Source organism: Macaca thibetana, chromosome 13 (genome assembly GCF_024542745.1).
Source record: "Macaca thibetana thibetana isolate TM-01 chromosome 13, ASM2454274v1, whole genome shotgun sequence".
Classification (NCBI taxonomy): domain Eukaryota; kingdom Metazoa; phylum Chordata; class Mammalia; order Primates; family Cercopithecidae; genus Macaca; species Macaca thibetana.
The window spans coordinates 14,982,147-15,124,288 of NC_065590.1; the positions used below are offsets into that span (position 1 = coordinate 14,982,147).

At 49.6% G+C, this 142,142-nt stretch overlaps 2 protein-coding genes across 8 annotated transcripts in view; one reads left to right on the top strand and one right to left on the bottom strand.

Annotated features, from left to right (window-relative positions):
* The first annotated feature begins 23,320 nt into the window (after positions 1–23,320).
* Positions 23,321–84,162, top strand: PAX8 (paired box 8). Of its 4 annotated transcripts, none has more exons than XM_050753239.1 (12): positions 23,321–23,440; positions 23,800–23,899; positions 55,220–55,385; positions 57,487–57,687; positions 59,364–59,452; positions 60,005–60,127; positions 60,408–60,583; positions 65,426–65,546; positions 65,990–66,196; positions 74,298–74,399; positions 81,344–81,430; positions 82,909–84,162. In XM_050753239.1, the coding sequence occupies exons 2-12, from the start codon at positions 23,875–23,877 to the stop codon at positions 82,983–82,985; spliced, it is 1,374 nt and encodes a 457-aa protein (XP_050609196.1). In that variant the 5' UTR covers positions 23,321–23,440; positions 23,800–23,874; the 3' UTR covers positions 82,986–84,162. The 4 variants fall into 4 exon arrangements, with proteins under 4 accessions (XP_050609196.1, XP_050609197.1, XP_050609199.1 ...); XM_050753240.1 differs by having other exon boundaries at positions 23,350–23,440; positions 57,490–57,687; XM_050753242.1 differs by lacking the exon at positions 65,990–66,196 and having other exon boundaries at positions 23,388–23,440.
* Positions 84,163–99,223: 15,061 nt separating this feature from the next.
* PSD4 (pleckstrin and Sec7 domain containing 4) overlaps positions 99,224–142,142 on the bottom strand; it is a 46,395-nt gene continuing 3,476 nt past the window's right edge. Inside the window, exons 1-17 of one of the 4 annotated variants that reach the window (XM_050753254.1) lie at positions 128,036–129,707; positions 118,457–119,623; positions 116,894–117,019; positions 116,523–116,598; positions 115,709–116,084; positions 109,590–109,799; positions 109,032–109,112; positions 108,790–108,902; positions 108,510–108,568; positions 108,208–108,297; positions 106,340–106,383; positions 105,809–105,969; positions 104,516–104,586; positions 104,237–104,400; positions 103,274–103,418; positions 102,933–103,076; positions 99,224–100,995 (exon numbers count right to left, since the gene is read on the bottom strand). In XM_050753254.1, coding sequence (XP_050609211.1) covers positions 100,738–100,995; positions 102,933–103,076; positions 103,274–103,418; positions 104,237–104,400; positions 104,516–104,586; positions 105,809–105,969; positions 106,340–106,383; positions 108,208–108,297; positions 108,510–108,568; positions 108,790–108,902; positions 109,032–109,112; positions 109,590–109,799; positions 115,709–116,084; positions 116,523–116,598; positions 116,894–117,019; positions 118,457–119,512 — 3,174 coding nt within the window. In that variant the 5' untranslated portion in view covers positions 119,513–119,623; positions 128,036–129,707 and the 3' untranslated portion in view covers positions 99,224–100,737. Of the gene's footprint in view, positions 100,996–102,932; positions 103,077–103,273; positions 103,419–104,236; positions 104,404–104,515; positions 104,587–105,808; positions 105,970–106,339; positions 106,384–108,207; positions 108,298–108,509; positions 108,569–108,789; positions 108,903–109,031; positions 109,113–109,589; positions 109,800–115,708; positions 116,085–116,522; positions 116,599–116,893; positions 117,020–118,456; positions 119,624–128,035; positions 129,708–142,142 lie in introns of those variants that run through there. The other 3 variants (XM_050753252.1, XM_050753255.1, XM_050753253.1) reach the window with 3 other exon arrangements.

The following is a 142,142-nucleotide window of genomic DNA, read 5'->3' on the forward strand; positions in this document are numbered from 1 at the left end:
GGGGATGGTCCTTAATGTCTCAGAACATCTTCCTCTCCATCAATGAAACGAAGGATTCAAAGCAGCTCATCCCTGAGTTTACCTCAATGCTGAATCCTAAACGTCACCCTTAGGATGCTCTCTGGCTAGGCAGGGAATGAAGGATCTGGGAGGCGAGTTGCAGGAAGCTGCAGCAGCTCCCCATTTACAGATCCTCTGGTGCCAGTTTTTCAGGCTTCCTGACCAAGAGAAGCAGCCAGGCAAATTCCACCATTCAGCCACATTTACAGAAAGCTGGCTATTTGGGAGGCTCTCTACCAGAGGCTTTGGGGGAAAAAAATGTAGAATTAATGTCAAGATCATATATTTACCTATGAGAGAAAAGATGTCCAAGGATGCCCCTAGGTCTCATTTGACCTAAAACTAGGCCTGGAGCTACTTAATTGTCCAAGGCAGTTCAGGCTGCTGTAACAAAAATACTATAGACTGGGTGGCTTAAACAACAAACATCTATTTCACATGCTGCTGAAGGGAACCAGCATGGTCAGGAGCATGGTGAGGGCCCTCTTCCTGGCTTGGAGGTGGCCATCTTCTTGCTGTGTCATCACATGGCAGAGAGAGAGAGAGAGAGAGAGAGAGAGAGAGAGAGAGAGAGAGAATGAGAGGAAGCAAGCAGTTTCATGTTTTCTCTTACAAGGGCACTAATCCCTTCATGAGGGCTCCATCCTCATGACCCAATAGCCTCCCAAAGTCCCCATCTCTAATACCACCCCACTGGTAGTTAGGGTTTCAACATACAAATTTTGGGGTACTCAAATATGCAGTCCACAAAACTAATATCCCTAAGTTGTCTGCATATATATGGTTGCTCTGGTGCTGCTTTGAGGGTCTCAGACAATAGAATCGAGTGTAGATCAAACTTCTCTAGGCCTCAATAGCGTGAATCTAAAGATTAGGTCACAATAATGGCAATAAGCCACATTTCACTGGATGAATCCCACCTACTCCTTCAGGAGTCTATCCACATTCAAAATATCACAAGTACTTGAAGTGTCTGAGCAGTATCACAAAGACTGACACAGATGCATGCAAAATAGAAAATGGATAGATGGTAGTATGGGGTTGGGGGTGGTGTGTGTGTGTGTGTAAGTAAAGAGGATGTCTTGTGCTTGGGATATATTTCTTTTGAGGTTCTTCGGTGGCAATGCTTGCCCTGAGCTCAGGAGACAGTCAAGCAAGAGAGATATATCTGTTCCCTACTTAGAAGAGAGCACTGATGCATGAAGGTCGGGAGGAGGCCAGAGAATAGTGTGTTGAAAGAAAAGAATGTGACCAAGGCCCCAGCATTAAAAATGAACCCTGAATTGGAGATGGGGAATGAAGAAAAAGTCAGAGAAGAGGGCACACGTGGAGCAATCTGAAAGACAGGAAGAGCCACAGGTGTGCACAGTAACTAGGATGTCAGGTTAGTAGAGATCTTCAGGAAGTAGAGAAAAGGCAATCATGACAAACACTGCAGGACACACACAAAGATGGGGAATGAGTAAAAGCCATTAAGTTTGGCACTGATGACCTTCACAGGAACCATACAAGGAGAAACCTGTGGAAAGAAAACTGATTACACAAAGCCAAGGAATCAGTTGGCAGTAAGGGCATTAAGGCAGTCTTATGGGTTAAATCATACACAACAAAAATATGTCAAAATTCTCATCCCAGTACCTAGAAATAGAACCTTAGTTGAAAATAAGGTCTTTGCAGTCTTTGCAGTCTTTGCAGGTGTAATGAGGTCATTAGGATTGGTCCTTAAGCCAGTATGACTTGTGTCCTTGTAAGAGACAGGAAGATGCCAAGTAAAGACACAGACATACAGAAAGAAGACAGAAGATGGAGGTGGAGGCTGAGGTGATGCAGTCACAAGTCAAGGAACTCCTGGGTTACCAAAAGCTGGAACAGACAAAGAAGTATCCTCCCCTAGAGCCTTCAGAGGGAGCAAGGCCCTGCTGCATCTTGATTTTGTAAGCCAGGTCTCCAAGATTGCAAGAGAATGAATTTCTGTTGTCTGAAGCAACCCAATTTGTGGGACTTTGTTACGGCATCCCTAGAAAACTAATACAGGCAGTAAGTGCACTTCTATAAGAAATGTGTTCATGAAGAGATGGAATTAAATGATTTTAATAAAGAGAATGTTTTCTTTTCATGGACATACTCGAGAATGTTTATAGACTAAGAGGAAAGAATCTACATATAGAGAGAGAAGTTGAAGATTCAAAACAATGGAAGGATGGTTAATAAAATATGGAGGAGGAAGAAAAAGATTAAAAGGAGAACTCAAGTGGCATAATTGGCCTAAAAAGGTGAGGGACACTTTGCCATTCTGGGCCAGGTGTCTTGGCCTAGACCCTATAGAAAGCAGAGCCTGAGGCAAGGATTGAAGTGCTGACATTTTATGTGGGGGAAGGGTGCAAGCTCAGGACAGTGAAAGTGAGGAATAAATGGAAGCAAAGCAAGTGCGGATGCAAGGCCCTGTGATGAAATGCATTGCTATCCTAGTGGCAACTTCACACCAAGCTGCGAAGATGCTGTATTAGGGTTCTCCAGAGAAACAGAATTAATGCAACATAGAGATAGAGATAGAGACATATATACAGAGATAGATCTCTCACATATAGATCTATATGTGAGATAGATCTCTCCCTCTCTCTACATGGAGAGAGAGAGAGAGAGAAGAAAAGAGAGAGAGAGGGGCACAAAGAGAGACACATTGAGAGACAGAGATTGATTATAAGGAGTTGGTTTATGTGATTATGGAAGCTGAGAATTCCCAAGATCTGCCATCTGCAAGCTGGAGAACCAGGAAAGCCAGCAATATGGTTCTACAGTCCAAGTCCAAAGGCCTGACAACTAGGTATTCCAATGCTGTAAGTGCCAGTTCAAAGGGAGAAGATTGATGTCCCAGCTCAAGCAGTTAAGACAGAGGGCAAATTCACTTTTCCTCTGCCTTGTTGTTCTATTCAGGCCCTCAATTAATTGGAACTTCTACATGAGGGAGGGCAACCTACTTTATTCAGTGTGCTGATTCAAATGCATATCTCATCCAGAAACACACCCACAGAAACACCCAGAAATAATGTTTAGCCAGACACCTGGGCACCCCATGGTCTAGTCAAGTTGATACATAAAATTAACCATCACAGACATACAGCAGCTCACTCATGAGACATGTTTGCTTGACATGCTGGGCTTCTCCGTAGGATTTGCAAGGCGAAATCATACCATAAAGTATTCACAGGAAGGAGGAGGGGGATTTATCTGACCATCTTTCTCCAGTCTCTCGTTTCCCAACAGTCAAGATTTACCCAACAGTGAGCAAATCCCCTGGGCTTCTGGATGGCATCATCCAGTCCCCATTCACCACAACACCAAATCCCATGGTGTGATCAAGTCTGGAAAAGAAGGGAAAATGCAGAATTGTCCAGACACATAACAAGAGAAAATAGAGGCAGTTGAGGAAATCCAAGAAAGCACACAAAGTTTGTGTCCAAAATTAAGGGGTGCGGGGGAAGAAAAACAGGTAAGTGAAAATATAGAGACATTTTTAAAATAAAGAGAAGTTGAGGAAACTGACTTTGAGTGGTAGGTGGTGTTCAAAGAGAGCTCAAGTAAACTGTGGGAAAGGAAGGAATGTAGAACACGCCTGTGACCCCAAAACCTATACATTTTTAAAAAGTAAAAGAGGCCTTGTTATAACTGAAATACTATAGAATCCTAGAAAATCAGAGCAGGCATTAGAAATCACTTTCCTTAACCTTTTCACTTTAAAGATGAGGCAACAAAGACCAGGAAAGAATTAATGGTAACTAAGTTTCATAAATGTACAATGTTTGTTATTAATGAACGTGTGTGTGTGTGTGTGTGTGTGTGTGTGTGTGTGTGTGTCTCCAGGATGTCATTTACACATTTCTCCACCTGGTGGCTTCTGCCTGAATTACAGGCAGAGTCCAGCCAGTGGAAAGAAGCAGCAGAGGACACTGTCTTGGAATCCCAGAAGGAAATCTTAAGAGCTGAGATCTGAGACCTCCTTCACAGACCCAGGCCAGCTTCTCGTGGACTAGCCTTAGTTCTCAGAGACTCAGAATGTTTGCTGCCCCTCTCTCCAGTTCTGTGATCCCTCCTCTGTAGCTCCCTTTCCATACAAGAAAATACCAACCAGGGGAAAGCAACCAACAAAAAGTATGTTTGACTAGTGGTCCTGGTCACTAATTCTTTGAAGACTTCCAAGATGGTAAACGGAAAGAACAGCCCACATGCATGCACATACATATGCATATACAAAATGCAAAGACTAAGACCCAATTAGCCTCTCTCTGTGTTTCTTTTACAGGAAGGGAAGTGTCACCAGCCTCAACTACTACTCCCCACCCCCTGCAACTGCCATTCTTTCTGACTTGTCTCTAGAAAAGGCCATGTGACCTCTCCCTCAGACTGACCCATTGTCCTAGTCAGAATGTCCAGCCAAGGCAGAATAAAGCATCTACTGGACCTAAAGGATGCCCCTGATATCTCCCAACTGGCTTCTGAACGGATCCCCTAAGGGAACTTTATCATAGACACATTTAAAATGCCAAGAATGAATTGATGTGTGCATTCACCAAATTTCAGTGTCAGTACTAGACGCAGATTTACAGCTCAAATGAAGTCTGTTTAAAAAAAAGAAGAAGAAGAAGAAGAAGAAGAAATTCCACTTTCTTCTCTAGCTGTGAAAATATTCTCTGAGGAGTCTCCTGTCTGAACACCTATATGGCCAAGAGTAGAATTTATCAGAGCAGATGTGAGAGTAAGAGTCTAGTGTTATTCTCTATTGCCATGTAACAAATTACCTCAAACTTAGAAGTTTAGAACAACAAACATTTATTATCTCAGACATCTATTCCTGAGGGTCAGCAATCCAAGAGCTGCATAGCTGGGCGATTCTGGCTCAGGGTTTTTCATGAGGTTATAGTCAAGTTGTCAACCAGTCCTACATTCATATGAAAGCTTGACTCAGGCTGGAGGATCCACATCCTCAATGTCGCCTAATTTCTGACTGGAGGTCTTGGGTTCCTAATGGCTGTTGGCAGGAAGCTTCAGTTTCTCTCCACATGGGCTTCTCCATGGGGATACCTGAGTGTTCTCATGACATGGCAGTGGGCTACCCCCAGGACATGTGATCCAAGAAAGAGCAGGACAGAAGCCTTGTCTTTCAAAATCTAGCCTCAGGATTGATATACCATCAATCTGCTGTACTCTGGTGGTCGCATAGACTAACTCTGATAACATGTGAGAAAGAAATATGCAAGGGCCTAAATAGTGGGAGGCAGGGAATCCTTTGCCTTTGGGATTCTCTAGTAGCCACCTTTAAGGCTGGCTACGACATATTAGGTGGTAAATGCAATGGAACTCATGACTCCAATATGTAGATTAAAAATAGAATTACTAAAAAATACTGAAGATTGGTGGTCCTCGGGTTTGAGCAAGCATCAGAATCACCTGTGTATTTAGATTTAGCAATACACAGATTGCTAAAATCTACTCCCCTAGAGTTTCTGATTCAGTAGGTCTTGGGTGGGGTTGAAGAACTGGAATTTCAAATAAGTTTCCAGATAATGCTGATGCTCCTAGTCTGGGGGCCACATTGTAAGTGTAGACAAGTTCGTCAAAATTTAGAATTTGGACATACCTTAAAGGTCTTCTGATTCAATGGCTTCCAAGTTGAGATGACCATCAGAATCACCAGCAGGGGATTCTTCCCCACCCCAACTCAAGAGTCTATGATTTTTTTAAACTCCTCCAGGCAATTGCATGATCAATCAGGTCTGGAAATCCCCAATGCCAAAAGTCTCCTCTGCTTAGCATCCCCGGCATCAACCCTCCTCTTAAAGAAGACTCTTAGCAAATTGTGGTGTGTGTATATACCATGGAATACTACTCAGCCATAAAAAGGAATGAAATAATGGCATTCGCAGCAACCTGGATAGAACTGGAGACCATCATTCTAAGTGAAGTATCTCAGGAATAAAAAAATGAAACATCATATGTTCTCACTCATAAGTATAAACTAAGCTATGAGGATGCAAAGGCATAAGAATGATACAATGGACTTTGGGACTTGGGGGAAAGGGTGGGAGGTGGTGTGAGAGATAAAACACTACACATTTAGTACAGTGTATACCCCTTGGGTAATGGGTGCACCAAAATCTCAGAAATCACCACTAAAGAAATTATTCATGTAACCAAACACCACCTGTTCCCCAAAAACCTATGGAAATTTAAAAAAAGAAGACTCGTAGCAATAGGTCATTAACTCCCTCCTAAGGCAATGCCCATTGCAGTGTGGGCAGATAAACTGCTTCAAACGTGTTGCTTAGACTTGAGCAAAACTGACTTGTCCACGATGTTCACACATTGCTCACCAAGCATATGGATTCTCTCTCCTCATAACCACTGTCTAGTTTTCTAAAAAGGACTTTTATCCTCAGTCTTCTATTTTTTAAGAAACTATCCTTCCTTCCTTCCTATAATTCATCCTTAGTGGGCATGGTTTACACTGCCTTCATAGTTCCTAGTTCCCTCTGTTTCTCTTTCTCAGCCTCCTTCTTTGTAGGTGATGCTTAGAATGGAGCTATTAACCCAAGTGTGGTGCAACTCAAAGAAGTATAGAGGAAATATAGCACTTTTATCTTGGATGTGCTTTTCCTATTAGTCCCACCTAAGAATATAACAACCTTTCAGTCAGCTCCAGCACACTGGATAGGTAAATTATGACAAATAGATATTTAGAAAACTCCCAAGCCATCTGAGAAAGCACCCTCAATGAGTATCTTCAAGGTGTCTAAGCAGCCCAAAAGATCTTGATTTCCTATTCTCTGAGAACTACAACCTTTTTTCACGAAAATGAACCCCTAATAGCCTCAGTGAGAGCAGACTGGACCAGGGTGTCAAGCAACACAGGCTGGGATGAGGAGATTCTCTCTGATGAAAGAGGAGTGGCCACTCTCTTCATGAGGATCTACTGGATAATCTCAGGACCTGCCTTGTGCCTGCTGGAAAAGAGAACTTCCCTGCAGAGATGCAGAAAGAGAAGCCAATAGAAAGGGTGGGGGGGTGGAGAGAGAGAGAGAGAGAGAGAGAGAGAAGAGAAGAAGAGAAGAGAGAGAGAAAGAAAGAAAGAAAGAAAGAAAGAAAGAAAGAAAGAAAGAAAGAAAGAAAGAAAGAAAGAAAGAAAGAAAGAAAGAAAGAGAAAGAAAGAAAGAAAGAAAGAGAAAGAAAAGAGAGGAAAGAAAGAAAAAGGAAGGAAGGAAGGAAGGAAAGAAAGAAAGAAAGAAAGAAAGAAAGAAAGAAAGAAAGAAAGAAAGAAAGAAAGAAAGAAAGAAAGAAAGAAAGAAAGAAAGAAAGAAAGAAAGAGAAAGAAAGAAAGAGAGAGAGAGAAAGAGATGGCCAGCAGCCCACTGAGTGACTTTCTGGGTCCTGGTTCTGGTCATTTCTGACACTCAGCTACATCATTGACCTTGGGTTCCATAACCCATCTCTGCATCTCTATAACCTATCCCCTATATTTTTTGCCTAATTGGGCCTAATTGGTTGCCATTTTTTCAACTAAAGAGTGTCAGTGAATAGAATACAATTTCCAGAAGACCTTTGGCACTGCTCATGCTATTATGTCTGCACTGGGTGGAAACAAGCCTCACTTGTGCAGGGTTGGTATTCCTTGGGCCTCTAGACCCATCAAGACCTTTCTTTTCACCTAAATTCAATTGAGGACCTGTCTGCATTCCACTAAGCCAGCACCTTTCCCACCCCTAGCACAACCCACTCCAGGGTAAGCTCAATTTTATATTCAACAATAAAATCAACAAAACCTTTCAAAAACGTTTTGGAAATGTCCTTTTTGAGGTCAAGAAAGCACTATAAAACTGGAGCTTCAGCTCACACTGACGTGTACACACTCCACCTCGTTCCCTCTCACACAGCTCCAACCCTAAAGTGGAATTCACCTACATGAAAGCTGCCTTCCAGTCTGCTCTCCTACTTCCACACCTTCTCTCTCAACTATTTCTTCTTGGAACACTCAATTACTACTTACTGCTTCTCAATATTTATTGAGAACCTACATGTACCAGGAGCTGTGTAGGTTAGTGGGGACACAGAGAGGATAAGGTAGTCCCAGGTTCTGGCTTCAGAGAACTCCTAAGAATGCCATCCTTGCAGCCCTCAGAATCCTACCACTCACAGAGCTCACTGCTCAGATCCTTGTGCTCATCCTCTTCCCATTCCCAGCCTGCCTGCACCTCCATCAAACTGCACCTGCCCTAAAGATCTATTCCCTGAGGATCGTGCTCTCCAGTTTCTGAGTGATGGCAAACTCATTGAAAGGTCCAGTGTCTGCTAATAACTCGGCTGAGCCTTTGCTTAATATCATCACACTACTCCCAACACAAACATTTGTGTTTTAACATCTCTAAAGACACAGTGCCTGAAATAGAGAGGAGAACTGACCTACTGGGTGTCATTTCAAGCAAGATGCTTGTCTTGTTCTTCCAAGTGACCTATTCACAAAGATTCCACTTTTCCTGGGCAAAGCCTGGGGATTCAAGGATCTTGTCCAGATTCCAGTTCCCTTCCTGATGGTGTTCCCTAGTCCCAGAGACAGACTCTGGAATTGGAAGGCCTGGGTCCAAGTCCTGATTTCAGTACACAGTCATTAAATGACCTGACCTTGGGTATGGTGTTTAGCTCGTCAGAGCTTCACTTTGCTCATCCGTAAAACAGATCAACAGTAACCTCATCAATTGCTCATGAAAATGATATGAGATAATGCTATTAAATTACTCTGGGATATGAATGCTGCCATGATTTCAGGCAGTCTCCCCACCTTCCCCCAACTCAGCACAACACCCCTGGCAAAGGAGATGTGAGACAGGAGAGCTCAGCCCACTCTGGGTGCATGACTGAGAAAGTGCTAATGACTTTCATCTTCTAGGTCCTTCACCAGTGGGCAGGGAAGGAGAAGGAGTGACTAAAAATGTGCTGAAACCACACCTCTAAAATAAGTCCTGAGCTCATCATTCCCTCCCTGTCCCTGGACCTAGGTCTACCCCAAACCTAGAATAGCATTAACTGGCTGTCTTTCTGGGCTGCCTCAAGACAGCAATGGTGGTCCCTTAGGCTCCCGGTTCCAGAGGCTCCACAGAGCAAAGCGAGAGGAAATGTTGCCTGCTTTCCTCGGGAGTATCATGGGAGGGGCTGTGGCATGACCCCTGGTGTCTACTCTCTGGAAGACTACAGAATGCTGGTGGCTAAGGGATTCCACACCCCTTCTACCTTTTCATCCACATTCTTTCCTCCTCTGTCTTTTACATGGGTGTCTACATCTACTTTTTTTTTTTTTTTGAGACGGAGTCTCCCTCTGTCATCCAGGCTGGAGTGCCGTGGCATGATCTCAGCTCACTGCAAGCTCCACTTCCTGGGTTCAAGACATTCTCCTGCCTCAGCCTCCCAAGTAGCTGGGACTACAGGCGCCCACCACCTCGCCCAGCTAACTTTTTGTATTTTCAGTAGAGACGGGGTTTCACTGTGTTAGCCAGGATGGCCTCGATCTCCTGACCTTGTGATCCACCCGCCTCGGCCTCCCAAAGTGCTGGGATTATAGGCGTGAGCCACCGCAGTCTGCCTACTTCTGAGCCCAATCTACGACCCATCCATTCATTCATTCACTATGTATTGGTTGTCTACTCTGCATCAGACACTCTGCATGGAAATGAAACACAGCAACTCCCATTACCACATCCCACCTCCATGATGCCTGTCTCCTAGTCCAAGGAAGAGAAATTTGTAGAAAAAGACCATCTGAACTAGCTTACAGAAGTGAGGGGGGTGGGACTCCTGAATCAGTCTGGGATAATGAGTAAAAACTTAGGCAGAACTGGAGAAGCCCGTCCTGCATCTCCCTTTCCTTATCTGTAAGAATCAGGCCTCCTTCCTGCTCTTGTCTGTCCCTAAGACCCTGGGGCAGCTGGAAGGGGTGGATATTGCCTTGGGGATGGAGGGGGACTGGAGTGGGACAGTGAGCAGGCCAGGAGCAGTTTACAGACAAAACCTCAGGTTGGTTGAGGAAGCCAGAACCATGAGACAGAGGCGACCGGAGTCAGAAAAAAAACACCCTGATCCAGAATCTCCCAGGTCTGTGTCTGAGCCTCCATCAGAGCACAAGCACTTGGAGGGAAAGGAGTCTGGTCTCACGCAGTCAGCTTCCTCTCCTCCTGAATGGGAAAAGATGGGTCTGGGAGACCAGCTGGCTGGAGTTTAAACCCCAGGCCTGCCTGCCATCGTCTACATGGCCTTGATGAATTTGCCTGATTATCTAAGCATCAGAATGTTCATCTAAGAAAACAAACAAAAAACATTTGTAAGGATCTGCCGCTGACAGTTCGTGTCCTGCTTTTCTCTAACAACCAGTGCCCCTTCGGGTGAAACCTTCCTGCAATTTTTAACCACCTGCTACCTGATGTCATGGTTCTTTGTGTAGCCACCAAGGAGCTATGAGTTCCAGGCAGGAGTTGTGACTGTCCTTCCCTAGAATACCCACGGAACTCAGTCCAGTGTCTGGCGCACGTAGGGGATCAGAAAACAGCTGCCTTCCTCCTTCGTTCAGATACTAGGAGGACCAGTCCTGGCGGTGAGACCCACGGAGGCACGGGCTGTGAACGCGTTTTGCCAGGGGAGGATGCGGAAACTGCGGCGCCTCTCCTCGCGCCAGGAGGCCCAGCCCTGCGGGGCGGAGGGGCTGGAAACCTGACAGCTCCCGCCCCGTGACAGCCGCCGCCTGCGGAGTCCCAGAGGGCAGCGCGGGGAAACAGGGCGCGCTTGGCCCTGGTGTCCCGGGACGCTGCACGACGACGCTCCGTTAACCTCCTGGCTCGTTCTGATACTGAGGCTGCATAAAAAGAAGGATCCCATGCAAATGAAGGCCAGTGTAGCGGAAAGCTAAATACTTTTAATTAAAGGAAGGCACCTGGAGACCTAGCCGGTGGGAGGAGAGAACTAGAGCAAGTCGGCTGCGCTCTGGGCGGGGAGGCGGAGAGACACCCTGGCCCTGGAGGGGCTCGCCATTTCTCCAGGGCCCTTCTCCTCAGCTACCCCGCCCCTCCTCCCTACTCCTCCCATCTTCAGCAGGCAGAGGGGACAGGAGGTGGCCTGACCCGGAGGAGTTAAGGGTGAGGCTTGGGCGCCTGGAGGAGAGGGGACTTCTTCTGTCCTTTGCAACAACTCTGACATTGTGTCTGTGACCCAGAGCCCTGGGGACTCAACCCTCAAACCCCTATCTAAAGGTGCGGAAGGAGAAAGTGATTGTCCCCAGTCCACTAGGCAAGTGAGAAACACTCAGGCCTCCCAGGACTGCCAGCTTCAGGGCCTTCTTGCTGCCCTGTGCAAATTCTGAATTTGCCCTGCTGCAAATTCTAGGCAGCAGTGAAGGCAAGGATAACAGCTCCTGGAGCCTTTAGAGCACTCACATTTCTTCTTCATCATCACCAGCATGTCTAAAATTTGCAGAGCCCTTAACAAGCCCTGTGCAATGCGCTTCATCATCTCATTTAATCCTCATGTGACTCTTGAAATGAAGGTGTTCTCATTATCCCCATGCCACAGGTGAGGTCACTGGGGGTCCAGAAGGGCTAAATCACCTGTTAAGGCCCCACAGTAACTAGGCTAGAGGAGTCTCCAAGACAGTCCAACTCAGAAGTTCAAGGTTGCAGGACCCTTTTCCTTAGAGATAAGGTCACCAAGAATGGTGAAAATGTTGGACATACCGCGCTTTGGTCAACCTCTGACACATAGTTGGTGCTCGCTCACAAAGTAGGTGTTCAGCCATTGCAGTGACCTCCTTAGCCAGACCTCCCTTCCCATGGTCAGGGTGTGTGTGTTCCCCTGGAGGATGACTCTGGAAAGAAAAAACATGGGACAAAGAGACCACCTGCTGGGCCCCAAGAGCCAGGGTCAGGGGCAAGGGCATCTCAGATGCCTGAGTCCTGACCTCTAAACCAGCGTCTTTCCTGCAAGTGAAGATGGGAACGGGTGAGCACTGGCGCAGTCTCTTCCTCTCTCTTTGTGGAAAGGTATGATGAGGATGGGGGATAAAGTAGAACTGATATCTCTGAATCTGTAACTAATATCCAGAACCCAAAATGGCCCTGGTTGGCTTTAAGCTTCTTGATTTGGATTCACCTTTTTTTTAGCACTCACTACATGTCAGGCACTAAAGTATCTTGCAATGTACCAAGCAAAGATATATCCTTATTCACTTGCCTTTTAGAGCCAAGGTTTCTGTGGACACCAGGCATGGTGACTCACATCTGTAATCTCAGCAACTTGGGAGACTAAGGCAGGAGGATGGTTTGAGCCCAGGAGTTCAAGACCAGCCTGGGCAACATGACAGGACTCATCTCTACTAAAATAAAATAAGATAAAATTTCAGGGTATGGTGGTGTGCACCAGTGATCCCAGATACTCAGGAGGCTAAGGCAGAAGGATTGACTGAGCCCAGGAGGTTGAGGCTTCAGACTGCAGTGAGCTGTAATCACACCACTGCATTCCAGCCTGGGTGACAGACTGAGACCCTGTCTCAAAAAAAAAAAAAAAAAAAAAAAAAAACAGTTGCTTTAGTCAAATTGGATTCTACCTCATCATGCCATCTCCTTTGGGGTTACTTATAATGAAATAAATAAATAAATAAATAAACAGCCCAAGCAGGGACTTCCTTGCAGTCACTGAATGGTCCTGTGGAATGAAACCTACCAGTGACCTTGGCCTGAGTGTCAACAGAGTACAAAGCCCTGTAGAACTCCTTGCTCCTAGAAGGACGATAACAAACACAATCTTGTACCAACCAAGAGTTCAGTAGCCCCAAATCCTTGTCTAATGGTCTGCTGAGAACCAGTTCTGGGAAGGAAGATCTTCAAGAATGGACAGTGACATTTGATGGGAATTTCTGGACACAGTCATGACAGAAGGGAATCTTTTGGACTTCTGAAAAATCAGCAAGTGCTCAACAGTCTTCACCAAGCAAAGCAAATGTTGGAGGACAATAGTCAATGCCAATGTCATCAGAAGTCAAACAGTAATCATCTTGTCTACCACTCCTCATAGGGCCTGAAGCTAGAATGCGGTTATTTACTCCTTCTCGCATCTATTTCTCCCTGGATCTCAGAGCAGGCCAGAGTAAGTGAGTCCCAGAGAAGTGACCTCATCCTCCCCCAGGGCCATTAGAACAACACCTCCTCCTCAGGGGCACCTGTAAATCAGGGCCCCACAAGGGTCTGGCAGTGCTGGAATGGGGTGTGGCTTGGTAAAGGGACCTGCATGTTTAGTACAATGGCCTGATTGTGTGGATTGTTCCAACCCAGCAGCGCTCAAGTGGTCACATGTTCCCTGGGCAGCAGGTGCTATAACCTTTGCCCAGAGATTTGCAGCCTTCAGTGGTGAGACTGAGTGCCAATGAGGAGGAGAGTAGTCTGGCTGTCTCCCACTGCCCCTGGGATCTGGGGAAGGTCACCCCCTCACCCTGCCCATGTTCTGTGCCCAATTCTCACCCATATTCTACTCAGAGGGTCCTCAGCTATCCAGAAAAAAAAGAGAGGCAGGCAGCATGCCCAGGTAAAAATTAAAAGGCTACTGAGTTTCTGCTTCTGCCACTAGCTGCTAAGAACCAATGAGGGGCAGGCATGGCTAAGACTTCAGTCCAGCGTTTATCTTGTTAACTGCTGCGTGCCCAGTATCCAGCACCACACCATCACAATGAGGTCATTGTGTTACCCTTGCCACTCAGTTATTCCATCGAACACTCAGGTAAGCACAAGCATTTACTGAGCATTGTCTCTGTGCCAGACACTGTTCTAGGCACTGGGGATACAGCAGTAAACAAAACTACCAAGAATTCCTGCCCTCATGTAACTTACCTTCTAATGGGGGGAGACAGATGATAAATAAATAAGTGAAGTAGACAATATGTCAAATGGTAAAGAGAAATAAAGCGGAGTGAAAGGGATAAAGCCGGTGGTGGGGTGTTGGGGGAGGCAGGGTTGGTTTGCAATAGGGAGATTGGAGAAGAGTCCCCAGAGACACTGATCTTGGAGCCAAGACTTGGAGGTGAAGGATCAACCATCTCCTCAGTCCATCTATGGCAGTATTGGTCCTAGACCAGCATCCCCTCCTCACTTCTCTGATCTGTCATCAGACAGAAACTTCCCCTGGGCCACTGGAAGATTTTGAGGTGGGAGGAGCCCTATCTGCTTGCAGTGACTACTGGGCTTGAGGAAGCTGAAGCTCACCAAAGGACATGGGAAGATAGGATGGGGCTTACACTCATTCTGGTCTTCACAGGGCTGCAGCCCATCACCACCAGTCGAGGATAGAATTGAGAGTCAAAAGTTGACTATACAATATTTCCCCACATATCCCCATCACCACTTCCCTCTGTACTCAGGGCTGCCATTACCCCTTAGAATTATGGGAACACAGTGCCCCACCAACACCCCACCCCTCCTGCAACCTGGCCTCCTCCAATCCATTCACCACACTGTAGCCAGAAAGAGCTTTCCAAAACATGCCTGTTCCTTCACTTTCCCCAACTAAGATCCCTTTGCTTTTTAGTATAAAATCCAAATTTCTCAACATGCCTACAAAGATTTTTGTGATCTAACTCAGCACACTTTCCCAGACCCATCTCTCAGCTCTCACTGCAGATACACACGCGTGTGCGCATGCGCGCGCGCACACACACACGCGCGCACACACACACACACACACACACAAACATGCGCTCTATTACTGTACTTTATCTCCCACTACACTGAACTCAGTTCCCTGAATGTACCTGGCCCTCTCTGGCTTCTGGACCTTTTTCTGCCAATACCAGAACATTCCACCTTTACTCTCCACATTCTCACATTTGCCTGGTAGATTCCAACTCTTCTGTCTAGTCTCTGCTTAGAGGTCTCTTTTTCTGGACAGCCAAGACTCTGTAGGGTACCCTCACTGCTCCCCACACCTCCCCCTCTACACTCCAGCCACATTACAGCACGAAGCACACCTCCCTACAAGGACCTGTTTATTTGTTCCATGAGGACATGGTTGTTGTTTCAGTCCCCTCTATGTTCCCACGTCCTAGCAGATAGTCCAGTACTTAGTAGATGCTCAGTAAATGCTTGAACAGCTAAATACATCAAAGGGGAGGAAGAGAGGAAAATAGAAAAGGCTCTCCTGGTGAGGGAACCACGGCACTATATTCATCATCATAACTGCTTCATCCCTTACTTTTCTCCATTTCTTAATAGTTTACAAATCATTTTCACGTCGCCCTGCTAATAAAATGTGGCTATTACATGTAGAGTTTTACTAAGTGTGAGAAACCCGAGAATTTGAGTGTGTCTTTCCCAAGGTCATACTGCTCAGAGCAGGGCGGTATCACAAATCCAGGTCTCTCTGACTTTGAGTCCAGGCTGCTTTCCATAACTCACAACTCCTTGGGCTCTAGAATGGAGAGACTAAGTTTCAAACATGGCAGTACAGCTATCTCTTGAATCCTGAACAAGAGACCATAAGACTGAACTCAGTCATCTAATTTGACCTGTGAACGTGGCTTGAGGATCTCAGGGGGTCGACATGTACCCTCTCTTTATTTCCTGGTTACCCGTGGGCAGTCAAGGCTGCTTTCAGGATCAGGAGCATTTCCCAGTCAGGATGCCCATCCTAAGCTTCTGTGCACCTTGGTCACTGCCTGGAAAACGGTAATGGCCCTGGACTGGGGAATCTCTCCAGGTACTCCCTTCTTGCCCTTCCCTATCTGCTTATCTTTAATCTTTAAAGGGATATTCAAAAGTTGTAAAAAGACAAGACAGACTAGGTTTATGGGAAGCCAACTTGTCCATATTCATTCTAAAGGTGCCCAACCTGTACTCCCACAGTTCCATTTGTCACTTCTCATCTCTCCAGGAAAGTATTTATACGTAGAGTTCATTACAGAACAATCTTTTTTATGGAGTACACTATCTTGGCTCACTGCAACCTCCACTTCCTGGGTTCATGGAGAAACTGAGCCTAGAATGCCATGGCTCTGGAAGCCACGGGAATGGTATCTTCTATTCTGGATTCTGTTCTCCAGAGCCACAGGTGCCTGGTACCATGGAACCGTCTCTCAGAACTCAGAGAGTTCTCAGACAGTAGAACTTGGCAGCCCATTGAGCTGCTGGAGTAGGCTCTAGTCTGTGACTGTAGTCTTGGACACCCTGAGAGCAGACTCCTGACCCCCAGAGAGTGCACACTCAGATCCAGGATGGAAGGGAGGAATCAGCTCACTCACACCTGAGAGACCACCTCCTCAGGATGTCCTCATTGCTCTTTCTCCCCAGCCCCCTTGCCCCGCTTTTATTTTGGGGGCGTCTCTCTGTCTGTCAGTATCCTTGGTATAGTGACTGTGACGCCACACCAAGGTCCATGGGCAATGCTTCTCTGCCATCTTTATTGTGGCTAGTTTGACTTTGAGCCCCTAACATTGATTGAGCACTCACTGTGCTCCAAACACTTTGTCTGCCTTAAACATCATAATATCATACAAGAGAAGTACCATTATTAGTCTTAGTCTTCAGACAGAAACTTTGGCTCAGAGAAGTTGAGTGATTGGCACAAGGTCACACAGCCAGTATGAGACTGTGCCAGGGTTCTGGCTTTGGCCACCATATTCCTAGCCCAGCAGTGTGACCCCTATGCCCTCTCTGCATTATGGAAGAAAGAGTACCAGACCCCAAATAGGAAAAAATCCTTCTCTCAAGGCTCTAGGCCATCTTAACTGGAGCGAGTGATTCTACTTAAAAAATAAAATCTCAGAGCAGGTGGGATCAAAATCTATAAAGTGCAGGGAATATGGACAAAGTGAACAGAAATTACCACGGACACAGCACACTCCAGGAGATTCAAAGGAGTGGTGTTTGGAACAAATAAAAGGAAATGCTACGTGACATGAGATGTGGTAGGCCTAAAAATAGAAAGAATTTTAAAACAAGTTTAGAAAATGTGTAAATGGATGATTCACTCATTCTTGCCGCAAGTGTGTTCTGTGTCTGTGCTTTGCAAGCACGGCAGGAGTTCAGTCGTAGAGCAATGGGATTCACCATGACCCCAGCCTTTGATTTCCTGTACATTCTTTCACTTACCTACCAACTCTGTGGGCCTAAAAAATCATACGTCTTGTTACTGGGGTCAAGCTTCCTCTCAACAGTCCACCAGTGGCCCCTGACACTGATACTCTTTTTTAAGTTTATTTTCTAGTTTGTTCTAATAGCTTCCTTGGAGTTATGACAGTTGTCCATGCCTTGGAGCTACTCCGTGGGTTAGTGAGGAGAATGCTGGTTCAGGTGTTAGATGGACCTGAGTTCAGATTCTGGTTCTGCTGCTCAGCAAATGGGTGACCCAGAGCACCCTCTGTGACCCAGTTGCCTCAAAGCCCTGGCTTCACTGGGTGTTGTGAAAGATCAATCGGCCTGTGTATAAGGCACTCCACAGTTCCTGGCCTTAAGTAATACTTAGTAAACTACAGTAGTAGTAGCTGTTGTTATTAGAAGGAAATACCATGTTTAGCATTCCCTTGGGGTAATGGTATGTCCACTCTGGTGTGGGGGCCATGAACAGCAAGGATAGCCACTGAAGCATAGAGAGGAAAATGGGGCTCCAGACCCCTAAGCCCTCAAGGCTGCTCCTTCAGATGCAGGGAAGGCAGGCGCTGTGTGGTCCATAACATGACACAAGAGGACACAGCCCTGCAGTGAACCTAACCCCATGAAGGAGTGGGCAAAGCACCCAAGTTTGCTCCACTCGGAATGTACCAGAAGCCCTCCTGGGTCAGGCAAAAGGTCAGTGAGATGTCTTGAATCTTCTCTATCCCTCAACCTCATTCCCTTGCCCCGTTTAAACCAGCAGAGTCTCTGGTCCCTTCACCAGGCCCCTGGGCACTGCCAGGAGCTAGGGAGGACACGCCCTGTTCCATGGTTTGTGCCCACAGCAGGAACCGCTGGCATTCCAAGGCCACAAAGAACAAAAGCCAACCCTGAGTCTGATGAAAAGCCCTGGGCCTGGGTTTTTTCCTTGGCACTTCCCCAAGAACAGCTGTCAGGAAGGCAGCCACTCCAGTGCCCTGGTACTGGTCAGAGAGGATTCCTGCGTCCTGACTCCTGCTGCCGTGGGCTGGACCACAGGGGCCTAGGTGAGGGGAGGGCATTCCTGCCCAGTGAGCTGCTCTCCTCTCCTGTGGTAGGAAAGTTTTCCAGCCTTGGGGGTCTGACCTCACCCTGGCCACTCCCTGGGTTCCAGAAACTTCCTTCCTGAGGGGAAGGGGCAGGTGTGGGGAGTAGCAAAAACTAGGCTGAGGTGAGTCGAATTTATAATATTTAAGGCAAAGCCTGAGTCACTGGTGCTTTATTTGGCCACCTAGTTGGCCATCTGCTAGCTGGGTGGCCTTGCTCTTTACTTACCTTCCCTAGAACCCAGTTTCCTCATCTGCAAAATGGGTAGCCAAAAGGGTCTAGCTCATTTTTTGTAACTTAAAAAAAAAAGACAGAGAAAAAAAAAAAACTATGATTACTAGAGAAAAAAAATTGAGCTGTGTACATCGATCCTTTTATCTCCCTCTGTCACCTTCCTTTTTGTGTCCCCAGTAAGTTTTTCTTCCACCCATTCGGAAGTACCAGGGTCTCCTTCCAGAGGCTCAGGCAGCTGCTGCCAAAGGCTGTGGGGTGGGCAAAGAGCCCAAGGGACAAGTACCCAGGACACATTTCCCACTCAAACCAACTGGACAAATGCCCCTGGTGGCTTCTTCCAAACTGCCTTTGGCAGCCCAGCCTGTGGCCCTTTTCCTTTCACCTGCCAGGACCTATATTTCTATTTCTGTGTTTTCAAAGCCTAGAGAAGTGGAGAACCTGGAATAATTAATGATTGATTTTCAGGCACTGCCACCAGGAGGCCCCAAGGCAGGCTGTCGGCCATTTCCTGAGTGCGGGGACAGGGTTGAAATCCCATGTGGCTATGGAAGCATTGGGCAAGTCTGTGAGGGGAGAGGGTGGAGCGAAAACTGCCAGTGCCCTGAACACTCCTGCCCTCTGCAAAATGATGAAGTCGCAGCTGGAAGTTCTGCTGTGGGGCTGGCCTTCTGCCATTGACTCTCCCCCTCTCTGGGTCAACAAAAGTGAACTGCTTCCCTCACAGACACCCCTGCCCCACTGCTACCCCCGTACCCACGCCTGCACCCACAGGCACGGGTTCACTGGCCCTTTCCTCTCCAAGGCTCATTTGGGAAAGGATTAAAGGAACCGACTTCCATAGCAAAATTTTAGAGGCATTTTAACTTTGCCCTCCTTGGACGTATTTCTCTGCCTTTGTTGTCTAATAATAATTAACTTTTGTTCAGAGGTGTAGTTTTCAAAGGGCTTTCACATTCATAATTTTATTCACCCTCACAACAAAGCTATGAGGTGGGTCTGACCCTCCCCAGCTCCCCATCTGTACCCACAACATACAGAATAGGAAACTGAGGTTCAGGCAGAAGAAATGGTCCCATTCTACACATTTAGGGCTGGAATATTCACCTCTGATGCAAAGTAGAGAGCTGCTGTTTTCTTCCTGAAGGGATGCACTTTAGTCGCAACAATGGTTCATTACGTAGGGGAAGCGGCATGGTGGCAAGTAAGCAAGGAGGATTGTTGGGGGCAGTGGTCTTCCCCTGAGGCTGGCCTTCTGGGGAGTGTGTGCAGGAAAACCAGGGTACATAAGAGGAAGAGCTCATGGACCTACTGGAGTTCAACGGTATCAGTCACCTGAGCCAGCAGGTAGAATGACCCACCTGTGCAATCAACCACCCACTCAATAGTCAATTGAAACAGGGCAGCTTATAAAAGACCCCAAAACCATCCCACTCCCCAACTCTAATCAGCTAGGATAACCAATTCATCCTGATTTGCCCAGGAAAGTCCCAGTTTTAACTCATATCTAGGCAACACTCTTGGTTTCATCCAGGGCAAACCAGAGAACTTTATCATCCTACCACAAGGCTAGTGCATTACAGCTGAGTCCAGAAAAGAAAGAGCATCTTTTGAAGGCTCAGCAGACCAGCATAGAATTAAACAAATCACAGAATATTATGCAAATTCAAAAACCACTGTAGTTAGGCAATTACCTAGGATTGTTGGAATGTTAAACCTGAAAGAATGCTCATTTCTACAAAGAAATACTCAGATCTGTGGCCAGATCTCTTGCATTTTTAAAGGCAAGCCAGAGTTACTCTCGCATCTACTTCTGTATTTTGATATTGGCAATGAACTACATTGTCTCAAAAAAACCCTGAGTTTAAAAAAAGTATAACTAGTTGCCAGTTGATAATACTGCCATGAAAACCTTATGGGCATCAAGCCTGAGAAGAAAAGGTGGCAAATGAGGTATTAGTTTTTAAAAGTGAGTTCTAAGGTCAGGCCAGGCACAGTGGCTCATGCCTGTGATCCCAGCACTTTGGGAGGCTGAGGCAGGTGGATCACCTGAGGTCTGGAGTTCGAGACCAGTCTGGCCAACATGGTGAAACCCCGTCTCTACCAAAAATATAAAAAATTAGCCAGGCATGGTGATACACACCTGTAGCCCCAGCTACTTGGGAGGCTGAGGCAGGAGAATCGCTTGAACCCAGGAGGTGGAGGTTGCAGTGAGCCGAGATCATGCCACCGCATTCCAACCTGGGTGACAGAGTGAGACTATGTCTAGAAGAAAAAAAAAAAAAGAGTTCTAAAAGTCCCATTGAAAGTCTATTAGTCACAGTGCAAATTTATTTTAAAATTTCAAATATCATCAAAGAAAGTCATATGATTTTTATTCTTATGATTTATTCATGGATTTTAAGTTTGAGAAAATACTGTCATAAAAGATGATTTTAAAAATATATGTATTTCAAGCCTTTCGTTTTGCAGATGAGGAGACTGATGCCAAAGAGACGGAGGTAAGATACCAGTTAATGACATTTCCTTGGCCTTGGTCTCAGAGAATTAGGAAATACCAAGGAACCCAGGCCTGATTTCTGATTCTCATTAGAAGCAGGGCCAGTCCAGGAGGCCCGTGTTTATCCCTGCAGCAGGAGTTCACTGCATTCTCACTTCTTGCTGGTCCTGGAACTCTGCTGAGTCTTCTGGTCATCTGCTATGTCACCTGCAGTCTGGAGAAGAGGTATTGTCAAGGTGTGGAGCGTGTTTTTGCCTGAGGAGTAACCTTGAACAGTGCACATTGCTTTTACCTTAAAATGAAATTTGAAAGATAAGCTTATAAATGGGACAGGAATGTTCTGATAACTTGCTGGATTTGTCCTCTAAGAAATTTTGCCCAAAAAGGGGATGGGAAAGGGACAGAGTTCATTGCTTGGGCAGAAAAGGTGTGCATAGGCAAGAATGATTGCCTGAGAGTCAATGGATATTGGTACCTATCAGACCCTTAGATTGGGTAGAACCTCTAAGGTTGTCAGAACTGTTTGAAATGAGGGCCTATCAGATTCACCCTGGAGCATTGCTTCCCTGGTGGGAGGGAATCCTGGGTGGACAGAGAGAGTTCCTGCTGTGGCTGCCACACTCCACACCTCCCCTGCAGCAGAAGGACACAAGCCAGGGCAGCAAACTGGCCCATGGGGTCCGTAGGACCTATGCCAGGATCCATTTCCATCCCAACACCCTTGGATTGTCTCTCTCTGGGAGACAATCTTCTTCTGCCAGAGAAGTTGGGGATCTGGACCTTTGAAAACCACAGAGCAATTTAAAATTGCAATTTTAGAGAAACATTTAAAACGATGAAGCACCAACTATTTTTGTTTAGAGCCACTCTTCGCAAATGTGGAGGAAACATTTAGGGACACACACCTTCTTCTCTCCCTTTTCATAAGATGATTCATTTCTCCTAAATAGAGAGATGAGAAAGACTGGGTGGAAGGAGGCTGTGGATTGACATGAAAGACAAAACTTTTTTTTAATTCAGAAAAATAGTTCATGTGTTTTCACACACATGTACATGTATGCGCACACACACACACACACATCCAATCCCCCTGAATATCCCAGTTTCCCCTGCCCCTTCCTTGTCCCCTCTCACTGGCTCCGTAGCCTCCTGTCCCAGAACAACCCCACCAGGCCTGCAGAGCCATCTCTGCAAAGGGCATGGCTGTCCTCTAGACTGTAATCCTGAGTCCAGAGGTCTGGTCAAAGATTGGGGGAACATCCACGCCTTGACCCCCAGGCCTGCCAGTGTTCCAGGACATTTGCTCACTCATACCCACTCACAATCTTATACGCACCCCGACTCCCCGACAGAGAGAACTACGAGGAAGGAGGGGGCAGCTTTTGCCATCACTAAGATAAAGAGGTACCAGGCAGCTCTGCTTGGTCCCAGGGCTCGCCAGCCCCGCCATCATTCCCACCAATGAGACCCTTTCTTAACCACACCCAGGCCGCCATATTGCTGAGGCTGTTGATTCCTACAGACCAGACCAGAGGTCAGCTCACTCCTGTTCCTTTCTAAGGCCTTTCCAAGCAGAGGTGAAGTCTAGGCCCTCAATGCCCTTCCCCTGAACTCTTCTTCCAAGTTCAAAATCCTCAAGGAGCAAGAAAGAGGGCAGGTGGCTGCGTGTGTTCCAGAGGAGAGAGGCGAGGAGTTGCTGTGGAATGGGTTATGTGACAATGTTGTTAGTCTAACAATGCAAGGGTGTGGACGCTATCTGTGTAGAACAGAAGGAATGGCTTCAGGTGCTGCTCAGAATTCTTCTCTGGAAGAGGTCATAGCTGTGGTGAGAAGGTAATAGCATCTTGCCCACAGCCCTGAAAGCAGGCTCTACCTAAAGCATCAGGCATAAAACAGAAGTTCCCTCCTTCCTTTTACAAAAGAAAAGGCTGCTTCCTGGTGAGCAAACCAGGGGTGACAGGGGGCAAGAAGGGCATCCTACAGAGACCATTCCTCTTACTTCTGGTGGTCAGTGACCCAGGAGGACCCAGAGAGCCTCATCCTCAGGCTCCTAGACCTCCGTTCCCCACTCCTCCAATATTTCCAGGCCTGCTGAGTTAGGGCTCAGCTGCCTCCCTCTTCCCTTCGCTGGAAACAGAAGCTCCCAGCGAATGTTTCTAACTCCTGAGTCCACTCAGCCATGTCCCCCTTGCAAAATCCTCCCCTTCCCGCACCCCCCTGCACCCAGCCAGCCAATCCGCGGCCTGCGAGCCTCGCCAGACCCATCTCCCAGGGCCTCAGCGGGATAAAACCGGTTGGCGATGCCGGGTGGATGGGAACAAACTTCAGAAGGAGGAGAGACACGGGGCCCAGGGCACCCTCGCGGGCGGACCCAGGCAGTGAGGGCCTGCAGCCGGCCGGCCAGGTATATCACCCAGGGGTTAGCTGGAAGCTGGCTGTAGTGAGGACCGGGAGATGGAAGAAGGGAGAGGGTCCCAGGAAGCCTGGCAGCCCTTTCCCTCCCAAGTTAAACGGGATAAGACTGGGAGAGCGGAGGGAGTGGGCACGCAGGTTGGAGTCTGGAGCTTCAGCGCACCCTCAATCCTTGATCCTCCCGGGAAGCCTGTTAGCTAGGCCGGGCTGAGGTTGGCCCTACTTCGCCTAAAAATCCTCCTACTCCTGGCAGACGATGCAGGTTGTAAAGGATAAGGCCTGGGGAGGGGGCCTGAGGATGCAGGCATCGAATCTCATCGCATCTCATGCCCTTCTCCTGGGTTTGTGCAGGGCAGCGGCAGGCGCGGCCCGGACCTGCGTGAGTAAGCCCAGAGCCCTCGGCGGGCTGCGAGCGACTCCCCGGCGATGCCTCACAACTCCATCAGATCTGGTAAGAACGCGGTGTGGTCAGGACCCCCAACCCCCGCGCAGCTGAGCGTCCGTGCGTGCGCTCGGGTCGCTGGATCTCGGGAGCGTATGCACGGGATTCTCGGGACCCACCCGCGTGGGGACCCAGCTGGGGGCGCCTGGGGCCTGGCCCTTCGCTGGAGCCGCCTCGCTGTTCTCGGGCACTGGGGTTCCACTCGGCCAGCTGAGCCGCCCTCCCCCGGTCTTGGTTTCGAGGGACCACACGGAACGGTGAGGGGATCTCTGTGGAGTTAGAGGGGGTTTCCTTTGAGCTCCATTCCCAGTCTTGCATGGCGCATTAGGGTGGACATTCTTCTTGCTCTGTCCCTGGGCTGCACCGGTGCTGGACTGGCCGTTTCCCCGTCCCCGACCTCTGAGCCCTCTTCCTCGGGTGCGCGCAGTCCTTCCCAGTGACTCCCCTGGCTGGACTGTGAGCTTCCCGCATCTCTCAAGCTAAAGGGAATAGAGCCAGTGGTCCCGGGCCTGGGAGCCGGCAGCGCACTCAGGTGCTCTCCGACTCCTCCTGGCCCAGCACTGGGCAGGCAGGGAGCCGCGCGCGGGGCGTCCGGCTGGTGAGGACTAAGCTGCTCGCGGAGTCGAAACCCCCTCCCCACCTGCGCCCGGGAATAGGGCCTTCAAAAACACTCGAGCTCCCAGGCCGCGATGCCTGTTTTCCCCCTTCCCAGTCAGGGCTGGGCAGGGTCTTTGCTGGGAAGGAGCTCCAGGGTCGGGGCTGGTGGGTGCAGCCGTCCCCGCGCGCAGCGAGTGCGGACAGCGGCGGAGGCGCAGCGCGGCCCGCGGTGATGGATGGAGCCTGGCCGGCCGCAGAGAAGGCGATTTATGGGGCCAGGGCGCATCGCTATCGATTTGGGCCGGCGAAGTGAGAGGAAATCAATATTTCAGAATGAATTCTCCGCGAATATGAAGTCCCGCTCGACAAACGGGACATTTGTTATAATAAGGAGGGTCGGATCGGGCGCGGAGCGCGGCTGAGATCTCTATTTAGCCAAGCGCACGGCGGGGCCCGGGTTGTGCTGCGCAGTCTCCAGTCCCAGGGCCAAGGCTCCACTAGGAGGGGAGCGGGAACCCCCTGGGGCGCCGAAAGATTTTTTACTTGGGTTCTCTCTAGAGCTGCAGACGAAGTCAGCAGAATGCTCCCTCCCTGCCCCCATTCCCCTCAGAGAGCTGGGCCAGAATAGTCCGGCTGCCCCCAGAAGGCGCGGGGTCCCTTCAGGAGCCTCAGGGTAGAGACCTCGCAGCCATTCCCCTGCTCAGCGAGGTTGGCGAGACCTGGAACCGAGTAGAGCTGCCTGGCACCTCTTTACAGTCCGCGCCCTGGAACCACGAGCGCTCCTAGGCTACTTTCTAAGGTCAGGATCAGGTTTTAGCCCCTTAGTCTTTAGCCAAACCGTGGTACAATACCACACATCACCAGGACCATCCTCGAGGCCGAATATGCAGTGCCCGGTGCCCGATCCCATGCCAGGCTGGTCCGTGGCACTCTGCTCGGCTCTGGAGGTCCATCTTTCCTCCTGACCTTCCCCTGACCCTTCCGGCGGTGGCAGGAGGAGTGGATGCTCTCAGAAGTCAAATTTACTGGGCAGGGCTGGACCCTTACTCTCTGTCACTGCCCAAGAAATGAGACGATGTCCCCGTCCCTCAGATGAGCTTTTTTTTTTTTTTTCTTTTTTTTTCCGGCTACTTATTTTCATTCTAGAAGTACTCATTAGAATAAATGGGACTAGAGTATGGAAAGAAAAAAAAGGCACAATTTATTTTTACTGTAGTTTTAATCAGTATCAGTCCCAAATGATGAGATGCGTGCTTTCCCATTAGCTCGGATGCAAATCGCGCTTGGGTTTTGGGAGGGAGCCCTCTGCCCCTGGACCTACCAGGTAATTTTTTCCCCTGTCTTCTTTTCAGAAAGACAGAGGGGCTTCTTCTACCTTCTTTCCAAAACAAATAAACAACGCGGCAAGGGAGGATGAGACTTTCTTCTTTAGTTTAATTTAAATGCTAATAAAACAAGAAAACAGCCTGTAACAGCACAGACTGTTGAAGGCGCTCCCCGCTTTTTTTCTGAACCCTCCCTTTGGCAAACCTGAGGGAGAGGCCCTCCGTCTTTCTTATCAGTTTACCTGACACTGTTGTCTATAATTGGAGCTAAATTCATAAGCGGACACCTCTTGTTTTTACAAGCCCATTTTCTCTCAGGTTTTAGCAGCTTCCCCCTTTTCCCCAGGCACCTCCATTTCTGAGTTCGGCAGTGCTTAGGGAGCTCCCCTTTAAGTTTTCTTTGAGCAGAGCCCGGGACGCAGGCAGCGACACGGCTTTTCGCGGGAGCGAGGCCGAGCGCACTCTTCCCAATAACCCGAGACGCTCAAGAAAAGTTTCGTGCGCGGCCTTCGCCGCCCAGCCTGCCACGGCTCACTCTCGCCTCGTCGTTGACTGGTCTTGCCTTGCAGAGAGTCTTAACATTGTCTTTCCGACAGATTTATTCTGAAGGAATGTTGAACGCGAATCATTCTAATGTGCCCAGGTCAGCGATGGGCTGAACGTTCCTTAAAATCGTTATTTTTGTTGCATCAGGGACGAAATTCTTTAAAGCAAAAACATTTTTTAAAAAAATTCAAAGATGCAGAAGAAATGATAAATGCCCCAGTGAGAACAATACTGCAGCAGCGAGGAAGAGTTTTGTAAAACCAAGTAGGCTGTCATTAAAAGTTGTCTTAAATAACTTGTCGCAGCCCACTCCCACTGGTCCTGAAAATAGTTCATTCAAGTGGTAAAATTAGACAAGGCAGAGGACGATGTCTCTAACTTCCCTGATCTGAGATCTAAAGCCCCATTCCTTCCTCTTGGTTTTAGAATTGAGGAAAGGGGAACAAATGCATTTGGAAAGGATCTGTTTTCTTCCCAGGTTCCCTGCCTGGGTTGAAAATAAGGTTTCAGGGAAGGGAAGCAGCTTTGAGGAACATAAAGAGGTATTGGGGTTCATCAATTCATCTTTGTTTCAAGACGGTCTATCCCCCCCACCCTCCTCAATGCAAGTTAATTAGGAGATAATTTAGCTACCTTGTGAATTAGTTTTAAGATAAGTATCTTTTTAAGCTTTGTCACTTTAATTGCCCCACTGATTGATAAGAAGTAATTATTTCTAATTGACACTTTTTTGATGTCTATTGGAAGCATTTATTTGGAACTTTTTGGGGGTGGAAGGAAAGTTAATTAATGTTATCAGTCTACCCCCAAAAGGACTCTGCCTAATTTTGTTGAAGAAGACAAAGGAAGTGAAGGAAACCAAATAAAAAATCAATCTCATGGAATTTTAATTATTAAGGGACACTGTGGTTCAAATTAGAGGGCATCTACTAATATAATATGTCAAAAGGTTCTATTTATGGCCTCAAATCTCTAATTTATTGAGATGCATTTTATAGGTATTCATTTTCCTATGGATACACTCAAAGGCCCTTAATATGCTGCCTTCATTTTGGAGCAGGTTCCTCTGCTGTGTAAATAATTTTTGTGAAAAGTAAAATCTGTCGACCTTGGTATGCCCAGAAAAAATGAAATCATTTTTGTAAGAGCCAATTGTAAGCAAGATTTACTAATAGTCATCCTTGTTCTGTAATTATTGATGGAGTTGGGTATAAAGGTGAAACTTTACTTACAGTGACATGCCTTTTCATACCTAAACTTTGGAGTAAACAGTTTAATCATTCACATCCTCCAGAACATTTTGCTGTGAGAGAGAAAGGAGTGAAAGAATAAAGAGAAAAAGAAAGACACTGAAAGGAGGCGATGGGGGTGGAGAGGAAAGAAAGGGAGAAGGTAGCTGGAGAGAATAAAATGAAAGCATTTATTTCAGAAATGAAGATAGCCAGGTGCGTGGAACCTTTGCCATTCAGTATAAGAAAATCGAAATCCTGCTTTAAAAACACATTTTTGTTAACACCAAATCTCTACCACAGTCTCTAAGCAACCCCTAACCACCATGGGATACCCCTACTTTTCTACACATTTTTTAAAAAGGCAGAATTTTAGGAAGCTGGCAGATCCGGATCTTGGATATCTGGCTGTCAAAGTCTTTATTTGGGGTTATGAAAAGGAAGCAAGAAAACACACATTGTGCTCTGGGATTTATAAAGAGATTCGAGTGTTGTTTATATTTATTTCATTATTAAAGCCCCTGTGATCCTCATCTCTATTTTGTATGCACAATCTTTTCATAGATCGACTTGTGACTTACTGATATAGGAAAGCATTCCCACATTAACCCAAAGGAGACACATACACACATGCACACACACGCACGCCTGGAATGAGAGAAACACAATCACACAGGACGCGTTCCTATCAGGTTGATTTCAGCCAGTGCCTTTTTCAACCACTTATTATAAAATCTTGTCTGCTGTTATTGATGTTTCTCCCAGATTATGGGGAGCTGCAAGAATGAGGAAATATTTTAAATGAAAAATAAATTTAAGACGTACAAACATCAGATAATATCACATACCAACCTCACTATTAGTGAAATTGAAAGAATATATAAATAATGCAAAAAAAAAATCAGCAAGGGAGAGTTTAGTAATGGAAAATTCCCCTGCAATTAAAGGAAACGGTAATTTAGTGAAGATATGCCTGAATGAATTACCATTTATTAATTGGTTCTCATAAAAACAATTTGTGTGTGTGGCTTGGGGAGGGGGATGTTTAAAGTATATATTGTCCATAGATAAAGCTCCTCAAATATTCATATCAAATTATGTCGTTATCACATTCTATTTTGTGAAAAATCCCAAGTCTCTCACTGGCAAGTTTCACCTGTATGCCGAGAGCTTGAATGCAAAGGAAAGGGGTCCCATCCAGATCAGAAAGAATAAAACCGGTTCCCGCTTCTCTTGGTACATTTCCAAATCTGAAACGAATGAGGAACACACTGGCAGAGTCTTGTATGCTTAGGAACATCCAAACCGGGCCCCAAGAAGATTCCCCGAGGACCCGGCTCTTCTGGGGCACAACTAGCTGGGGCAGAGGAGGGCTGCTTTGTGGTTCTGGTCCCCCAGCCTGCTCCAGCATCCTCGCCAGCTCAGGCAGGAACTGCAGTTTGTAATCTCAGCCAGGAGCTTGCTAGGGTTGACTGGTGCATGGATGTGTTTACTTTCTCTCGCCACAGTTGGTCTGTCTTCAGTTCTAAGCATTTTAAAGCTGCTCTATTTATCAGTCCAAGAAGTGCTGAGTTCTCAGTTGAGCTGAGAAGCTTTGAGCTCTATGGTTCTGAGTATGCGAGAAGCCAAAAGATTAATGAAACTGCTTCATTTAAGAAAAAAAAAATGTTTTAAAAAGTGGAGGCAGGGGAATGAACGAGCTCACCTTCAAGGCTGCAGATTAGTTTTGCTTTTGTTTTCGTTGAAAACTTGGGGCACTGACCCCCACCGGGTCCTCATTCTCTTCAGAGATGGAACTCAGTATTGAAAACACCCTCTAAGAGAGGAGAATGTGCCCTCACATTATCTTCTCTTAGCCGGTGTAGAGTTCTTTGCGGGAGGGATTCTTTCCGAATGCAGATTGGAACACCTTAGCCCAGGTTCTTCTGGGGAGGGAGCTAACACACTCTGCCTAGGAAGTGCAGGCGATGACTACTTTCAGCAGGAGTTCTAGACATTCCTTTTGTGGGGAAGGAGTACAGAGCATGACAATCCAGGAGTCTCTTGGCTCCTGAAAACTCCACTCTCCCAGACAATCCCAGTTCATCCAGTCAGTGGTCAGTGACCCTGGGTTGGATGGAGTCTCTGCTGGAAGAAGCATCCAGTCTTCTTTGTTTATCTACAGTAATGACACTTTTAAGTAGATCTTGAGGATTCATAATTATTTCCTTAGGGCCAGAGTTAGGGCTGACAAGACCGTTTGGGTTGCGGAAAGCCCCTCTAACCCCTCCCTTGGCCAGATAGAAATACAATGAGCATATTTCTCTTATATAAGCCACCGGCCAGAAAAATCTTCATGGGAGGGCTTCTGTCTTAAACCTGTAATTCATGTCACTGAGTCTGGGCTTTACCTTGCTTGGCTGGGGGTTCCTTCCCCAGGAATGGGCCTGGGTGGAAACCAGCATCTCTTTACTGAGCCATGTCCAAGATCAAGGGAAAGAAAGTCCAAGAGTCCCCCAGGGATACTTGGGTTCCGTTTCTGTGTTTCTACCTGTGGACCCTCCATAGTCCTGAATGCCATAGAAGACACTGGCAATCCCTATGGCTCAGCCCAGCCAGCCTCACAGCTCCTCCTGCTCATTTACATCCAAAGAAGGAGAACAGCTGCACAAGAGCTGAGCAGACCTGGCACTTAGTGAGCCCTCATTGAATGGAAGCTGTGATTCTCCCCTCTGAGGACCGCCACAGGTGTGGTGTGGTGCTGAGAGCAGAAGTATGCATCCTATCATTTAATTCTCACAACTCTGCCAGGCAGTATTGCTATTGACATTGTTATAGAAGAAAGGGGAAGGAACTGATGTTCAAAGAGGTTGATATGACTCCAATAACCCTTTCCACTGCTCCCTACCTCAACCACCCAAAGTCCAGCTCATCAGAACTTGGCTACTAGATGATCGGCACCTGCAATCCTAGTGGAAACTCCCATCAGAACCCTTGATAAGAAGGCTCAAGTGGTTGTGCTGGCAGTGACAGGCAGGGCCTTCAGTGTATCAGCTTGCTTTCCTCATCAGTGTTCCCCACTCTCCAGTTTAATTAAAATACGCCCCTTTCCAGTATGGTTTTCAGTCTTCCCATCTGTGAAATGGAAAAGTGGTTCCTGCCTGGATGCCGCTCCTAGAAGTAGCTATGAGAAAAAAGGAGATGATCAGTCACTTGGAAAGGCAGAGGGAGGGTGCCCTTACTTTCACACATCCCCCCAAGGCTGCCGTGTCTCCATCTGCACTGGAAAAAAAGCAGCTATTCTCAGGCACCACACGTTGAAGGACCCTTGGGAATTTATTTCCCTAACTTGGCATCTCCAAAGTACACTCGGCCTCCCTACCTAGGTTCATCTTGGATGTGATGCAAATAGCTTCAGAGTTGCTGGGGAGGCTTCCCCATGCTGTTAGGGGCCAGCACTGGGGGCCCCAATCACAGACAGCATAGCTAGGAGTGGTGGCCACTGGAGGTGCCGGTTGTTATGTCCCAAAGCTTAGGTTCATCCCCTCTGGCACTTCCTCAGGATCCCTCTCATTCAGGGGCTTAAAGGCAAGGCATTTCTCTTTGGAACCTCTGCAGAGGTTCAGTTTTAGAATGTTAGCTTGAAAGAAAGGGCTTTTAATGTTTTCACTTTTTCATGTAGAAAGTAGCTGCTTAGCTCCCGGGCTCTCAGATGAAAACCTGTCTTTGGTTTAAGCAGAGGGAGAGATTGAGAAAGAAAAAGTAATTCATTCATCCCCACTTTTAACTTTTTTTTTCTTCTGTCTTCAGCCACAATAATCATTGGATTTTTCTTTTGTATTTGTTTTATTAAATGGCCTTGGGGTGACCTGGGTAGTTAGTGCTAATTAGTCCACTAGGACATATTGTGACTGTCAGGGCAGCACAGCAGAAGGGTCCAGGAGCTGGTTGGGTGACACACCTAAAAGAGAAATGGCTTAATCTGCTGTCATCGGTGTGTACTACAGTGTTTGCACACACCCAGGCCCTCTGTGTGTGTTGCAGTTTCGATTCTTCGGCATCTCCAGGAGGACAGTAGAACTATTATTCTTGGGATAAACTCAGGGGCCGTGCGGTGTCAAGAGGGTAAGAGACTTTTGAAATCAGCTTGAAGCCAGGGTGAAAGCCCCTGCCCTGCAGGCAGAAGAAGGCGAAGCCCGGGCTTCCTTCTTGGCCCAGACCTTGCTATTTTTGTGTGAACTTAGTCAAGTCAGTTGTCTCTCTGGGCTTGTACTTCCTCGTCTTTATAAAATATGGTGATGCTGCGGGGCTTCTGGGGAGTCATGTAAGTAAAACCTGTCTCCTCACCTGGCACACAGCTGCCACTCAAGACACTTCTCCATGCTCCATGTAGTAGTCACCAGGGAGCAAAGTCTCCAGAACACATTCCCAGAGTCCCATTGTCGTCGTATTTCCTGTGAAATGGCCACCAGTAACTTGAAACCCAGCACTTTGTTCCATTTAAAATTTAGGACAGACATTTTAATATTTCATGTGGACAAAATAATACATCTACCACCTAGGAGTACTGGGATTAAATGAAGGGACGCATGGAAAGTGCTGGCTATGACCTCTGCGGCTGTTATCTGTTGTTACCACAGCCTGAAATGGAAAAGGACGCCTTAGTTCACTTTACCAGAAAACCCACTCATAGGGAAAACACTAAGCTTTTGATAGAATGGCTGTCTGTGGACTGTGTGTTGAAATTCAGAACATTCTAAGGATTTAACAGAATTGGTCTTTGAGCAAAAATGAGCTCAAGTGGGTTTGCAGTTATGCTGTGTGTGCGGCTGAGACAGGACTGCAGGAAGACGAGTAGCTGTTTTTAATTGACACTGCATCATATATTTATTTTTAAAAAATTAAATCCACGAATCCTGTGCCTTCTTCTCTCTCTCCCTCCCTCCCCACCTGCCTCTGTCTCACAATTTTCTACTTTGGGTAATAATAATCCAGCTTTGGCCTGATAGCAAACCCTGGTTGACATTTAAAAGTCTCTGTGATTAGCTGAGCACCAAATCTCTGACTTAAGCTTTGCTTTGCTCTTTTGCTTCAACACTGAGCAAGGTAGAAGGCACCTCTACAGGGCAGGGAGCTGGAGTCTTGCTCTTCCCTTTCAAGAAGGCAGACCTGCAGAACCAGGAGGGGGAATGAACAGACAAAACAATTCACTGGTAGGAAAAGGACTGAACACTAACAACCCGGTCGGCAGGAGCACCGAAGGTCATTTACCTTGAACAGCCGCCCCAGCACAACTATGCTGTGGCTGTTGACAGATAAACCCCATCTGGCTTTCTTGAGTCTGGTCCCTCATTGTCCAGAGCCAGTGTGTTCCACGACGGTCTACACCAGGGCTCCATCTCAGGGCTGCTGGACAGTTTGTGGCAAAATGTGGCAGGGCTGTAGGTACAAGTGCCATGGAGATATTTCTGCCAAACGAAAACGCTTGCTGGACACTTCCAATGCCTGGGTTCCATGCCTTCATAGATATGCAAACTTTCCCCTTTCTAGGCCTTACATCTCTTTGGCAGTATGACAAGACCTGGGTCCTTCGAGCCTTGTGGACCTTCCTGGGCCCCCCATATTCCCTGGGGACATGGCAGTACCCCATACCAGGAAGGTTGCCATGGCCCACGGCCCACCCCCACTGCTGGCCATGGGGCTGTCTAGACAGGTGCCCCACACTGTGACAGGCCTGCCTGGGCCTCAGGGCTCCCCCTTTTGCAGGTGGCACCTGCTTTCAAGGGTCCTGCTGACAGTGACACAGCTGTTGTCCTGAGACTCTCCTTTCCTTGGGGCCTGGCTGGGGCCCATGCCATGTCTGCAAAGCAGTTGGTCACGTGCTCCCCACATTCCAGCTGTCCTCACCCAACCCAGCTCCAAAGCCACCTCCCAGTGAAGCTGTCCATGATTCCTCTTCCTCCTCCCCACCTCCCCAAGCTCTCCTAGCACTCTGCCTGTATGGCATGCCTTGCAGTCCAATTTTTGGAGAAGGCTCGATCTCTGTGGCTCTCAGCTTCCAGACTTGAGCTACTTGAGCACCTGGGAGAATGTATGCCTCGCACATCTCAGAAGCTTCATAGGCTTTCATGATGCTGGTCTACCTAGATCCAGATTTTTCAAGGCTACAGGGGGCTCACAGATGAGATTCTGTCACCACATTTTGCCAGTGAGGAAACTGAGACCCAGAGAGGTATGTCCCGACCCTGGTCCCACAGCACTTGTGGCAGAGCAGACACTCCATCTCATCACTAGGACTCTTTCCATGACGCTGTAGTGACTTCCAGGGCATGTTGAGGTTAGAGTGAGGGCTGACCCAACGCAGGGAGCGTTTGCTGTGGCCTGTGCTGCATAAGCAAGACCCAAGGGAATGAAGGGGCCTCCTTCACCTGCTGACAGGGACTGGAAGGCCCAGTGACAGCTGCTGAGACAGACACAGATCCATGCACACTCACATGCATGCACACACATACACAGCATATGTACAACACTCACATCCAAACATACAGACAACCCGGTGGGATTAGGGTGAAGCAGGAAGGCACCCAGGGTGCAAAATTCAAGGAGGCTCTCCCTCTCTGGCTCATGCAAGGGCAGGGTTGGCCCAGAGAGCAAGTGCCTCCTTAGACCTTGTAGCCTGGACGCCTGGCTGTCCTCACTCTAGTCTCCTGTATCCATATTACACACACACTCATACCCAGTTACACACACAGACCACAGTACTCACAGACATATACATGCACACATGAACACAATATTCCCCATCTCACACACATAAACATACTAAAAGTAAGCCTTTAAAATGTACAAGTGTATGCAGAAGACTATCCTAGGTCCGTGGGTGATGAAAAAAGACCAGAGAAGGCCCTGCTCTCAGAGACCCTGAGAAATGCAGCTGTAAAGTTACCGGTGTGATTGATGAGTACTGGCTGTACTCACAATTGCTAGAAAGGAAGTCATAATTGACGCACTGGGGAAAGTAGGGTGTAAGCTATCCAGGGAATCTGCTCTGTGCTGTGCATCTATTTAGGCATGAGGTCACTGACATGTGACCTCCCTGTTCTTGCAACTTGTGGTTTAAGGTCTGAGTAGATGAATACCAGTGTCCAACTATGAGTCCCTCCTGGCCCCAACCCCTCAATGAAGTTACAGGTCATGGGTAGTGTTGCAGCCCTGTAGAGACCTTTTGGTCCAGCATTCTTGTTTTCACATAAGATCTGGGAGCAGCCAGTCATTTGCCTGCATCAGCCCCTAGCACCACTGGGTCTCTGAGGTTCACAGTGGCTCTTCCCAGATAAGGACAGAGCTACCAAGTGGGCAGCAGCAGTAGTGGCAGGACTCATCCACTCCAGGACTGACCTCAAGGTCCCCCAAGAATGAAGCACTGAAGGCAGGTGGTTGCCAGCTAGCATGGACGGGCTTCTCTGCTCAGCTCAGGATATTCTCTCTAACATTCTGTCCTTGCTCAGAATTCCCGGGCAACTCTGCGCCTGAGACCCCTCAGCCCCAGGCAGTTCAGGCATGCTCTGTCTACTACACTGTAAAGGAGAAGTGTGAACGCGAACCTCAGTCTCATGCACAACACCGAGCTTGTTTCGGCACCCACGTGAACTGCATTTGTCACTATTACACACAATATGGTGCCATCATGCATATTTTATACATTTGATCAGCCAATATTTATATAACTTTCATAAATCAGTGATTCTCAAACAGTGTTACCCTATAGGGTGGGCAGAGGTGCTGGTCAATATAACAAAACTGAACAACAGTGGTAGGAAAAAGGTACACTTGTACTTATATTCAAGTTTAACATGTAAATTTTTTCTGTTCAATGGTCTCTACCTCATATTTTTTTTTTTAGGATCTGGGATTGGACTTAGCAAAACATTATGATTTTCAAGACGCTGAGCTCACTGTTTTGTGGTGTTCTTTGCAGAACACCGTGACCTTCTGGGTGCCCCATGCGCTGACAAGTGTCAGAACAGTGGGTGTCCAGCTGACGTGAGGCTGGACTTGCGTGATAGGCATGTCGTGGCCGTAGCTCCCCGCTCTGTGAAATGATGAGATCGACATGCCTCCATCCATCAGTAGGATCCCCAGCATGGAGAATTTACACTGTCGCCCTTCAAAGAAAGGAGCCAAGTCCTGGTCCCTCCTCTCACCTTGACTTTCCCAACAAAACACCCTTCTTTCCTGGCACCAGTATAGCATGTGTGTGTTGGTCATTTAGGAGCCCAGGTGCCTTGTGGCAGAGTAAAGACACACACAGAAAAAGTGGTATTTTCTTACTCAGCATCCCTGGAGCACACCTGGAACATGATGCCCTCCTTGAGATTTCCTTTAAAGGCCCTGTCACCCTTGAGGTTTCCATCCCAGCTACCCATAGAAATCATTACTTCTGTTGTCTTGCTCTCGGCTGCACAGACTTCTTGGTCCACCATGGAGAGGGCTTCTATTCCCAGCCATCCACTGTCCTGTGGTGAACCTCTCTCCTCGCCTCCTAGCCCATTTCTCTCCCAAGTGTGTGCTCAGTCTGCACCATGTGGCCAGATCATCTCAGGTTTTGATCCAGCTCCCAAAGAAGCACTGAGTGCCCCTTCACTCTCTCACTCTGACTCCCCAGCACTTGGGCTTTGCTGCCTCTGTGTCTGGAGTGCTCCACGCAAATTTCTCACCCCAACCGCCGACATGCTCAGTTACCTTCAGTTTTTATGATGTGCCCTCACCCAATCACGCATCCCCTGGCCACACAATCCTCAAGATCTAACTCCAAATTATTTCAAACAGCATTATTACTCAACTATTCAATTTAGTATGTCAATGTCTACTGAGCCCCTCAGTGTGGCAGGCAGGGAGTTAGGCTTTGGGGTTATGGAACTCAGGAGACCATGCCTCGGCCTTCGTGCTGACATTCTAGAGACAGGAAAGCAAACTGAACTTTCACCACAATCACAGAGAGAAAGCAAAGGCTTCAGTCCAGATAGACACAAAATGCTGAGCAAGTAGGAGAAGGAGGCATGCTGAGCTGTGACCGGGTCAGGGTGGGATTCCATAAGGTGGCTCAGAGGGAAAACCAGCCCCAGCAGAGATGCGGAGTCCCAGGAGCGTGTGCAGGTTCCAGGCACCAGCAGTCAGCCCTGGGTGAAGGAGACAGCAATGGAACATGCTCAGGGTTCAGCCCAACTGTGGGGGCTTTGACAAGAGAAGCTAAGCTACGGCGTTAATTCCAGTGTGCCATCAGAACGTCTGAGTAAAGTGCACTCGATGTATATGTTTTAGGGCATTTTATTCACTTGTGCATGAAACTTCCATCCTCCCCTGGCTTGACCTCAAGCTTCTGTTGTTGGCAGTTTTCATATCCTTCTTGGCTGTCTTGTCACAGCTGCATACCTACTGTCTCTGTTGTCTTCAGGCTTTGCAGTGCTTTTATTAAGTGGAAAAGCCATGGCAATAATCTATGATAGCTAGGTTATTCGCTTTATCAGAATGTGCTGGTTTCTCTCCTCTCTTGACTCTGTTTCAGACAAACTTAGCCTGGTGATTTTCCAAAATAATCAGATTTCTCCTTGCACTTCCTCTTAATCCAATCATTAACAAGCATTTTCAGGCAAACCGCTGATGTACAATCTGAGAAGACTTTCTCCTACCTCCGTGGCCCTATTTCCCACTATTTCCGTATGCAAACCCATGGTTCCAGCCAACTAGTCATTGTTTCCAAAATACACCATGTACATTCTCACCTCTGTGTCTCTGCCCATTCAATGCAGCTGCCTGGAACACCCTTCCCACTCCCACTTCCTTGACAAAGCCTCAGTCAAGCTCCACCTTCTTCCTAAGACCTTTTTAGATACCCTCTACCTTTAGTGAGCATCCTGTCTGACCTTCCACTGCACCTGCTCTGCTCCACTCCCCGGGTACTCAGTACCTGTTCCAACAAATGTCACTTAGCTTCTTACCGTGACAAACTGCCTCTGAGCTAGAAAAGAACAAGAATCCTTTCAGATTTCTCTCTATCCCCAGCACCTTACACAAAATCCTACTTGAGGAGTGAGGACTCCGCAAATGTCTGGGCTGCTGTTTTTCACCTAATTCTCAAATAACATTTTTTATTGCTTCCTCGGTTGACCCAACTTGCACATTTGAGTTTTGTATATGAAGTTTTTCCAACATGAAATACACCTGATCCTTTCCCATGATATTGCCATAATTAGTTTTCTATTTTCTTCATAATAATTGGCAATAAGGGAACTGAGAAAACGAGAAATGCAGTCTTTGAGGGAACCTGATGCAGCCATTGAGGCCAGAGCTGCCCCACTGGGATACGTGCCTGGTCCTAGGGGCATCTTGCAGGCACGGAAGCCTGTGCTTGAAGGCCAGATAGCCAGGTTGAGCAGCAATGGGCACTGGGAGTAAAAAACACTGGCAAGTCTGGGGAGTTCTGAACCAGCAAGAGACCTTCCTAGTGGATGTTGGGTGTTGACTTGGCAGAGTGATTGGTCAGATTTAGGGTGAGAGCATCTGTGAGGATAAAAGATTACAAGATTCCTGTAATTCCTGCAGACTGGGAATACAACTCCAAACAATATCTAGCACCTAGTAGACATATACTAGGTGCTTCACAAGTATTTGTTAAATGGATCTTTCTTTTCTTCTTTTTTCCTCTCCTTCTTCCTTACTTCCTCCTTCTTCTTCTTCTTCTCCTTCTCCTTCTCCTTCTCCTTCTCCTTCTTTCTTGGCTTTACATAAGCGTTTCTCAAGTGCGGTCTATATCAGAACCTCCTGGGATTTTGTTAGCAAATGTGGAGCCCTGGAATCTGTCTCCTTCACAAGCTCCCAGGGGTTATTTTATGATCAGCATTTAAGAAACACTGATCTACAGCCCACCCACAGTCTCCCATGTGGAGTCCCTCATGCCTGCCTGCTGTGGGCACAGCCCTTCTTTTTGCACTGTGCCTCCTCCCAGAGATCTCCCATCTGGCTGTGGATAGAAGCAGATCAGATTTGAATGCAGTCTCAGGTCTGCCCTGAACAGGCTGTGCACAGGCCATTTGAGCCTCCGAGATGCATCTTTATCTATAAAATGGGGCAAAGGGCCAGCCCCACCCACCTCATGAGATTGTTGTGAAAACCCATCCCTGATGCAACCAAGACCTGACTGGTATTTGCTGAACTAAATTTAAGAATCACTTACCTGACAGCACTTTGGAAGGGACCTGTGGATGTCAGGTGAGTGCATAACCAACGTTTAGACTGGATCCAGGGTCAGAAAGTTCTTGAAAGGAGGAGAAGCCTGGAGGTCTTGGTAATTGGAGGGAACCCAGCCTGGCATTGTGGAGGCTTTGCTGTGCTGATACACTGATGTTCTTTCACTGAAAAAACAAACAACAACAACAAAAAAAAAATTGCCACATGATGCAAGGACCACAAATGGAGAACAAGATGATGACTCAGTAGCAAGGATAGTAATGTCAAGAGAAACAGGTTCACCCAAAGAGATGTTAGAAAGTCTTTTACCCTCTACTTGACTGACTGAACCTGCCTTATACTTAAGAGTCATTTGGAGGGAACTGGCGGGGCAGCCAGTTACCCTAGGAGAGCGGCCTCCAGGGGCTGCCCAAGTCTGCTGTGTGAAATTCAGGGCTAAAGCTCTAAAGCTCTATTGATCTGTGCATGTGTTTGCGAGGGCTGCAGTGACAAAGTACTACAAACTGGAGGGCTTAAATGACAGAAATGTATTGTCTCACAGTTCTGGAAGCCAAAAGTGTCAAATCAAGGGGTCAGAAGAGTTGTTTCCTTCTGAGGCTGGAGGAGAATCTGTTCTGTACCTCTCTGGTAGTTTCTGGTGGTTTGCTAGAAGTCTTTGGCGTTCCTTTGCTTGTGACAGCATAACTCTGATATTCATATGACTTTCTCATTTTATCTCTGTCTCCAAATCTCCCCTTTCCACGAGGACTTGATCATATTGGATTAAGCTCACCCTAATGACCTCGCCTTAACTAGATCATCTGCAAAGACCTTGTTTCCCAGGTAGTAGAGTGGTGGGTGGAGACAGGGGAGGGGACAATTCAATTCATGACACCTGAGTATTATGTGTCCTTAGTCCATTTCAGTCCCCACCCAGCCCTGACTTGACCCTCAGCTGCTTTGGGTCTGAGCAACACCAGCTGCAGAAGCTCTGACTTGGGGCTGACAGAAAGAGAAGGGGAAGGTGACATCCATCTTCCAGAGCCTTTCCTGTTGCTCCAACAGACAAGGGGACTCCCCTTCCCAAGCCAGAATCCCCCAAAGAGAGTCTCAAGTCCAGGTTCAACACTTAGAAAAGGCCAGGCATGGTGGCTCACACCTGTAATCCCAGCACTTTGGGAGGCTGAGGCCAGAAGATTTCTTGAGCCCAGGAGTTCAAGACCAGCCTGAGCATCACGGCAAAATCACATCTCTACAAAAAATAAAAAACACTTAAGAAAACAAAAATGACAAGCAAACAAGCTGATACAAGAACCTAAAATCGGCCAGGTGCAGTGGCTCATGCCTATAATTCTAACACTTTGGGAGGCTGAGGCAGGTAGATCACCTGAGGTCGGGAGTTCGAGACTAGCCTGGCCGACATGACAAAACCCTGTCTCTACTAAAAATACAAAAATTAGCTGGGTGTGGTGGTGGGCACCTATAATCCCAGCTTCTTGGGAGGCTGAGGCAGAAGAATTGCTTGAACCTGGGCGGGGCGGAAGTTGCAGTGAGCTGAGATCGCACCACTTCACTCCAGCCTGGGCGAAAGAGTGAAACTGTCTCAAAAAAAAACAAAAACAAAAAAACCTGAAATCTTTCAGGGCATGCCTTGCTTCAGGACATGTTCGGTACAAACCTCACCACCTTCTTCCTCCACTCTGCCAACATGGCCCCAGCCAAGAAGGCACTAAGCTCCCAAAGGGCTTACACAGGGATTTAGGTCAGAACACTGAGGTTCTTTCTTGGCTCTGCCATGAGGTGAGTCTGTGACATTAGACAAGTCACCTCTCCTTCCCAGTCAAGCATCCTCTCAGAAGTGTGCCTTGCAACTCTGCCACTCCATAGACACTGTGCACATCTACCTTCATAGTCCGTGAGCCACAGCAGTCCACTTTGTCACCATCCAAGTCATGTGGCAGCCCACAGGCCCCACTGTGTGCTACCTTCCCTCATCTTACGGCACCCCCAGTGTCACCACTGGTGTTTTGTCACATAGGAAGGTTACTCAATGTTTCCCTCTAGAGCGCTCTCTGTACCAGCTTCTGGGGGTTTCTGGCCTCTGTTCCCTGGCTGAGGGCAGTCCCAGAGTTGTAGACATTAGGACTGGAAGGATCATCTGCTTCTGTCAAGCCAGATGAAGAAACTGAGGCACAGACTGGCATCGTCACAGAGTGGGCAGAACCTAGGCCTCCTAATTCTCAGCACCCCCTGTTTCCTCTCCAGAAACTACAGCCTGCAGGCTGCGTCTGTTGGCCTCTGTCCCTTCCCCTTTCCTTCTGCAGCGGTGAGGACAGCCTTTAGAGTGGATAATCTCCTTCGCCATGGTGCCTGCTGTCGACAGGTGTGGAAACAACAGATGCACGGTTTTGTCACAGATTTTGCTCCTGTGTGTCACTCAAAAAGGTGGTTCCTCTTCATTTGTTCTTACCTGTTATGATCCCCAGGATGGCCAGGCCCTCCTTCTGGCCCCCACCTTGAAGACTCTGCAACTCACACACACAGTCTCTCTCTCTCTCTCTCTCTCTCTCACACACACACACACACACACACACGCACACACACACACACAAAACAGTCACACACACATACACACACACACTCTCTCTCTCAATGTACCCTAATTCAGGCTAAAGCCCACCCTTTACAAATGCCTCCTCCATGAGCTAGTCAAGCCCATCAGGTTGTATCTTAGTTAAGATCTCAGAAGCAAAGAATCCCAGCGTTCAAAAGAAACTTAGAGGTCATTTAGTTCAACTGTCCGGGTGAGGGAGGCGTCTTTATGTGACTTGATTATATTCAAGATTCCCTGGTTCCTCTAGCCTCTCAGTCTCTGCAGTCACCCCAATTACATCTGTTGTTTCCTTCCTGTTCCCCCTTCTCTCCCTCTTCACTACCCACCCCTACTTTCATGGTTTCCTGCCCTCAGCAGGGGTTCTTCTCACCCCCCTCTATTTCCCTCCTTACCCATCTCTGGGTGATTTTTAAATCACTGCCCACTAAACTCACATTTATAGCATTATAACTTTGAGCTGTAGAACCTAACAGTACTTTATGTCCTTTACTATCCATCCCCATCCCCAACATACACACATACTCACACATGCACACACCCACTCATTCATAGACACATTCACACAGACACCCACATACACACCTCCACAGATATTCCACGGAGCTATTTGTGGACAGAATGGAAGGAGATAGTGCATGTAAATGGGTTGAAAAGCTTTAAGGTTCTATAACATGTCAGGGACTATTAACTTGTAAGTTTCTCAAGGGCAAGAACTGTCTTCTACTCAGAAACCATCTCTCCACATACACGCAGCCTGGAATATTATTATACACAGAGTGGGTGCTCACTGAATTGAAATCTAATGTACTGAAAATTGCTTTAATATCAACCCGTTAAACAACAAAAAAAAGCATTAATAGCCACAGGCCTCTGACCTCAGGGGGAGTTGAGGGTTTAGCGCAGTAACTTGTACAGTCGCTAAGCATCTAAACGCATGTTCGGCAGGTGCTGCCATACCTGCCTTGTCTGTTTCCCTCCCCAAATGCAGAGACCCTGGACCTTCCTTCTGAAGCCCAGAGGGCCCTTCCACAGCCCTGGTGTGTGATGCCAGGAGTCTGCAAGTGTCTAGGAAGCTCAGTGGGAAGGATCTGGGAAGAATGACCTCTAGTAAACCTGCAGGGAGCACTGGGAAGCTCCATTTGCCGCCCCTGACTAGAAGTTCATGTTTAATCAATTAATTATTGCTTTCAATAAGTGTTTGTTGACATCCACAGAGTAGATATAAACTCTAGGCTATCAACAGAGGAGATTTTTAAAAATACAGATTCAGGGATGCTATGCCAAAAGATTCTGACTGAACTGACCTGAGGCGGGAAGTTTCTAGACTCTCCAGGTGATTCCAGTGTGCAGTTGGGAGGAGGAAAGCACTACTCTACCCACTGCAAAGCACGCCTGCATGGTCAGATAAAAGCTGCACCTCCCCTCAAGGAGCCAGGCATCTGGAGGAAACACTTGACAACGAGATTCAAAGAGAGGACAGGGGCTGGGGAGGTCGGTGGGAGGATGGAGAAGGTTCTGGAAGGTTGTTCCTGGTTGGCTTCTCTCCCTGGGCTTCTGAAGGCCAGAGTGCAGGGTGTGGAGTAGCCATACCCAAGGCCACATCCACAGAGGGGGAGCATCACTCCTGCAGGAAGGAAAGGAAGGGAGTCCCCTGCTTGGGAAATAGTGCCCGGTCTTAAAGGGAGAAAGTGGCCCATCTGCTGTTACTTTATATCCCTTATATTGCTAATATAATTTATAGGATCTTAGACAGCTTGAAGAGAACTCCAGAAATCTCTGAAGCAGCACCAAAGGCGACCCTACCCAGGGAACCCTTGGACTTGGTGACCTTTGGGCTCAGAGCAGGCAAGTGTGTCCCACTTGCCTCAAGCTCTCTGGCCCCTGTGCTCCCAAGGCCTCCAGCCTGGCTCCAGGAAAAGGCAGGGCCTCATGTCAAGCAGTACTTTTCTTAAGGAGCTTAGAGGTCTATTGACATTTGAAGCAGCTCCATCCCTAGAAATCCACACACTGAAGCCCTTCCTGGGAGGGAGGTGACAGGGTTAATCTAAGGGCTGGGGGAGGCGGAGAAAGGCCTTGAAACCACACAGTGAAGCCAACCAGATTAATAGAGGAAGAGAGAGGGGGGTAGACCATTAGGAAGACAAAGAGAAAATCATGCTGGAGCAATAGAAAGGGAAATCTAATATCAACTAGGGAAAAATAAATGGAGATTAGGGCAAACAAATTAGCTTTAATGGGTTCAATGCTAATACAAGAATAACAGCGGAGCTGCGAATGCCTTTGAGGGGAAGATGGGATAAAGAACCTGAGCAGTCATGCAAGCAATAAAGATTATGCAGGGAAGGGGGATGGCCAAAAGAGCCAGCGGGGAGGGAGAGAGAAGGGAAGACTACAGGCAGATGGGTAGGGGATCAGTGGCATTGGAGGAGTCTGCCATCTTTGACAGGATAGGACTGGGACAGAGAGCTGGTAAGAACTGGGGAGGCAGCAAGCAGGAGGGAAATAAAAGAAAGCAAGGAAACTGGGAGACACTGAGGGCAGGGATGCAAACCCAGAGCGGGAAAGACTGCGAAGAAAGGAGGGAGCAATGGATGTAAACAAAGAGAATGGAGGACAACCAGCCACTGCGCAAGAGTGGAGGGAAATAAAGAAATTAGGTGCCCTCTCTGACTGGAGAAAATTTAAAGAGGAAAAATTAGGCCCCAAGATAATGAAAAGCTAGAGAGGATTTGGAAGTGAGTTTTGGAAAGCACCCATACTTGGTAGGTGACGGAAGGGCATATTCGTTCTTAGGGAGAGGTCTGGCTATTCTTGGAATACAGTGCTGCTGCCAGGGGTGGCACTGGAGGTGGGTGGGCAAAAGTAAGCAGTGCAGAGCATTCACTATGGCATCTGAGCGCTCTCAGCTTGAATCTCAGTCATGCCACTTTGTAAGGGTGGAGCCTTGAACCTGTTACATGCCATCTCTGCTCCTCAACTTCTCATTTGTAAAATGGGGATAATGTACTTCATTCTTCAAAGGGTTGTTGTAAGAATTAATTGAAAAGATGCATGTAAAATACTCAGTTTGGCCCCAAAATAAGCACCTCCCATTATACTGACTATAATTATTATTCTTAGGCATTGACTAATGCAGAAGAGGGGCTGGGTACTAAAGATAGCCCTTCGTCCCTCCTTCCCCCCCTTTCCTCTTCTTTTAGGTCCAACATTGGTGAAATACGAGCCTAGTTTGATTCTCTCCCAGATAGAGTCTAATCCAAAGGAAGCCTCTTTATCCATCCTCTATCTCCCTCCCCTGTCCCTCCCCAGCTACCTCTCCCTCCTGGGATGAAAGAATAGTGCTAAGCCCTCCACCACAGCCACCCTCTGGGCTGATCTAAGGCAGAAGCATCTAGGGAAGCCAAATTTTATATTCTATTGGAAGACCCACTTATATCCGCCTGAGCTTCAGAGTGTAGTAGACAAGGAGCTGGAGTTGGTCCTCATGGCCTCACATCTTAGGGTCCTCCTGGGCTGCGTTAAAGAGCATAGACACCCCACCAGGGAAACAGAGCACCAAAGACCAGCACACAGCAACAGTAACAAGCCAGGAGTCAATCAGTAACAGCCTAGTCATGGGTGCCAGAAGGGGAAAGAAGGAGCTGGGATTATTTCCTGCCCCCCCGGGCATCCCAGAACCCTGCCCTTTTATCATTACTAAGGATTTTGGAAGAGTTAGAAGAGAAATCAATCCAGGCAAGAAGAGGGGCAGATAGTGGTTGGGGAGCTTTGCCATTTGCTAATAAATAAGTTAATTAACTTGAAATCATTACAAAAAGAATCTTCCCATAAAACCATAACCTCCAAGAGGGCAGAGACCCATCTGTCTTCATCCCCCTATGTCCCCAGAACCTGGAGCAGTGTCTGGTATGGAAATGGTGGGTCTTGGTGGTGAGGGTAATGGCTAACATTTGTGGAGGGTCTACTGAAGCCCAGGTCCTGTGTCAGGTGCTACACGTGCACCATGTTATTTAGATCACTGGGCACACCTAGAAGGAAAGACAGAAAGAAGTGACAGAAATTCATGCCAAAGTCATAAGTTAGTCAGAGGTGAAGCAGGGGTTTCTGACTCTCTCCTCCATGTAGCTTCAAGGAATGGAAATAAATGAATACATAAGCCTCACCCACTCATCAGGGCAAGAGGACAGATTTGAAAGCTACCTCTCAGTTTGGGTGTTATTATGTATATTCTATATATATTATATATATTTTATATACATTATATATATTCCATATATATTATATAGGAATATATTTCATATATATTATATATATTCTATACGTATTTTATATATATGTACGTGCACACACACATACACACGAGGGACTGATAAATGGGCCACCTGGAAAGTAGTAGAAGTTTAAAGGATAGTGGAAGGACTTTCTTCTTGTTGTAGTATGTGGCTCTTGTCGGCCAATACCTCAGTAGCAGTAGTTGAATCAGATTCCAGCTCTCAGCTCTCCCAGAGCCAGTCGCACATGACCCCCAGGAACAGCTGCAATGTGCTAGCCCTTCGGAGATCCAAGTCCCAGCTCCACAGGCCCTTCCTCTAAGCATGTATTCTGATAACTCCAGTTTCTTCCTTTTGCTTCCTCCAGCCCAAGGGGCAGTTGCTGCTTCCTGTAGCTACTATCTCTGGGTTATTTCAGTGCTTCCTTTGTGCTCTTACAGCCCTCCAACACCAGACAACAATTCCCCATATTAAAGCCCCTTTGTTGAAATACCTATGAAGGTTTCTGTCCTCTGATCAAGCCCTGGCTGATACCAGAAGAGATCTGAGGAAACCAGATTCTAAGACTGGATTGATCATGTCCTTGGCCTTGAACACAGTACTGAGCTCCTTGGCAATGAGAACTGGTGACCACTTTTTTTTTTTTTCTGATTGAGCCCTGGCAGGCATAAGCATGCAGCATGGCCCACACAGTCCTGAGTCAGAAACTTCTCATGGTATCTCCGAGTCTGGAATGCCTGAGTTCTAAGGAGGAGTAGCATTTGCTGCTAACCCTCTGCCTCCCTAACTTGAGCTGTCTCTGGTGGTTTTTTCCCTTGATGGATGTTAAAATCTTCCCAACAAAGCTATCAACCCAGTGAGGGAGGAGTCTGTGTAGATCACCTCCCATTATTCTCCATAGAGTCTCTATGGCCAAGGCTAGAAGAAAAAGACTTCTTGGCTCAGAATCCGAAGACTAGAGTCAGTGATAGTTTCTTTAGTGGTGTAAAATGGCAAGAGTAGCATTAATCTCACAGAGGACTCCTGCAGAACACACTGCCACATTCAACCATAAAGCTGTTCTCAACAGTGTGAGCCTGGCAAGTGCTCACACGTTTATTGTTGACACTGAAGGTCTGATATGTAAGCCAACAGGAAGACCTCTGCATTCATATCCTGACTCCTTCAGAAGAAGGGCAAACCTCTCTCTCTCTTTTTTTTTTTTTTTTTTTTTTTTTGGACTGTGGAATCTGGACCATCCTCTTTAAGTAACTCGTTTCTATGAGTATATGTCTGTGGAAAACAGAATTCTGTTTAAGGCAAAGAAGGTGTGGGCTTCACTAAACTTGTTGTGGATCTTCCTCTCTCCTTCCCTTCCTCCTTCCCTCTATACCTCTCTTCCTTCTTCCCTCTTTTTTTCCTTCCTTCCTTCCTCCCTTACTCCCTTCCTCCCTTCCTTCCTCCCTCCCTCCCTTCCTTCCTTCCTCCCCTCTTTCCTTTCTTCTTTCCTTTCAATAACCAGCAGGCACTTACATTCTGCTTAATGAGATTATGTCCTGGCTTATTTAAAAGAAAGGACCAAAGAGAGCAGGCAGGGAAAGCCAGGGAAGACTTACTGTAGGAGGGAGCTTCCTGAACTGACTCCTACGGCATGAATGGAAATCAATCAGGAGAAGGTGAGGACGGGCACTCCAGGCATGGAGGACACAGTCAAGGACCCAGGAGAGGATTCAGACGTGGCAAAAGAATGGCAAATTCACAATAACACAATTCTGTGTTATTAGGGCATCAGGTTCAATGCTCACACAGGTAAGAAATGAGGCTTGAACACTAAGTCAGGGTCACGTAGTGGTGGGCATTGACTTCAAGATTTAGTAGCTTGGACTTTGCCGTGAAGAAAATGATGCCATGTCTTGCAAGGATTCTTAAATATGGGAGTGATATGGCCAGACTAGGGTTTAGATGTGTTGCTCCCCAGCTGGGTAGCAAAAGTTCACTTGAGCAAGGTTGGATGTGGAGACCAGTGAGTCCAGGTGAGTAGTTAACTCCTACTCACCTTCCACGCAGGTTACATGTCATTTACAGACATCTTCCTAATCAGCTTGAACTCATTTTCTCTTGCACCCTCTCCCCAGTATTTTTTAACACTGCACCTTGTTGTGTTCTTCTTAGCACAATTACACATTTATTTCTGTATTTACTTTTTAAATATACCCGTCTTCAGCCTACCTATCCCTAACCTGGAAGCTCCACGAAGGTAGAAATCAATTCTATATAGTCAGTTCTATTAAAATGCTTGCTACATGGTAGGCATAAAAAATATATGTAGAATGGATAAATGAATGAGCGAATGAATGCTGGGGACAGGCAGGGAGATATTGGTTAGGTAAATATTTAGGAGGTAAAAAGTGGTCTTGTGAGTATTTCACATGTGGAGAATGGAAAAAGATAAAGGTGATTAGTTGATTCATGTGACATAAGTTTATTGAATACCTAATATAATTTAATAATGATCAAAATGAAAGAAGCCTTGCCTTCATGGAGCTTTCAATCTGGTGAGAGAAGATAGTTATGATTCATACATATACAGTTATGGTTATGCAAAAAATGTAAAATAAAAATTTGGACCTAAAGATGCAATTAAATTTATCGATGATACCTCCCCATTCTCCCCAAAATTCCTCCCTTGACTATGAGACATTTTCTTCCTCTCATTTTCAACCAGATTCCAAACAGCAGTTATATTTGATGCTACATTTCTATGACTGCCATTCAAGAAAGGTAGAACATGTTATGAGAATACCCAAACAGAAGCCTGCACCTACTCTGTAGGATAAAGCAAAGCCACCGAGGAAGTGACTCAGTGTTGAAATATAAAGGATGAGCAGAAGTTAACTAGCTAAGACGGGGAGACAAGAGCTCCAGGAGGAGGGAACAGCATGTGCAAGTGCCCCAAGGCTGGGGACACAGTTACTTCCAAGGTCATGCAGAAGACTGATGACCGTGCAGCACAGAGAGTGTGGTGGCAGATGGCAGGAGGCTGAGTGGAAGGGGCAGGCCCTGAGCTTGCATGGCAGCTGGTATTGTTACCAACCAAGACAACACTAGAGGAGGAGCCCCCTTATCACCTAAGAGGAAATCTCCAATAGAAATTGAAAACAAAAGTTGGGGGAAAGACCTGACTGGGGTTACCTGGGATGCCCATGATGCCATCAGGAGATGGGTAGTAGGTATGACAATGAGAGTGTGTGGGATCACCAAGGATGGCCATGAAAGGGGAGAGAAACACTGAGAACTGAGAGAAGCCTGAAGGGAGAAAACATACGTCATGGAGCAAATGAGGGAAGAGAACCCCATTAAAGCAAAGAGAAAGCCTAGACTGAAGGTCTAAGGAATCAGGAGATGGGATTGTCACTAAAATCTCTTCAAGAGGGAACACAAGGCACCCTCCAACCACTCACTGTCCATCCATGGCCACTCATCACCAAGCACATGCTAAGCAGGAGGCACAGAGCAGGCTGAGCACGGAATGTGAAGGGAGGAATGGGCTGCAAGTATGGCTGCTTTTTGAGAAATTTAGTTGAAAACAATAGGAAAGAAGAGTATCATGGTTAAGGGAAGAATTTTTTTGTTTAATTTATTTTGAGATCAGGGGCTGGAGAGGCAACATAGATTATTTTAATTCCATTTGTAGGTTTAGGGGAAGGACCCGGTAGAAAAGAAGAGGTAAGTAATGCTTTCAAATGGGAGGATAATTGATGGAGTAGGATTCCAGAACAGGTAGAAGGGCAAGAGATCAATGAGAAACACAAGCCACAGCTTTACCTAGCTGCTGTCTTTCTGTTCCAGTTTCCCTTAGGAAGACAACTGTAAGGCACAGAGATAACCAAGGGTCATGCAGCAAGTTGGGGGTAACAGCAGATGCAGGATGCTGCTTTCCAGCATGCCAGCCCCTTTTACCCAGTCCAAGGGTCTCATGTGTCCAGGTAACCCATAACCTCATGTATGCTGGCGTGATCTGGTGTGCAGACTTTGGACACTGGGATTCCATGGTCCAGGGACACTTTCTTCAGAAGCAGTTGGAGGCACAGGCCCTGGCCTTAACTCCAGAAAGGCACCAAGTCAAGAGGATTAGCTGGGAGGTGGCACACAGAGATCACAGACCTGCAAATGAGCAGCGGGGGAAGGGAAAAACACCAAGCCGAGAACGCCAGGGACTGATTTGTTTGGACAAGGCCTTTCCTTTGTAGAAGGGGAATAGGCCTGGCATGATTTGAAGGGCACCCAAAAAGGCCACTGCACCTCTCACTATAGCCCTGCCAAGGCTCAACCACCACCTTGACACTCTATGTGTCAAAAAGCCCCAGGTAGTTCAATGGACACTTTTGCAGAACAACACATTGAGCCATTGCCACTTTAGAACTGGGCAGAGTGGCAACGGATAAAGCAAAAGGATAAAGGGGAAAGTACTGAAGCATGGGATTTGGGGGTCCCATCATGCAGAATCGTGGGAATCCATGCAACAACCATAACCAATGTAAACCATTTTTCTACCACTTGTATATACGAAAACACTAATTACAGTAGACAAAGACAGGGCCTCCGCCTTTGAGTAACTCATAAAGAAACCCAAATAGAGAAAGCTGCTGTTCAACGTGGTCAGTGCTATCATAGGAATTTGTGCAAAGGACTATAGGGACATGGGGAAAGGATTTCCACATCTTAAGGGTTTGGATATTGGTGCATGTAACAAGAATTTTGGTCAATGACTGTCTCTTTTCTTTCTGCCATCCCAACTACTCGGAGCTCTATAAAGGATGAAGAAATTACCAACAAAGTCCTAAGACCTCCCTGAATGGTCACTTTTCAAAAGGATACGTTTCTGGACAGCAAGCTTCACCTAGAACTTTGCTGAGCTCCAATCCCTTTACTGTAAGATAAGTCCTCTCTGACCACAGGAAAGCTTGCATTTCCTGTCTGAGTACCTTCCACTCAGGAACCTGCTTGCATCCGGCCAGGCGGTCTTGTCTTCCTCCCCCATACCCACCCCACCTCCCCACTCACAATCTTTCAGACATACAAAGAGTCTGCTTATGAGGCTTCAAACCTCTTCCTGGGTCTCACCTTCCCCCCTCACCCCACTTCCCGCCCAACCAGGAGGCTCCTACTCATTTTTGGCTTCCAGCCTCAAAGCCCACCCCATCTGCAGCAGCATGAAAAGGTGGTCAGCACAGTGGGCACCAATCGTCCCCCCACCCCAGTGCAGGAAGGAAGACTGCACCCACCTCTGGGCATTTGGTGGTGACTCACCCAGAAGAGTCCACTCCCCCACACCGGACACAGGAAAGACGAAAGCCTTTCCATTACAGGGACTCAGCTCAAAACCTCAAACCATAGGGGCCATCTCCATCCGCAGCCAGCAGGCTCTTTCCAGATTCTCTTTCCTGCCTGTCCTACAGCCACACTAAATGTCTTTCAATTTCTTGAAGGCACCAAGACTTTACGCATGGATTTTCTTCCCCCTGAGGAAAATTCTTTGCCTAGTTACCTCCTAGATACTCTTCCTTGCAGCTTCCCTCTAACCACTTATGGGCTCCGCGAGCACCTGGACTCATATCCTTCAAGAAAGGTCACCATTAACATGGTGATTCCTAATGTATCTTATCATATCCCCCAAAAGGTTCGAAGTTCCTTGAAGGCCAGGATTCTTGTCTTGTTCAAGGTTGTATTCCCAGTGCTTTGTACCTGAGTCATGATAGGCACTTGGTCAATGTCTTGAGTTGAAAAGAAATGAAAACCATAATATACAAACTATCATTATTATTCTTAGAAGAATGTCGGAGGAGTATGAAGAGTTATTCTCTTATGTTTAATTTACCAGCCATCACCTGGACTAAACCAGTGGTTTTCAAAGTGTGTCCCTGGCCTAGCAGCATTAACACCATGTGGAAACTTCTTAGAAACATAAATTCTTAGTTCAATCCCAGACCTACTGATTCAGAAACTTAGGGCATTGTGCTCAGTAGTCTGTATTTTAATAAGCCTCACTGCCAAGTGATGCTGATGCACACTGAAGTTTGAGAAAACACTTCCTATACCTAGTCCCAAGCTTGGGTCATAACATTCAACCATGGGAATATTACAAATTAGAAAAACATTACATTTATAGCAAGATTTGTTTATCTAAATAAATACTTCTCCATCCTGATCCCCCTATCTTCTTCTTCTTCTTTTTTTTTTTTTTTTTTTTTTTTTGAGATGGAGTCTTGCTCTGTCGCCCAGGCTGGAGTGCAGTGGCACGATCTCGGCTCACTGCAAGCTCCGCCTTGTGGGTTCACCCCATTTTCCTGCCTCAGCCTCTGGAGTAGCTGGGACTACAGGTGCCCGCCACCACACCCAGCTCATTTTTTGTATTTTTAGTAGAGACAGGGTTTCACTGTGTTAGCCAGGATGCTCTCGATCTCCTGACCTCGTGATCTGCCCACCTCAGCCTCCCAAAGTGCTGAGATTACAGGCATGAGTCACCATGCCCAGCCCCCCTATCTTCTTATAGGAGTTTAAGTCAGCAGCAGGCATAAGTTTTGTTAAGCTCCATTCGATAGATAAAAACACTAAGGTTGAAAAAATAAAACCCACTTTCTCGAATGGTAAGACTAAAACAGGCAGTGTCAAGGAAGGGATCAGGCCCAAGACTCTTTCTACAGTAACACAAAGTCATTCAGAAGGCAGTCAAATAAAACAAGCACCAGAGAATTCAGTTTAGGGGCCAGAAATGTGAATGCATCTTTCCCAGCACTACAATGCTTGCTGATAACGGTAAATAACCTCTCAGGGTTTGGGTTTCTAAGGATGTGAGTCAGTCCTTCATAATAATTAAGGGCAATGGCCCACACAGCTTACAGCGTCATTTTTTTAAGGCACAATACCCAATTCATGCCACCCCAAAATGGAATTTGTTTAAACCTGCTTCACATTTGTAGAGGTGAAGAACCCTCACCTCTAAGAAACCTCGCTTCCAGATGTAGAGGTCCCAGCACAAACACCTAAGTTTAAGTGGATACAGCAGGGAAAGTTCTGGAAAATAAGGACAAAGCTGGACTCTTGTCTGTGTTTGGGTGGCTGTCTGGCGCCCCCTTGTGTTCAGTGCCTGGACCCAAAAGAACCGGAAGGCAACAATGATGCAGTGAGGGCAAACGGCTGCAGCAATTCATAAATGGCACTCTGGCCAGTGAAGACCAGAGGAATGGGCTTAGGACTGGGCAAAGGCCGCTCTGCCCACCGTCTGGGCTCTCCTAAAGGCCCTCCAAGCACTCTTCCAGCCCCAGTGGAGAAGCAGTCACTAGGAAGGCTTGCCTGGATGGGCACAGGTGGAAGCTGTACCCAAGCTCACCCGTTGTCTCCACCAGGAAGATGGATCATTGCATCTTTCTTGCTGGGTGTTTGGCCAGAGGGCTTTTCCTCCTGACTTATTGCCCAGGGTAGAGGCTTAGAGCACCCCCACCCTCCTTTTTTTTGAGACGGAGTTTCACTCTTGTTGCCCAGGCTGGAGTGAAATGATGCGATCTCGGCTCACCGCAACCTCCACTTCGGGGTTCAAGCGATTCTACTGCCTCAGCCTCCGAGTAGCTGGGATTACAGGCATGTATCACCATGCCTAGCTAGTTTTTATTAGTAGTAGTAGTAGTAGTATTTTCAGTAGACAGGATTTCACCATGTTGGTTAGGCTGGTCTCGAACCCCCGACCTCAGGTGATCCACCCGCCTCAGCCTCCCAAAGTGCTGGGATTACAGACGTCAGCCACCATGCCCAGCCCCCACCCCCTTTATTAGAGGGAAATTCAGTGTTCTGCTGAAGACAGCTTGGGCCCCTGAGGAGACATTGCAAGGCAGTTCTGAATGTGCTAAGTCAGTGGGTGATAATGGGCACTGTGTGCCCAGCAAAGGCACTTCCCACCCTCGGCCATAAATAGTCTTTAACTGGTTCACACAGAAGCCTGGGGTTGGCTCTTCCTTCTTACCTGTCAGCTCCCTGACTCCTACACCCCAGGGCTCTACCCTCCCAGTCATATCACCAAATCCTGCCCGTTGTGAAAAGACCATGGCATGTTCAGCACAAAATAGCAATGCCAATGACAAGCGTCCAGGTGTAGCTCTAGCCCCAGAACAGGGCTCCCCTCAAGGAGCAGCCCTGATCTGAGCCTTAAATTCTGGTTGGATCCAAGCTCCTCCTCATATAAGCTGAGTTAAACAACACATATAAATCAGATCACTACAACTCTCTGAGCCCCAGTCTCCTCATGAGAAAAATAGAAATCTCGGCCCTGAAATTAGCCCAAAATGGTTCTAGGGACTATAGAGTTGAATATGTTGGAAAATGTAACAGACAAGTATCCTCTTGCCTCTGAGTCTTTGCACATTCTGTTCCCACTGCCTGGAACAGTTTTCTCCCCTCTCTCCCTTACTTGGCCAGTACCTGTTTATCTTCAGTCTCAGCTTAGACCTCCTCAGGAACCCTTCTGTGTTTCCTTGAGCCAAGTCAAGTTCCCCTCCAGTGGTTCCCATAACTCTCTGCATGTCACCAGTCCCAAAAGTGGTCACAAAATATGTTAACTGGTTGTTTGCTGGTCTGGGACCTCACTGTAATTAACCCCATGAGGGAAGAATAGGGATCATGTCTGCCTTATTCACCTTGGCATCGTCAGGGACCTGTATAGTGCCTGGCACATAGTTGGCACTCAATTCATATGGATTTGACTGGATAGATGGGCTCAGAATGAAACATAGGCTGGGGCCAGAGAGCAGAGGCCAAGTCAGGAAAGCAGCTAAGGGAATGTGTACACATATCCATCCATGACATGGACAGATTTCCACAGTGGCCTGTAGCCCCCATGTCCATCCTGGAACCCAGTGCTATCTATGCCTGTGAGGACCCTGCAGCAGATCCCTGGTGCTCTGGCCTGTTAGAGAAAGAAGGGATCTTGGGGGTCATTTAGGCCAGAAGTCCACAGATAGGGCTCAGGCCTTCTCTGCCCAAGCTCTACCAGAGAGGTTCTACTTTTATTCTTTTGTATTTGTTTTTCTCAATGGGGTAGTATTTTAAAATCTGGTTCCATGAGGAGAAGGAGAAAGGTGAAAATCACCTGTGCCCTCATTTTACAAAAGGAAAAGAGACTCTGAGAAGAGAAGGGGTTTTTCTGAAGGGCAAACGGCTCAGTATTGGCATGGGAAGACCCCACATCCTCAACTCCTTACACACTTTTCAGAGGGAGGGAAGAAAATAGGGGATTGTGAATTGGAGTGAAGGGTTGAGTCTGCCTGGAGAGTCCCCAAGCCCAAGGTGCTCCTGTGACACCATCCCATCGTGGGGGATGAGCATCACATACCATTTGTGCCAGCATCCTGGGAGAAAGAACTGCAGAGGGGCCCACAGGGCCTGGCCGTGGGATTTCGTGGTCACAGTCAAACACACACACACACACACCCCCACACCTGCACTCATAGCTAATCCCCACCCAAACTCCTGCCTGGCCCTGACAACTGTCCCTGGGAATATTGTCTCCTTAGGCCATGGAGGGCTGAACCAGCTGGGAGGGGCCTTTGTGAACGGCAGACCCCTGCCAGAAGTGGTCCGCCAGCGCATTGTAGACCTGGCCCACCAGGGTGTGAGGCCCTGTGACATCTCTCGCCAGCTCCGCGTCAGCCATGGCTGCGTCAGCAAGATCCTCGGCAGGTAAGCACGAAATTCACCGCGGGCTGCCTTCCCTGCAGGGCTTGACCTCTCCAGCTGACGTCAGGGCAGCTGGAGAATTCCCCTCCCGGGGAATAGGGATTTGCTCCCAATGTCCAGCTTTGGTCCTGAGACCTGAACAGTTATGGTGGTCCTTCTGGGCCTCCACCCCGCCACCATGTTTCTACTGTTTTCTGCCCTTTGTTCTTTCTTTGTCCATTTATCCTTTTACTTTCTCCCTCTCCCTTCTTCTCTTTTGCTCTATGTCTCATTTGCTGTAGGCTTCTCTTCTTCTAAGGCAGGAGAATCTTCCCCAAAGGTCCTCCTCCTACCGAGACCTAGGGAAATTGGGCCACTAGGGAGGGGACAGACAGTCAGATGAGCTGCCAAGGTCTAACCCCTAAAAGAGGGACATCTGAGTTTATGCTTCTCAAACCATAATTCCCCAAGACCCCAGATCAGCGCTTCGTAGCCCTGGCAGCACATGAGTGTCACCTGAGGAAGGCTGATTCTAAAAATAGCAATACTGTTTATGCCCCAGCCCGGACCAATTAAATCAGAACTTAAAGGAAATAGGCCCAAATTTTGGTTTATAACTCCCCAACCCGTCCGTCCCCAGCCAGAGACTGTACTTCTCTGCAGCCAGGGTTGAGAACCACTGAACCAAAGGTTCAGGAGAGACCAGGAGCAGCAAAGGCCTGCTTCTGAGCTGACACAGTCACAGATTCCAGTCTGCAAAGCCACTTCCATTAAAAACGCCTCTGTGCCAGAGCTTCCAGTCAGCTCTGTGTGCACGTGCCTGTCCCCCTGCTCTGACCCTTAGGTGGATTTAGGAGGAGGCCTGGACAAGGCAAAGGGACCTGGACTGTTCTCTGAACCGTGAAAACCCTGGCTCCCTTCCTGAAGTAGTTAGGGAAAGGTGTGATGCTTTGCTGGGCTTGGGAGAGGGGGTTCCTGTGATGGGCTGTGGTGTCCCAGAGGAGATGAGTCTCGGATGGAAGCAACAGATGAATGGAGTTTTAAAGAGCCAGATTCTTTTTCATGCAGATGAGAGCAGACAGTTTCTACAACAAGAAGAGGAGGATATGCTGACATAGGCCGTTGATCTGCCAAAGCAACTACTTGGAGGATAAAGGGAGGGGAAGGGTGGAGGCCCCAGAAGAGGAGGCTCGGCTTAACAAGCTAGACCTGGCTGGGGATCCAAGCAAGGTCAGGATTCCAGAGTCCATGAGGAGAAGCTTCAACTTGAACCTGCTAAAACCTGATAGAAAACTAGCGACCGGGGGGGTGAGGGATATGCCTCAAGCTTGGACAGGGCAGGGAGCAAAGGTGAACCAGCAAGATAGAGCAGAGGGTCCAGTGACCTCAGCTAGCTTTCTAAGTGGCCGAAGAAAACAGTCATTGGCTGGTGGCTGATGCCTGTAATCCCAGCTCTTTGGGAGGCCAAAGGCGGGCGTTTCACTTGAGGTCAGGAGTTTAAGACCAGCCAGGCCAACTCAGTGAAACCCGTCTCTACTAAAAATACAAAAATTAGCCGGGTGTGGTGGCAGGCGCTTGTAATCCCAGCTACTCGGGAAGCTAAGGCAGGAGAATCACTTGAACCCAGGAGGCAGAGTTTGAAGTGAGCCAAGATTGTCCCATGCACTCCAGCCTGGGTGACAGAGTGAGACCCTGTCTCAAAAAAAAAAAAAAAAAAAAAGGTCGTGCTTTAGCGAAGAGAAGCTGGATAGAGCAAACTGCTGTGCCCCTGTCATTCACACATCAGGCACACCAAGATTTCCTTTCTTATAAGGGAAATCTTTTGTGTCCCATATGATGGCTGTTGCAGGTGCTAGGACACAAGAGACTGGTCAGAGGGAAGAGAGAGAGAGAAGCCAAGGTGAGGCCTTTAGCGGAGGGTGCTGGGTTGGCAGTAGCATGAACCTACCCATGCGAGGGAAACAGATAGTTCCATGCATATCAAGCATTTGAGGACAGCCTTGGGGGCACGTTTCACTCTCATACCCCTCCCCAGAGGCCTTAGAGAGGAGGGAGGCTCTGGCTAAGTCACTGTCTAAAGACCCCACCTGCTTATTGGGTAATTCTTTGGGGTTCTCTATTGGAGTAGGTACTACGAGACTGGCAGCATCCGTCCTGGAGTGATAGGGGGCTCCAAGCCCAAGGTGGCCACCCCCAAGGTGGTGGAGAAGATTGGGGACTACAAACGCCAGAACCCTACCATGTTTGCCTGGGAGATCCGAGACCGGCTCCTGGCTGAGGGCGTCTGTGACAATGACACTGTGCCCAGTGTCAGTTCCATTAATAGGTAAGAGAGAAAGCAGCCTCTGGCATCAGGCTGGGGCCCCTGGGCTTTGGGGAAATCAGGAAAGAAACAAGAAGGAACTGGCTTGGGTGGAGCAGAGGCCGGGAAGGGGCCTGATGCTGAAGAATCAGGCAGGGAGCACACCTGGCTCCAGGCAGATACCATACCTCCCTGCCTCCTGCCTTGCCCCATGCTGTGGGGCACCCTCCCCCTGGCCCCAAGCCATAGTGTGCTAGCTACAGTTTCCTTCCTCAAACACCACATCCTCTTTCATTCAATAAAAGAATATTCATGAGTTGATCCTTTTCTAAGCCACCAGACCCCTAACCCGGCCCACATTCAAGCATTCACTCATTTTTTTAGTCCCTCAGTGATTCACTCACTGCCTCAATCAATCATTTACTTACTCGCTTGTTCATTAATTCATTCGCACATAATTCACTCATTCATCTTGTGCAAGGTCCTGGGGACACACAAAACCCATCTTTGCGGAGCTTACAGTTTAATGAGAACACAGATATTAATCAACTACCTACAAAAAATATTGTAAAAATACAGCTGTAAGTCCTGCTAAGAAAAGGAACATGAGGATATACAAGCTAGCGTAGGATTATTTGGTTTATGAAGGTCATGAGTCTTCCCCTGAGTAAGAAAAAATAAGAGAACTAGGTGAAAAGAGTTTAAACAGCTATGCAAAGGCCCTGTGGCTAATAGGATCAAAAGAAAACCAGTAGATAGGCCAGGTGCAGTGGCTCATGTCTGTAATCCCAGCACTTTGGGAGGCCAAGGCAGGTGGATCACCTGAGGTCAGGTGTTTGAGACCAATCTGGCCAACATGGTGAAACTCCATCTCTTCTAAAAATGCAAAAATTAACTGGGTGTGGTGGTGGGTGCCTGTAATCCCAGCTACTTGGGAGGCTGAGACAGGATAATCGCTTGAACCTGGGAGGCAGAGGTTGCAGTGAGCTGAGATCACGCCACTGCACTCCAGCCTGGGTGACAACAGTGAGACTCCATCTCAAAAAAAAAAAAAAAAGAAGAAGAAGAAAAAGAAAACAGAAAGAAAAGAAAACCAGTAGATAGAGAGCAGGGGAGCATAAGATAGGCTGAAGTTGAAGATGTCAGCAGAGGTGGCCTTTCAGAGGCTGGGAGCTGTGTTATACCTTCTTGCGTTTGGTCATAAAGCAATGGGAAACTGTTGGCAGATTTTAAGCAGGTGGTCAACTTGCATTTCAGAAAGTCCACTGTGGCAGCAGTAGGGAGAATCACTTAGAAAGGATCAAGAGGGGATGGGCGTGGGCCAGTGAGTGACCGTGGAACAGTGGTGGTGACATGCACTAAGGTGCTGATGGAGAGAAGAAGAGAGGGGTCAACATTGGCGAGGTTCACAAGGTCAAAACACAGAACTCGATGATGGGTTTGATTGGAAAGAGAGGGAAGCAGATGTTAAGCCCCATCTCTGTTTTGGCCTTGAGCGACTGATGGTACCAATCATGAAATACGGACAACTGGGGAGGACTAGGCGTGCAGAGTAGGGTCACGGACTTTACTGTGAACAGTTGAGTTTCAAGTGCCTTTGAGATACCCAAAGGAGTGTCAAAAAGGCAACTGGGTCTGAGGCAGCCATGAGTTCTCTTTCCTCCTCTTCTCTCTCATGGCCTTTCTTCTCTTCATCACAGAATCATCCGGACCAAAGTGCAGCAACCATTCAACCTCCCTATGGACAGCTGCGTGGCCACCAAGTCCCTGAGCCCCGGACACACGCTGAGTGAGTGCTGAGAGACCTGGATGCACACACATCCTTCAGTGTACCCACACATCCTTCAGTGCACCCACACATACACAGAGGCACACACAGACACACCCACACAGACACAGCTGTGCACAGTACTATTCACAAACCCATGTGTGGACGGAGCTGTGTCACTATAACAAAATCTGGCCTGTTCCCAGGGCAGATTCACTGAACTATGGAGAGGTGCAAACATTTGAGACAGCTCTGACTCCAAGAATCCCTCCCACCAGCAGGCCCCCTGGAGGAAGGACCTGAGCCCCTTTGGGGCTCAGTCCACGGCTCGGCTTGCTGCCTCCTCCACAGTGTCAGCAGGGGCTGTGAGGGGTGTCACTCCTGCACCCTGACCCTCTCCCCGTACCCCCCGCAGTCACCCTGGAGTCACCCCAGGCCTGTGAGGGGTGTCACTCCCACCCCTGACTCTCTCCCTCTCCCCACTGCAGTCCCCAGCTCAGCTGTAACTCCCCCAGAGTCACCCAGGACTGAGGAGTGTCCCACCCCTGACTCTCTCCCTCTCCCCCGCTGCAGTCCCCAGCTCAGCTGTAACTCCTCCAGAGTCACCCCAGTCGGATTCCCTGGGCTCCACCTACTCCATCAATGGGCTCCTGGGCATCGCTCAGCCTGGCAGTGACAAGAGGAAAATGGATGACAGTGAGTGCTGGGACAGGGGGGCAGCGGGGGTGCACGAGGGCAGTTTGCTCAGGCTTTGATGGGGACAGAAGCCTTTCCACTTATGACATGGGACTCTGTAGGAGCTCGGCATGTGACTGTCACATGTCCTGTCTGTCAGTTGGCCAAGGCTCCTGGGCCCAGGTGGCTGGCCCTTTTTCTCCCTCCACAGTGAGTCGGCTTGGAGTCAGTCCTCTACTTTGGCCTAAGGCATGAGTAGATATGTCCCCTAAAAGCTTTCTTCCTGACTGGGGGGTACCAGGTGATCAAGATAGCTGCCGGCTGAGCATCGACTCACAGAGCAGCAGCAGCGGACCCCGAAAGCACCTTCGCACAGACGCCTTCAGCCAGCACCACCTCGAGCCACTCGAGTGCCCATTTGAGCGGCAGCACTACCCGGAGGCCTATGCCTCCCCCAGCCACACCAAAGGCGAGCAGGTGAGAAGCTGGGCCCTGGGAGGTGAGCAGAGTGGGCAGGGGCCAGAGCAAGGTGTGCTCTCCAAATGTGCCTGCGCTCCGCCACCAAAGCAGCTGGAAGTTGCATCAATGGGCTCAGGGCACCTGCCTCATGCAACTCCAAGCCTGACACATGCTTTATCTTACCAGATGCCCCGGCATCTTCCTCTCTTTCTAACCCTCCTGGCTTACTTAACCCAAAACCTTTGAGCCTGGGCCTTTCAGGGATGGCAGCACAACCTGATGATGCCATCCCTTGCCATCAGCATCTTCCCCAGACCTCGAGGTCGGGTTCCACAACTCTGAAGCAGTAGCACAAAGCCTTCACATAATGACCTCAGCCACCACTTCCTAGCCCCGCCTTTGGCCACTCATCCTGCACACCCCATGCTCTTGCATTACTCATGGCCGCAAGCACGCCACCCTCGCTCACATCTCTCTGCCCTTGCACACCGTGTGCCCTCCACACAGAATGCCTTTCCTCCCACTTCTCTGCATGGAAAAATACCACTAGCCTTCATGACTCGGCTCAAACATCACCCTCTCCGTGAGTGCTCCCCTGCCTCTCCGACATGAATCATCTCTCCCACCTCTTGTCCTTCTGCATGTCCCACATGCCGCTCTCAGTAGCTTCTCACAGTGTAGCTTAATAATGTGGCAGACAGAGAGGTACAGAGACATGCGGACTCCTTAAGGACAGAGAAGCCTCATGAAACATGAAACGTCGTTTTTATTCCCAGCACCTACCATTGTGCCCCCCTTATAATAGAGAGTAATGGTATAGTGAATGAATGAACGAATGAATGAGTTGAGAAATTCAGAATAATACATCACAAGCTACAGGGAATTTTTCTTGCTAGTGCTCAGGACAGGTGAAATGAATCATAACAGGTTGGCATCTGTGACAAGCTGACAGAGATGTGAGAGGTCCCACCCCGAGGCCAACAAAGACTCTGCAGCTCTGGCAGAACCACCGAGCTCTCAGTCCCTAGTCATCACATCTTTTTCCCTTAACCCCACCAAGTCAACCAGATGAGGAGTGTCTTCAGGGTGGTGTCTGTTGCCCCTCTTTGCCCATGCCGTCATTTGCTGTAGGAGTGAGGCAAGCCCATATGCCTTTAAGAACTGAGTAGGACAATGGAGATGATGCCAATAATCAGCCCAAACACTTCCAGTGACCGTCTGGGCTGCTGGTCCCGTGCCAGCACTCGCAGCTGGGCAGGCAATCTGCATCAGCAATTTTATCAGCTTTGACTGTGGCAACCACGAGGGTGCAGAGAAAGCTGGCCGTCAGCAGCCATGGGGAGAGGGCCTGGGTGCTCACCTACCAGTCAGCACACAGCTCCAGGAAGGAAAGGGGGTTGCAGTGGGGAGCCTGCAGGAAGCTCGCTCTGTGAGAGCAAGCCTGCAAAATTCAGTGTACAGGCACCAGCCACCCAGTGAAAGTAAAGAAACCCTGCTGATAAGACTCTGGACACCCACTGAGTCCCAGAGCCATTTCCTGACTCCATCCCTAAGCCCTCCAAAGGACCCTGCTTGACTACAGAGCACTCCCATGTCACGCTGGCATATGAACAGGGGGGATCCTGGAATGAGAAAGTCTTTGAGCTTGCAGAGACCTCTGTGACCACCTCATCCAGTTTCTCCATTTGTGTGGAGATAATCCAAGGCCAAGCAAGACAAGGAGGGCTCGGGCAACCAGAAGGTTTTGGAGCTCAGGCCTGCCAATCCTCATTTCATTCAGACTGGTCCACTGTCACCTGCTTCAGATATGGTGCCTCTACGTAAATATGTATTTGAAGACTGAAAAAAAAAAGCATTTGAATACCATTGAACTTCTCCAACCACTCATCTTTCAGATGAGGAGACTGAGGTCCAGCAGTGTCCATAAATTATTCACTACCTCCTCAGTAAATCATTACTCACCCAGTCATTCACCTGGAGGGTGGTGAAGGGCAGGGAGAACCAGCCAGTGCAAGGGCCCCTCATGTCCTGCCTGGCCTTTGCTTTTCCCACCTCTGGTAACTGACTGTGCTGCCAAAGTAACACTCCGTGCTCTCTCACCTGGGCATAGGAAGGCCCGCTGGCTTGGGGAGCCAAGAATGAAGCACAAGTACTCATACCTGACCTTAGGACACGTTGTAACACAGCCATCTTTTCTGTAAAATCAACAAGTGGGGGACCAGGCACGGTGGCCCACACCTGTAGTCCCAGTACTTTGGGAGGCTGAGGTGAACGGGTCACCTGAGGTCAGGAGTTTGAGACCAGCCTGGCCAACATGGCAATATCCCATATCTACTAAAAATACAAAAATTAGCCAGAACTGGTGGCATGCACCTGTAATCCTAGCTACTCAGGAGGCTGAGGCAGGAGAATCACTTGAACCTGGGAGGCAGAGGTTGCAGTAAGCCAAGATTGTGCCACTGCACTCCAGCCTGGGTGACACAGCAAGGCTCCCTCTGAAAAAAAAAAAAAACAACAACAACAACAAAGGGCAGGGGGAAGTGTTCAACAGAAACATCATGTTATTCCTGGTTGCTATTTCATGACCAGACATAGCTAGAAGTCATACAGCTTTTATTTCCCTATTTTACAAATGCATCAAAAAACATCAACAGAATATGAATATCGGCTTACTGACAGAAATGAAGAATTTGGTGGCTTCTGACTCTTCACATGATTCTGAAATAATATCTATGATAACTCTCACTGGGCATCTGTTGTCACCAAGTATTCGGTGCTAAGCACGTTATGTATAAGTATATAAAATTTCATGTAATGCTTACATCAGCCTCATAGAGTCTATGACTCCCATACAGGTGAGAAAATTAAGCTTCAGAGCAGTCAAGCAGACTAAAGCTACCTGGCAAGTCATTGCAGAACCAGGGCTCAGACTTGCTGAAGTTCTGAAGCATCGTGCTGCTCTGCCCCAATTCAAGTTCAATTCCAGCTAAAAAAAAAAAAAAAAAAAAGTCCAATAATCACTGGGAAGTTTCAGCTATTGAATACAAAATCACCAAAATATTTTGACTATATAGGTATTTTTAAGTTACTTGAATTTTGAAATAGCTACAGGATTCTGAGTAGATATTTTGCTGTCAAAACAACACATCCATAAAGCATTTTAAACTTTTCTTACACTCTCTAGAAATTATATGTTTTGTTCAATTTCAGTAACCTAGACCCTGGCCAGGTGTGGTGGCTCACGCCTGTAATCCCAGCACTTTGGGAGGTCGAGCCAGGCGGATCACAACGTCAGGAGTTTAAGACTAGCCTGGCAAACATGGTGAAACCCCCATCTCTACTAAAGATATAAAAAATTAGCCTGGTATGGTAGCACACGCCTGTAGTCCCTGCTACTCGGGCTGAGGCAGGGGAATCACTTGAACCCGGGAGGCAGAGGTTGCAGTGAGCCAAGATCGCGCCATTGCACTCTAGCTTGGGCAACAAGAGCGAAACTCCGTCTCAAAAAAAAAAAAAAAAGGCCCTAAGCAACTCCACCCTGCCTCTAAGTGAGCCCCCTTGGAAGGCATGGAACCAGAGCACCATTTAGTCAGTAATTGCTGCTATGTGCTAATGGTGCCCTGGTGGCCTCCAGAATTGACTGCAGCTTCCAAAAGTGCCCAGCATGCAACCGGAAAGTGCTGTGGATCTTTGCAGAACCCAGCTTGATGGAAATCACTGAAAACAATTGCCTTTAGTGGCACTGTTATGTAACCACTGAGCATTCCCTGAATTCAGCTTTGCATATCTCATGTAGCAGGTATGTGACGTGTGTGAAGGTATGTGGGGAATGGATGTGTTCTTTTTTCTGTGCTATCTGCTTCCCCGGTGGGAGGAGGCCATGGTGAGGATGAGGCACACTTGCCTTTAAACAAGTTCTTTTCAGAAGGAGTACCTAAGGTCACAGCTGTGCTCCTGGCAAGGGGAGGCCACGAGGCATTTAAAATGAGGTCTTATTGATGAAGACCCCCAGGTACTTGATAAAGAGTGTTTCCAACAAAAAAACTCTAAATACCATTTTCAAGCTGAACTTGCACACTTCTATTTGTTTGGATGTGGAGAGAGAAAAGAAGAAATCCACGTGATGGGTAAAGCACCTGGGTCCACAGCCGAAATCTTGGGTTTAGTCTCAGTTTCATTACACAAAACTAGGCCATTTACCTCTCTGAGTTCCAGGCTCCACGTATAAAATCAATAACAGACATAATATTACTCACCCATGTCACTGGGCTGCTGGGGGACTCTAGTAGGACAACAGAGGCAAAGCTCTGATGTAAGCTCTTTGCAAATGTAAGAAGTGGTCCTCAGGTCACCCAGTTTGGGACAGTGGTTGACAGCAGAGGCATTCTGATCCCTCAAGTCTGAATCCTATCTTTGGTCCATATGGAAGTGGGACAAGTTTCTTAAACCTCTGTGCCTGGGTTCCCTATCTGGGGAAGAATCACAGATGGAAGGACCCGAACAGTCCGGTTGGAGACTGCTCCAGTCCTTGGCACCGTCCTGTATTCTGTGGGTCACAACAGTGTGGTGAAACCAGGAAGCCGACCAGCCATCTAGCCAGGGTGTGGTCCTCCGGCTGAGACCCTCTATCCCACACCGGAGCACCCATGCCACCAGCTGGCCTTGAATTCCAGGGATGCAGGAGGACAATGAGCATGAACGAAAAGTGCTGAGTGGAGTTGAGAACGTAAAGGAAGAAGGGGACGATGAGGAAATCTCCTGGGGAGATTAGGGCTGCTAAGCCCTAGGACAGGCTCAAGGTCTGCAGGAAGGTCGGCTTGTCGGATCATCTCTGTGCGCTGACTTCTCTTTGCTCCCCAGGGCCTCTACCCGCTGCCCTTGCTCAACAGCAGTCTGGACGACGGGAAGGCCACCCTGACCCCTTCCAACACGCCCTTGGGGCGCAACCTGTCGACTCACCAGACCTACCCTGTGGTGGCAGGTATGATGCCTGGAGCCTCCCTGGCAGGTGGAGGGCGGGGCACTGCAGAGCTTGGCTGGCTGTCAGGCGGAACGTGTGTGGGGCCCTGGCCTGGAGAGGAGAGGTGGGCTGTGCTGGCTGGGCCTCAAGGTGGATTAAATGGGTCGTGCCTCCAGTCCTAGGCCGCTCCTAGGCCTCCACTCTCCCTCCTGTGGGAGAGGCGGGCGCACACACTCCTTCCCAGTCTCTCCATTTTCACTGCAGAAGCACAGAGGGAGGTCGAGCTTCTCTCTCCCCTCCTTGCCACACCTCGTGGGCCCTGGCTCCCCGGCCCAGACTCTGAGAGCAGCTGGGCCTGCCTGCCCCGCGCCCCGCACCCTCCACATCTCATGGCTTGGTTTGTGCATGTTCCCGCCCCATCATCTCACACCCCTCTCTCCTTGTTGTCTCCCTCCCTCCGGCAGATCCTCATTCACCCTTCGCCATAAAGCAGGAAACCCCCGAGGTGTCCAGTTCTAGCTCCACCCCTTCCTCTTTATCTAGCTCCGCCTTTTTGGATCTGCAGCAAGTCGGCTCCGGGGTCCCAGCCGGTGCCTCGGTCCCGCCCTTCAATGCCTTTCCCCATGCTGCCTCCGTGTACGGGCAGTTCACGGGCCAGGCCCTCCTCTCAGGTATGACAGGGAAGTCCCGGGGCCATGCAGGCATTGCGGTGGGTGGGAGGGGGGTCCTCAGGGCCGACCACCAGCCCCCTCTCTGGCCCCAATCTTGTCCACCACCACCCTATTCCCTAATTCCTCCGGCAACTTTTGGAGGTGCCAACATGAGGGTCTCCGTGACTGGGAAGACATGCTCGGAAGGGGCGGATGCTCTAGGGGTGCCGGAAAGTGGGATACACCACCCCTAGACCCCACGGAAAAGTAGGAACCCTAAGGCCGGGAGCCAGGTGCTGTAACATAGGAACACTTGGTCTTGGTAAATGCATAAATAAATAGAAGGAAAAATGAACATTTTGGAGGGAAAAAGGCATTGACTTTTGGAACCAATTTCAGGATCAAATTTCCAAAAAGGCCAAGGGTCAGTCCCAGTTGTGTTTCCATGATGTAGCTATCTTCATACCTAGCTTAACAGCATCACCAGGAGGACAGTCAGACATCTGTTAAACATGATAAATTCAGTGATTCAACAACTTGGGAGAGGAGGAGTGGGGGACCTCCCATCAGGAACCTCAACTGCCTCAAAATATTTAAAGCTGAAGCACTGACCGGGCGCAGTGGCTCACGCCTGTAATTCCAGCACTTTAGTAGGCTGAGGCAGGTGGATCATGAGGTCAAGAGTTCAAGACCAGCCTGGCCAAGATGGTGAAACCCCATCTCTACTAAAATACGAAAAATTAGATAGGTGTGGTGGCAGACACCTGTAATCCCAGCTACTGGGGAGGGTGAGGCAGGAGAATTGCTTGAACCCAGGAGGCATAGGTTGCAGTGAGCTGAGGTCACGTCATTGCATTCCAGCCTGGGTGACAGAGGAAGACTCCATCTCAAAAAGGAAAAAAATAAATAAAAATAAGTAAATCTGGAAGCACCCGAGGGAGCCTCTAGAGCAAACTTCTTGTGCTGCTGAGGAAACTGGCCCAGGGAGGAGAAGGTCCCTGCCAAAGTCTCTGGGTGGGAGCACCATCTGCAATTGGATGAGGCCTGGGCCTGCACTCCGTGAGTCAGACCTCAAGGGGAGCTGGGTCTCCTGGCAGAAGGACCTTCGCCCATCCAGCCAGGGTCTGAGGAATGGCTAAGAGTCAAGTGCTTGGCTTGGCTTGGAGAGGGCCTGATGTGCAGTGAAAGTGGGGAGCAGAGACCCATATGGTCATCAGATACCTTAAGGGCATCCACAGAGATAGGACTATTTTAGATGTGGGCCCAGCTGGGGCCCAGGACCAAGGGAGGAAGCCAGCTAGCTCTCAGTTCAGCATTGGAGGAATCTCTTTAATATTGGCACTGTCTCCAAGGAGTGTGGGTATTTAGTGACAGAGTAAATGCCTCCTCACCTCCCATACCCTCCTACCCTGATGACCTTGAAATGCTAGAGCAGAGACCAGTGTGGGAGTGGGGCGTGGGAGACCTGTCACAGAGGCAGCCCAGAGTCAGACAGTCCATCTGGACCAGTGGTTTCAAATTTGGGCCTCTCAATGCTCTCTTGAAATGAAGCGTTTTACAGAAGCCACGTATGCTCACCAGACCCCTGAAGAACTGCTCTTTTAGAAGGGGGTTCCTGCCCCTAGAAAGCCCTTGGACTTGAAAACCACTGCACCAACAGAGCAAAACCTCCGCCAGCCCAGAGTTACCACAGGGTCATGTGATACAAGTCCATGGACCCTTCTTTTTTGAGATGGAGTCTCATTCTGTTGCCCAGGCTGGAGTGCAGTGGTGTGATCTCAGCTCAGTGCAGCCTCCGCCTCCTGGGTTCAAGAGATTCTCCTGCCTCAGCCTCCCGAGTAGCAGAACTACAGGTGCGCACCACCACACCCGGCCAATTGTTTTTATTTTTAGTGGAGATCGGGTTTCATCATGTTAGCCAGGATAGTCTAGATCTCCTGACTTCATGATCTGCCCATCTTGGCCTCCCAATGTGCTGAGCCGCCGCGCCCGGCCCATGGATCCTTTTTTATAACTGGCTCTACATTTTCTTTCTGGCTGGCACCTGGGTTTTTTTTCCCCCCCTCTGTGTATCCCTGCACCTAATGTGAGAAATTTTCTTAGAAGAGAGGGACATCCAGCGTGTGGGCAGAGAGATGGTGTTTAAGGATCTAAAGCGAGGAATAAAATGTTGACTCGGAGTTCAAGAATTCAAGAGGGTGAAGTCAGCAGAGATGGGTCATTTGTTTTGACCAAAGTGATTACAGGAGAAAAACCTGTGAGCTCAGTAAAATTATGTCAGCCAGAGAAAATGGGATGAGGGGAGGGAGGGGAATGTGAGGAGAGTGGAGAGGAAGGGAGGGGAAGGGAAGAGAGGGGTGGGGAGGGGGTGAGAAAAAGAGGCTCATGTCAGTTACAGGGAGTTACACAAGCCTGCATGTCTTCTGAGAATGGCAGGCTAGGGCTGGGGGCGGTCACAGGGTAGGCAAGGGGTGAGGGTGCGGTGGTGCCCATGATGATGGGGAGCAATTGCTGTACAAGCCGTGGAGAGGCTTGGCAGGACCAGCTGAAGGAGAGGGAAGGATTTAGGGCAACTGGAAGTGGATGGATGTATCACAGTGCAGACACAGGCTGTGGTGTAAAGTGTATTTGGAACAGCCCAGGGCAAACTCCCTACTCCCAAAGCCCCCACACTTTGTCCCCTCCCTGTCATCCTGTTAGCATCCCCTGTCAACATGCAGTCAATCAGAGGTGATGCCTCCAACTACTGTCAGCTATTAATTCAGTGGACGTGCCCACTCTCTAGGCCAACTGCAGGACTGAGAGGTCACCCAACCCATGGGATAAAACAGCTGGCGGCAGACACCAGGTGGTCATGCAGGCAGCAGGCAGCCAAATATGCCGCACCGGCATATCCTTCAGGCTGGTAGCCCCCAACCCAGGCCCAGATGATGCTGAAGTGCAGGTGTGAGCACTTTGAAGGGTGCTGGCTGGTCACAGGGCCCCTTAGCCCAAGGGTTGACAATTGAGCACAGAGGCAGAGGCTCTGAAAAGAGTGAGGAGTGCTAGGCTTGGAGGATCCGGGGTCCAGGCAAATGGCCAAGAGTAGGAAGCAAGTCAGAAAGCGGCTCAGGCACAAGGGAGGGGATGGCTGGTGTCCATGCTGAGCTCAGAGTGTTGGTCTGGAGCTCCTTGCAGACTGTCCACCTGAGGCCTCTGGTCAAGACTGGACCTCAATACCTAACACATGGCTGAGCTATGGTGAGAGGGCTGGGAGGACATGACGGGGTGGGGGAAGGTTAGGAAGGGAATGGTTCCAAGAGCACAGGAGGCTGCAGACCTTCCCAAGAAGAGGTGAATTTGAAAGAAAGAAAAGGAGCCTGGGCCCGATGGCTCACACCTGTAATCCCAGCACTTTGGGAGGCCAAGGTGGGCAGATCATCTGAGGTCGGGAGTTCAAGATGAGCCTGACCAACATGGAGAAACCCTGTCTCTATAAAAATACAAAATTAGCCAGGTGTGGTGGCATATGCCTGTAATCCCAGCTACTCGGGAGGCTGAGGCAGGAGAATTGCTTGAACCCAGGAGGCGGAGGTTGCGGTGAGCCAAGATCATGCCATTGCACTCCAGCCTGGGCAACAAGAGCAAAACTCCATCTCAAAAAAGAAAAAAAAAAAAGAAAAGAAATAGAAGGAAGCTGAGACCACATTATTCCTAGGTAATGCTGCAGACCAAGAAAGAGGACACAGTAAGTTTTCATTCCACAGTCAGTTCAGCTTTAACCTGCGTCAATCTTCTGCACCCCTCTGAGTGACTCCCAAGGACCCTCGCTGCCGCCTCCTGCAACTCCTTTACCTGCTTCATAGTGTTTTTCTCTGGGTCACTTCTTTCGGCCCAGTGGCTCTGATAGTATGATTTCCAAGGTGTCTATCCTTCTGAGTCTCAGCTCGTCCCCAGTCAGCCAAGAAAGAGGAAACAGCAGGGTTTGGGGAGTAGCAAGAGTGCCCCTAACATTGCCGCCAGTTCCCTTTGGAAACCCTGGTCTGGAGTCCCAACACACTGGCCAAGACAGCAATGTCGAGGCCGTCCTGGTCCCAGCTGCTCTGGGACTGACTCCAGCTCAGCTCAAAGGAAAGCTGTGAGCTAGGTTTTATCATCAAAGAGTCCATTCCCCTCCTCCATCCTTTTGTACAAAATTATATTTAGTTCTGCCAAAGAGATTTCTGGGTTGCCATAAATTCTCTTCGCTATCAGAACGAGATAAGGAATTGAAAAGGGGTTACATAGAGGGCAGACTTCAAAGGGGGCAAATAAAATAGTCTGAAATCACCTCTACCCTCCGAATTCCTCCAGGCAACAGCTTTATGATTCTGGTCTCTACCAATATTTAGAATATTTACCAATATTTCAAGGTGTGGAGGGAGCTAGAGTTTTCTTAGAGAACCCCACTCCATAGCCAGTCAACATGGGCCTGTGCTTTCTGACAACTTCTTAAAAATAGGACCACATTGGACGGATATGTGGGTGTAGAGGAGATGGCATTCATAGCTAGGATATTTTATGATGAAGAGTCTTAAAAACAGAGAAGTAGATAAGAGGGCACGGTTAGGCCCTGATGCAGTTTCCACCCCATGGCTTCTGTGGTTTTGTTTCTGAGAAGGCTTGCAAGCTTCTTGGCTTTTTGGAAGGAACTATGTATTGAAGCAATTGGAGCAAAGAGTTTTGTAGGGCTGTTGGGAAAGTTTATGGTGCCACAGTCTTGGTGAGAGCCATGCTGAAGACAGTCTTACCAGTCTTTCCAGGCAGACCAGCTTTCGTGGGAGGAAGCCTCAGGCATCTGTTCTGATGTCCTATTCAGAAGCCTCTACCCCATTGGGAAGACATTAGGTGACTGAGGGGAGATGAAGATTAAAATCTTAGAGTACAGGGGAGTGAGGCTGATGAATTTCATTTATAAGAGCAATGTGGGGGCTACTGCTTATGCGGTAGAGCCCCGTGGGGGCACCTGTGGACCACATTAAGTTGTGTTGTAAGGGGAGTATATGCTCTGGAACTCTGCCTGCTACTCTGCTAGGCTCGAGAGGCAGTAGGTTCAGGATGAGGGCGGGGAGAGGGGGAGCACGGGGCCGCAGTCTGCCAGGCCAGAAGCAGCCCTGCAGGGCACGAGGCCAGCACCAGCAAACAGGTGACCTGAGAGCCAAGACCACTTCCCACTGCTCCCCACCCCGATCATGGCAGACACAAGCTGCCTCAGAATCCTTCTCAACACTGGGTGCCAGGAAGCCCCTACCAGCCAATCAAGTAGTCAGGTGAATCCAATTTACAAGCTGAAATCTAAACGAGTTCCTTATGTGACAGGCAGGAAGATGTGGTTCAGAGAATTAAGTGGCTACCTTTCATCCAGGGTCCGGCCTGGATCTAGAGTTCCCTTTCTCTCTCTCTCTCTCTCTCTCTCTCTCTCTCTCTCTCTCAGAGGAGGTAGGGAGGGAAGAGAAAAGAAGGAAGCAGGCCTGAATCTGCCACCCTCTTCCATCACTCCCTCCCTCACCACCTGTCCCTGCCCTGTGCTCCTCCTGCTCTCACAGACTTCCTGTCACTCCTTGCCTAGCCGGTGCTTTATCTCAGGGCCAAGGGGGCTGAGTTTGAGGGTCTATTGTGTTGTATTCTTCACAGAAAGCTCAGATTTTATCTCAGTATAGCTTCTGCATATTTCTCCCTCTACATCTAAATATCTTAAAATCCTCTTTTCCCCTCCTGTGTTTCCAACCCTTCATTTGTTCCCTTGATGACCTTGTGTCAGGTGAACTGAGCCCACCTGTGGAATGCTAGTGGGTTTCACCCCATTTGGTCCAGCACCAAGCACAGCTGGACACTGCAGGAATAGTCAGACAAATTAGAAGGTGGTGTTCCGGTTGACCAAAACATTCACACAGTTTTAACCAATGAACACTGATGGCTCTTATTCTGTAGGAGTTCATTGGCATATAACCATTTCTAGAATGTGTCCATTGCACTAATCAATGTCCACCTGTAGCATGAAACCCTGGCTCTGAATTATACAGATAACCTCATAGAAATTGTAATAAGGTGCCTCCAGCTATGGTTTCCGCCCCCCCCCCCCATTTTGCATTTGAAGAAACTGACACTTGGGGCACATACTAGGCTTATCTAAGGGCACTCAGAAAACTAGCCACAGAAGCAGTATAAGGACCCCAGGCCCTCTGATTCCCAGGCCCTTCCCTCTAGAGAAAGCGCAGAAGTTGAATGTGCCTGATTTTGTTCATTGACCCCTCGGGCTTGGCTCCAAATGCCTATCCCAGCCTACGTCCCTTCTTGATTTAGTGCCTGGCCTTGCTAATTTAGCATTCTGGCTTTCTGCTATGCACCCAAGTGCTTAGAAAAGTGTCTAGAACATAGTACTTACTCAGTAAGTATTTAGCAAATGAACATTGTCTTTGGGGAATCTCCAGAAAGAGAGATAAGGAGGAGGTAGTCACTGTAGTATTGGCAACTTAACAGGATTTCATGGGACCTTCCTTCCCTTCTGTCATGACCAGGCACCCCTTGAAGGGGCTGAGGTATGAAGGACCTGGGGGGGACTGATGGGCGGAAAGTTGGACAAGCAGTACCATAGAGGAGATGAATTTGGTAAGTTGGTTAACAGGGGCTCACAGTGACCCACACAGGTTTTGGGAGGAAAAAGCAGCCCCCAAAATGGAAGAGACAGAAGGCATTTGGGTAAAACAGTCATAGTCCAACATAATGGTTCTTAGCCAGCAGCGATTTTGCCCCTACTACCTCCTGCTGAGGACATATGGTAATGTCTGGAGACATTTTTGTTGTCACATTGGGTGAAAACTGCTGCTGGCATCTACTGGATGGAGGCCAGAAATGCTGCTAAACATCCTACAATGCACAGGACAGCCTCTTGCAGCAAAGAATTGTGCACCTAACATGCCGATATTGCTGAGACTGAGAAACTCTGTAAATATTACCAAGAACGAGGATGAGCAAATAACTCATTATTCCGATTGGAGCATTTTGAGAGTGAAATAGGTATAATTAATAAATATGCTGGGATAGTGGTCATCACCTGGGTACACCTTGGCAAACCAGGGTGTACTGTCACTTTGCCAAGAATCTCGGGGTGAAGGAGAGTCTGGTTGGGGCCTGCAGGACATAGGAGCAGTAGAAGAGGGGCAGGGGCAAGGGATCATGTTTATGTTCATTGTCGTATGTAGTAGATGGGGAGATGCTCGCCAGGTCAGGTGGGGCCTCCGGAATGGGAAAGTGATTTCTCGACGTAGAGGAGAAGCAGAGCTGGGAAATGAGGTCTTTACAGAGCTGATTTGGTATCACCAAGGTTGGAGTATGACCCACAAGCCATAGAGAAACAGAGAGATTGGTGTCTGTTTTGCTAAAAATGGTTCTTTTCAAAATAGAATTGACAGATATGTGGCTCATGGTCATGTAAAAGTGAAATATCTCAGCCACATCTCCTTACAGGTTGGGGTTAGCCAATCGGTTTCCTGTACCTTGCAACTCTGATAGATTGCATCCACTTGGAAGGCCCCCTCTACTCAGTGGGAAATGGTTTAGTGGTTGATTAGCAATGTCTATCACAGGCTCCCCCCCAAAAATAGTGATGAGTTAGTGGGCCACATACATGCCATCCCTTCATAGGGTCTTATTCTTGGTACTCCTCAGAGCCAGGAATGAAAGGGATGAGCTCAGAGTCAAGTGGCTTCAAATGTATTTATGGAGGCCAGCTGTACCCACTGCTCTGCAGGCTGCTGTCGGGGATAACAAAGAACAGATGACATAGCCTCAGCCTTCAATACCAGGACATTCTTGTGGATTAATAAGATAACAATCACGTAAACAAAACCACTGGAGAACAGGGAACAGTGTGAGACTGCAGTAACAAGTGCTCCCTGCATGGTGGAGCCTCTGTCCTGCAGAAGACCAGACAGAGGTGACAAGAACTTGGGCTTACAAGAGGAGGGGGCAGGAGGAAGTGGGTTTGGAGAATGACTGTAGAGTGGGTGGGAATGGCATGGGGGAAGACAGCCTCAGGAGAGTGAGATGATACATATGGGAGCCCCTACGGTCCAACTGATGACTCTTTGCTGTATTTTTCCAGGGCGAGAGATGGTGGGGCCCACGCTGCCCGGATACCCACCCCACATCCCCACCAGCGGACAGGGCAGCTATGCCTCCTCTGCCATCGCAGGCATGGTGGCAGGTAAGGAGAGGGCTGGCAGGGAGGGGAGCACTGCACAGAGGAAGTATTGGAGCAAGGTGGGACACGAGGGGCAAGAGGCATTCTGTGCCCTATTCATAGACTTCCCGAAGGGCATTGAAGGATGGACCAAAGGGGGCATCTTGTAAATGCCTGGAGACAATATCCCAGTGCAGTCCTGACTCCCTGTTTAACTCGCCCCAGCTCGGCCTCCTTCTTCCCAGGCCTGCCACATTACCCTCCATGATGAAAAGGGAGGGGCTGAGACAGACCTGTGTTCAAATCCAAGCTCCACCACTTCTTCCAGTGAATCAGTGAGCATAAATGGAGAGCAGTTCAAGGGCCCCAAAACGCTGTGAGTGGAAGATGAGCCCTACCCTCAAGCAGTGCTGGTCTCCTGGTGATTTAACTCTGATGAATCCGTTTTCCCCTTCTGTAAAATCTGAATCGGAAGGGTATTGATGATGATGATAATGATGATGATGATGACCATGATGATGAAATATATGCTTCACATCTCACTTTCTCTCAACCCTGCATGGATAGGACCCCGGTTCTAGGTACTCTAAGAGTACTATAGAGGATAAAACGAGCCTGGAGTAGCTCTCCATCCTCATTTGAACCATCCTGGAACCTGCCTGCCAGTCATTTGGGTTTCTTTGTCTGCCAGTCATCATCCAATGATGATTCAAGGTGACAAGATCTGAACAAACGAAGATAATGGGAGTTTCCTTGGGCAAGTCTCAATGGTTTAGGAGCTGTATAGGAAAGACTTTGGGATGGATGAGACATAATTGAGCCATTTTCACTGGTCGAAAAGGCCTGGGACCTGGAATTTCTGGAAAGAGGTCTGAACACAAGGCATCTGTGACCCCCATGCCAGCCCTAGGCCAGCCTCTCTGGCTCTGACCCCAGAGACTTGGCATATTTACCTAGGCCTGCTTCCCTTCCTTGCCGGCAGGAGTTAATCTTTGCCAGCCACCCACTCTGGGCACCCTATGCAGAGGCAGGTGGGCTGGGATCTCCTGGGCAGAGGGAAGGGAGGGAGAGAAAGGAGGAGGGAAAAAGGCTCTGTGCTCCCTGGGAACCTGCTGAGCTGGCACTTGTTGCTGCCTGGTTACCGTGGCGATGTGCTTAATGCAGCGTTGAAAATACAGAATACTGACTCCTCTCTCCCTCCTGGCCCCGGACTCCCTCCCTCCCTCCCTTCCTCTTCTGGAGCGTGAAATGAGATTGGTCAAGATAAAAAAGGAAAAGATTCGGTTATTTTTTTAAGAGTGTGGATAATGGGGCCTCTCAATCAAAATCCCAGGCTCCAGTCGGCTCCCCCCATTCTCCTTCCAACCCCTCCACCTTCCCCTGCCGCCTGCTTAGAGGAGGAGGAAGAAACATAAAGCACAAGGCTTTTCTCTTAATTATGAATCATTCCCTGAGGGCAGGCCCAGGGCATGGGGTTTCTGGGGCCCAGAGTCTGACCTGTGAGGTAGCTGGCAGGCTTGGGCCTCTCATCAAAGTCCCCCAGGTTGTTTCCAGAAAGAATCCTGAGTGGGTGCTGTGAAAAAGAAAAAAAAAAAAAAAAAAAAAAAAAAGCACAACTAGGACACTGACTGCAAGTAAAATCCACAAAGGAGGGACCTTGTCCCACACAGTTGGGCTCCCAGAGAGTTCCATGAAAATCAGTTTTTAGAAAATGCAGCACTATTTAAATGAATCACTTGGTTCCTAGGGATAGCATTGCGCAAATTAATTCTTAAGGAATTTTTTTTGTGGAAAAATTATATGTCCATCTCTTACCACCACCTGCAATCTCCCAGTTGATCGAATGGAGATTCCTGCAATTAAAGTGGATAAACTTTCATGGAGCACTTACTGCATGCATGTTAGGTACATGATAAATGCTTAAAGCAAGGCATGCCAAAGACATTCTTCAATCGATTATGAAAGGAAGGATCACTTATTATGTACTTCTGCATGTGTAGCCATTCAAATATGTATAACTTTATTTCTAATTTTACCCTGACCAGAAGACTGAGAGGCTAATACTATCCCAGTTTTATGGATAAGGAAACTGAAGCAAAAGCAAAGTTGTGTGCTCAGGGTCATAATCATACTCAGTGGCTGAGTTGTGCAAACACGGGTTTTTCAATTTCACGTCTAAGGCTCTTTCCACTACACCATACTGCCTCCTACCATACCAGAAATAAAGACATAGGCTACAAGGGAGGAGCACAGGAAAAGGGCTAGGACAGATTTCCCTTGTCTATTCACCTTCTGTTTCTCTTTTATTTTGTTTTGTTTTATTTTATTTTATTTTTTGTTCTGACTCCGTTAACAGTCAATGATTCTCAACCAGTTCTAGAGCAGAACCAGCAGCTCCAGATATATGGATCCATCCAATCATCTATCTTTCCACTCATTCATCTTCCCATACATTTTTCCACATATCCATGCATTTTCCCATCTATCCTTCCAACTTTCGTCATCCATCCTGTCATCCTCTACCTTTCCACCAATCCTTCCATCTTTCCATCCATCTTTTTTTTTTTTTTTTTTTTTTTTTTTTTTTTTGGAGACAAAGTCTTGCTCTGTTGCCCAGGCTGGAGTGTAGTGGCGTGATCTTATCTCACTGTAACCTCTGCCTCCTAGGTTCAAGCGATTCTCCTGCCTCAGCCCCCCGCCCCTCCCCCAGTAGCTGGGACTACAGGGACCTGCCATCATGCCTGGCTAATTTTTTTATTTTTAGTAGAGACAGGGTTTCACCATGTTGGCCAAGCTGGTCTCAAACTCCTGGCCTCAGGCAATCTGCCCACCTTTGCCTCCCAAAGTGCTAGGATTACAGGTATGAGCCACTGTGCCTGGCCCCTCCATCCATCTTTTAATTCATCTGTCTTTCCAGTTATCTATCATCCATCTTTCCATCCATCCATCTTTCCATCAATCCTTTTATTTTTCCATCCATATTCATTCATCCATTCATCTTTTCACAGAACTATCCTTTAATCTATCTTTCCATCCATCCTTTCATCATCCATTCTTCCAGCCATCCATCCTCTCATACATCCATCTTTCATCCCCTTTTCAATCTATTCCTCCATTAATCTATCCATCTTTCTATACATATATCCTTTTATCTGTCTGTCTTTCCATCCATCTTTCCACCCATCCATCCTTCCATCATTCACACTTTCATTCATCCTTGTGTACTTCCATCCATTCATTCACCACTTTTTCACTTAACAAATACTGGTTGAAGGTCTACTGTATGGGATGCTGGGGATACAACAGTGAATAAGTCAGATTCCTTTATTGCTGGAGCTTATAACCTAATGGTGAAGAGAAATGGACAGTAAATAAGTCAACGAATGAATAAACATAATAATTTATTGTCTGTGAAGACAATAAAACGGGATGATGTAATAAAGAGCCACAGGGAGAGGAGATAACTACTTTAGATTGGGTTGTCAGGGGAGACTTCTCTGAGAAGGTGTTCAAAGTGACCATCCAAGTGATAAACTGGGGCAGACCATCCCTGGCCCAAAGAACAGCAAGTGCAAAGGGCCTAAGGCAGGAACTAGTTTAGCATGGTAGCAAGTAATTGGTAGTGGCTGGATCAAGTTTGAAAAGGCGACTCTGATTTCTAGGAAAATGAATTGTACACAGTCAAGAGAGAAAGCACAGACCAGTTAGGAGACAGTTTCAGTACTTGCAAGAGATGACAGTGGCTTGAGCTAGGGAATTAGCAGTGAAGGAGGAAAAAAGAGACCCTGAAAATATATTTTGGCTGCAAAGCCAGCAAACCTTGCTGGTGGATTGGCTGTCGGGATGAGAAAATAGAGGAAACAAGGATCATTTGTAGGTTTGGGGCATGGATGATGGTGGCAAGTATATATATGGGAGACCAGGAGGGGAAGTGATGTAGTAGATGGCAAGTGGAAATCAAGAGTTTTTTGGGCCATGTTAGGATTGAGATGCCTACTAAATACCTAGTTGTATAATAAGTTTGTAGGTATATCATGTATGTCTGAAGCCAGGAAAGAATCCTGACTGGAGTATAAATTTCAGCCATTGCACAAAGCTGTCATTTAATGATAAGACTACTAGAAACCAAGCCTGGGGTTCTTCAACAATTTAGAGCTCAACAGAGAAGGAACAGCAAGGAGAATGAGTAGGAAAGACAACTGAGTTACAAAGCAAACAGAAGACTCGTCATCACAAACCCAAAGGCATGGAGAGAGAGATGAGCTAAACGGTCAAGGGAATTGTGGATATAGAAGCAACCGTTGGTATGATGGAGTTAGAGACTGTGGGGACTTGAGGGGATCAGAGTTGGCCTGATGGGAAGGGATAAGAAGATGAAGGCAGAGACCATGGGGCAGAGAAAGGCACTGGTAACTAGAGAGGAATGTGGGGATAGGAAGGGGATTTTTAAAGACAGAAGATAGCAGAGTATGTTTGCAGGGTGAAGGGAGAGACTGATGAAACAGAAAATGGGATCGTTGGAGCGGCCAAATCCTTGGAAAGGTGAGTAGGGTAGAATGCAGAGCAAAGAGGCAGGGTTGGCCTTTCATTGGGGCGGAGACGTTTCATCTGCTGTGACTGCAGGCAGGTAGGCACATCTGGTGACAGGAAGATGCCACACCTAGGTGTGTACCACCTACCGAGCCTCATCCCCTGCCCCAGGTTCCATGTGACTGAGATACTTGGTAAATGGTAGTTAAATACATAAATAAGTGGATGAGTGAGTGAATGCATGAATGAGTGACAAAATAGAGGGTAAACACATTGTGTTTTCCACCTCTCTCCCTTGTCCTTTAGAGCTTGCTGTGTTTGCCATTGGGTAGGGTGTGGTAAAAGGTGCTAGGGCCCTTGCTATGTGGCCAATAGAGAATTGGCTGAAACCCAGGAGACCTGGGCTAAACAGAGGGCACTTGGCACTGGGAGATGCAAGAGAGAGCACCAGTGTGGAAGGACGGGGCCAGGATTCTAGTTCAGGCTTTCACTGAACACGTGGCCTTGGCCAAATGTCTTTACTTCCCTATGTAACAGATGTGTTATCTGTTAAATAGATGTTTAGAGTAGATTATTTCTTAGTTTTTCATCTGTTAAATAGAGGTTTAGATTCAATTATTTTTTAGGGTATTTTTTGTTTTTTGTTTTTTGTTTTTGCTTTGCTTTTTACTTCTTTACCCCCTTCCTTTTTTTACCCATATTTTTTGCTTGATTTACATTAGACTTAGTCTCTGCCCCTAAGGAACTTTCTTACTGTGTTCTTATCTGTCATTGACTTCCTAGACAAGGAAAGGATCCAGTAGCCTTTCTCTGCTTCAGGCTCCTCCTCTTCATCTCTCTTCTTCCTGTATAAACGCCTACTTGTCTGGCAATAAAGCAGCTCCCACTAACCCCAACCCAGGCCGTAAGACTGGTTGAATGACTGATTTAAGCCTTCATTGAGCTTTATTTTCGCACCTGTTTAATGGGAAAATAATGAAAGCTTACATTTATTGAGCGCTCCCTATATATTTGAAGCATGGTGCTAAGCATTTAATACATATTTTCTCATTTAATTCTTGTTAAACCAAATGAGATAGGAATAATTATTTGGCCCACTTTATAGATGAGGAAACCAAGGCTCACCTGTAAGTCACTCACTCAGAGAGGCTAAGTGACTTGTCCAAGGTTACAGAACCAGGAAATGGGAAGTAAGAATTTGACTCTAGACAGGTCAATTCCAGACTCAGGGAGTTTCAAGCAACCCGTCCAGAGAGTCTGAGAAGCAAACTCAGAACCACGTAGCTCACAATCGTAGGTGAGTTTCTGAAAGGCTGGGTGGAAATTCATTGAGTCTCAGGATTGGCAGGAATCTAGCTTTGTAAATGGAATTATCTTGTAAGTGAATAAAGGGATTATCTGCAATTTAGAGTCAAGAGCCCTAAGGTCGAGTTCTACTCTGACATTTAACAACAATGTGATTTGAGGCAAACTACTTAATCATGCTGCACTCCAGTTTCCTTTTCTATAAATTGGTATCCATGAGTACCTCATAGGGTAGTCGTGAGAATAAAAGATCATAATGTGTGGGAAAGTGCTTTACAAACTTTAAGCTCTACACCAAGCACCGGTAGTGGCTGTGGTGGTCAGCTTGACTTTGTTTTTGTTATGTCAGGGAATTCTTAACTAATTTCATCTGTAAATAATTCCTTTGGAAAAGTCAAGAATCTATTACTAGAAGGAGGTGATCTGATTTACTTTGTGTAAATGTATACATTGAGTTTGCTTAAAGTGGCAGACTCAGGATGGAACAACAAACTACTCCAAGTCCCAGGACGCAGCTTCCCGGGAGGTGGGTGCCCTCTGGGTCTCTCCCTCCTGTCCCACCCTTAACCCTCACACCTCCCCTCAGCCCCCCGTGCATACACACACACTCATACCTACGGAGGCGAAAAGGTTCATATATACAGATTTCCTCTTTGGCGCCTAACCCCATGCCCCTGCTGTGGGGCCCTCCCAGAAGAGCCCTTCGGCAGAAGGTCCAGGCAGCAGAAGGAGCAGTTAGTCCCTGGGCCCTAGAGTCACAGCACAGTTTCCTAACTCCACCAAACCCTCCAGCTCTGGGAGCTTCCGCAGATCCCAGAGCCTCAGTTTCTTCATCTGGAAAATGGGGATAGTTATAACATCTACCTTCTGGGCCTCCTGGGAGGGCTGTAGTGTGTCAAACCAGTGCCTCCAGTACCTACGGAAAAGGACACTGCCCCAAATTATCCAGACCGATGGGTTTCAAAAGGGGTGATAGAGGGACCTTCTGATCTCCACTGTCCCTGCCATGGCTCCAACTGTCTCCCCCACCATTCCTGAGCTTGCCCGTTGCCAGCCCTGCAGACCTCCCCGCACCCCAGCCCTGCACTGGTGCCCTTCACCTCACAGGCCTCTCCCCTGTGTGCCTCCAACAGGAAGTGAATACTCTGGCAATGCCTATGGCCACACCCCCTACTCCTCCTACAGCGAGGCCTGGCGCTTCCCCAACTCCAGCTTGCTGAGTAAGTCCCTGGGGCCGCCCAGGCCTTTGCTGGGCAGGATGGATGGTGTGGTGGGGGGCAAGGGTGGGTCAAAGGTTACCTGAAAGCTGGGAGGCCTCAGATTATACAGACAGCCTGGGAGGTGGTGGTGTTTGTAATGGAAGAAGGCAGCAGGAGGGCAGTGTACCTGGTGGTTTGGGGAAAGAGGGCGGAAGTCCAGAGGCTCCCAGGCATTGGTTTCCCTCCTGCTTCTTAAGGCCGTGTCTTTTCAATCTTTGTTTTGTGTAAGATTCAGGGCTCAGGCCTTGAAGGGGAGGGCAGGGGAGGACTTGAGAAAAGCCTAAGAGAGGACCTCCTGCCTCCGCGGCTTACAGTCCCACAGTGCAGACACTGACGCCGGGCACCCCGCCAGAATGCAACTGCTCTCCTTCCTGGGAGCCGATTTCAAGAATGCCATCCTGTTGCCCCCATTAACCATCTAAGTGGCTCCGAAATACTCATGATTCAGCACCAAACCCTTACACAGAAATCCTTTGTTCCACCACGTTCCCCATATTTAGCCTGAGATGCTGGCAGTATTCAGGGTCAAAGTCCAGAGAGTGAGCTGCAGTGAGCTTTCAGGCTTCTCTTCACCCCTCTCTTGTCCTGGAGTCCTGGACTGGGAGGATAAGCTTTCCAGCAAAGCAAAACCCCACCAATGGGGACTGGAGGGATCCCACTAGAGCCTCTCTGAGTGGTGGCCTTGGGGGTATCAGAGCAAACCTGAGCTAGACAGAAGCAGTGACCCAAGGATGGCCGACCCCACAGGCACCATTGCAGGCTGGGAACCAGCCATTCCCCGAGACCCCCACTCTTCCCATTACCTCCTTGTATTCCAGAAATAACTTGAAAGGGGGCAGACCTGGGCCCTGTTTGCCAGATGAGTTCAACTCCAACCCACCTTTCCATTCAACTTAACCAGAAAAGATGAGGGCAATGAGACATACCAGGGTTCAGGCACCTTCCCACTGAGCCTCCCCAGGCTGCCCATCCTGCAGGTGTGCAGAGCCTCACCTTAAGGGCCGTCAAGCCCAGATCCCCTTTGACCCCGCAGCAGTCTAATCTCCCTGGGTCTTAAGAGAGAAGGTTCTCTGTCCTGGCACTGTTTGGGCAAGGCTAGGGAGGATCCCGATGACCCCTCAGTGCACTTGATTCTTTGGGGTTCCACATGCAATTGTTTTCTATTGCCCTCTCCCTGCAACGAGGGTGTTGAAGGTCAGAGCAGCCATAGGGGGAAGGGGCAAGAAGCCACTGTTCTCATTCTGGCCAGAAACTCAAAGGTGAGGCCAGAGAAGGAGGAAATAGGGCTGGAGAGGAGTTAATCTTTGATGATCAGATAGGCCAGAGAAATGAATGATTAACTTGTGTTGTCTTAAAGGTCAGCAGATGCAGGGAAGGCTATGGTGCAATTTTCCTTTCTGACCAGCAGTGTTGTTGTTATTTTTTTTTAATGTGTCCAGGTTCCCCATATTATTACAGTTCCACATCAAGGCCGAGCGCACCGCCCACCACTGCCACGGCCTTTGACCATCTGTAGTTACCATGGGGACAGTGGGAGCGACTGAGCAACAGGAGGACTCGGCCTGGGACAGGCCCCAGAGAGTCACACAAAGGATCTTTATTTATTACATGAAAAATAACCACAAGTCCAGCATTGCGGCACACTCCCTGTGTGGTTAATTTAATGAACCATGAAAGACAGGATGACCTTGGAGAAGGCCAAACTGTCCTCCGAGACTCCTTAATGAGGGGCAGGAGTCCCAGGGAAAGAGAACCATGCCATGCTGAAAAAGACAAAATTGAAGAAGAAACATAGCCCCCAGCTGGTACCCACCAAAGGAGAGAAGAAGGAATAGCCAAGGAACTTGGGGGAATGGCGAATGGTTCCTGCCTGGGCCCAAGGGGTACACAGGGCACCTCCATGGCTCCATTATTAACACAACTCTAGCAATTATGGACCGTAAGCACTTCCCTCCAGCCCACAAGTCACAGCCTGGTGCTGAGGCTCTCCTCACCAGCCACCCAGGGAGTAGTCACCTCCCTCAGCCTCCCGCCTGCCCCACACGGAGGCTCTAACTGTCCTCTTTCTCCACATCATTTGCTTGGCTCTTTCTACACCTCCCTCTTGGGCATGGGCTGGCTGAAGGCTGGGGCGAGTCCCTCAGAAATTCCACCAGGCTGTCAGCTGACTTCTTTTGCCTGCTGCTGTGAAGGTACAGCACCACCCCAGGTCCTCCTGCAGTGGGGCATCCCCTTTGCAGCTGCCATCAGCTGGACCAGCCCCAGGCAGCTTAAAACAGACATTCCACAGGGCCTGGGTGCCTGGGAGGTGAGGCGTGGTGTGCGGCTTCACCCAGGGCAGAGCAAGGCAGAATTGCAGGAAACCGGCTTCCCCTTCCCGACAGCTCCTGCCAAGCCCAGTGTGCTTCCTGCAGCTCACGCCCACCAGCTACTGAAGAGACCCAAGGCACCCCCTGAAGTCAACAATACAGGGTCCCTCTCTGCTCCCCAGCAGCTCCTGCCCCCAAGGCCTGACTGTATATACTGTAAATGAAACTTTGTTTGGGTCAAGCTTCCTTCTTTCCACCCCCAGACTTTGGCCTCTGAGTGAAATGTCTCTCTTTGCCATGTGGGGCTTCTCTCCTTGATGCTTCTTTCTTTTTTTAAAAGACAACCTGCCATTACCACATGACTCAATAAACCATTGCTCTTCATCTCAGGCTTTGGGGTTGGCTGGGGAAGGAGGCACCTTGGGGCTGGGCTTTCTCCCAAGAACATCAGAGCTGAGTAGCCGACAAACTCACTTTGGGGCCATGGGTTGGAAGGGACCATCTAGTGCCCCACAGCTCTGGCTTGGCCTTCTCCCTCTGCCTTTAATTCATGTTGAATGCTGGGCACCTCACTCATCCCAAGTTCTTCGACACTGAGTAAATGCAAGGATAGCACAGTGTCAAGCCAGCCATAGACTCCCCGCAAGGAGTGCTGTTATTATTAACAGGAAGCCAGAGAATCAGCAGGGTGGGTTAGTGAAGGATCTGGGAATAGCTATGACTACAGCTTGCATAAACAGCTCTGAAGGAAGAGAGAAGACTGGGCTCTCTTGTGTGCAAGGCACAATATGGAGGGCTTCATGTAAGTTAAGTTGAAATTAGCCCTGTTTTACACACAGCTTCCTTTTACATATGAGGAAACTGAGGCTTTGAAAAAAATGAAATGACTTGCCAAAGATAAGAAGTAGTAGATTCAACCAAGTCCTCTTACTCTAAGCCCAACACTTGTACCCAAAACCCCAGGGTCCTCATCAGGGATGCCAAAGGGTTCTAGACCCAGTGGAGGTTCTGGGGCTGTCACTGGGGATTTGATTTCTTTTGATTTGCTTAAGATTTGACCTGACTGAATGGAGAGGTACAGTGTGGTGGGGCCAGGACAAGGTGAGGGAGGCTATAGAAACTTAGGACTTTAGGCCAACCCCCTCCAGGAAATTTGGGAAATGCAGTGTGACAGCTTGGGCTCTGCACTCCAGGGGGCTGTCTGGTATCCACATGGACCCTCTCCATGTGAGACCCAGCTGGAACAAGGGGGCAGGGGCCTGCAGCTGGGATGCCCAGGTGAATGTGGACAGCTGGACAGACCGCACTGGGATTGAGTCCGATGGAAGGGGCCCAGGGATTCCAGGGCTGGGAGGACAGAGGCTGGGAGACAGGGCTCTTACCTCCTTAGGCCTCCCAAAGGGAGGTTAGGGATGCTGCCATGGATGACATGGCAGGGGGGGAGCCCTCCCAGGAAGAAAATCCATCTCTTCTGAGGGGATCTGAGATGTGGCTCTTTTCTCAATGGCAGGACTTCCCTCTGTAGCGCGACTCTGAATCCATGATATCTGAGAGTCTTCCTGACCTCAAACCCCTGGGATCCCGAGTGCTCCCTACCCACAAATCACTTTGAGATGCACAGCATCTGAAGGAGCCCGTAGAGCCATCCCTTGCATTTACAGCCACAGCCCCTCTGGGGACACTCTGTACACCCGTCAGGCCCTTTCCGACTCACAACCAACAAAGGGGCTTAGGCTGTGCTTTGGCTAAGGTGACCATGGTTTAAAACTTGCCTTTCTTTCCCTGAGGTGAGCTGGGCTTGCCAGGAACCTGTGCTCAGAGCGGGTGTTTGGTGACTGGGGGATGTCCTCCCCATGTAGCGGGCCTTGGCTAGTACCTATCCAATATTCTGCCCATGGTCAAACCATGGGTCCCCTTTTCGGGCTCAGAAAATAGGGCCATTTATGTATTGGGTGAAAGAAAGACAATTCGAAGTGCCCCAGCATTTGGGGTGGTGTTGGGAGAACTCAGGCTGGCACATGGGGGGACACAGTGAAGAAGGGTGTGATGACAAGGACAGGGAGGACACGTAGGGGACTTTGTGGGTTGGCCCAGTGGCCAGTTTCACCTGGGGGAGTGAGGGCAGCATCTGTGAGTGGTCGCAGGTGAAGGGGAATTGCTTTATGGTACAGGGGAGCCGGGGGTTCTCTGGGCGTGGTATGTGTGTTGGTAGGAGAACTGGGGATGAGGCATGGGCCCAAAACATTCCTGAGGCATTGAGAGCACTGAGGGTCTATCCCTTCCGCCTGGAATGGTCCCTTTCACTGCTCATGTAGAGAGACCACCTGAGCTTCCCAGGCAGGCTACTCTTAACTTCTCCCTGGTCCATTACCCTCACTCCTCCTCCTCAGGTTCTAGCACAGATCAGGCCAGCCCAGGGTGCTAGGAGCTCGCAGGAAATTCATGTGGACCAACCCACCCTGGCAGGGCAGTGGGTTTCTTGTTGGGAAAGGGGGCAGCTGGAACCCTGCCTGGGGCCCACCAGATGAACAGAATTGCTCTGACCTGTACCCTCTACCAGAAAGTTCCAGGAGTAGAGACGGTGGAACTGGGAGTCGTCACCTACAAAGTCAGCCCCCAGGCTACTTCCAACCCCTCCCCTTGTCACATCATCTCTCACTTCTCCAATATCCTTGCCATGAGTTGTGGCTAAGAAATATGTATCTTCTGCCCTCTGTGCCAAACACACACTCAACATTGGTGACAACTTCAGGCAAGAGGAGTTGGTGAAACCTACTGAAAGTGGAAGCAGGAGCCTCCCAATAGAAACAGAAAGACAGAGAGGGTGAGGCTCTTGCTAAAATCTCCCCTCTCCCACCTGCCCTCACCATCCTCCCACTTCTACCACTCAAAATACACACACCTTCCCCATCCATATCAACATGAGGCTTCCTGGCTGGGCACTGTGGCTCACGCCTGTAATCCCAGCACTTTGGGAGGCTGAGGCGCGTGGATGACGAGGTCAGGAGTCTGAGACCAGTCTGGCCAACATGATGAAACTCGTCTCTACTAAAAATACAAAAATTAGCCAGGCGTACTGGCACATGCCTGTAATCCCAGCTACTCAGGAGGCTGAGGCAGGAGAACCCAGGAGGCGGAGGTTGCAGTGAGCCGAGATCATGCCACTGCGCTCTAGTCTGGGTGACAGAGCGAGACTCTGTCTCAAAAACAAACAAACAAACAAAAAAAAACCATGAGGCTTCTTTAAGATAATTCACACTTCCTTGTCCTTTGGGGGTGGGCACCAGAGGAAGAGGACTGCAGACCTCAATGCCATTATTACTGAGCCTGGGCGTCAGCGTCAGCCCCATCAATCAAGGCTGAGGGAGGCCGGGGCGGGGTTTGAGCTCCCTCACAGGCAGCTCCTGCACCCACAGCTTAACAGCATCTCTGCCCTGCCTCAGCCTCAGAAGTGATAATAACCCTCTACACAGGCTTAGTTTCTTTTTCCATACAAAGCCCATTCATATCTATTTACATCTCTGATTTTGAACATTGGCCTCTTTTGTTTTGCACTTGGGGAATCTGAGACCAACAGATAACTTGACCTTGACTTTTTCAAGGTCATTCAGCGAGTCAGCAGAGGAGCCGGGACCACAGCCTGACCCCTAACCCAAGGTCTAATCTGCATCCTGTCATCAGGCCTCAGATTATCTGGACATGGCCAGGCTTCTGAGAGACCTCAGACACCCCTTGAGTTGCAGGGAGGAGCAGAAGTCACTTGGCCAGTTGGGGCACAGTGACTTCTGCTGCCCCTCCCTGCAAAGCGTGACTGGACAAGGCCCAGAGCTCAACAGAAGAAGCACTGGGGCCAGGCAGGGCGGTGCCAGGCTGATCTCAGACTTCCCTCCATCCTTGGCCCTAAATCTCCCTTCCGGGTGCCCTTTGGCAGCCCCTCTCTAACCTTTAGGGTCATAAAGCCTTCCATGTTCCATAAAGGAGCTGGTGGCTCCTCTGCCCCAGGCTGCTGTGCTACCTTCTGACGCCAAGTGGCCAAGCCACCGTGGCTATGGTTCTCATGGAGGAAACTCCCTCTCTCACCTCTATCTCCTTCCTTTGTTCACTTCTTTTAGTTTTCTAGTCTTTTTCCTTTTCTGCTGAGTCTACAGCAATTATTCCTTTCCCTGCTGTTCCAGAGACATTTGTGTCTCCAGGGCTATGAATGAGGGAAAGAGAAAGGGAATGTTTGGGGAGAGCTTGGAGTCCCTGACCGTGCTCATGAAATGCCAGGAAACATCCCTCCTCCCTCTCTCCAGTGCCCTCTCGCTATCACCTTCTCCCTCTCCCCATCACCCTCCCCTCTTCTCCCTCTCCCCATCTCCCTCTCCCCTTTGTCCTCTCCCTATCGCCCTCGCCCCATGGCCCTCTCCTTGGCTTCTTGCTCTTCTCATTACTGTCTACAGCTCCCATGGCTCTTTGGGGACCACTGGGACACAGACGCTGGAGGTCTTTACCTCCTGGGTGGCAGACACCTGTCCCCACGAGTCCCCACTCTCACAGGCACACACCACTGTCATCAACCCCATCCCCACATCTCCATGCCCTTCAGAGAGAAGGAGGGTGCCTAGTTCTCTTTCCTGGAAGAAGCTGGAGCAGGCAGGCAGGGCAGACAGGTCTCTCCTTCCCCTGACCTCACTCTTTCCCCTATCCTTGAGAAGCAGCAGGGGCTAAGGCGCACGGTGAAAGGACTCAGGCCTCCTGGAAGGCAGCAAGAGGGGCTTTGGATGGGGAGAGAAGGGGAGGTGGGGGACCCGGCTCCTTGGCATCTGTGCCCCGTGGCAGCCGGCCAGGCTGTGGAGGGAAGCGCCGCCTGCGGCTCTCCCGGGAAAATGTGATTTCCCCCTGAGTGAAGCGGACTGTGCAGTGTGGAAATTGGCTCTTTTCTGAGCGAGCTGCTGCTGTTGCTGCAGAGTCGGGGCGGGCCGGCTGGCCCCTGGAGTGAGCCGGGAGCAGCCATGTGCTGAGAACTCATTAGGGATAAATCAAACTAGTAACAGCATGAAGCCAACACCCCCCCACTGCGCCTCCCTCCCCCTCCCCCTCTGAGACCCCCCCACTTCTCCTCCTCCTCCATGGTCTTCTTCCCGTCAGACTCTCTCCTGCCTTTTCCACAGCCAAGGCACCCTCCCTGAAGCCAAGGCACCTCCCCCAGACAAGGCACCCTCCCCCCAGTTTCAGGAGCCTGAGCTCCCGCTCCTGCACACAACCCTGCGGGCGCAGGCTTACCCGCCTACTACCCAGACGCCCAGAGCCGCCCCAATGAGAGACAAGTTCATTTGTAAATACTGTCTTTTTTTGTTTGTTTTATGTTTGTTTGCTTTTTTTTTGCTGGAGATGGGGGCCTGGTAGCAAGCTTCACTGACAGCCACAGCCCTTGCTAGGAGCACAGATTGGGACCTCACAGTCCAGGCCCTCTCATCCTCCCACCGAAGTCACATCATTCCCCTGTCCTCACCCCCTAGAGGGACCCAGTGGGGAGGCCCCCAGCTGTGGGTAGCATTGGTACCCCCACATATAGCCATCCCCCTGGGGAGACGAGAGCACCCAGAAGACTTAACTACAGCAGGAAAGAAATTGTCCTTAAAACAGATAAGCTTGGTCAGAATGGAAACTCATTTCCCCACCGAAGGAAAACAAGGAAGAGAAAGAGACAAGTAGGAAGAAAGAAGGGAGGAACAAGGCCTGGAGCTCTTGTCGCCGTGAAGGCGATGAAAGTGTTTACCTGCAAAGTGTAGCCGTTTCTTCCCTAGAAACACCCTCTTTGGTGAGGCAGGGGGAAAGGGTCTACCCAGTCTGTTATTCTAGGGGCTGAACTGGTTGGTGTTATTAAAGTTTTGCTAGTTATCATATCATCATAATGTGGCCCCTGGTCATTGCCTTTGTTTTCCCCCTGGGAGAGATTGGCTGAGGGATGTTGCTAAAAGAGTCCACACCTGGAGTGTAGGGTTGTGACCGGATTTCTGTCCCTTCCCTGCTGGCGACCCCGGGAGACTGCTCACTTACCTCAACTGTAAAATGCGTGGCTTGAGCCAGAAAAATGTGCAGCTTAATGCTGTGACGCAGCAGTGACCCAGGTCAGTGAAAAGCATCGAGGGCCTCATCTGACTGGTTTAGGTATGAAACCCTCTTTCTCCCAGATTTCCCCGGTAATTTTCCATCAGGCAAACACCATATTTCCATATGTGGAATCTGCTCTGTGTTTGGGGTGGGGGTGGGGCGGCTTATGGTGCCCCACCCTCCCTGATGGGAGCTTGGATCCTGACTCAGTTTGCCACCGAGCTAAAGCCAGGCTTCCAAAAAAGTCCAGGATGGGGCAGAAACCAGAGGAAAGCCAGCTAGGCACAGTTAGTACAGGCTGGGACATGAGGATTCTGCTATAACCCTTACATTAGCTGATTCGTTCATTCATTCATTCAGAAGTCTTTCATGAACTACCTGCTATGAACGTTTCCCTTTGGTAGACACCAGGAGAAAACAAGATGAACCCAAAAGGACTCCTCCCAGGTCCCAAGGGGAAACAAACAAACAAACAAACAAACAAAACACAATAGGCCGGGCGCGGTGGCTTAAGCCTGTAATCCCAGCACTTTGGGAGGCCGAGACAGGCGGATCACAAGGTCAGGAGATCGAGACCATCCTGGCTAACACGGTGAAACCCCATCTCTACTAAAAAAAATACAAAAAACTAGCCGGGCGTACGTGGCCCAGTAGTCCCAGCTACTCGGGAGGCTGAGGCAGGAGAATGGCGTAAACCCGGGAGGCGGAGCTTGCAGTGAGCTGAGATCCGGCCACTGCACTCCAACCTGGGCGACAGAGCGAGACTCCATCTCAAAAAAAAAAAAAAAAAAAAAAAAAAAAAAAAAAAAAAAAACCACAATAGCTTAAGAAATGAGACTTGTACAGAACTATAGAGCAAAGTAGGAAAGTGAAGATCAGAAGACGGTTGCATATAGAACACAAAATACTGTTGGGTTTCAGATGATATTTGCCAAGTCCCTCATGGTCATCCCAGGCCTCTATCTGGGATCACTGTCTTCTCCGAGAAGCAGCCACTAGGAACAGCAACTGCAAACTCTAACCCTCAAGCCTGAAGTCCGACCTGTCTTCCTGGGAAAAGGCTGATCCCCGGCCTCCTACGCTTCTGTATCTGGGAGGAGTGAGGTGGTGCTAGGCGAGGAAGAAATAAAACATCATGAGCATCCTTTCCCAAACACCCTCTCACCCCACTCCAACCACCGTCTTCCAGACTTGCTCCAGACCTATCTAACCAGACCGCAAGCCTAGGACCAGAAGGCCTGCGTCTCTCTGAGTTGCTTCTTTGTTCTTATACCTGGGTGGGGAAGGGGGCAGTGGGTGCTCAGGGTCTGAAAACACACTACAGGCTGCACCTCCCTGCACATCTGGCTGGTCCCCTCCTTCCCATCTTGATAGCCCCCTGCACCCAGGGTGGACCAGCCCAGCTCTCCAACCACAGGTTGGAGAACTAGAAAAGGGAGGGAAGGTTCCAGGGTGGGGAGAGTGGGAAATGGCGAGCAGAGGAAATGAGAGGGCCAGGGACATCACCTGGCTGTGAGTTCTAGGACTGCTGGGGGAGGTGACAGTGATACAGGCTTTAGGAACAGGCCTCACCTCCATGATCCCATGATCCATGCACGTTTTCTCAGAGCTCTACTTGAAGGATGGAGGGAGGGGACTTCGGAGGCTGAAACACAATGATGGGGGGATGCAGTACCCAAATGTCCCAAGGAAGGAAGGGAAAGTAGAAGACAGGGAGTCAGAGAAGCGGGGAGCAGGTGCCTCCTCCCAGCAGCCAGCCCCAGGGAGGGGATGGGGGTGGACCCAGACCCAGGCCAGGGCTCAGGACCCATCTGAGCATGTCGCCTGCTAAGGAGGAGTGGAGGCGGGGGAGGGGAGGGCGGGGAGGTGAATAAATAATAGGAAATAAAACTTCATGAAGCAGAAAATAAAAGGCAGATTATACAGATGTGGCAATTTGAAGGATCATTGCCTCTGTCCTCTTTTTAACTGCTGCATCTGGAGTTTGGAAGCGGCTTATCCTCTCCCTCCCTTTCCCGGGTCCCTGCCTGGCTGGAGGCCCCCACAGGGCCAAGGCACGTGTGGGGACAGCACCTCAAACGCCTCAAATGCCAGTGGCATTTCCTAGCACCACGCGCGGCTGCCCAGCCTGGGATGGGCCTGCAGGGTGGCGGGGACAGTGGGTGAAAGGGTGGGCTGGGTGATTGGGGTGAACCTCTGAGCAGATGCAGGTGTGGCTGGGCTTGTGAGAGAGCATGAGCTTGGGTGAGGACCAGGTAGACTGTGGGGAGTGAAGCTGTATGGTCAGGAGTGGGGTAAGGATTCATCAGGCATGAGGAAGGGGACCTTGGCAAACAGCGTCTGGATGACTATCAGTGGGAGCATGAGGCCTAAGTGTCTGCAGCTGCTTTCTGCTCTTCATCAAAATTCATGTGTTAAGCCTCAATTTGACACTGTGCCAGGTGCTATATAAACAGACATGGTCCCTGCCCTGAAGGAATTTCCAGCCTAAGACACACACACACTGACATTTTGTTTATTTTATTTTAAATATTAATATATTCCTCACCTTATTCTGGGGAGAATCTGAGACAGCTCATATGATATGCATGCCATAAATCAGTAAAATACAATAAAAAATAAAGCATCAGACCACAGAAAGTATGCCATGGGTGGTACCGCAGACCCTAGGCAGCTGTAAAGTAGCTCCGGAATTGGCCTTCAGTCTCTTAGTGGTCAAATGAAAGGGTGTTGTGGTCACGTACAGAGCTCTCATTCACAAGAGGGCAATGTACCAGCTCTCGGAAGAAGAACACTTTTTCTATTACTTGACTCTAAGGAAAATTACCCAGCTCGGCCCAGATGAAAGAGACTAGTGTGGATAATGTCCTCAAAACATGGCAGCAAATTCAGGCTCAGTCTCCCTGGGCTGTCTCCTGCAGGGAGAGCCAAGGTGGTCACCTGCAGCCTCTGCTCAGCGAAAGCGCCGAAGTCCACACTCCCTTGAGCAAGGAAACACTCTGTATGTTTCAATTCTTTCTTCAGCACTGGGATTTCTTTCAAGTGGGTTTTCATATACAGATTAGCCCTTGGCCATGACTAGAGGCTCAGAGGAAATGCGAGTAACTGAAGTCACAATTCCTAGCTGGGTCCAACTCAGGGTCAGAGCAGTGAATGTGTACGTGTAGGGGGAGGAGGCCAGGAGTTGCGGGCAAGACTGTCAGCCACCCTGCACAGGGAAAGCATCGCTTCTGTGACTGTGTACCTCCTCCTGCACCTGTGTCACACCACAGAGGAGGACAAAGAAATGAGACACCCAGAGGCTTCTACCCTGATCGTGAGGCACAGGTCCAGCCATCCGGGTCAAATCTCCGTCTGTACCCTGGTGTGAGATCTTTCAAAGCAATGGATGACCTCAAGCCACCGCAGAATCACTCACAGAAACAGGCGAGTCAGGAGAGGACTAGTTTTCAGGAGGCGACGCCAAGTGTGGTCTTACGGGTGATAAGTAACAATTGTACCGTATGGTCATTTGTGATTTCCAGGAAGATGTATTGAGGAGCCATGTATTGCGGACAGTTAGAATTCCAGGTCTGAAATTCAGAACAGGGATGAGAGTTGAAGGCTTAGATGTAGAGGCGTCTTCTAGAAACCACCTTGAAAGCTCATCAGTCAGTCAGGTAAGATCTTTGAGGCTACATAGTTTAGGGGTGGGAAGAGCAAGAGGGAGTAGCAGGAAAGACAAAAAAAGAATATGCACCAGCACTTTGGGAGGCCAAGGCCAGTGGATCACGAGGTCAGGAGTTTGAGACCAGCCTGACCAACATGGTGAAACCCCGTCTCCACTAAAAATACAAAGATTAGCTGGGCATGGTGGCACGTGCCTGTAATCCCGGCTACTCAGGAGGCTGAGGCAGGAGAATTGCTTGAACCCAAGAGGCAGAGGTTGCAGTGAGCTGAGATCATGCCACTGTACTCCAGTCTGGGTGACAGAGTGAGACACCATCTCAAAAAACATAAAAAATAAAAAAAGAATACGCAAGAAAGTAGAAAAAGAACCAGGAGATAGTTTTGAGATGTGCATTGTTTCGACTCTAGATATCGGGCCCTGGGGAAACAGTGGAAATCAACAATTCCATTTCCTGCCCACAGGGAGTTTATGTTGCTCTGGAAGCAGAGAGGCAAAAAGAAATGAAGAGGGCCGAGGCGCAGTGGCTCGCGCCTGTAATCCCAGCACTTTGGGAGGCCAAGGCAGGCGGATCACGAGGTCAGGAGATGGAGACCATCCTGGCTAACACAGTGAAACCCCGTCTCTACTAAAAATACAAAAAACTAGCCAGGCGAGGTGGCGGGCTCCTGTAGTCCTAGCTACTCGGGAGGCTGAGGCAGGAGAATGGCGTGAACCCAGGAGGCGGAGCTTGCAGTGAGCCGAGATCGTGCCACTGCACTCCAGCCTGGGCGACAGAGCGAGACTCCGTCTCAAAAAAAAAAAAAAAAAAAAAAAAGAAAAGAAATGAGGAGGAGAGAGGAGAGGAGAGTTACAGAGTTTCCTGTGATAGAAACTGAAGGAGGAAGACTTAAGGAAGGCCTCCTGGAGGAAAGGGCATCTGCATATTAGTTGTTTTTCTCCTCATCATCCATTCCTCCTAGCCTGTCCTTCTAGTACTCAGAATTTCGCCGCAGCTGGTCCCTATGTTTTGGGTGGTGCTGACTTCACTCTTATCCTCTCCAGAAATGGACTCTGATCTCCTTAAACCCCTTGCCCTAGTGACTGGCTCAGATATGGGCACATGGCCCAAGGCAGGCTGCTACAGGAGACTATTCCTGGATTTGAGTTTGAAACTTCCAGGAAGCAGAGAATCACTTCCTGCTAGATTTGCACCAACAAAAGGGATCTTGGGAGCTCCTGGGGCCATCTTGGAAGCATGAGGGTTGCTCCTGCTCATAGGCCTGGGAGATGGAGCCCCTAAAAGAACAAGAGAGAAAAGGGGCCTTGGATCAGAGTGGAGCCCTAGATGAAGCTTCACCTGACCTGGACACAGATTATTCAGCTATTGGAGCCAATCAAAGTCCTTTTCTGCTAAAGCTCGTTTGAGCTAAGATTTGTTGACTCGCAGGCCAAGGCAGAGGCAAGTGCAGAGACCCAGTATCTGAGCAGGATGGCATGCATGAGGGCAGAGCCTAAGCCAGAGCCCAGAGGAGGAGGGGAGCGGACGTGGGGTAAGTCTGGTGAGGCTATGAATTAATAGCTAACCTCACAGGTGTTCCTTCTGTGCCAGGCATTGTTCTGAGATGTTTACGTGCATAATTTCACTTAATCTTCATGAGGACCTTACGACATAAGTAGTGTTATTATCCCCATTTTATAGAGAAGCAAACAGAACATAAGAGGCTAACTGGCCACAGTCAGATGGCTGGAAAAGCTGGACTCAATTCCCGGCAGTCCCACTCAAGGACCTGGCCACTGGGGCAAGATCAGGCTGAGCCTTGGTGCAGGGTCTGGTAGATGATCACATGGCTACGAAGGCCAAAGGTCGCTGAGAGGTGATGGGGGAAGAAGGCTGAGAAGGCATTGGAGTTGATGACTGAAGCCATCAATGGCCCTGGGAGGTGGCATTTCAGGCAAAGGTGGGGTGGATGCCAATTTGTAAGGTGTGAATTAGAGCCAGGTATGAATGGGAACCTGGTAAGGGCTGGGAACAGCTGGCAAAGCGCACACATCCCGTGAATTCATCACAGAAAGCAGGGAAGCCAGGCTCAGCTACGGAAAGCAAGAGAGTCCAACACCAGCTTTGATTTTTGCTCACGATGATGTTTGCAAGGCATGATAATGAAGCGGGTAGAGAACAGGCCCAAAGAGCCCCAGTGGGCCCATGAAGGAGACAGGTCTGTGGCAGGCAGGAGAAGAGGGGCCAGTGTGCCAGCTGAGGGGACCGGTTGGTCACAGGCTTGTGGAGAGCACCTCTTCCTCTGGAGAAGGGAAGATGAAGGGAACAGGTAAAGGTGCAAGCCACGATTAGCTGGTGAGGGGGCATGGGCATCAGAAAAGCTGGGGGGCAGAGGTGTTGGCAGAGGGGCCAGTGGGGAGGACAGTAGCCATTCAGGAAACCCTGAGGACCTGTGAGCATGCCTGCTCAGCTCAGCAGGAGGAAAAAGGACCTGCTATGGCCAGGTTTTCACAAGGTTCTGGGATATTGCCTTTTTCTCTTTTCGTGTTTATTGTGAAATAATTTCAGATTTACATATAAGTTACACAAATAGTACAGAGCATTTGCAGTCTATATTCTGACCCTACCCATTGGCTTTACTTATTCAAGGCATTTCTTTTTTTTTTTTTTTTTGAGACAGAGTCTCGCTCTGTCGCCCAGGCTGGAGTGCAGTGGCGCAACCTCAGCTCACTGCAACCTCCGTCTCCTGAGTTCAAGCCATTCTCCTGATTCAGCCTCCCGAGTAGCTGGGATTATAGGCATGTGCCACCATCCTTGGCTATTTTTTGTATTTTTAGTAGAGACTGGATTCCACCATGTTGGCCAGGCTGGTCTCAAACTCCTGACTGCAGGTGATCCGCCCGCTTCAGCCTCCCAAAGCACTGGGATTATAGGCGTGAGCCATGGCGCCCGGCCAGATAAAAGCTCATCTTCTTAAAATGAAATCCCTAGGCTGTCCCCCAAGCCCTGAGCTTGGCACTCTTCTCTTTAAAAGTTGCACTGCACTGGCCAGGCACGGTGGCTCACACCTGTAATCCCAATGCTTTGGGAGGCCGAGGTGGCTGGATCACTTGAGGTCAGGAGTTTGAGACCAGCCTGACCAACATGGCGAAACTCTATCTCTACTAAAAAATACAAAATTAGCCGGGCATGGTGGCGCATGCCTGTAATACCAGCTACTCGGGAGGCTGGGGAAGGAGAATCTCTTGAACCCAGGAGGTGGAGTTTGCAGTGAGCTGAGATTGCATCTTTGTACTCCAGCCTGGATGACAGAGCGAGACTCTGTCTCAAAAAATAAAAAATAGGCCGGGCGCGGTGGCTCAAGCCTGTAATCCCAGCACTTCGGGAGGCCGAGACGGGTGGATCACGAGGTCAGGAGATCGAGACTATCCTGGCTAACATGGTGAAACCCCGTCTCTACTAAAAATACAAAAAACTAGCCGGGCGTGGTGGCGGGCGCCTGTAGTCCCAGCTACTTGGGAGGCTGAGGCGGGAGAATGGCGTGAACCCGGGAGGCGGAGCTTGCAGTGAGCCGAGATCACGCCACTGCACTCCAGCCTGGGAGACACAGCGAGACTCCGTCTCAAAAAAAAATAAATAAATAAAAAATAAAAATAAAATAAAAATAAAAAATAAAAATTGCACTGTACATTCACAAAAAGCCTTGGCTGCATTGGAGGCCCTGTATGATCTGGCCTCAGGCCACCCTGACAGCCCTGTTTCCTTCTGCCCCCCTGACCCCCACCCTCCAGTCTGCTCCTTCCAACCCCGACACATTCCATATGTCTCCATCTCCAGAAGACTCAGAGCCTCCTAAGGAAAAAGGTCCAGATCTTAGTGATCTTTTTATCTACCCTGGTGCCTGGCAAGCAACAAACAAATGTCATCAGCAGAAAGCCAGGCTCAGCTGAGATCATGAGAGCCCAGGAAGCAGTTATATCAGGGGTGTCAACCTGGGTCACAGCAGGCCCAGGCCCCCGGCAGCTGAGCTACCCTATATGGGAAAGGAAGAACTAAAGCCAAACTTCAACTGCCCTTCCAGAGCCTGAGCTCATCACTGAGAACCTCTGTCTGTCCCTTCTCCTGCAAAGAGAAGGACACAGGTGCCAGAGGAGCATGGGGTGGGGACAAGAAGGTCAGACATAGGCCTATGGCGGTTTGATCTGTTCCATACCTAGGATGGGGACTGGGGCCTGCTCAGCATTCACCTTCCAGGGCTACCTGGAGCAATCCTGTGGGGAGCTGTGGGCTGTCCCCATAGACTTCAGAGATGTCTTTCTTTACATCTGCAGGAAGATGTTGGAGCCCCAATCTTTTCCCTGGGAGAGGCTTCCCTAGATGGTGGGAGTCCTGGCCTGGGCCACTGTGGGTGTGACGAAGTTGAAGGTCCTGGTTCTGTGATGGCATAGGGGCACACAGAGTAACTTTCTGCCCTTCAGGGAGCACAGCACAGCTCCACAGCAGGACACCTGAGCAGCCAGAAGCTAGAAAGATGCAAGCCCGCCTCCAAGTGGTCACATGTCATAACTGCAGCCCACAACCCAGACCCTCCAGGCAGAGGTGCCCGGGCAGCATTGACTATGGGAGGCCAGGCAGCCACCATCATCTGGCTCTGAAGATTCCACGTGCTCAGGTGAAAGAGAAGTGCCGGTTCTACATGAGCAAAGGAGCATCAAAGTGTCACACACCCATGCATTCAAACTTCCACCTTTTCTCATGGTTTTAGAAATAAGGATGCATAGGCCGGGTGTGGTGGCTCACGCCTGTAATCCCAGCACTTTGCGGGGCCGAGGCAGGCGGACTACCTGAGGTCAGGAGTTCGAGACCAGCCTGGCCAACATGGCGAAACCTCATCTCTACTAAAAATACAAAAAATAGCCGGGCATGGTGGCACTCGCCTATGATCCTAGCTACTTGGGAGTCTGAGGCAGGAGAAATGCTTGATTCGGTGGAGGCTGCAGTCAGCCAAGATCACACCATTGCACTCCAGCCTAGGTGACAAGAGTGAAACTCCGTCTCAAAAAAAAAAGAAAAGAAAAAAGGATGCATGTTCAGTGAGTTCTAATAACCTACTCCATTTAGTTTGTAAGCATTAGTCTTGGGCCAAAAGTCATGTCCACCTGATGCTGGGATTCCACCTCAATCAAATGAGGCAATTGGACTGTACTGCAGCTAACTGCTACTTACACATCAGAGTTACCCAACATATTTATCTATCCCCCTGACCCAGGCTGACTGCATCAGCATCCCTGGGTGTGGGCTGGGAATGTGTCTTTTCAGCACACTTCCCCAGCAGGATAAAAGTGCATCTGTAAACTGAGAGCAGGAAACCAGGGGGCAAGACTATCAACTCATGAAGTCAGGGACATGTTTAATTCATTTGTGAATCCCCTAGTACTGGCACATAGAAAGCGTCCCATATTATTTGCAAAATGAATGAACGAACAAATGAGCAAGTAGGTGGATGGATGATTCTGAGGTCTCCTCCAGCTTTGACAGCCTACGACCGTGTGACTTCTGCATGTGCATGAACACACAGACACAGACAATACACACACGCACAGACGCACATACACACTTGAAGCAAAGAGGGATGAAGCCTGCCACATTGCAGGTTGTCCTAGCTGCCTGACCTCCCTTCTTCACGCACTGACACACCTCCGTCTTTTTTGACCTGTATTTATTGTGCACCCATTGGGTGCATGGCCTAGCCCCAGGACCTGGCCGGAGACCCAAACATGGCCTCCAAGGGCCAGCCTTCCTTTGTGGAGGTCCAGGCCCCAGAGCTGATTACAACAAGCATGGGAAGGGAGGAGGGTGGCCCAGCAGGAAGGCCGGGGAGGCAGTGCGTCAGCCGGCAGGCAGCAGTGGGTAGCAGAGTCCCCCTCTTGGCGGGCAGCCTACTTGCACACTTGGCTGAACAGAGACAATGGTGGCTGCTCCCTCCGGCCCAGCCTCCTTCCTACAGGCAGAGCCCCAAGTCCATGAGTCTCCGGAACCTCCCTCAGAGAACAAGTCCAGCTGGGAGGCAGCCAGAGGGCAGGACGAGGGGATTTCCCAGGGGAGAGCAGCAGAGACCCTCTGAGCTGCCAGAGATGGGGAAGGGGTCCAGGCACCCCACAGGAAGGAAGCTTTAAGGCATGTGTAGGAAGGAGCACGGAAGAGTCTCCCAAGCCTGGCCTGGGCCTCACCTGGTCTCCAGCCTCCATCCCATCCCCCACAACTCTCCTGAGCCGTGGCTCCTGCCAGGCAGACCCCTAAGGGAAACTGTCACCACCTTTTACTGCTCTATCCTCTCCAGTGGTCTGAACCTAGAGAACCTCCTTCCCTGCTCTGTTGGAACAAAGGCTTCTTGTTCCCAGGGTTCCAGGGTTCGCTGCAAAGCTCTGGAGGCCCCACCCCGCCCAGCCCTCACTCATGCCACCAGCCCTGCTCTGTTGATGGGCAGTTGAGTATGTGAGACTGTTTCATCTGCTTCAGGGGAAAGGACGACTGTAGGGGGAAAGGAGACAAAGGCACGGGGCCCCACAGCCATGCGGAGCCCTTGAAGCCCCCCAAGGTCTCTGCCCAGAAGGCTGTCCCTTCAGTGGGCAGGACCTTAGCGACTCTGCTCCCTGGGTCACAGGAGGCTGGCTGGGAATCTCTCAAGAGTCCCTGATTCACTCTCCTGGGGCCTCCCCAGGAAGGTCAGCTAATTCCCAGAGCAAGACCATTCTCAGGACTGTGGCTCCCCTGGCTGGGTTGCCCAGGGGCCTCTGCTGCCCCAAGCTCTCCCCCAGAAGCCAAGGCCACACCACGTATGCACTGGTTCTCAAACAAGTGCTGAGTTCCCAGCAGGTCTAGGAAATGAGGCCAGTCTGGATTCTGGGGCCTGCAGGGTGACATGGGATGAGCTCCGGGAGGAAAGTCAAGTCCTCAACCTCCCTCTTCCCTTGGGCATGGCCAGGGACTGGGGCTCTGGAGGGACTGCCATGGGGGTAGGGGGCAGCACAGCAGTATTAGGAAAGCTTCAGTGAGCATGAGAATAAGGGCCACAGGGAAATGAGGTTTGTCCTTCAGCAGGGAAAGGAGGTGCCTCATCCATCATGGTGGACTCATTGAAATCAGTCTCCTCCAGGGAGGTCCATCTCAAGTGTACCCTGGAGCAGGGGCCAGTGTCTCCGAGGTGGTGCTGGCTTCACAGCTGATTGCGGTTCCGCTTGGGAATGATCTTCCGGTAGGTTCTGCGCTCTGAGATGTTGCGCTTCACCTTCGCTGTGGTGGGAGCCTCATCCTGGTGCAGGGACGGGCTTGAGTGGGACTTCTTCAGGCTGAGCTTGGGCTCCTGAGTGCCTCCAGCTTCCCTCCCCAGCTGCTCCTCCCACAGGTCCAGAGCATTGGAGGGGCAGTGCAGGCGGGCCACCAGCAGCTCCACGTAGGTCTCGTAGCGGGTTTTCTGCAACACACAGTCCCCACCACCTTAGCACCATCCTGGCTCCAGGCCGGGAGGAGGCTGGAATCGTGAGGGACAGCTCTCAGGTACTTGAAGCTAAGGTGATACAGACCTCTGCAGAAAGAGGGCTGGACCAACAGTGAGTGTCAGTATAATGCTTGGGCAAGCAGACTGCAGAGCACACCTCTGGATAGTATTATAATGACACATATCAGCCCAGCCCTGTTCTAATAATAACCAACCCCTTGGAGTGCTGTAACTAACATCTCTATGCCACGTTCCATCTTTGAGGCACTAAAAGATGTGTCACCCACTATGCCTGAGAGCTTTGCAGCCCTACACACAAACAGCTCACATCTGTACAGCCCTAATTGGGTCTGAATAGCATTTTAACAATTGGCATCTGTGGAGCATGATGCTCACCACCCTCATCTGCTTAACACTGTACTACTAAGGCCCCTGCAGCTAGCATCCTTAGGATATGGTTTCCAGTTTACAAAGTGCTTCCTCACCCTCCATCCCATTGGATCCTCATGCCAGCCCTGGGAGGGGCACAAATCATTGTGGAAGGGAGGGCTGGTGGCTTGCTAAATGTCCTAGCTGGTCAGTGGGAGGAAGAGGTTGGGTCCTCACAGCCACACCCTGAAGCCTCTGAAAAGTGGGGAGTTCACAGCCATGGATACAACCACCAAGCTAAGGGATAGGCTGGGGCCTTGAAAGAGGCAGAAGGCTGCATGAGGGTGCCGTGGGGACAGGCAGGAGGCAATGTTGATTCCCACTTCCTGGTCTCTGCCTCTGGGTGGCCTCTGATTCCCTCTATTTTCACATTGCATTAACCTATGCTTCCTCCCCAGTGGGCCCTCACCCTAAGCAGGCACTCAGGACCCCTGAAGCAGGCACCCAGTGTTAGGATCCCGGATGAAGTGATGTGACACCAAAACAGAATTGGGGAATGTGGGTGGATGGGTGAGGGTTGGGGGAGACTAGGGGATAAAACATTTCAACATGGGCTGTAGAGCCAACAAAAGTCATTACTGGCCAGGGGCAGTGGATCACACCTGTAATACCAGCACTTTGGGAGACTGAGGCAGCAGACCACTCAAGGCCGGGAGTTCAAGTCCAGCTTTGCCAACATGGTGAAACCCTGTCTCTACTTAAAATACAAAAATTGGCCAGGGGTGGTGGCTCACACCTGTAATCTCAGCTACTTGGGAGGCTGAGGCAGGAGAATCACTTGAACCTGGGAGGCGGAGGTTACAGGGAGCTGAGATTGAGCCACTGCACTCTAGCTTGGGTGACAGAGTGAGACTTTATCTCAAAACAAAACAAAACATAAACAAAAAAAATGGTCATTTCTTAGTTAAGACCATAAATGGGGCATTTGAAGCAGCATGTAAATTTACCAGGTTTGGACAAGTAGTTTAATTTCTCTGTGCCTCAGTTTCCTCATCTGTAAAATGAGGATACCAGTGCCTACCCAGAGTTGTTAGATAATTGAATGAGATAATCCATGCAAGGAAGACAAGCTCCATAAATACTACCTATTAATATTTGGCAGGTATTAGATGGAACAATTCAGCTGAAGTACAGTTCATTTCTTCAACTTGGGAAAAGTCAAATATACTCTTAGGAGAAAGAAAACTATAAAATAACGTCTGCTATGGGTGTTTCCAGACAAGCAGCTGCTATGTGCCCCCAGGACAAGAGGTGAAAGGCCTAAGTGCATGGGGACACACACTCTTTGCGCACGCCCGTGCATGCGGGTGTCCCTGTGAGAGTCCCTGCCCCTTTGCACAGATCACACACGGGCGCTGCCTTCATGCAAGCGCCTCTCCCCGCCCCGGCGCGGTCAGGGCAGTGACGGCTGCAGGGACCGAGGCAGCCACGAGAGGGCGGAGAGGGTCCTGCGCAGCGGCGGGGAGGTGGGCTCGGCCCCTCACCTCGTACTCCAGGTACTCCTTCCGCAGGCGGTACTCCTCCAGCTCGCGGCTGCGGCCCCGCCGCTCCGGTAAGTTCCTCTGAAGATCCAGCAGGTCGTCCGAGGCAGCGTCCAGGCAGTTCTCATGGGATCGATGCTGCTCCTCCTGCGAGCGGCAGGCGGTGAGGGACGCTGTCCCGGGCGTCCCCTCCACCGCTTTCCGGGCCCGGGTGTGCTGCCCTCCTGGTCACCTCAGTTCCCAGGCCGGGTGCGCAGCCGGCCTCCAGCCTCCCCGAGCTAGTCCTGGGGCTCCAGGTGCACATTCCCAATTCAACGTACCCCACCCCTTCCCGGAGGCCATACCAGGGAGCTCTGGGCGGGGCCCACTGGCAAGATGGGCCGCACGAATCTGCGCTGGGAGCCCACGGCGGCGGGGAAGGGCGGCGCGGAGTGTGTGGCCGCAGCCAAGTTGATGCGCGCGATCCAGGAGCTCATCTCCTTGGCAGTGCTGGGGCAAAGAAGGTCGTTGGTCCCCAGGGACACACAGTTGGTCCTGTCACCCTCCGCCCGCACCCTCCTGTGGTTGGTTGCACAGCTGGCCAGCTGCTCAGGACTCAGCCTCCCATAGTTAGAGCCCTGCCACTAGCAGGGCACTCGACCTCTGACCATGGCATTTCTTATCAATAAAGAGGAAAATCTGGAGGCCGGGCGCTGTGGCTACGCCTTGGCAGGCGGATCACCTGAGGTCAGGAGTTCGAGACCAGCCTGGCCAACATGGTGAAACCCCGTCTCTACTAAAAATACACAAATTAACCAGGCACGGTGGCACGCGCCTGTAATCCCAGCTACTCGGGAGGCTGAGGCATGAGAATCGCTTGAACCCAGGAGGCAGAGGTTGCAGTGAGCCGAGATCGAGTCACTGCACTCCAGCCTGGGCGACAGAGCGAGACTCTGTCTCAAAAATAAAAAATAAAGAGGACAGTCTGAGAAGGCGACAGATTTTATAACAAATGCCAAACTTGGTCAATCGTTAGCAGCTTCCCAGAATCCTGTGTTCTGAACTGGGAGGCTTGATCCCACCGACGAGGAAACGGTATATTGTACTGGCAAAGTTGGCCAAGGATGGTGAGGAAGCAGGCAATGCCTGGGCGTCATCCCTGGTCCTCAGCTCCTCTTCGTGCTGCCACATTCTAAGAATTTCTGATCAGTATGGCCATTCCCACCAGGGGCCCCGGGGTCCACAGGCCTCAGGTGTCAGCAGGGTCAGTGGAGAGAGAACTAGGGCAAGGCAAGGCCTTGCCACAGTCTCCCACGCCAGGGACTTACGGTGCCTGGAAGAGGTAGAGGCGCCAGTCGGCCGTGCGCAGCTGGAAGACATGCGGCTTCTTGGTGTAATGAGTGGCGGGGGTGGCCAGCGAGTGGTGCACCCCAATGGGCTCGTCCACCATCTGCCCCACCAAGCTCTCCCCCTCCAGGCAGTGGTCTTCTCCCTGCTACCAGTCACAGGGGCTCAGACAAGAGGTTATCATCACCTGCCCACCCTCCAGACGGTTCTGGGCCTCTCTCAGTCTCCCATTCTGACAGGGCTGTTGGCTCCTTTCCTACCTTCAGGAAGTAGAGAACCATCCCTCTCAGTAAGGTGTGGAACATCTTCCAGCCACGCTTGCCCCATGGCGCTGTTCCAGGAACAGAACACAAATGTAGGTGGGGGCACCAGCATCCAGACACACTCAGACACACACAAGTGTGCATATGCCCCCGGCCCCTCACACCACCTCCAGTCTCTCACCAGGATGCACACAAATGCAGAACATGCCAACACGAGAAAACATATACAATCATAAACAAACACATACAGTCTCTCCACACACAGGCAATCCCTCCTGTAAATGAAACCATAGAACCACTCACACCCAAACATGGATATTCATACAGATCATCCTCTCTCCAACTCCGAACACACACCCACTACCCCAAGTAGTGGCAAACACCCAGACACAAACACAACTCCACCCAGACAGCTTTCTAGTCCCTGCAGGATGATCTTGACCTTGCATACCCATCCAGAGGGGCTCAAGGGCTCAGGGCCCAGCTTTGGGGTGTCCTTCCCTGTGTACCCCACTCTGAGCACCACCTGCCCTCTTTTCCCCCTACCTCTCCACCCTGGTCTTGTGTGGTGAGCCCTAGGGCCCCGGCGGCTTCACAGCAAATGCTAATTCGCATCCTGGTCGCCCCACCCTGTTCAATCTGTGCTTGCACATTAGTCTGCTGAGATCATCACTCTGGTCATGTTGGTACCCTAATCAAAAGCCTTCAGCTGCCTGCGGAATGAGGCCCAAACGCAGGCCCTGGCAATTTTGCCACAAGTGTACCTCCCTTGCACACACCCCATGTTCTGAGCAAACTTGGCTTGCTGTTTTCTCTGTGTGGGATGCCCTCTGCCCAGCTTCCAAATTCCAGACCCTCTTCCTCTCCAAAGTTCAGTGCAGATACCATCACTTACCAGAAGCCTTACTTCTCCCTGTCCCCACATCCCGCTTCCAAAGCAAAACCAAAAACCTTTTTCTCCTCACTTGATTCAGCCCCTAGACACTCAGCTCTTGCTACCTTTTTGTCCCAGACATTGACACACTTGTCTAATCTCTATCTTACTACAGGGACTCTGGGGTCCAGGAATAACTAGGCCTGTTTTGTCTGGGTTCTCCTACCTACCCTCTAGCGCCTCACACAGCTTCCAGCCTGTGGTCACTGTTCAGTACACACTGAGGAAGGAACATGGGCTGGCTGCCTGTCCTCAACACGGGCCATCTCTCTGCACACCTGTGCATGCATCCGCACAGGTACCTGAGCAGGGCCGCTCCCAGCACACCACCCTGTTTGTGGGCAGCAGACACTCACTCTTCTTGCCATCTGCATCTTGATGCATCTTCCGAGCCAGGATGCCCTGCTTGTAGGTGGGCACCGTGGGATCCTGAGCCAGCTGAAGGAGGGGGTTGCTCATCTTGCCAGCTGGCAGGGACGGCCGGGCCTTCTCAGGTTTGGCTGCGTCTTCTTCATCCCTGAACAACAGAGAATCGGGCTGGAAGTGCTGACTACGCAAAGAGGCAGGTATCCATTGCCTCCCAGAGCCTCAGCAACCTCTCTTTTCCTGGGGAGCCACACCCCAGGACCCCCCCAAAAGGACTCCTCCTTCAGAGCAGACCCATCAATTCCTGAAAACTCTGCCGTACCCCACGTTCCACTACGACTGGCCTTCCAGCATTACTTGGGCTCCTCTATGCTCTCTCCCAAGCCCTGCCTCTGGCTTTGTCCCACTCAGAGGGGAGGACTATCTGAGTTTCTCTAAATCTTGGGTGGGTGACAGAGGGAGGGCAGCCCAAAGACAGGGGAGGGGAGTGAGGAGGACAGGGGAAAGGGGGTCTCACTCACACGGCCCACTCGAGCTTCTCGCTGCGGATAGACCAGTAGAGGGCCTGGAACAGAAGCACACAGGTGGGCAGGGAAAACTCAGGACTGTGGAGCCTAAAGCCTCTTTGTCTGGCAGAGGTAGGATAGGGGCATGTGTACAGCCTGCCTCCTCCACCCACAACATAGCTGCCCTTCCTCCTTGAGTAGGCAAGCATCCATCCATCTATTCATCCATCCATCCATCCATCCATCCATCCATCCATCCATCCATTCAACCATCCATGCAACAAAGTATTTCTGGAGCATTTCCCAGTGACAAGCACTGTGCTGGGTGCTAGAGACATAAAGATGACCTGCCGGGGGCGGTGGCTCACGCCTGTAATCCCTGCACTTTGGGAGGCCGAGGCAGGTGGATCACCTGAAGTCAGAAGTTCGAGACCAGCCTGGCCAACATGATGAAACCCCATCTCTACTAAAAATACAAAAAGTTAGCTGGGAGTGGTGGCGTGCACCTGTAATCCCAGCCACTCAGGAGGCCTCAGCCTCAGCAAGAGAATTGCTTGAACCTGGGAGGCGGAGGTTGCAGTGAGCCAAGATCACACCACTGCACTCCAGCCTGGGTGACAGGACGAGATTCCATCTCAAAAAAAAAAAAAAGATGATGACCAAGGCAGACAAGTCCCTGTCCTGCCCATGCTGAGTGAGGCCTTAACTAGTTCTCATGGAGGAGAAATGAATTGCCTTCCTGGCATACTGCTGGGAGGGATCTGATGGAGAAGAAACCGGCTGACCAATCCCCACAATAAACGTGCAGTAAATGAATGAATGATGCGCTAAAAGTTTGATGTATTAACGTAGATGTTATCTCACTTGCTTTTATAGCCCTTGCAGTGCCTAGCAAGATGTCTGGCACATAGTAGGTGTTCAGTAAATGTTCATGAAGTACAGCTATGTACCATATAACAGCATCATGATGGTTCAGTCAAGGATGAACTGCATACATGATAGTAGTCCCGTAAGATTATGATGGAGCTGTCCTATACAGGTGTATCATTTTTAATCTTTTCTATCATGTTTTTATTGTACCTTTTCTATGTTTAGATACACAAGTACAGCACTGTGTTAGAATTGCCTGCAGTATTAAGTACAGCAGCATGCCATACAGGTTTGTAGCCCAGGAGCAATAGGCTATCCCATATAGCCCTGGTGTGCAGTGGGCTGTACATCTAGGTTTGTGTAAGTTCACTCTGTAATGTTCACACAATAGTGAAATTGCCCAACGATGCATTTCTCAGAACATACCTTCATCAGTAAGTGATGCGTGACTGTGATGAAACAGCAAATGATTTTAATTGCTTATGACACACATGCTGTGTGCCAAGCACCGTGCTGAGCACTTGACAGATTTTATTTCATCTTGATAATGGCATTGTAAAGTGGTTAATACCCTCAGGAGGAACTTGAGTTGGCCAAGAGGGAGCAAATTGCCCAAGACTAGAATTCAAACCCAGGAACACCAGGCTCCCAAGTCTGAGTTCCAGACTTTCACCGTGTGTAGCTTTGCCCTTCTCAGACTTTGAAGGGGTAAGAATGACTTGAAAACTTAAGAAAATATTTTAGGGGTCCCAGTCTCAGAGTGTCTGATTCAGTAAGTCCAGCACAGGGAGCCAGCAGATTTGCATGGCTAACAAATTCCAAGATGCTTCTGAGGCTGCCAGCCAGGGACCACACTTTTACTAGCCTGCAATAAATAAGCCCTGTTCTCTCAAGGATATTTTGGCAAAGCCAGTCTCAAGCTCAGCATCTCCCTTGGAACAAAGAACCAAGGCTGCAGGTCCTAAGTAGGGATCCCCGGGTCCTGAGCCCGTAAGAAGATCCATGGCACATACCTTCAGCAGCTCCTTGGGGAAGTTCCCGCCATCCCTCAGCCCGTTCAGGTTGGTTATGAATTCCTGGCAGCTCATGCTCTTCCCAATGTTCTGTATCCATGGAGAAGTGGGACGACTTGAGCACACTCCATCCCAATAGAATAACCCCCCAGCCAGCCACCATGGAACCCTTTCCAGCTCCCCAGACCCACATCCCTCAGGGGTGTTCCCTGCCCGGTCTCAGGCCTCTGGTCTTCTCCTCCCCGAACCCCTTGCCACAGCCCCAGCCTCAGTTCCCACAGGGACTCTCTCCACCGTCTTACCTGTCCATGCAGGTCCGTGTTAAGAAGCATGATTGCACATGTCAAGGTGTGTACAGAATCTGCCCCAGAGATAGGTGAGTGGAGAGAAAGCTCACTGGAACCAGGGTTCCTGTTTCCTTTGCCCACACTGGGTGGGGTAACCTCAGAACCCCTGGAATGCTTCCATTCTCCACAGCCCCCAACACACTCCCCCCAGTTCACTGTCACCTACTAAACTCCCAGGCAGACAAGGGCACCCCAAAGTGTCCCTGCTCTGCTGTCAGGGTCAGCCCCTCCCTACCTACTGAGGGGAAGACCCCCAGATTGCAGTGGTGGAAGCGTCTGGAGAACTGGTAGAGGATTCGCTCCCGTTCCTGAGTCTCCCCACTGAGCACCAAGGCCTGGAGGAAGCTCCTGTAAAGAAGGGCCAGGGTCAAGGAGAGAGCCCAGGAGCTAAGGGCCAATCAGATCCCAGCCTCAGGCTGGTGCCACTGCCCCATGCCATCCTCCACAGCCTCCCCAGAGAGGACCCAAAGACATTACCGGAGGGCTCGGTCCAGGCTCTGGCCTCCAAACTGGAAGAAGGACAAGTACTCCTCAGCCACAGCCCTGCTAAAGTCATTGCTGCAGAGGGAAAAGGGGCATGGAGTCTGCGCCAGGGGCCTGGGCTGGGGCCGCAGGTGCACTGGGGCCCTCAGGACCCGCACACATTATGGGGCCTGATGCGGTGGGGGTGAGCAAGGGAAGGGCGCAGGCACACTGGGCCTTGGGTCCTGACAGGACAAGGGGGCAGCCAGGGTCTGGTATGCCCTGCTACCCTATTCAGTGTACACTGGGCGACACCGGGAGGGACCTATGGACTCTGGTTGGCAAGGCAGCGAGGCCTAAGGACCAAGGGTGTGGAGAAGAGGTGACACAGTGTGACCATGACTGAGAGGAAGCAGCAGACACAGTGAAGGTAAGGGGGAAAAGTTAGGAGGGGAGATGGGGAGGGAACAGGGCAGGGATGGGAAGGGGAGGGTGGCCAGTGGAGGGAGCCCTTCAGCAGCTCTTCCCTGGCTGCCTCAGCCTCCAGCCTCCCCCAGGCTCAAAGCCCCTTACTTCTTCTGCAGGTAGGCAGCCACTTCAGACTTCCGGAAGCCCTCCAGGCGATAGAGGCGTGAGGCCAAGTTCCAGGCTACCTTGTTGTTCCTGATGCCATTAGCTAGCTTGTCTCCAGCTGGTGGTCTCTGGCCTTCCTCTGGGGACCGTGCTTGGGGCATAGGGCTTCCAGGAAGCCTAGAAGAGTTCATCGGTGTCCTCAGATTCTCACTTGAGATAGACATGCAGGAGCTCTGGGTCAAGTGTTCTTGCAGGACACTTGTGGCAAGAGTTCCCCGAGCTCAGTGTCTTGAATGGTGGGGCCTGGAGGAGCTGGACCCAGGCCCTCACTCAGGGAAGAGATAGAGTTGCAGCCAGACTGACTTAGCCTGGCCTGGGACCAGGAGAACCCCAAGAGGAAGGTATTCATGCAAGGTCTCCAGGTCTGGACCAGGAGAACCCCAAGAGGAAGGTATTCATGCAAGGTCTCCAGGTCTACCCTGTGCTTCCTCAGGTAAAGCACAGCCATGTTCCGACCTTATCTCACCTCAGGCGGCAGGTGTGTCCCTGTGAGGACCCCAGCGTTGTTTTCTCCAACGCAAGGCACGTGGGATTGTCTCCCTCACCTGTCCCGCGGTCCTCCTATACCTCCTTGTCCCTTCCTCACCTCCCAACTCTGGCTCTAGCCTCCACTCCTAGATCTGGAGCCAAGAAAGCTGAAAGGATGGGCTGAGAACAGGAAGCTAGGTGGGCTCTAGTAATGGCAGCAGCTGAGGTAGTTCAGCAGGTGGTCCTCAGCCTCTCCCTTCCCCCACCTAGCAGCCTGGATGACTAGGAGACTGGGTGGTGACCTATGATCCAGTGTGAACAGGCCCAGGTGACCCCCAGCAGACTCAGAACCTCCGAGTCTGGCACTAAGACTCTCAGATGTCACTCAGTCCAATCTTTACCTGACTCTTCTGCTTCCCCGACAACGTCAAAATCAGGTGTGGGGTATTCTAGTTATTTAAACATTCACTATCCAGTGATACAGTTAAGAAGTTGAACCAGTAAGCAGAATACATCATAATATGAAAACATTCCATGGGGCTGGGCACAGTACTCACGCCTGTAATCTTACAACTTCGGGAGGTCAAGGTAGGTGGATCACTTGAGGCCAGGAGTTCGAAGCCAGCCTGGCCATCATGTCAAAACCCCCTCTCTACTAAAAATACAAAAATTAGGCACGGTGGTGCATGTCTGTAGTCCCAACTACTCGGGAGGCTGAGGCAGGAGAATCCCTTGAACCCAGGAGACAGAAATTCCAGTGAGCCGGTATTGCACCACTGCACTCCAGCCTGGGCAACAGAGCAAGATGCCGTCTCAAAGGAAAAAAAAGAAAAAGAAAACAATCCCTGATAAACAGACGTATAACATTAGAATTCACTTAAGCACCCTCGCTACCTAACACGGCTGGGTCAGGGTTAATGGGAGGGTTAACCCCACTCCCATTATGGGGTCCTTGGGTGATGGTGACAGAATGTCAATCACTGCCAGAAACCAAAAAATCATCATTTATATGCGTCTGGAAACTAGGCTGCCCTGTGCAGAGGTTCATAGGCTTGGTAGCCAGAGATGTTCCAGCCTCTGAAAAGGGAGAGTTCTTCATGCCAAAAATTAAAGTTCACCCAACCCAAAATAGAAGTAAGTAAATCTAACTAAAATGAGAACATACTTTCATAACAAATAATGAAAAGGTTTAATTGGAGCTTTATCTTGGTAAATGATACTAGACATTGTACAAATAAGTTTATTTAAATCTTATATTAAACACAATGCCTAAAATTTAATTTTCCCAGCACAAGTTTTCTGGCTGGATAAGACATCTTGTATTCATGCTTGATTTTCACAGTAAGATCATAAAGCCCGTTAAAAACAGTAACAGGCTGGGTGCAGTGGCTCATCCCTATAATCCCAGGACTCTGGGAGGCTGAGGTGGGAGGATTGCTTGAGCTCAAGAGTTGGAGACCAGCCTTGTGGTCTACCTGGGCAGCAGGGCGAGGCCACATCTCCACCAAAAATAAAAATAAGTAAAAATTAGCTGGGTGTAGTGGTACACATCTGTGGTCCCACTTACTTGGGAGGCTAAAATGGAAAGATCACTTGAGCCTGGGAGGCTGAGGATTCAGTGATTCATGATTGTACCTCACACTCCAGGCTGGGCAACAGAGTGAGATCGTGTCTCAAAAAATAATAATGATAAAAACAGCTATTTTGAAATATAATTCACATACCATCCAATTCACCCATTTAAAGTGTACAATTTACAGCCAACTGACCTTCAACAAAGTAAACAAAAACATAAAGTGGGGAAAGGACACACTTCTCAAAAAATGGTATTGGGATAATTGGCTAGTCACAAGAAGGACACACTTTTTCAACAAATGGTGTTGGGTAATTAACTAGCCACAAGAAGGAGAATGACACTGGATCCTCATCTCTCACCTTATACAAAAATCAACTCAAGATGTATTAATGACTTACATCTAAGACCTGGAACTATAAAAATTCTAGAAGATAACGTTGGAAAAACCCTTCTAGACATTGGCTTAGGTAAGGATTTCATGATCAAGAACCAAAAGCAAATGCAATAAAAACAAAGATAAATTGCCAGGACCTAATTAAACTGAAGAGTTTTTGCACGATAAAAGGAACAGTCAGTAGAGTAAACAGAAAACCCACAGAGTGGGAAAAAATCTTCACAATCTATATATCTGACAAAGGACTAATATCCAGAATCTACAATGAACTCAAACAAATCAACAAGAAAAAAACAAACAGTCCCATCAAGAAATGGGCTAAGGACATGAATAGACAATTCTCAAAAAGATATACAAATGGCCAATAAATATATGAAAAAATGCTCAGCATCACTAATGATCAGGGAAATGCAAATCAAAACTACAATGCAATACCACCTTACTCCTGCTAGAATGTCCATAATCAAAAAATCAAAAAATAGATGTTGGCATGGATGAGGTCAATAGGAAACACTTCTACACTGATGGTGGGAATATAAACTCATACAACCACTATGGAAAACAGTGTGGAGATTCCTTCAAGAACCAAAAGTAGAATTACCATTTGATCCAGCAATCCCACTACTGGGTATCTACCCAGAGGAAAATAAGTCATTATAAGAAAAAGATACTTGCACACACATGTTTATAGCAGCACAATTCACAATAGCAAAATCGTGCAACCAACCAAAATGCCCATCAATCAACGAGTGGATAAAGAAACTGTGGTGTGTGTGTGTGTGTGTATATATACACACCCACAATTACATATCTACAATTATATATAATTGAATCATATATGATTGAATATACATATATAGATTGAATATATACATATATATATTATTGAATACTACTCAGTCATAAAAAGGAATGAATGAATGGCATTCACAGAAACCTGGATGAGATTGGAGACTATTATTCTAAGTGAAGTAACTCAGGAATGGAAACCCAAACATCATGTGTTCTCACTTATAAGTGGGAGCTAACCTATGAGGATGCAAAAGCATAAGAATGACACAATGGACTTTGGGGACTCGGGGAAACAGCCGGAAGCGGGTGAGGAATAAAAGACTACAAATAGGGTGCAGTGTACACTGCTCTGGTGATGGGTGCATCCAAACCTCACAAATCACCATTAAAGAACTTACTCATGTAACCAAACACTAACTGTTCCCCAATAACCTATGGAAATAAAAGTTATAAAAAAAGAAAGAAAAGAAAATTCAAGTTAAAAAAATAAAATAAAATAATAAAGTGGGGTCGGGCATGGCAGCTCAAGCCTGTAATCCCAGCACTTTCAGAGGCTGAGGCAGGTGGATTTGAGAGTTCAAGACCAGCCTGGCCAACATGGTGAAACCCCCTCTCTACTAAAAGTACAAAAATTAGCCAGGCATGGTGGCACACGCCTGTAATCCCAGCTACTCAGGAAGCTGAGGCAGGAGAGTCGCTTGAACAGAGGTTCAGTCGCTGCAGAGGTTGCAGCGAGCCAAGATTGCACCATTGAACTTCAGCCTGGGCAGCAAGAGCAAAACTCTGTCCCAGAAATAAATAAATAAATAAATAAATAAATAAATAAATAAATAAAGTGTATAATTTTATGATAATTTATATTTGCATACTTTTTTTTCAAAGTGCTCCCTCATCTAAGTATTATTTTAGTAAGAATGCTAATTGACTAGGTCATTTTTCAAAGCATATTTTAGGGCTTTGTCAGTTGATTATTCAAGTAATTCTCTTTAGATGTGACAATTGGTTCTTCATTTTTATTTCCGCCTCTTCCGTTGTTCACGGGACAGTCTGTTTTGGCTCCTCATTTGTCAGTGGCTTTCCCTGTGATTTGTGAGGTCTTTCAGCATCACTTTCATAGACCTCAGGAAATCATATGTTTTTTGACAAGATTTGTAATTACACTTTTCTGTTAGCTTCTGTTGTGCTTCTCCTGCATTGTGGAGTGTTTATGAGCCTCAAGAGGCAGTGAGAAGTCACCAGCAAAGCCCCTGACCCGTCTGTGTTAGGTGGAGAGGGTGCTTAAGTGAAGCCTAATGTTATGCGTCTGTTTATCAGGGAACATTTTCATATTATGATAATTCCTGCTTACCAGTTCAACTTCCTCACTGTGTCACTTGGATAATGAATGTTTACATAACTAGAATACCCCACACCTGATTGTGACGTTGTGGGGGAAGCGGAAGAGTCAGGTAAAGATTGGACTAAGTGACATCTGAGAGTCTTAGTGCCAGACTCGGAGGTTCTGAGTCTGCTGGGGGTCACCTGGGCCTGTTCACACTGGATCATAGGTCACCACCCAGTCTCCTAGTCATCCAGGCTGCTAGGTGGGGGAAGGGAGAGGCTGAGGACCACCTGCTGAACTACCCCAGCTGCTGCCATTACTAGAGCCCACCTAGCTTCCTGTTCTCAGCCCATCCTTTCAGCTTTCTTGGCTCCAGATCTAGGAGTGGAGGCTACAGCCAGAGCTGGGAGGTGGGGAAGAGACAAGGAGGTATAGGAGGACCGCGGGACAGGTGAGGGAGACAATCCCAAGTGCCTTGCATTGGAGAAAACAACGCTGGGGTCCTCACAGGGACACACCTGCCGCCTGAGGTAAGAGAAACTCGGAACATGGCTGTGCTTTCCCTGAGGAAGCACAAGGCCCCGGACCTGGAGACCTTGCATGAATACCTTCCTCTTGGGGTTCTCCTGGTCCCAGGCCAGGCTAATTCAGTCTGGCTATGGCTCTGTCTCTTCCCTGAGGCACTGGGTCCAGCTCCTTGAGGCCCCACCATTGAAGGCCCTGAGCTCAGGGCACCCTTGCAACAACTAACCTGCATGGACTGCACCATTATGTCCATGACATGAACCACTGCTGGCTCCTGCTAGTCCCATTAATATGACTCACATTCAGCCAGTTAGAGAACAAAACCCCTTTTTCAGTGTAGAGATCCCAGGGGTTGACAGTCTTGAGGCAGCATTCTGGGACAAGTAGACATCTAGGATGGTTTCCCAGTTGGCCTATTCCTACCTCTGGTCACAGTTCTGGGGTTACACAATCCTATGTTGGGCCCCAGGATCCATTCCCTTGGTCCCCATCAAACCTCCACTTGATGAGATCTGAGCCAGTGCCCCAGGCCTAGGTTCTTTGGTGAATGCCTCCCAGATACCGCCTCAAATTCACAGCTGTCCATAATCCCCACATCACAAGCTCTGACCTTGTACTTCCCTGGCCTGCCAGCATGACTCCCATTTTTCTGGGCAGGCACACGCCCTTGCTCAGATTCCCTGGACACTTCCTCCCCTTCCTCCTCTCCTGGTCTCCAACTGTGGATGCTTCTTTGAAAGCCCTGCCCCAGCACACTCAGATCTCGCCTCCATGTGTGTAACTATCTGCTGTTTTGTTTCTGATGCTTCTGAACCTTACGGTCTTCCTCAAAGCTCTTTCCTGGTGCCCACTCATATAATCCTTGCTTAATAAATGTGAGTATGCTTAATTCCAATGTGCGTTTCTCACGCTCTGTCCAGACTAGGATATTCTTAAATGTATCCATCATTAGGAGCATGACAGCCAGTTAGTCTGAGACTTACTGTTCTGCCGAAGTCAGGTGAATGTCAGGTTGGATGTCTCCAGTCTCTGCAGGCCTGGCTATTCCTTCACTCTTTACGTCCTCGCCTGGGTTTGGGGCCTCCCCTGCCTCCTCTCTCTTCAAGGACCTTGGCTCTTCCCCATCCGTCTCCAAGAGTGAAGAATGTGAAGCGTCTAGTGTCCACTTGGGCAAAATGCCTGAGCTGTGGTGTTGAAGCTGTGGGCTGCCCTCCTGGGACGATGCAGGGCTGGGCCTGGGACCAGGGCCTCTGCTCTCAGATTCTGGGCTGCTAGGCTCTGGAGAAGAAGCTGGGCTCCTCCAGGGGCTGGGGGCCAAGGTGGGAGCAGATTCCCGGAGGTGCCCAGCCTCCGTCTCATCTGAGGAAGAATGTGAAGTGAGGCGGGCACAGGGCAGGAGGCAGGAGAACAGCCTGGTCACCACCTCCAGAGGCTCCCTCCCTGGGGCTCCTCCCCTGGAGCCTGGCAGCATGCCCTGTCCCTCCCTCAGGCAGTGACCTCTCCCACTTGCAGAGGCAGCAGACAGTGGGCTCCCAGGACTCCAGCCTCCAGGCAACTAAGGGCTCAGGACCTTTGCTAAACCACTAAGACCCAGAGGTAAGAAATGCTGGGCCTTTTGTACATTTCCTTCATTTACATTCTAAAAGGGCAGGATTTAACCCCAAGTCTGTCTGGCTTAAACACAATACAATGGGACCCATTAATGGCAACCATGGATCCAAGAATGATCTTTGTCCCCACTGCAAATTCCAAAGCCTCCCAGGACCCAATTTCCCAAACCCCCTTATTAGGGCTCACCTCTGTCCTGGGAGTTAAGAGTCACCTGGGGCCAAAAAGGACCTCCTCCCTGCCAGCCCTCAGGGCTGGGAGAGGCCTGTTGAGAGAGGCAGAGGCATTCCCATGAGCCCTGGAGGCACAGAGAGGTGGATGGGGGAGAGGCCAGGTAGGGAGATGACGGGGAAAAGAGGGGAGGGGAAGGATGCCATGAGTAGGCAGAAGCCCCACCGTAATCCTCCCACCCAGGCTGGAGCCTCAGTTCAGAAGGCGAGTCCTGGATGTGAGAAGCCCCACATGCTAGGATTGTCGGTGCTAGGCCCTGGAACTGAATGGGCTCATATTCCTCCTCCAAAGATGGAGAAAGTGAGGCCCAGAAAGGGGAAGTGACTTGCCCAAGATTGCACAGGATGTGCAGCAGGGCCAAGATCAGATCCGATACATCCTGATTCCCAGGTCAATGCTTCGTCCACACACGGTGCTGCAGATGGAGCAGGACCAAGCCTATCTCCCTGAGAAGTCTAGAGAGAAACAGAGGAGAGAAGGAGAGAAGAGGTGACTAGAGGAAAATTGCTCCCAAGGCCTTCCTCAAATCCCATGAGGCCTCCCTTCACAGTCTGCCCAGATGGCCCTGCCTCAGGTAGTGCCAGCCCAAGAAGGGGCTGTGTTTTAGGGAGGGTGATAGCCCCAGGCAGTGGGCTAGGTGGGCTCTGCCTTCCCAGACATAAGCCAATCTCCAACTTATAGCGCTCCCAGGCTTCCCTCTGAGAAGTTAGTGCTCAGAGCAAGAAAGTCCATGGCAGGCGCAGTGGCTCAGGACTGTAATCCCAGCACTCTGGGAGGCCCAGGCCGGTGGATCACCTGAGGTCAGGAGTTCGAGACCAGCCTGGTGAACATGGTGAAACCCTATCTCTACTAAAAATACAAAAATTGGCTGAATGTGGTGGCACACACCTATAATCCTAGCTACTTGGGAGCCTGAGGCAGGAGAATCGCTTGAACCTGGGAGGTGGAGGGTCAGCCGAGATGGCACCAATGCACTCCAGCCTGAGCAACATAGCAAGACTCCGTCTCAAAAAAAAAGAAAAAAGAAAGTCCTGAGAAAATGGACCTCCACAGGCACAGCTCTAACTGCCCTACATTGGGGGCCTTGGCCCATGTGGAGGGGACTCCCATCAGTACCCAGGAGCTCCTCTGATCTTGGGGCTCCAGTGACAGAGTTGCCCTGGCTAATAGAGTTGCTCTGGGTAATAGCTCTTCATTGTTCTCAGGGAATTGAGAGATTAGAAAATTACAGCCACACTCTACCATATTGAGTCTCCTTATCTCTTAAAGAGAGGCTTCCCTGGGAAAACTGTGCTCCCTATTGTCTCACAGAGCATGTCCCCATCCTTAGTTGATATTAAGAATCTCTGCCATTGTCATATGGGCCTGATCTATTGACACTGGACGTGGGAAGAATGACAGACGGTGAGCTAAAAGTAACAACATGCTGAAATCTGTCAAGAAGAGAGAGAGGACAGGACTTTTGAAATAGGCATCTCTCTGCTAGGGGCAGAGGTCACCCTTGCAGGCTGAGCGCTGCCCTGTTAACAGTTGGGAATGTCTTGGAGGTGGGAGGGGAAGAATCAGAATGGCCTGGAACATGCTGCAATTAGAGGAGCTGTTTGTTCTCCAAACGTATCTAAGCATAGCCCCTTGGAGCTGGTGAGATGGAGACATTTGTGGATTTAATTATCAGCTGACATCAGCTGACATCATGGCATTGATAAAATGTCTTATCATTCTGACGAAAACACTGGTCCTGATTTTCTGCTCTATTACCCTGCTCTATACTGATGCAGGTTATCCCAAAATCTCTTCACATCAGAAAAGAATGTCCTGGGCCTGGTGACCCCCGAAAAAGACCCTTCTGTGTTCCCAGCACAGCCCCGGTTGGCTCCCAAGACTGGGCTTACCTCACTCTCCCCCTGACCAGGAGGTGCTGCAGGAGCCCCCTCAGCGGCAGCCACTGAGGCCCAGCAGATGGAGTGTGGTTTATAGACGGGCACAGGGAATGGAGGGGTACGATGCCCACTGGTAGCAGCACTGTCCCCCACATCCGGCTCACTTTCCAGTTCCCACAGCACCGTGTCTTCTGGGAGGTGAGTCTCCAGAGTTGCTGGGCTCTCAGGTCCAGTCCTCACACTTGCATGGGAGTCTGAAGCCCCCCAGGAAAAGCACTCTCCAGAAGCACTGTTCTCTGAGAAAGGACTCCCCAGGAAGAGCGGGTTGCTGAAGAACATGCTCTCCTCCTCGGCTACCCACTGTGGGGAAGAGTCTGGGGTTCCCTCTCTCAGACATGCCTGGCCCTCCCCCTCAGGCTCGCTGCTGTCTTCCCCTGAGTCTTCATCCTCAGGTGGGCTGGAGTGCAGGCCCGTGACCCCAGGGAGGTCCACAGGGGGCGTGGGGAGACAGCATTTCAGCCCAGCCTTGAGCCCTTCCGTCTTCTCCAGCTCCTCCTCCAGGTCTAGGACACACATCTGGGCCTGCAGGATGCCTGCCCAGAACACTACCTGCGTGGACGTGCTCCGGTCCTGCTGTGGGGTCCCCAGTAGATGGCTGTTCGCAGGTGACCCTGGTGATGCTGTGCTCTGCCTGTGCTCCCCCTGGGCAGAGCAGCTCCCCAGGTGTGTGAGCTCCACACCAGAGCCCCAGGGAGGAGCATCTTGTCTGGTAGATTCAGGAGGGTCAGTGGCCCAGGTTTGCTCCTCGCAAGGCTCCGGCCGGTCCTGATGGACCCAGCTCCCCAGGTGTGTGAGCTCCACACTGGAGCCCCAGGGAGGAGCATTTTGTCTGGTAGGTTCAGGAGCATCAGTGGCCCAGGTTTGCCCCTCGCAAGGCTCCGGTGGATCCTCATGGCTGCACGTTTCCCTTGGGCGCTCTCCTGGGTGGGGCTCCAGGCTGTCTCCCAAGAACGGGTTGAGAATTTCCACGGGCTGGGGTTGACCAGAGAGTCTGTGGTCACCCATCATCCATAGAGCAAAAGCTGTGCAGGAGTCCCCCGGAGTATCTGCTTTCACAGTCTCACTGTGTGGACTAGGGGGAGCACCGGCCGCTGGGGTAACTGGGAATCCATATCTACCCTGGAAATGCCCAAAGCAAGTGCAGGTTAGGGAAGGGCTGTCAGCCTCTGGAGGCACATATGTAGTGTGTTAGATGTGTTTGGAGTGTCTTCCCCATCTATGCCCTCTGCTAAGGGACACTGCCCGCCACAGCCCTGCCGGGAGGAAGGAGTATACCACGTATTCTATCTGACCCCACAATCTCTAAACTTGCACCAGGGCAGCACCTGCCCCAAAGACACCCATCTGTTGGCTGAAGGTAGCCCATGTGACTTAGCTGAAAAGAACAAACTGGCCAAATCAGATCCTTCTCTTGGGCATTTAGATTGGAGAGCATGGAGACCGAGGTGGTTGGCAGCAGGAACAGAAGGCAGAAATGCTTTTAGGTATCAAGGAAGCAGCTGCAACCCACATGCTTTGGTTTACACGCTGTAAACCAAAGCTGTAAACCAAAGCATGTGGGAGCCAAACAGACACAGACTGGAGGTAGAGAATGCAGCAGACTCATGGAAGAAGCAGGCACCCACGAAAGGAAGGCCACAGCCTGCCTTACTTCCACTTTCCAAGGCTCCTATCCTTGGGGCCTACCCTGTTCACGAGGCTGGTTCACAGGCTGCTTCTTGGTCCTTGTAAGCTATTGACAGCTTGGAATTTGGCCCAGGTGGACGCAGCAAGGGGCTCTCTGCTCAACTCAGCCCAAGCCCTCACGAAGGGAGGATGCTTCGGTCCTGCTGCCCACCACCCAGCAGACCACCTGCTGCATGGAGAGCAGATCCCTGCCTTCTAGGGAGGAAGAGGCTGGGATGTGGCAGCCGTGTCAGCCTGGAGTTGCCTCACATCTGCCCAGAGCTGTTGTCTGCACGGGCTGCACTAACTCTCTGGATGGGCCCTTATCAGATGAGCCCAGGAACCTCGGAGTGTGTTTTCTAGAAACATGCATTGCATCTCCATTCCCTGCATGCAGCCCACCACTTGCATGACTCTCAGAGCAACCCTGCTTCCTCAGAATAGCTGGCTTGTTTTGATCCAAAGCACACTGTAAGCTTGTAACTTGTTTGTCTCGTCGTGCTGGCTCTCCACACAGTGGAAGTGCAGGGTCAAGTACACAGGTCCTTATGGCACGTCGTAAGAACCCTGACTCAGCTGTCTTTTTTTTTTTTTTTTTTTTTTTTTTGAGACAGAGTCTCGCTCTGTCACCCAGGCTAGAGTATATAGCAGCACGATCTCGGCTCACTGCAACCTCTGCCTCCTAGGTTCAAGCGATTTTCCTGCCTCAGCCTCCCGAGTAGCCAGAATTACAGGTGTCCACCACCATGCCCTGCTAATTTTTTTTTTTTTTTTGTATTTCTAGTAGAGATGGGGTTTCACCATGCTAGCCAGGCTGGTCTCGAACTCCTGACCTCAAGTGATCTGCCCACCTTGGCCTCCCAAAGTGGTAGGTGTGAGCCACTGCACCCAACAGCTGTCTTTTCTTATTTTCCCTTTGCCTCACTTTCTTCACTCACAGATTTCTATCTTGAAGCCTTGTGTGTGTGCTTGTGAGCTGTATTGGAATATTTTGGGGGAACAAGACTATTAGCAAACACATGCATGCTCCCAATTTAGAACCATGTGTGACTTCCAGATCCCCAAGAACAACAGCCCCTTCCACACACAGTTAACCAAGCCTGTCCCCACCCACCACTCCCCCAACCTCACACCTGAAAGAGGAGCAGTCCCCTGCGTGTCCCTGTTTAACAGATGAGGAAGCCTTAGCCTGAGTCTGGCTTAATGACCCACAGTTGGTGACAGGGGCCGGACTCCGACCCCAGACCATCCACCTTCCGGTCTGCAGCTCTCTTTGCCCTGTCCCTGCTCCAGTATGAACAGAGTGAACCCAGGTGTCCTCGTCCAGGGCTCCAGACCTCACACCGAGGTCCCGCCACAGGCAGGCTGTAGGACAGGAGCTTGACTGGCATGCAGGGCCCCAACCAGCGCACATAACAAATCCCATGGGGGTCGGCCCCTCCCTGCCCAGCACTAGAGAACATGAGCTGAATCAATAGCCACATGGACCGCAGCTCAAACCCCCGTCCTGCCACCTACAGTTGAGTGGATGAGCCTGGAAAGTTCCTTAGCATCTAGGAGCCCCACTGCAGAGGGGAGCTAGGGTTAATGGAGGTGGTTCGCCCGGCCTTCAGCCCAGGCTTGGCCCACCGTTAGACACTCAGTAAACGGTAACCCTCAGCGCTCTCTCACAAGGTCAAGGGGTCCAGCTATTATTCAAGGTCACCTAGAAAACATCGCTTTGCCCCATGCCTTCTTTCTGGAGGGCACCTGAGAGAAGGAAGGAGGACCAGTATGCATTTCAGTGTCTTATTCACCTTGAAAGTATCCTTTTTCTTAGAGTGTCTCCAAAAGGAATCTCTTTCTGGGTTTTTACCCCTCCCTCTGACCCAACCCCTGCATTCCTGTTTTAGAATAACAAGAATCTAGACTTGCTGGATGAAGGCCTCAGGATTCTGATGTTTCAGCCCACCCGGAATGGCGCCTGACTGGCCTTCAGGGCCCTTCCACCCATTAGTTATGGCAGCCTCCCCAACAGGCTGACTTCCCAAGAGGAGGGGCCCTTTCTTATGTTTAATCTTGTACATGATGCTCTGAATCAAATGGACTGGATTTGATCTTGTCACAGGTGTTTGAACCAGAGCAGCTCCATCTTGAATAGGGGCTGGGTAAAATAAGGCTGAGACCTACTGGGCTGCATTCCCAGTAGGCTAGGCATTCTAAGTCACAGGATGAGATAAGAGGTCGGCTCAAGATACGGGTATCCTTGATTCAGCAGCCCAAGCTCCTGCTCTGCCTATGGAGTAACCATTCTTTCATTCCTTTACTTTCCTAATAAACTTGCCCTCATTTTATGGATTCACCTTGAATTCTTTCTTGCACAAGATCCAAGAACCCTCCCTTGGGGTCTGGATTGGGACCCCTTTCCACTAACAGTCTTGCCTTTCATTCTTCTATGGATCCAGCCTTCACTCATCATTCTAGGTTCTGCCTCTCCACCTCACATCACCACCTCCAGGTAACAGGCAGAGGATTTGCACGGTTTACTCCTTAAGTCGATACCACTATCTGCTCCCCATGCAGCTGCCCTTGTCCACCCTCAGTGCTCTCTGGGCAAGAGGCCTGAGGCAGTTCTATTTCCAAGGCAGAAGGGATGAGGAACCTCCGGATCTATTGTCTGTACTAAGGAAAACACCCTGGACCCCAAATCTCCCTCCCCAGACCTGCCTGGTGGAGAGCAACTGAGTGTGAGCATGGAGGTGACTCACCCCACCACATCCCACCGCAGCCTCAAGAAACCAGCCCATGGGGTACAAGAAATGACTAGGAAGACATGTTGATTTAGGGATAGTGGGAAAAGCTGCGGAGAAGCACCTGGTTTACAGGTACCAGAACATGGGACATCCCTAGCTCTACCCAACTGCCTCCCTTCCCATACCCCAAAACCAGCCTCCGGGTCTCTGCAAAGGCCTGGTCTTTGGACCCAAATAGCTCTCCTGCCATGCACCACCCCTGATCCCTTCTCCTGTTCTCATTTACCCAACTCCACACATTGTACCTGAATGAGTGCCAGCCTCATGGCCCTGTGGGCATCAGAGCATTTTGCCCAGATAAAACCAACTCACTTTCTCTCATCATTAGTCAACTCACTTGGCAAGAAACGTTCCCATGCCAATATGGGAATGGGAGTGGGAATGCGGGACTGGGCCTGCTGGAAAGGGCATCCTGAATTTTTCATAAGATGAAAAATTGTCTCTCTTTGCACATATGCACTTGCAAATAGATATGTATAGTACATAAAGCAGCCCTCTAGGTACACGTTAATGCTGATGCTAGATGTAAATGAGGATTGGACTTGCCTTCCCAGAAAAAACCCAGTGTTCCTTGCTGGGTTTTTTTCAAAGGAAAACAATAAATACCAGAGGCTGCAGCAGCTTTCCGAGCAAAGAGAAGAAAGCAGATCTCTGGGACCTGCAGCACCTGAGGAGCCTGGGAGGGGTGGGAGGTGAGGAACTGGTCCGTGGAGGGGAGCCCAAGGCAATGGAGACAAGAAGGGTGGAGACAGATCAGGTATTCGATGGGGACAAGGCATGTAGTTTGACTGGCTATGACTTTTTTTTTTTAGACGGTATCTTGCTCTGTCACCCAGGCTAGAGTGCAGTGGCATGATCTTGGCTCACTGCAACCTCTGACTCCTGGGTTCAAGCGATTCTCCTGTCTCAGTCTCCCAAGTAGCTGGGACTACAGGCACCTGCCAACATGCCTGGCTAAGTTTTGTATTTTTAGTAGAGACGAGGTTTCACCATATTGACCAGGCTGGTCTCAAACTCCTGACCTCAGGTGATCCACCTGAGGTCACCTGCCTTGGCTTCCCAAAGTGCTGGAATTACAGGTGTGAGCCACAGCACGTGGCTGGCTATGACTTTTTAAACGAATTAAACTCAATGTGACTACACTCCACCCCTCACTTTTACTTTCTGAGCATTTATCCCGGTGTGTAGTTCCCAGTGTGTTTACCCGCATGGTTCTAGTTTGCCTAGAAGGTAAGTGCCAAGATGGCAGGTTCTTTGTGTTTCCTGTTCACCACTGTGTCTCAGTACAAAAATGTTGAATGGCTTAGTCACTTTATGTGACCGATTTGTTAAACCACTCCCACCCACAAAGCTCTGGGGGCGTACTTTAGTTCAACTGGATTCGAAATTTAAAGATCTGCATTGACTTGAGAGGTTTAGTTCAAGTGGATTAGAAACTTAAAGGTTAGCGTTGACGTGAGAGATTCAGGCCCGCCTGTGACTTGAGCTGGGGCATGAACCCAGGTTACAGCTCTCTTAAGCATCACTCTCTCCTCCTGCCCTCTGATCCATTCTCTTGGACATTCCTGAATTCACTAGAGTCACTCAAACTCCTGTGCAGCACCTCCTTGGCTGAAAGTCGGCGCTGTAGAACATTTGTGAAAATAAGAGAGAGGTTGGCTAGATGAATGGACAGACAAATGGAGAGACACACTGATGGGATGGATCCTCAGAACTCTCCCTCCATAACAACCAGGCCAGAGGACTAGCGAGACGGAGGCTTGAAGAGAATTAGCATCACTATAACATGAAGACTTCCTCGTGGGGGCCAGTCTGCCCATGACCAATCACCTCTTCCTCCCCTCTCCAGGAAGCCCAGTGCTCCAAGGGTAGCGGTCCCCAAGTGGTAGGTCCCTACCAGGTCAGCAGCCAAAATGTCCTATGGGTCTTGGCTCCCAGGCAGCAGCCTGAACACAAAGGAAGACCCATTCAATCGTCTCATTTGTGTTCTCCACTTGTGGAGAGGGCACTGTGCAACTGTATGTTTAAAAGATGTCTTCCTTTTTTTTTTTTTTTTTTTTTTAATTGCTCTTGCCTGAATGGAAAGGTAGGATGACCTAAAAGGTGAAGTCACTTCCTAAGGCCATAAAGGCAGTCCTACTGGTCACCCAGGTGAGAGCGGTCTGACCTCAGAAGGGTGGAGGATGGAACTAGCCTTTGATCCCCGAGGTAGGATGGCACCCCCTAGGCAGAGGCAGGCCCGGAACTAGGCAGCAGAGCCCAGGTCTTACGCGTCTAAAATTTTCTTGGTTTACTTGTGTTTTTCCACCCCTGGGGTTTAGTAAAATCTCTTTTAAAATCTCCTGTCTGTTATCCTAACCAGAACGAAAGCAGGAGGAAAGGAATCTGCAGCAAAAGAATTGCTATCTGCCCCACCAGTTGAGTTCTGTTACCTCTACATTAAAGTGGTCCTTCATCTTTTCTGAGCACTGAGGTGGCTCTGAAAGTTTAAGGAGGGTTCAGAGGGGAGGGAGCAGGGAGGGAGCCCAGGTGGGAAAGAGAGAGCACGGCTCCACTCTGCCGCCCACTAGCCACTCTTCTTGAGCACAGCTGACTGCATTTCCAAGGAATCTTCACCACGGTGGGGAGGCGGTGTATGTTTCTCATGGAGAATACTGCAGGGGCTAAGCCTTATGTCCCTCTTGTGGGAGTTGAAGGACACAGAAAGTAGTGGCTGAGGGACTAGAAGACAGAGTCCCTCCCACCAGCCCCACCCCCTGGCTTCATGGCAATTTCTTTTTGACCCTAGGGGGCAGGAAGGAACCCAGCTGACACCTGGCACCCGGGTTGTGCTTTCTAACAGTGAGTTTGTTTTTCACCCTCAGCCTGGCATTGCAGCCTTGCAATTGCACCCTCTGAACCATTGCACCCTCCCCTCGGAACCATTGCACCTCAGTGCTCTGGCTGAAGAACCAGGAGATCGGGCACAGAGGCTGGGGTATGAGCCTGCCCTGAGTAGGAAGGTGATGGCCTTGGGTGCGCAGCACTCACCACCCTCCTTTGCCCATTTCAGGGTCACAGTGAAGAATGCAGAGCAGAATCCCATCCTAACTCTACAGCTGACAAGCCATGTGACTCTGGGTGAAAAACTCCACCTGGTTCCTTATCTGTAAAATAAGGAACTAAGACCCAGTAAAGCTACACTTCACAGGTTTGTTGTAAAGTTGGAATGGGTCTGAGTGCTGGGCCTGGCCCTTAGTGGGTGCTCAGGAAATACCGTGTCCTGCTCAGTTTAACTTTGTTGTTCTGCTGTCCATTTAGAGAAGCCAAAATTAACAAAAACAAACAAATAGCCCTCCTGGTCAGGCTCAGCTCTCGGCCTCCTCAAGGAGTCAGCCCTGAGCCTTCATCCAGAGGGTGCCTGTCTCTGTTTCCCTTTTTGAGCTTCCAGACTCAGCAAGCAAACACTCCCTCCTTTTACCCTGGACATGTTTTCCCTCCTATGGAAAAAGTATGAAGGCTTCTGGCGGGTCCAAGGACTTAGGAGGTGACCTGTCCTGTCCCTCTGCAGCCCAGGAAGCTGCCGAATTACAGATGTTGCTGCAGGCAGGAACCATGAGTGGAGCTCCCTGGCCTGGAGCTACAGGACAGAGGCCTCTGTCTGAACCTGGGACCTGAAGCACCATGAGAGAAATGACTAGAGAAGGCCCCACATCCTGCCCACACAGAAAGAGCTATTATGCAAATTTGCACACACACACACACACACACACACACAGAGAGAGAGAGAGAGAGAGAGAGAGAGAGAGAGAGAGAGAGAACCAGTGCTACTGAAGGCCTGTGGTGAGGCCAGCTGAGGCTCAGGAAGGGAGCAGAGGATGGCGGTCTGAGGTAGGCAGAGAGGATCCAGGGGAGAGATCATGGGGGTAGGGGTAAAGTGCCAAAGGGGACCCAGGACAGCTGCTGTGTGGGGAGGACAAAGACCCCTAGGGGGCTGGCGCCAGGCTGGGCCTCTCCTCCCTGGGTCCTCTCACCCCACATCCCTCACCCCTTCTATGGGTCTCTCCAACAAAGAGCTCAGCAGCCCGGGTTCCGATCCCCATGCTAGGCGGTTCCTTGTCTGTGGGAGGAGGGGCCATGTGATGCTCTAGAGTCCTAGGAAGCTGGGAGACAGGCCTGCTTGGGGCCCACTTTTTAAAGCTGGGCCAAGGTCCGATGAACAGAGGAGTATTTATCATCATCTGATGACAGGCCACCCTTCCCTGCATTCTAGCAGGGGAGTGACTTCAACTGTGGGATTTTAGGCCCTGGAATAAAGGGAGAATGGCGGTGTCAGGGGACTTTCCTTCCATGCAACTCCCTTTACTATGACAATAACGATTGCAGTGGGCCTTAGAGTGTCCCACACAGGCGCACTTTGAGAGTTCAGTGGTTCCTATTGCCCATCAGGACAACAGGCCTAAGCCAGAGCTAAACCAGTAAGGAGGGGTCCCCTTACCTCTCCTCGAGCTTCTCCAGGATGGTCCTGGAAGGCAAGATGAAGCTGGGAGTCCCCTCATGGCCAAGTTGACTCTGAGCTCCTACAGCAACCACACCCAGAGCTGCCCCCACCCCAAACCCAGGCCTTCCAGACTCCCTCCTTCCGGAGTCTAGGGTCGAGGATCACTTGGGGCCTTTGGCCACAAAAGCTCCCACTGGGTACTCAGCCAGAGCAGTCACTGGGTCGTGACACTCACAAGAGATTTAGCAAGGAACTTCCTTCACCCTTCACTATTGCAGACCTCCAGGGGCTCTGCGGGGAGCCAGGGAAGGGAAACAACAGGGGTCAGTGGGGCCAGGGCAGGGAATCGGAGAAGAGTCAGATGAGGAGGGGCAGGCTGAGGGAGGAGGGGGATGAGACAGAGAGCAGGAGGGGGGAAGAAGGGGCCTAGCCTAGCCTAGGCTCATGGCAGGTGCACACGGCACTGCCAGAGCCCTCGCCTCTCCTCTGCCCACCTGCCCCAGCCCCTGCCACAAGGACCCACATATGACTCTCCACATTCCCTGCTCCCGCAGGTTCCTCCAGCCCCACCCTAGGCAGACCCACTTAACTCACCTCCAAAGGACCCAAGAAGGGATGGCTTGGCCTGGGGTCCCCAAGAGCACTTCCTGGCTGCACAGTCGGCTTGCCCAGTGAATGTGGCTGTGACGGCTGGAGCTTCCGACTTCCGCTCCTCCTCACCACAGCACACACCCCTCTTGCTCCCTGCCGCCTCCCCAGGGTTCCCTAGCTGCTCAACACCTCACACTTCCTGCCCACAAGACAAGAGTCTCTCCTCCTGGGCCCAGCGCCTCCAACTCCCTTCCCCATGCCTCTGCTCCTTGGAGACCCCTACCCTGCACACTAGCCTAGAAAGAACCTGCCATGGTGGAACTGTCCTCTCCCTGCCATGCAGGGGCCTGGGATTGAAAGGGGAAGGGGCCGCCGAGGCCTGGTCGCTAAGCAGGCCCCACCTCCTTCCTCCCTGCAGTTCCGCCCCAGGTTCTCAGTCTTGCCCTGGCTCTCAGTCCCCTGCAGGGCACCCAGTGAGAGACCGGAGGGCCCTAAGTCAGGCAATTTCTGGTTTTTAACAAACGACATTTCAGTTTTTGTCTCATGTCACTGGTAATAACGCAAGTGATACAGTTGCCTTTTAGTTACAAAGTGTCTCCCAATAGCACCTCAACCCCTCCTCACACCTACTTTATGAAGCATTAATAAACCCATCATACAGATCTGGATCTGGAGGCAAGCTCAGAGACGCTAAGCCACTGCCCAGGGTTGCACAGTTGGAAAATCCCAAAGCTGGGGTTAGAATACAGAGCCTCTGACTATGTGAACCAATGGACCTCCATTCCCCACGGCTGAATTCTCAACACATGTCCTCGAGACACAGGCCGCAGTGTCCACAAGTGTGATTGAGGCTGGTGGGGAGCGCACTCAACATGCCATTCTCCTCCCTCCACCCGATCTACTTCCTCAGCATCAGTGACCATCAACTTCTCTGCTGAGGCTCCACCACTCCCACCCTCCCTGAACTCACGTTTTCACGATTCCAGCTGACCAGGAGACTCCCTCACTTGTGCACTCACATGCACGCCCCAACCCAGAGTTGAGAGGGTCGGGCTCTGGCTAACCCACAGCCTCACCCCTCCCCACAGGGTGCAAAGTCCCAGGAACATACCAACATGGAGCCCGTGCACCCTGCTTCTCCACCACACTCTGGGTGCCCCAGATCCTGAGATTCTCCACTTCTGGGGCCCAAATGGCCTCCTCCCCATGTGGGCACACTGCACTGCCCGAGATTGGGTGGAGCGCTGGCAAGAGTCCTGATAGCAGAGACGGGAGCAGGTAGAGAGAGCTTGAACCTGTGGGCAGGTCACCCACCCACACGCATGTATGATACAGAGCGGGGTGAGGAAGAGAAAGGGAGGTGGAGCTGTGACATGGGCCAAAGGCTGGGGTGGGCTGTGCTGTGGCAGCAACACTCAGAGGCGGCTAAGAATCCTCCCTCCAACCTGGAGCTCCAGGCCATGATGAAGGTGGGAGGTAGGAGAATTAGGTAGGAGAATATACACTATTTTTTTTTTTTTTTTGAAACAGTTTTGCTCTTGTTGTTGCCCAGGCTGGAGTGCAATGGTGCCATCTCGGCTCACGACAACCTCCGCCTCCCAGGTTCAAGTGATTCTCCTGCCTCAGTCTCCCGAGTAGCTGGGATTACAGGCATGTGCCACCACACCCGGCTAATTTTGTATTTTTAGTAGAGATGGGGTTTCTCCATGTTGGCCAGGCTGGTCTCCAACTCCCGACCTCAGGTGATCCACCTGCCTTGGCCTCCTATGGTGCTAGATTACAGGTGAGAGCCACCGCGCCCGGCAGGATACATTTTATATGACAGTTTGTGAGCTTTAGTCTTAACTTTCATATATTCGGACATATCAGATGGGGTCCTCCATTCTCCACTTCCTGCGGCTGGCAAATGTTGGGAGCATGCTTATCTCACCAGCACCTCAAACTCAATGTTTATAAGGCAAACCTGGTTCCTTCTCTTCTCCAAGCTGTTCTTCCTCATATATTTCAGCTTTTACAACTCTCTCTCCATCAAGCTGGGTAAGTCAGAAACCTGAAGTCACAAAGACCTAAATGCAAACCCTCCACTCCAGCCCCCAGCCTCTAGGGGTGCCTCCAGCACATGGCCATGGCTCAAAGCCAGCACCTGATCCGTGTAGGCTCTATGCTACAAGCCGCTGACCTATCAGGAATAAAACACATGACCCCTGTGGAAGCTGAGGCAAGTCCATCTTGAAAGCTAACCTGCCACATTGACTGAACTGAGTGACCCCAGTTCCAAGGCAGGGCCTCTATGATTTCCAGTTTATCTATTGTTCCCTGTGTAAGAGCAAGAACTTACTGTAAGTCCATAAATGCTACCTGTAGGTCAAACAACCTTGATGATATTACACTTCCATTGTCTTACAAATTCCATCTGAACCACCCCTACCCTATGGCATATGAGCCCTGGCTGTGGGTGCTAACGCGGGGATCCATCTCTCATCTCATCGCCGCATGAGACACCTACACGGCTTCTGTTGGAAAGTCCCCTAGCTTTCTCAGCCTCTTTCTTTCAACTTGTCAGCTTCCTCAGACTTTGGGGTAGGTTTGCTTAGGCCTGTCTACTGTAGAACAACTCCTGTTCTTAGGGAGCTTCCAGTCTACTGACAGAGAAAGAAAATAAACAATCGGACTCATGAATCAAACTTGATCATAAATTGTGAGGAATGCCTGGGAAGAAGCAGAGAGAAATAAGAGAGCAGCGAGGGTGAGCGCACTGCCATGGGAATTCGGAAGCTGCACCATGTCCTGGTGAGAAGAGTCCAGCATGGAAGGGCATTTTCGGCTTCTAATTCCTTCCCTGAGGTGGGAAAGGTCTCCACATTTCCAGGGAATAGAAAGCAAGCCAGTGTGGTGCAGCGCAGTCCCAGAGGTCCAGGAGGGGCAGGGCCAGATCCTACAGACACCCCAGTGGCAAGACAGGGTGCATTTTTTTTTTTTTTGAGACAGTCTCACTCTGTCACCCAGGCTGGGGTGCAGTGGCATGATCTCAGCTCACTGCAACCTCTGCCTCCCGGATTCAAGCAATTCTCTTGCCTCTGCCTCGCAAGGAGCTGGGATTACAGGCATCTGCCACCACATCTGGCTAATTTTTGTATTTTTAGTAGAGACAGGTTTTCATCATGTAGGCCAGGTTGGTCTCAAATGCCTGACCTCAAGTGATCCACCCGCCTCAGCCTCCCAAAGTGCTGGAATTACAAGCATGAGCCACCATGTCCGGCCCAGAGTACATTTTTGTTTGTTTGTTTGTTTGTTTGTTTTTTGAGACGGAATCTTGCTCTGTAGTCCAGGCTGGAGTGCAGTGGCGCTATCTTGGCTTACTGCAATCTCCACCTCCCGAGTTCAAGCAATTCTCCTGCTTCAGCCTCCGGAGTAGCTGGGACTACAGGTGCCCGCCACCATGCCCGGCTAATTTTTTGTATTTTTAGTAGAGACAGGGTTCCACCGTGTTAGCCAGGATGGTCTCGATTTCCTGACCTCATGATCCGCCCACCTCGGCCTCCCAAAGTGCTGGGATTACAGGCGTGAGCCACCGTGCCCAGCCTTGTTTGTTTGTTTTTGAGACGGAGTCTTGCTCTGTCTCCCAGGCTGAAGTGCAGTGGGGAGATCTCAGTTCACTGCAACCTCCACCTCTTGACTTCAAGCGATTCTACTGCCTCAGCCTCCCGAGTAACTGGGATTACTAATGAGTGCCACCATACCCAGCTCATTTTTGCATTTTTAGTAGAGTTGGGGTTTCACCATGTTGGCCAGGCTGGGTCTGGAACTCCTGCCCTCAGGTAATCCGCCCACCTTGGCCTCCCGAAGTGCTGAGATTACAGGCGTGAGCCACCACGCCCAACCCCAGGGTGCATTTTTAAAGCAGAGAAATGACAGGTCAAAGAGTATTTGTGTATTTACTTTTAAGATCGTCCATCTGCTATATGGAGAACAGATGGATCTGTCTGCTGTGTGGAGAAGAGATGGTAGAGGCTATGTAAGTTCAAGGAGACCAGTTAGGAGGCTCTGGGAGAGTCCAGGTGACAGGGGACAGTTGCTTGGCTGGGACAGTCATAGGAGAGAAGGGAGGCATAGGGCTGGGAATACATATGATTATAGAACCTGTTGCTTCATTATATTTGAGGGGTCAAGATGGGAGGGGAAGTCATGGGCAACTTCCAGATTACTGACTTAAGCAACCAGATGGGTGGTAATAATGGCATTTGCTGAAATAGGAAAGAACTAGGAGATGAGGCTCAGGGGAGAAAATCCAGAGTTTAACTTTTATTTATTTATTTATTTATTTATTTATTTATTTATTTATTTATTTATTTTGAGATGGCGTTTCGCTCTTGTTGCCCAGGTTGAAATGCAATGGTGCTATCTCAGCTCACCACAACCTCCGCCTCCCGGGTTCAAGCGATTCTCCCGCCTCAGCCTCCTGAGTAGCTGGGATTACAGGCATGCGCCACCACGCATTTTGTATTTTTAGTAGAGATGGGGGTTTCTCCATGTTGGTCAGGCTGGTCTTGAACTCCCGACCTCAGGTGATCTGCCCACCTCGGGCTCCCAAAGTGCTGGGATTACAGGCCTGAGCCACCGCGCCTGGCCCAGAGTTTAAGTTTTAAATATTGGATTTGAACTACCTGTGAGATATTTCAAGTAGGCAACTGAAAAACGCACCTGGAGCCCATCTGAGCTGGGAGAGGGAAGGTGGTGCCTACCCGGATGGGAGGGTACAAGTCTGCAAAGGAGACTGAAAAGGGACTGTTGCGAAGGTGAGAGAAGCAAGGGGAGAGCCATGTTCTCACAGAAGACAAGAGGTGGTTACTTCAGAAGGAGGAAGTGGTTGGCTTGGTTGACTGCTGCTGAAAAGTGTAGGAAGATTAGAAGCGAAAGTGATCTATATTGTACATGGCTAGAGGTTATGGACAAGTGGGGTTGGCAGCAGATGCGGAAAGCAGAAGCCAGGAGGCCAAGAGGTGAAGTGTCACCTCCTCAAATCGGGGCTCTGCCCCCTCCAGTCCAGACTTCCTGGTAATCCATGGCTTCCTGAAGTTGAAAGGGAGGCACCAGTGATCTTCCCCCTTCCCCAAGTCCAGGCCCTGCCCCTTGGCTTAGTTATGGGTTCCCATCCTCCCCTTGACTTCTTCAGGGCAAGGACTGGCCCATGTGCTTTGCAGCAGAGTGCCTGGCTCACACTTGCTCCACAGCCATTTGATGAACGAATAAAGGTTGCTCAGCCTCTCTTCAAGACCGTACTAAGGGGAATGGGACCTGCCTCTCCCCGTTCCTTCCACGCAGTGGGTCTTGCATATTGTGTGTGTGTGTGTGTGTGTGTGTGTGTGTGTGTGTGTGTGTGTGTGTTGGGAGTTCCCTCCCCAGCCTGTCCTCCTCCCCACGGCACAGAGGACATACAACACAGCAGACACACAGCACAGCCAGGCAACTCTGCTGCCTCCCTCAAGGTAAGCTGCTTCCTGTTTGCCTGCAGAAGCAGCTGCTCAGCACAGGTGGCTTCTCCACACTGAGAAGACCAGGGTCTGGCTCCACAGACCAGCGAGTGGAGCCCTCCTTCCAGGAGAGGGGCCCTGGGGATCTCAGCACATAGTCAGCCCCTCCTGGGAGGCAGAGGGGAGAGAGGAGAGAGGCCACCAATGAAGGAAATGGCCCCTGACATAAAGCCCAGGACCCTTTCCTGAGGCCCCCAGTGTGTTGACACTTACCAGGCCCTCTCCACGCGTCATCTCTAGTTCCTGGGGGGCTGGGGTCAGCGTGAGGGGCTTTATTATCTCCAGGCTACAGAACAGATGAGGAGACAGAGGGTCAGCCGTCACTTGGGCTTGCACAGGCAGGAAATGGTGAGGCTGGGATTGGACTTAGGCCTGTGGAACCCTCCAAATGCACTTTCTGCTGTACCCCGTTACCACTGCATGCTGCAGAAATGAAAACCCAGGTGGGGAGCAGGTCTTCTTCCCAAACGAGCAGAGCTAGACAGGGTAAGCCTGACTCACGCCTCCCAACTGGAAGTTCACGAAAACCTTTGTGCTAATGGAGCTGAAATACTGTCCTGGGGCAGGGTGAGAGAGCAGGACTGAAGCATCCAAATGGGCTCCAAATTAGTCTCCATAAAAGTCCTATACTTTAGAGAAGGCTGAGAGTGAGGTGGCCACATGCTCCTTTCTCCAGAAAAGGCCCTGTTCCCTCCCAGCTCTCTGACCTCCACAAGCCTCGGCCCTGGAGAAGGGCAGACAAAACACCTGTCTCCCCATCCATTCCTCTGCCCGGTAAGATGTTTACAGTACCCCTGGCCAGCTCGGCTGTGGGCTCCCAGGATCAGAGCAGGGAGGTAGGGCTGGGCCGGGGCTTCCAATGACTGGGCACGTGGCAGGGACCAAAGGTGCCTCTCCTTGCCGCCTGTGACCTTAGAGTGGGAGGGAGAAGTCTCCTAGAGGCAGGGAAAAGAGGAAAGGGAGAACAGCCCAGCCCAGTGCTGACATCACCGACCTCTGAGCGCATGTGTGCGCTGGTGCTGCCCTGGGTGCTCTGGAGAAGGGCAGGAAGTGATTACAAAAGTGAATGACAAGCCTCCGTCTCCGCACTTGCTTGCCCAATCCCGTACCGATGCAGTGACCTTGGGAGGCTATCCTTACCCGCCCGTGGCCAAATGAAGCACACCCAGTGTCTGTGGACAGATGGCCAGGGACGGGGCCACCCAGGTCACAGCTCCCTGGCTCTCCTCTGCCCCAACACAAAAGCTCGCCTCAGACACTCTCAAGGTCCTTCTCCTGGGCTCTTTCCCAGCTCTCTGTTTTTTAGATAAGCCCATGTTGTGGGCCTGTCCTTTCCACGTGAGCAGTGAGTTGCGCACTGTGGTTATTCACCCTCTCTCCCTAGCCCCCTCGGCACCAGAAGGCACCCACAAAACATCTGCTGAAACACATGTGCATGCAGTTACTTATAATGGCAAAAATGCTCACAGCCTCAATATCCACAGTAGGGAACGAGATAAATGAATAGATTACTGGGTAGCCATATAGCCATATGGTGAACCTAGGCAACCTTTAGCCATCTTGTTTTTAAAGAGTATCTAATGAAATGGAAAGATGCTCACAGAATTTTGTTAAATAAGAAAACTATTTATAATTCCACTATAGTCCCAAGTTTTTTGTTTGTTTTGTTTCTTTTTTTTTTTTTTTTTTTTGAGACGGAGTCTCACGCTGTTGCCCAGGCTGGAGTGCAGTGGCGCGATCTCGGCTCACTGCAAGCTCCGCCTCCCGGGTTCCCGCCATTCTCCTGCCTCAGCCTCCTGAGTAGCTGGGACTACAGGCGCCCGCCACCGCGCCCGGCTAATGTTTTGTATTTTTAGTAGAGACGGGGTTTCACTGTGGTCTCGATCTCCTGACCTTGTGATCCGCCCGCCTCAGCCTCCCAAAGTGCTGGGATTACAGGCTTGAGCCACCGCGCCCGGCCTTGTTTTGTTTCTTTGTTTGAGATGGAGTGTTGATCTGTCGCCCAGCCTAGAGTACAGTGGTGCTATCTCGGCTCACTACAACTTCTGCCTCCCAGGTTCAAGCAATTCTCCTGCCTCAGCCTCCCAAGTAGCTGGGACTACAGGTGCACGCCACCACGCTCGGCTATTTTTTTTCATTTTTAGTAGAGACAGGGTTTCACCATATTGGTCAGGCTGGTCTCGAACTCCTGACCTCAGGCGATCCACCTGCCTCGGCCTCCCAAAGTGCTAGAATTACAGGCGTGAGCCACTGCGCCTGGCCTATGGTCCCAATTTTAAAAAAAACTTGTTTGTGTGTTTGTGTATTTAGGCAATAAAACATCAAAGCATTGATTGACAGTAGCTATCTGTGCCTGACAACAGTATACATGATTTCAATTTCTTCATGCTTGTTTCATATGTATTCAATTTTTAAAAATAAATATACTTTATGTCTGTCATCAGCAAAAATAATAAAGTTACTGTTTCTGCCCCCTCCCTTTCCCCTACTGAGTTAGGTACATGGCCTTGAACTTTAACTATCTAACAAGCCAGCTACTACTTTTGTTGGCTTCCATGTACATATGAATAAAACCTTTTTCTTCTGTTAATCTGGCTTTTGTCAGTTTAATTTGCAGGTCTCAGTCCCTAAACCTAAGAAGGAAGAGGAAAAGCGTTATTTCCTCCCCTACCTAGGATTAGGGTAAAGCACCTACCCCAAGATTACCTTCTCCATGAACCCACAAATCTGAGGCTGTGTTTGCCTACGTGGATATGTGGTACACATCCTGAACATTAATAGCTAATCATTTATTCGAATATGCAGTAGACTAGGATATAGTGTAGCAAACCTGTGATTTAGGAAAACGCTAAAGTAGAAAACATCTACTTTATCTTGTTAAGTATATGTATTCAAAGAAAAATATTAAGTATTATTTAATAATATAATTCAATATCAAAACTCTCATCTCAAAAATTATAGTAGGGGTATGTAAATGAGCAGACTCTTTGTGCAGCTGGATCTGACCTTTGCAGCATGTTCTCCTTTGGAGAAAGAGCTGAAAGTCTTCCTTGTAATGCTCATTAGCCCTGATTGGCCACCAATCACTGAATAGCAATTCAAGTGGGTATGAGTTGCAGAAAAGCAAAGCTCTAGCATTAAACAGAGAACAGGTGTGCTCTCACACAGTGAAGGAGGAGGACAAACTCAGAGCAGGACATTTCCTGGGCCTTGTAAAGGGTCACGTATTCCCCTGGGGAGGCTCACGCTTAACCCTGCCCATAGCAACAAAGCCGTGAGCTTCGCAGTGCCCTCTGCAGCAGCAAGGGCTGACGCACGCTCTGTCCACCGTCATCTTCAGAAGACGAAAGAGACGGCTGGTTTGGCAGCTCCTAGCAGGAAGAGCACTGGGGCCTCGGAGCTCATACCCCCAGAGGACAGCCTGCACACCTAAGCTTCCTGGGGCCATTTCCCTCCTCTCTGACTTGATACATCTATGCATCCTCCAAGGCAGAACTGAGAGCTCCAAAAAGGCAGAGTCCACTCGTTGGGCCTTGTTGTATGTACCCACCTCCCATCCCTCCCCTGCCCAGGCTCCACAGCAGCACGGAGTCCATGCCAAGAGGATCATTTCCAGAGGTTGTCAAGCCAGGAAAGGGCAGAGTTCAAAAGGTCACCATGTATTATTGCCTGGCCCACGCTGTCCATCAGCTCCTCCCTGTAAACCTGCCCCATGCTCTGTTCTGGTTGGGCATCTCTCGCCCTCACATTCTTCTGCGAGGACCTCACCCAGTCCCACATGTTAACCTCCCACCTACTCACTAAAGGTTCTCAATTCCCTCTCTAGCCTAGCATCTTAATTACCAGCAGGAATCTTCTAGTTGGATGTACAGCAGAGCATCAGACTTCACAGCCTGCTCACATGCCCGTAAGCATCCTTCCCATCCCATGCCCATGCCTGCGCCTCCCAGGACCTGGATAGACAGGCATCACATCCACCAGCTTCCCAAGTTAGCAACCTTGGCACCAGCCCAGGCCCCTCTCCCCTCATGGCTTTGGTCCCCAGTCCTGCTGGATCCTCCTCCCCTGCGGGTCCCTGGGCTCCACCCCCTCACAGAGCGCCTCCTTGCTTTCCTGGAGAACTGCAGCAACTGCCTGCCTAATTCTCCACTGGGAGATCACTCCTGCCCTAGACAATCTTTACCTGGCACCCTCCTCCCCCATTCCCCAACAAAGCCCCTAACTGCCTCTTTCTTCCATTGCTTTAAGGAATGACCAACCCTGTTGTCTGAGACCTCTCCAGCCTCTCCTAGGACCACACACCGGCACACCCTGACCTATGGCCCCAGCAGGCAATGAGTTCTTCCCTCAATGTTCTTGGCATGTTCACACATCCTCTCGGACAGCTCTCAATTCCTTCCCCAGTCCTCTTCATCCTTTGAGGCTCACCCCATAATGCCAATTCTCCTTACAGTCTTTCTAGACCAATCCAATAGGAATTGACTATTACAATAATTCCGTAACTCCAGCTACAGAGTACAATGCAGCAATCAGAAGCAACAAACCAAGAGTACACACTGCAGTCAAACAGATCTTTTAAAAAATAGTGCTGGTGGCTGGGTGCGGTAGCTTATGCCTATAATCCCAACACTTCGTGAGGCCAAGGAGGATGGATCATGAGGTCAGGTGTTCAAGACCAGCTTGACCAAGATGGTGAAACCCCATCTCTACTAAAAATACAACAATTAGCCAGGCACGGTGGCAGGCACCTGTAATCACAGCTACTGGGGTGACTGAGGCAGGAGAATCGCTTGAACCTGGGGGGCAGAGGTTGCAGTGAGCCGAGATCACACCACTGCACTCCAGCCTGGGAGACAGAGTAAGACTCCCTCTCAAAAAAAAAAAGGCCGGGCGCGGTGGCTCAAGTCTGTAATCCCAGTACTTTGGGAGGCCGAGACGGGCGGATCACGAGGTCAGGAGATCGAGACCATCCTGGCTAACACGGTGAAACCCCGTCTCTACTAAAAAAAAAAAACACAAAAAACTAGCCAGGCGAGGTGGCGGGCGCCTGTAGTCCCAGCTACTCCGGAGGCTGAGGCAGGAGAATGGCGTGAACCCGGGAGGCGGAGCTTGCAGTGAGCAGAGATCCGGCCACTGCACTCCAGCCTGGGCGACAGAGCGAGACTCCGTCTCAAAAAAAAAAAAGAAAAACATAGTGCTGGTTAGCCAGGGGTGGTGGCTCACACCTGTAATCTCTGCACTTTGAGGGGCTGAGGCAGGTGGATCACTTGAGGTCAGGAGTTTGAGACCAGCCTGGCCAGCATGGTGAAACCCCATCTCCACTAAAAGTACAAAGATTAGCCAAGCGTGTTCACTTGAACCCACAAGGCAGGGGATGAAATGAGCCAAGACTGTTGACAGAGTGAGACTCTGTCTCAAAGAAAAAAAAAAAAGTGCTGGTTTTAAAAAGAAAGAAAAATATAATTATTTATAGAGTGAAGCAATTGTGACCCCATAAAGATGGGGTCTCATTCTGTTGCTGAGGCTCTAGTACAGTGATGCTATTGTAACTCACTGCAGCCTCAAACTTCTGGGCTCAAGTGATCCTCCAGCCTCAGCCTCCCAAGTAGCTAGGACTATAGGAGTGCACCACCACACCTGGCTAATTTTTGTTTATTATTACCTTTTTCTTTTTGTAGAGAAGAGTCTTGCTATGTTGCCCAGGTTGGTCTTGAACTCCTGGCTTCAGGCAATCCTCCCACCTTAGCATCCCAAAAGGCTGGGATTACAGGCATAAGCCACTGTGCCCAGCCCCATAGTGCAATTTATGTAGGGTTAAAAATAGATGCGTATATAAATCAACATCATATACCTTTCTAAAATACATCCAGATCTAAGGATAAACCTATCATAAATACGTCAGAGTAGCTGCTGCTCATGAGGGTAGGGTTAGAGGGTAAGTGTGAGGGGAAACCACTGGGACTAGGAATGAGGGATGAAGAGGAAATGATAATTCAATAACAACAATGAAAATTCAATTGAAAACATAGGCCAAGTATGTGAACAGTCCACCGAAATACAAATAGCTTGTAAGTCCTGTAACATCACTCACTAGAAAGAACGACCTATTAAAACTATAGCATGATGGCTTTTTTTTCATCTGTCAAATTGGCAAGAGCAAAAAGTTGAAGATACATCAAGTTGGTGGAGCCGAGGGGAGAGCAGCACACTCCTAAGTACAAAGACATGCATGCCTTCGGAAGGCAGGCTGCCAGTAACTTTTAAACCACATTTATGAATTCCTCCTGCTGATAACTTTTAAACCACATTTATGAATTCCTCCTACTGAAACAGTCGCAGAACTGAGATTATATAGGTACAGGTATGCTTAATGTGTTATTGTCCATCACGGCAAACAGAAATGGGGGAAACAGCTTATAAACCCACAGTGCACTGGCTAGATAAATACGGTAGCCCATTCAATGAGATACAGTATCATACATGTACTTAAAAAGGATGAAGGCGGGGTGTGGTGGCTCACGACTGTAATCCCAGCACTTTGGGAGGCTGGCCAAGGTGGGAGGATTGCTTGAGGCTAGCAGTTTGAGACCAGCCTGGGCAACATGGTGACACTCCCATCTCTACAAAAATTACAAAATTTAGCCTGGCATGGTGGCGCCTGCCTGTGGTCCCAGCTACTGGGCAGGGGTTGGGCAGGGCAGGGCACTGAGGCTGGAGGATTGCTTGAGCCCAGGAGGTTGGGCTGCAGTGAGCCATGACTGCACCACTGCACTCTAGCCTGGGTGACAGAGTGAGATCTTGTTTCAAAAAAAGAAAAAGCCAGGCGTGGTGGCTCATGCCTGTAATCCCAGCACTTTGGAAGGCCGAGGCGGGTGGATCACGAAGTCAAGAGATCGAGACCATCATGGCCAACATGGTGAAACCCCATCTCTACTAAAACTACAAAAATTAGCTGGTTGTGGTAGTGCACGCCTGTAGTCTCAGCTACTCAGGAGGCTGAGGCGGAAGAATCACTTGACCCGGGAGGCGGAGGTTGCAGTGAGCCGAGATCATGCCACTGTACTCCAGCCTGGCGACAGAGCGAGACTCCATCTCAAAAAAAAGAAAAGAAAAATGAAACCTGTCTATATGTCTTGAAGCAGAATGATTGTTAAGTATATGAAGTAAAAGAAGTGCATACCTAAGTATTATTTCCTACTATTTATGTTTTAAAAAAAGAAGAAGACAGGAAAGGTATATATACATACATGCTTGTTTACAAATAGAATACGTCGCTCTGAAAGTATCCTCAAGAAATCGCCTCCGAGGAGAATTGGGGATGACAGGACGGGAGAGGGAAAGAGATTTTTCACTGTGTACCTTAACGGCTGTTTGCATTAATATTTTTAAAAGATTTTTGAATACATGCAAATATTGCCTTTAAAAATATTTTTAAAGAGTATTTAACCTGTGTAAGTTCTATCTTTTTTTTTTTTGAGACGGACTTTCACTCTTGTTGCTTAGGCTGGAGTGCAATGGCGCAATCTTGGCTCACTGCAACCTCCGCCTCCCGGGTTCAAGCAATTCTCCTGCCTCAGCCTCCCGAGTAGCTGGGATTACAGGCATGTGTCACCACACCCAGCTAATTTTGTATTTTTGGTAGAGACAGGGTTTCTCCATGTTGGTCAAGCTGGTCTTGAACTCTCGACCTCAGGTGATCCGCCTGCCTTGGCCTCCCAAAGTGCTGGGATTACAGGTGTGAGCCACTGCACGCGGCCAGTACTATCTTAAAAACATCTTTTTAGAAGAAGGAGAGAAGTAGAATGTGCTCAAACCCAGCAGCTGTCTTCTCTCTAACCATCTGTTGTCACGCACTGTGGACAAAACCTGCCCTGCTGGTCTTATGCCATCCTCCTGCTTTAGCATCCTGGGCACAAGGCTGAGCCCCAGCTAACTGGATCTGACCCACTGACCTACCGCACCCTATGTAGTCCTCACCCTGCACCTGCATCCTCACCATGACCTGAGACCAGTATTTGTGGAATATATCTCATGGCCACAACTATTTTATTTTATTTTTATTTTATTTATTGTTTCTTTTTGAGACAGAGTCTCGCTCTGTCGCCCAGGCTGGGAAACAGTGGCACAATCTCGGCTCACTGCAACCTCCACCTTCGGGGTTCAAGTGATTCTCATGCCTCAGCCTCCCAAGTAGCTGGGAATACAGGCGCAAGCCATCACGCCTGGCTAAGTTTTGTATTTTTCTTTCTGTCTTTTCTTTTTCTTTTTCTTTTTCTTTTTTTTTTTAAAGTAGAGATGGGGTTTCACCATGTTGGCCAGGTTGGTCTTGAACTCCTAATCTTGAGTCATCTGCCAACCTTGGCCTCCCAAAGTGCTGGGATTACAGGCGGGAGCTACTGCGCCCGGCCGACCACAACTATTTTATAAAGGGACCAATTTCATTTGCCAACTAGGAGCTTCTCCAAAAGTTAGGGCAGGCAGAAGTCCATTTGGTGGACAGACTCTCTCCAAAATTTGGGCCCAAGGTTGGCTCTCTGACATTGTTACAGCATAGTGTGAGAGCGCTTGGCTCAAAAATG

Excerpts from the sequence above, each read along its gene's own strand:
- PAX8 (XM_050753239.1), top strand. The coding sequence starts at position 23,875 with ATGCCTCACAACTCCATCAGATCTG. Across the intron at positions 55,386-57,486 it reads GTCAGCAAGATCCTCGGCAG|TAGGTACTACGAGACTGGCA; the intron begins GTAAGCACGAAA and ends TCTCTATTGGAG. Across the intron at positions 65,547-65,989 it reads GACCTACCCTGTGGTGGCAG|ATCCTCATTCACCCTTCGCC; the intron begins GTATGATGCCTG and ends TCCCTCCGGCAG.